The 113,194-nt window shown below is 33.8% G+C and overlaps 12 protein-coding genes, 3 long non-coding RNA genes and 1 pseudogene across 20 annotated transcripts; 8 read left to right on the plus strand and 8 right to left on the minus strand.

Annotated features, from left to right (window-relative positions):
- The first annotated feature begins 3,830 nt into the window (after positions 1 to 3,830).
- Positions 3,831 to 4,957, plus strand: LOC105177880 (uncharacterized protein At4g22758). The gene is made up of 2 exons (XM_011101164.3): positions 3,831 to 4,392; positions 4,570 to 4,957. The coding sequence occupies exons 1-2, from the start codon at positions 4,110 to 4,112 to the stop codon at positions 4,740 to 4,742; spliced, it is 456 nt and encodes a 151-aa protein (XP_011099466.1). The 5' UTR covers positions 3,831 to 4,109; the 3' UTR covers positions 4,743 to 4,957.
- Positions 4,958 to 9,980: 5,023 nt separating this feature from the next.
- Positions 9,981 to 18,680, plus strand: AGL21 (AGAMOUS-like 21). 4 transcript variants are annotated; one of them, XM_011101163.3, is made up of 8 exons: positions 9,984 to 10,367; positions 15,808 to 15,886; positions 17,575 to 17,636; positions 17,722 to 17,821; positions 17,909 to 17,950; positions 18,033 to 18,116; positions 18,205 to 18,359; positions 18,487 to 18,680. In XM_011101163.3, the coding sequence occupies exons 1-8, from the start codon at positions 10,186 to 10,188 to the stop codon at positions 18,488 to 18,490; spliced, it is 708 nt and encodes a 235-aa protein (XP_011099465.1). In that variant the 5' UTR covers positions 9,984 to 10,185; the 3' UTR covers positions 18,491 to 18,680. The 4 variants fall into 4 exon arrangements, with proteins under 4 accessions (XP_088740525.1, XP_088740526.1, XP_011099465.1 ...); XM_020698987.2 differs by having other exon boundaries at positions 9,985 to 10,367; positions 18,033 to 18,074; XM_088884399.1 differs by lacking the exon at positions 18,487 to 18,680 and having other exon boundaries at positions 9,981 to 10,367; positions 18,205 to 18,363.
- A 13,280-nt stretch (positions 18,681 to 31,960) lies between these two features.
- Positions 31,961 to 32,515, minus strand: LOC105178336 (cyclin-C1-2 pseudogene; annotated as a pseudogene).
- A 353-nt stretch (positions 32,516 to 32,868) lies between these two features.
- Positions 32,869 to 39,339, plus strand: LOC105177878 (Zincin-like metalloproteases family protein). 2 transcript variants are annotated; one of them, XM_011101162.3, is made up of 17 exons: positions 32,869 to 33,452; positions 33,585 to 33,752; positions 33,841 to 33,964; positions 34,084 to 34,160; positions 34,546 to 34,689; positions 34,795 to 35,025; positions 35,087 to 35,177; positions 35,594 to 35,715; positions 36,295 to 36,402; positions 36,559 to 36,804; positions 37,459 to 37,604; positions 37,926 to 38,043; positions 38,221 to 38,412; positions 38,565 to 38,630; positions 38,726 to 38,797; positions 38,907 to 39,011; positions 39,109 to 39,339. In XM_011101162.3, the coding sequence occupies exons 1-16, from the start codon at positions 32,943 to 32,945 to the stop codon at positions 38,982 to 38,984; spliced, it is 2,493 nt and encodes an 830-aa protein (XP_011099464.1). In that variant the 5' UTR covers positions 32,869 to 32,942; the 3' UTR covers positions 38,985 to 39,011; positions 39,109 to 39,339. The 2 variants fall into 2 exon arrangements, with proteins under 2 accessions (XP_011099464.1, XP_011099463.1); XM_011101161.3 differs by having other exon boundaries at positions 32,871 to 33,452; positions 39,139 to 39,339.
- Positions 39,340 to 40,691: 1,352 nt separating this feature from the next.
- Positions 40,692 to 48,677, plus strand: LOC105177876 (uncharacterized). Its single transcript, XR_002288346.2, has 3 exons — positions 40,692 to 40,992; positions 41,100 to 41,248; positions 46,302 to 48,677. It is a non-coding gene; the product is annotated as an uncharacterized LOC105177876 (long non-coding RNA).
- On the minus strand, positions 42,154 to 50,265 carry LOC105177877 (nodulation receptor kinase). Its single transcript, XM_011101160.3, has 15 exons — positions 49,896 to 50,265; positions 48,758 to 49,274; positions 47,875 to 48,350; positions 47,641 to 47,791; positions 47,455 to 47,526; positions 47,310 to 47,378; positions 46,765 to 46,836; positions 46,580 to 46,651; positions 46,262 to 46,440; positions 45,424 to 45,650; positions 44,908 to 45,034; positions 44,754 to 44,822; positions 43,817 to 44,006; positions 43,326 to 43,458; positions 42,154 to 42,665 (listed from the first exon to the last, which is right to left on the minus strand). Exons 1-15 carry the CDS (start codon positions 49,987 to 49,989, stop codon positions 42,330 to 42,332), a joined length of 2,784 nt encoding a protein of 927 aa, XP_011099462.1. The 5' UTR covers positions 49,990 to 50,265; the 3' UTR covers positions 42,154 to 42,329.
- Positions 50,266 to 53,187: 2,922 nt separating this feature from the next.
- Positions 53,188 to 57,063, plus strand: LOC105177875 (endoribonuclease E-like protein). 2 transcript variants are annotated; one of them, XM_020698912.2, is made up of 6 exons: positions 53,188 to 53,436; positions 53,520 to 53,785; positions 54,068 to 54,233; positions 54,947 to 55,191; positions 56,262 to 56,423; positions 56,565 to 56,705. In XM_020698912.2, the coding sequence occupies exons 1-6, from the start codon at positions 53,277 to 53,279 to the stop codon at positions 56,592 to 56,594; spliced, it is 1,029 nt and encodes a 342-aa protein (XP_020554571.1). In that variant the 5' UTR covers positions 53,188 to 53,276; the 3' UTR covers positions 56,595 to 56,705. The 2 variants fall into 2 exon arrangements, with proteins under 2 accessions (XP_020554571.1, XP_011099461.1); XM_011101159.2 differs by having other exon boundaries at positions 53,190 to 53,436; positions 56,262 to 56,449; positions 56,565 to 57,063.
- Positions 56,041 to 56,577, minus strand: LOC148786999 (uncharacterized). Its single transcript, XR_016067589.1, has 2 exons — positions 56,486 to 56,577; positions 56,041 to 56,406 (listed from the first exon to the last, which is right to left on the minus strand). It is a non-coding gene; the product is annotated as an uncharacterized LOC148786999 (long non-coding RNA).
- A 2,312-nt stretch (positions 57,064 to 59,375) lies between the features above and the next one.
- Positions 59,376 to 64,525, plus strand: LOC105177873 (glycine-rich domain-containing protein 1). Its single transcript, XM_011101155.3, has 10 exons — positions 59,376 to 59,532; positions 59,729 to 59,750; positions 59,858 to 60,031; positions 60,528 to 60,645; positions 60,738 to 60,992; positions 61,180 to 61,629; positions 62,124 to 62,662; positions 63,094 to 63,289; positions 63,421 to 63,588; positions 63,676 to 64,525. The coding sequence occupies exons 3-10, from the start codon at positions 59,874 to 59,876 to the stop codon at positions 64,297 to 64,299; spliced, it is 2,508 nt and encodes an 835-aa protein (XP_011099457.1). The 5' UTR covers positions 59,376 to 59,532; positions 59,729 to 59,750; positions 59,858 to 59,873; the 3' UTR covers positions 64,300 to 64,525.
- A 1,262-nt stretch (positions 64,526 to 65,787) lies between these two features.
- LOC110013176 (uncharacterized) lies at positions 65,788 to 66,352 on the minus strand. Its single transcript, XR_002288373.2, has 2 exons — positions 66,139 to 66,352; positions 65,788 to 66,056 (listed from the first exon to the last, which is right to left on the minus strand). It is a non-coding gene; the product is annotated as an uncharacterized LOC110013176 (long non-coding RNA).
- A 3,207-nt stretch (positions 66,353 to 69,559) lies between these two features.
- LOC105178335 (uncharacterized) lies at positions 69,560 to 70,831 on the minus strand. Its single transcript, XM_011101802.2, has one exon. The coding sequence runs from the start codon at positions 70,596 to 70,598 to the stop codon at positions 69,771 to 69,773; it is 828 nt and encodes a 275-aa protein (XP_011100104.1). The 5' UTR covers positions 70,599 to 70,831; the 3' UTR covers positions 69,560 to 69,770.
- Positions 70,832 to 73,386: 2,555 nt separating this feature from the next.
- On the minus strand, positions 73,387 to 77,362 carry LOC105177872 (Glycosyl hydrolase family protein). The gene is made up of 6 exons (XM_011101154.3): positions 76,465 to 77,362; positions 75,789 to 75,955; positions 75,597 to 75,694; positions 75,163 to 75,510; positions 74,432 to 74,848; positions 73,387 to 74,342 (listed from the first exon to the last, which is right to left on the minus strand). Exons 1-6 carry the CDS (start codon positions 77,236 to 77,238, stop codon positions 73,747 to 73,749), a joined length of 2,400 nt encoding a protein of 799 aa, XP_011099456.3. The 5' UTR covers positions 77,239 to 77,362; the 3' UTR covers positions 73,387 to 73,746.
- Positions 77,363 to 86,119: 8,757 nt separating this feature from the next.
- LOC105177871 (transcription factor bHLH93) lies at positions 86,120 to 88,154 on the plus strand. Its single transcript, XM_011101153.3, has 4 exons — positions 86,120 to 86,896; positions 87,322 to 87,495; positions 87,684 to 87,851; positions 87,933 to 88,154. Exons 1-4 carry the CDS (start codon positions 86,315 to 86,317, stop codon positions 88,017 to 88,019), a joined length of 1,011 nt encoding a protein of 336 aa, XP_011099455.1. The 5' UTR covers positions 86,120 to 86,314; the 3' UTR covers positions 88,020 to 88,154.
- A 5,777-nt stretch (positions 88,155 to 93,931) lies between these two features.
- LOC105177870 (hydroxyproline-rich glycoprotein family protein) lies at positions 93,932 to 94,647 on the minus strand. The gene is made up of 2 exons (XM_011101152.3): positions 94,303 to 94,647; positions 93,932 to 94,203 (listed from the first exon to the last, which is right to left on the minus strand). The coding sequence occupies exons 1-2, from the start codon at positions 94,525 to 94,527 to the stop codon at positions 94,033 to 94,035; spliced, it is 396 nt and encodes a 131-aa protein (XP_011099454.2). The 5' UTR covers positions 94,528 to 94,647; the 3' UTR covers positions 93,932 to 94,032.
- Positions 94,648 to 97,108: 2,461 nt separating this feature from the next.
- LOC105177869 (GLABROUS1 enhancer-binding protein-like) lies at positions 97,109 to 98,839 on the minus strand. Its single transcript, XM_011101151.3, has one exon. It carries the CDS (start codon positions 98,380 to 98,382, stop codon positions 97,294 to 97,296), a length of 1,089 nt encoding a protein of 362 aa, XP_011099453.1. The 5' UTR covers positions 98,383 to 98,839; the 3' UTR covers positions 97,109 to 97,293.
- A 4,993-nt stretch (positions 98,840 to 103,832) lies between these two features.
- On the plus strand, positions 103,833 to 107,778 carry LOC105177868 (auxin-responsive protein IAA9). Its single transcript, XM_011101150.3, has 6 exons — positions 103,833 to 104,051; positions 105,201 to 105,844; positions 105,958 to 106,184; positions 106,257 to 106,398; positions 107,089 to 107,150; positions 107,372 to 107,778. Exons 2-6 carry the CDS (start codon positions 105,234 to 105,236, stop codon positions 107,407 to 107,409), a joined length of 1,080 nt encoding a protein of 359 aa, XP_011099452.1. The 5' UTR covers positions 103,833 to 104,051; positions 105,201 to 105,233; the 3' UTR covers positions 107,410 to 107,778.
- The last annotated feature ends 5,416 nt before the right edge of the window (positions 107,779 to 113,194 follow it).

A 113,194-nucleotide genomic window follows, 5' to 3' on the forward strand; every position in this document is an offset into this window, starting at 1 on the left:
ATCAATAAGTCAGTTGTAGTGAGTTTTAGCTTCTTAATTATTTTCATTTATCTTCTTGTTTACTTAAATGCCTATATCTACCTAATACTGCACAATCGTAGCTCGGGTTCTTTGTATATTAATGAAGAAATAGGGGTGGCTACATGCTGGCTTGTGGCTTGAATTAGGCCTGCAACCGATGAGTTTGAAAGATCGATCGAACCATTATTGTTATGTGATCATCAGACATGACTCACAAAGACTTTATGCATTGATTCTTTTTCTGTACAATTAATGTAAAGACTAGACCATCACATTGTGAGGCTTCGTCATTGCGTTATAAGATCACAATTCAAGTCTCACTATATACATGAACATTTGTTTGACATGTGCGACTACTCAAGCCATTGCGTTAATATTTGTAATTGGTTAATGCATAGGTCTGTAATTAGGTAAAAACTATTGACTACATGCAGTATAATTTTTTATTATTTTTGTTGGTTATTTAATATATATATACATGTTGTTCGTTATTAAAATATGTGAGCATGAAGAAGGTTGATATGGTTTATATAACATGGCATGATCGGTACCAAATGTGAGAACAATAGGTCGTAAAAAACTGTCGTACCAAATATAGACTCTGTTCAGAATGCAGGAATCAAGCTCCAACTTTGGCTCGAGCTTCAGCAGGAGTTAACTTGGAAACGAACCCGCGCACACTTAGTTCATTCTTTGTATATTTCATATTTTGTACGCTTTTGTAAGTGATTTCACGTTTTTAGTAGTTAAGGGTTGTTAACAACTAGTTGGGAACGGTTTTCTTCTTCAATTTTTTTTCTCCCGCCTGTACAGAGCGAGCCATATTTAAGAGATTCACATGCTCATAATCTGCAATGCAAGATTCATACACTTTGATGATTTGATCTCTCGTTATAGCTTTGGGTTTTTCATGGCAATATTCTCTGAACTCAACATGGTATCAGAGCCATCCTTATGATGTCTCTATATACTTTGCAATATAGATTGTGCATTCGATTACTTTCTTCATATCAAGTTGAGATGGCAAGTTCTTCAACAGCAGTTCCAGATACTTCAACTTCACTGGGAAAAGCATATGATAACAGAAATGGCTCAAGACCTAAGAATATTATGAGGAGAAAAGGTCCACTTGACAAATGACACTTGATCTGTGATCATTTCCACAGAACAGGGCATACCAAAGAAAATTGCTTCAAACTTCATAGCACTTCAGAGTGGTATAAAGAACTCACTGACCAACGGAGGAGAAATGGGGGAAGAACATACGTAGCCATTGAGGATACTGGGAATTCTGTTGGAAACTCTGAGGAATTGCCAGTGACTCTAGGAGGAAATCTTGCGGCAGACTTAATGGAGGCACTGAAAATTATCCAAAATAAGATACCTCTTGTTGCTATGCGAGTTCATTTTGACCAAGGTGATGAAATGGCAGGTATGACACATGCAAATACATTGAGTAGATATTTTATTGGCTCATGGATCGTAGACGCTGGAGCTACCAATCACATGTGTGGTGATGCAACCATGTTCCATTCTGTAAATACCCTGCAATCTCCTATAAAATTAGCCTACCTAATAATTGCATTGCTACAACAACAGAATCTGGAAACATTAAGCTCTCAACCCACTTGACACTCCAAAACTTGCTTCTTGTTCTTACTTTCAAGCGTAACTTGTTACCTGTCTCTCAGTCCGATTGTTTTCTGTTTCTTACTTCCCTATGTCTGTTGCAGGACCTGGAGACTAAGACTACCCTGGCAATAGGCAAACAACTGGGGAAGCTTTACTACCTGGATAAAAATTCCTTTGTTTCTGTTCCTAATTTTCAACGTAATATCAGCCATGTGGCCTGTTCTTCTTCTGTTAGTCAACTGTATGATCTTTGGCACAAACGTTTAGGTCATCCTAGTGCCTTAGTACTTAGTCATATTCCTCTATTGAGTTCCATTTCTGCTAACAAGGATCATGTTTGCTCCATTTGTCCCTTAGCCAAACAGTGTAGAAGGTCATTCCCTCCTAGTGAGTCAATCGCTTGTAAACCTTTTGATCTGTTGCATGTTGATATTTGGGGGCCTCATAAACAACCGTCATTATCAGGAAGCCATTATGTACTCACAATAGTTGATGATTACTCTAGAGTAACCTGGACCTTCCTCAAGCACCACAAGTCACAAACAATTTCCATCCTGTCATCTTTCCTCACCAATACCTGTGTTGTGGAAAGAAAGCATAAACACTTATTACAAATAGCTAGGGCCCTCATGCTTGAATCTGGATGCAGCCTTTCATTTGGTTCGTTATCTGAAAGGTACTCCAGATCAGGGCCTCTTCTTCTCTCGTTCTAATTCCATTTCCCTTGAAGCATTTTGTGAAGCAAATTGAGCAGGATGTGTTGACTACAGACACTCCTTAACTGGTTATTATATCTACTTGGGCGATGCATTGATCTCTTGGAAAATGAAGAAGCAATCCACATTTGCTCGCTCCATTGCACAGGCTGAATACCGCAGCTTAGGCTCCATGGTTTGTGAGCTGCAATGGATTTCTTACCTCCTACATGATCTTCACATCTCCTATCCTACTCCCATTCCAGAAACTATAATAATAAAATTCATATGCATTAATATTTATTTACAAAAAATTATCAAAATGTACTAAATTGTTCATTAAGCTTTTTTTTAAATAATATAAACTAAAATACCATATTTTAATATCATCTAAAACTAAAATACGAGATATGGACGAATATTTCTAATATATAATGAATAAACACATTTTGTTGTAACGGATTCAAATTGTAACAATAAAATTCATATGCCTTACATTAAATACTTATTTACAGAAAAATTGTCAAAACGTATTAAATTATTGATTAAGTTTATTTTTAAATAATATAGACCAAAATACCATATTTTGATATCATCTAAAATTAAAATATGAGATATTGACTAACAATTCTAATCTATATATATGGTGAATTTTAAAATAAATTTATTTTTTCGTAGTGGGTATTAAAATTATAACGATAAAATTCATATGCATTATATGAAATATTTATTCTTAAAAAATTATCGAAATGTACTAAATTGTTGATTCAGCTTGATTTTTAGATTATAAACTAAAACACTATATTTAATATAATCTAGAATTAAAATATGAGATATTAACTAATAATTCTAATTTGTGATGAATTTTAAATATTTATTTTAAAAGTAGTATCAAAACTTACTAAATTGTTGCTTAAACTTATTTTTAAACGATATAAATAAATATACCATATTTTACTGTTATGTAAAATCAAAATAAGAGATATATTGACTAATAATTATAATATATGGTACACCTTGAATATAAATTTGATATAATATTAAATATGTACTTAAATAATATTTATTAAAAAAATGTGTGAGCATGCGAGCCGGCTTGCGAGCTCACGAACAGGAAGTATAGAGCTCGAGCTTGAATGCGAGTCGGCTCGACTCATCTTGCACCCCTAAATCAAATTATATTGAACTTTGAAGAAAATAAAAATCGAATATGGAACTGAACTTTTTTATTGGATTTCAGTGCTTACCAAATTTCCAATTTTCAATTTAATTTGATTAGTTTACCGAACCGTAAACATCCTTATTGTTTCAAATCTAACCGGATACTATACTAGAATTGCCCCTTCAGCAAAGCCTGGCCACTAAGATGAGCCCTGAAACTAGCTGCACATTTTCAAACTACCTACACAAGTTGAAAGCCTCCCCCTTCACGCCTCTCAAATATATAAATACATTATTCACTATATAATTAGCACTTCTCCCTCAAACTACCCACTGCCCTCCAACAATCAATCATAGTAATCTAATACTACCAGTTGCTTTTCAGCTCCTTTTCCTTCTTCATCCCCATCACCAATAAAACTTTCTCTTTTTTCTGATATATAGTACTCTTTTCGCCCCAAATCACGGCTTGAATGGTAGAAACAATCACTGTTTTCATTCTTGTCGATTCATACTTCTATTCAGGAAAGCAATCCTGGTACTATCGATGCATCGGCCTTGATCCCTGAAATAGTTCGTTTCTTGATTGTAAGAATTAGTATGGCTACAAAAACGAGGAGAAGTATTTCAGACAAGGCCTTGTTGCGTAAGCTGACGCAGAAGAAGAAGAAGAAGGACGACAAGAGCAAGAACAACAGGTTCTTGATTAGTATCAATGTTTTTGGCAGCGCTGGACCGATCAGATTTGTTGTGGACGAAGATGATAACGCTGCAGGGGTGATTCAAACAACTTTGAAGATTTATGCCCGTGAGGGCAGGCTTCCGGTGCTTGGCTCTGATATCAATTGTTTTGTAATATACCCTGTGAACGCTGGATTCGATGGTATGGTCAGTTTATTAATTGTTAAATTCATGCTGCGGCTCATGTTTTGTGCATTTGGTGTATGAACGATTGTCACTTATTTTTTATTTTTGAGAAGTAGGGTGTGCGTCAATCATCAACAGTTGGATATTCTTAAGTTGTTAATACTTTGTTTTGTTAATAACATTTTGGTTGCAGCACTGAAGCCCTGGGAGGCAATAGGATCGCGTGGAGTGAGGAACTTTCTGCTGTGCAAGAATCAGAGCAAGCCAAACATGACAGAGGCGAGGTCTCAAGTGGCTGATCGGAAGGGGAGAGGATGGCGAACGTGGCTTCAAAACTCTTTGACTCTCAAGATTCTATCTCATTAATTAGGAAAGTTAACATCTGGAAATTCTAATTCGAATCGAGTTTGGTCAGACATGAATCATAATACATTTATCATGTGATTGATGTATAGTTCAAAAAAAGTGACCCACTTACTTCGCAATAGTTTTGACTCAATCATACTTGATTTGAATAAAAAATTTCCATGAAAAAGTGTATTATCATCCAAAACTAAATGAAGTATGTGTTTTATTGTGAATTTGAATAGTTTTGTGAATGAGAGTGAAAAATTGAAGAAATTAAAGGGCTTTGCTGCCTCTATTGATCTTTCGTTTTTCTTTAAGAGTAAGCATATATGCTAAGAAATCGGAGTTTCTTAAAAACAGAGGTTTATGCTGAAACATGTGACGTGCCAAATATTTGTTACCCTTATTCAAATGTTAATACATTGTGCTACATTTTGATCACGGAAAGCTTTAGTGTAGGCTTGTCCATAGGTAGATATTGTCCTACTTTAGTTCATACTCAATAAATATTCATGATAATTTTCTTCATATCCTACTTGAAAAATCCTCAAGTTATACTGAAAAAGAACGAGTTGGATAGAGTCTTCTACCCATTGATTAGTGCAAGGATATGAATATGATTTTTATATTTTTGGGGTATGACCACCTTACGTTTAATTTCATGTAGAATTTTATTAAAATATAATATCAGGAGTTTGAGAATTGCAAGACTTATTTTCTGTTAGTGGTGCATGTATAAAACATAATCCTTCTACAAAAAAATCTAATTTAAATCAGAATTTGCCTAATTTAATTTAATTATTAATTTATTAAGTGATTATTGTGTAATTTATAAAGGTAACTAATCATATGCATGACAAGTACAACATAATTATCCCTTTCTTCTATTGAACAATTTCGAGTTTGTTCTGCCACAACGTTAGATAGCAAAAATCAAAGAGTCAAGAGGAATTTCATAAAACTGTAAGAATTATATATATGTGGAATAATTTTGCAACTTTTAATTTTTTAATTTTTTCCTTCCATCTGCTTTGTTGTGAGATTACCAGGGGACTAATATTTTTTAGGAAAAAATGACACTTACATTATTGACTTATGATTTATTTATACAAACAACCTCTTTAAAAAATAACACTGATAACTAAAAAATAGGAATAAATTGTGTAATGATGATGGAGTTTTATTTAGAGGGTGTAATTTAAAAAAATAAAAATAATTTATATAAATAATATCAATATTTTTAATGAATGTATATATAATTATTCAAAAAAAATATGAATTACATGGTCGCCCACATTGCAATTATCCCTAAACTACAATTCAAAAAAGAATGTTAATTGTCCTGACAAATAATAAATGGCGACGTGGCTGTAAGGATGCTAATAAAGGCGAATCCTATTACACACTGACCAGTTCTAAAACATCAGCAAGCAGTTTAAATTTCGAACCAATCCAATTTCAAGAATGTGGTTCCTGTCCAATACAGTAAGCCCAGTAACCACATTATTATGAGAACTAGACTTCAGACTATGACATGCGACATCGAAGAAGAGTGTAAAAAGTAGATGATTTTTTTAAGCGATGGTTACATTATTCACCCATTAGCTTTGTATTAATTATACCTGTAGTTTGATAAAATATATTTGATATTTTTTATAATTATTCTTGTTTAATAAATAAATTTTAAAATTTATTAAATTTGCTGATATAAAAAATATTAAATGAATCTACATTCGATTAATTTATTACTAACCTATTGCAGGTCACACAAATTTTTCTGACCATGTGAGGAAGTATTTTGATCAGAAAAAAATTATTTGACTTGCATTAAGTGAGTAATTAATATATCAATCGAGAGAATATGGATTTTCATATCAACTTTTTTTGCTTATATCAGCAAATTTAATAAATTTTGACTATGGATGGATCTATTTATTAGACAAAAACAAACATTGGGGGTATTAAATATAATTTCTTAAATCACATAAGACACTATGTGTAACTACACCAAATCGTTAAAAAGAATGTTCTAATTAATCCAATTTTTAATAAATCAAAAAGGTGGAGGTAAATATTTTAGTTGATAGTGGGACGTAAATTATGAGGATTAATGCAGCTTGGATAGCTTTACAGCCGTAATTAGTTCACCCTCTATAATATTTTGTTTAACTAATACATCGATTCAATTAATATATCAATATGTCTATAAATAGTAACAAATTACAATAGTTCAATAAATTTAATGCAAACATTCATATAAAGTGAGACAAATTAATACCCATGTATTTGATGTGACTCAAATCCATGACCTCGAACTTATTTATGATATTTTAATCTTATCACAACATCCACACAACAATATATATATATACCCTCTACAATATTATTAAAAAAAAAACAAAAAGAAGGAATAACTGAAAAAGTGTCATCATATGAACTCTATCAAATTAAGGTAGTGTTCTGGCACATTTCTGAAGTTGTTATTTGTTTGGCCATACATAAAACAACAAATTCAAGATATTTTTTACTTGGTTTGTCTCTAGTAATTAATTTGTCTATGTCTTTGCAAAATTGACTTCAAAAAATGGGTAAACAAGATGACCTACTGGATCTAATTAGGACATACTTTTTATTATTTAAAAAATTATTAATATCCTTCTAATATTAAATAAAATGAGGAATAATCACATTATTCTCTGAAGTTTGGTATAATTATACGTAGATTTTCTGGAGTTTGAAAAATTATATTTAGTACCTCAAATATTTGTTTTCATAGACAAATAGATCCTTCAATTAGTCAAAGTATATCGAATTCGCTGATATTAGCAAAAAGTTAAATAATAATCCATACTTACCTCATCGATTGACTTATTGCACGTCAAATAATTTTTTTTAACTAAACTACCTTTATAAAGTCAATGATATACCTTCTCATATGCATTAGTATGTGAAGATATATAAGGGTAGATTGGTTAGAAAAAGATTTGTTTGACCTTATATGGACTATTTATCTTATGCATCCTCAACTTTCTTTTATCTTTAATTTTTCAAATAATTTTTGTTAAAAAATTACAATTAGGGTAAAATAGTAAGGTCCACCTAACAGTGATTTAAAATTATGTCAAATCTCAATACATGTAATTATAATTTTTTCAAAAGTGATTTAAAAACCTCAAATTGTAGAAAATTGTTGTGTTTTTGAAATAAAAATAAATTGGTAGAGAGGAGTAGAATTAAGTAAATATATGAGGGGATGTGGGGGAATGAGATGGATCATGAAAAGGAACATACCTCCCCCATTCCAAAAAAGGCATATCTCCCTTGCCTTGCCTGATTGAATTTTATATATGAGTCAGAAAAGTGTCGACATTTCCACCGTTGGGGGCGATAAAAGTTGCCCAACTCCAATCCTGGACAAGGTTTCTATCATTTGCTGATCATTGACACCTGTCTGCAAGCATGAAAATTGAGGCCATTGGTCTTGGAGCCCTCCTTAATCCAAGGATCCAGTTTTTATTTCCAAACTAATAAGATTCTTATTGGTTTACCAAATCTTGTTCACGTGGTCTTAACCAATAGTAACCCCTCTTTCCAGACACTAATTTTGAATATAATGATTGTTTCAAGAGCGTGGATCGAGAAATTGCACTCCCCATATTTATAAAGAAGAAAAAAACAAATATGTACTTCTAAAGTAAAGTGAAATATATAAATATAAAACATCACCAAGTTGCTACCCCCACTCATTACTTTTCACCCCAAATAACAAAGTACGACTCTCCATCCACTTATTAATAAATACTCCAATTATTTTTTACTCTGCACTTTCATTGTCTATAAAATTCTAAATATTAGTTCTATTGCTTTAAACTTGCATTAGTTTCGATCCCTATCAACTTCTGGTAATTTAGGAAATTAACATAAAAAATTATCTGTAAATTACGTGATCAATATCTTTTCAGAATAGAGGAAAAATTATCACGTGATTTGCAATTGATTTTTTTTCGTAAATTTCATAAGATAAGTTGGCAGAAGAATTGAAAGTGATAATATTTTTTAAAGTTGTGAGAATATTTTTATCAATGTCAAATATGTAACAGCTAAATACTATTACAGTAGATAAATAACTACTGTTAAAGTAGATTAATACGTACACACACTTTGATGGGACTCGAATTCATAACTTTCTGATCATGAGACTCACTTTCAACAACTAAATTATACCTCATTGACGGGTGTTGGAGAGACTTCTCATTAGTATCACACCTAACACTTAAATTTAGATTGAAAAGAACATCAATTCATGGTGAAAAACAGGTAAAATGGTTAAATGAGGAATATTCATAACTTGTAGGCATGAGTTGCTTTGAAATTTTATTAGAATCGATTTCATATAAAAATTATGATTCTACAAAAAAATAGGTCATTTCCTGGCAAATTAGTACTATCAACCTTGATCAAATAAAATTGATATAAAAATTTAAATTTTTGACACGATTAATCAACATTCATCGTAGTTTTACCTATGGATGAAATATATTTTTTAGTTGAGATTAATATTTTAACCTCACTTACAAAAATAATAATTAATTATTATTCCACAACCATAACTAATTAATATTCACCTTAATTTTAAACTTTTAACTACACATAATTAACTATGACGAAAATCCATATTCCTTCTAATTACATATTTTATTTTCTCCCGAAGGATTGCAAGCTTTCGTACTATTTCATTAAAATCGATCTACTAAAAAATAATTAAACCACTAGTTTGGTACCGAAGCGAAGTTCAATAAAGTGTGGAAGGATTAATTTTTTTTTCTTTTTCCCTTTAAGAAGAAAAAAAAAAGAAAAAAAGAGTAATGAAGTAGCTGTAAACTGAGAGTTGGGAGATTGAATGAAGCTGGGGTCACGTGAAAATGCCCAAAACTAGTCAAAAACTGCGAAGTGGCTGTCCAAAGCTTTCATCGTCAGTTTAAGGTTTAAAGTTACTTAACTGGGAATAAAGTGTTTCCCCTTATAGAAATATTAAGGAAAGAGTTTAGATTCCCCACGTGTCAGTGATTTATAAGGCGACGGCGCCACTCAAACTACCCTTGCTACTTTTATTTTAAATTACTAATCGGTCCTCGAGTTCTTCACCATTGTAGTTCAATTTTCAAATGGTTTTTTGGGAATCCAAACTCTATATTACTACTTTCTCATAAACAATACCACTTTTGGCCTATAAAATGGGCTTGACTTTGATACCTACCTTCTCTCTATCATCACAAACGTTCTTCCACCCAATCAAATTCCACTCTTTATTCCTAAGCTCAAACAAAAAAGGTTTGCCTTTTCTTTCTTTCTCCATTCTTAGCTACCTCTCCCCAAATCAGCTTAATTAACCTTAATTAGGGTTTTTGAGATCTGACGGTGTATTCGGCAGAAAAAACCCTAGAAATCTTAGTGGTGAGAAATGGGAAGGGGAAAGATTGTGATCGAAAGAATCGATAACTCTACCAGCAGACAAGTTACGTTCTCCAAGAGGAGGAGCGGGCTGTTGAAGAAGGCCAGGGAGCTCGCCATTTTATGCGATGCAGAAGTTGGAGTCATCATTTTTTCCAGCACCGGAAAACTTTACGAATTTTCAAGTACCAGGTTTGAATCCCTCTTCCCTTAAAAAAAAAAAAAAAAAGAGGATATTGATTTTATTCATGTTATGCAGATCAAATTATATGTATAAATACTTCATAATTACTTAAATTTTACATTAAAATCATATGTGAAATAGGGTTTTCGTTCTAAGTACTAGATATAATATATTGTTGTCTGAAGAATGCTCATCTAATTTCTACTTTGTTTTCCCAATCAGTCAACTATGTATATTGAGTTGAAATCGAATTTAGGTCAAAATTCCATGTTGCATGGCATCAAGAGATCCAAGAATTCAATTAAGATTGGGCGCGTGTGTTTCTTGACCATAATTATTACATGCATCTATATATATATGAGTACTATAAGATCCAAAATATGCTCGAAGATAATAATGTTGGAATCTTGATAATTAATCATGGTTTATAGTACTTTTATGAAACAAGAAACGACATATATAGTTCGATCAAAATGCCACTAGCTAGAGCTATATCCTATATATATATTCTTGTTTTGGTAGTAGGGCGTGGTCTTAGGTTGTACTTATATTCTGTGTGTAGTGGTCCAATGAGTTCTTTGAGGTAGGCAAAAGGTTTTGCTCTATCATTGTTGAAGTCTAAAGCTCTCTCTCTCTCTCTCTCTATATATATATATATGCTGCCACCAAATGTTGTGAATTACTCCGAATTTCTTAAGGGAAATATTGCGTAGCTTCCACAAACATAGTGAAAGAATCTCATCATAATATAATCTTTAACTTATATAATTATGATTTCTGTCTTGATCATATATATATATATAGAGAGAGAGAAGGATATATATATACAGGACTGACATATAGCGCTTGGAGTTCTATCTTAGTAGTACTGTAACTAATTAGGAATATGATCTTCACTTGCTCCCATGTATATATGTCTGCTGTTCATGATGATTTTACTCACTCTCTCTGTCTCTCTACATATATATATATATATATATATATACACATATATAATTTAAGATTGTAAGAGTTATTAAATTGTACTGTTCTTGTGATGAAACTGATGTCTTCAACTTAGTTGGAAAATCTAATACAATGAAATAGATACCTGTTTGATCTGTATATATGTAATTAACATTTAATTATTAATTGTCCTAAATAGTAATCTCTTGAAAAGTAGTAACTTAATTTTTTAGATAAGAAAAGACAGTTCTAACTTCTAATTAATTTATTACAGTTTCTAACTCGCACACTCAATTAGTTAAGGTAATATATATTCTCTAATTCCTTAATCATCAATCCCATGTTTCTTTTTTGAATGTGTGGCAACGAAGATTTGAACTAAGAACCTACAAAAATTAGTGTGATTTTGACAATGATCACTTGAAGTAATGACCATCCCTTCAAACAATTTAAATCGTTAATCAGCAAGAGATTTAAATATTTAATGTTTGTTGTATCTAATGCTAGTCATAGATTGTCGGACTTAGAAATTTTGGACAAAGTTTATTACATGACTACCAATACATATTCCTTATCCAGACACGGGAACAACCCGTTATATATGGTTTTTATCTTTAAAGCTCCTCTCATAGTACTACAAAATCTCCCTGTATCTATTTTCCGAAAATTATTAAGTGAAGGTAGGGCTATAATAAGGTGAATCGACTTTAGTGCATTATTAATCGAGCTTGTTTGAATAACTGTAGCTCGAAAAATAATATTTGAGTTTGATTTGATTATTAATCAAATCAAGTTCTAAAGAACTTTAGTTGAACCGAACTCAAACTTGAATGGTTTGATGTTTTTAAATATATTTTATTATTATTTAGTAATCAAATCAAACTTGAAAACTTATCAAACAAAAAGAAGAAAAATGCAATTTTAGTCCTGTAACTAGGGGTTGACATTTTGGTCCTACACGAATTGATGTACAGGACTACAATTGTAATTCACTTGGGTCCTATACAAATCACATATAATTTGACTAAAATTGTCGAAATTTTAAAGTTACAGGATTAAATTGCAAAAAATTAATTCGTCTAAAACAAAATACAAGCCCTTAAATTACATAACTAAAATTATAAATTTCCAAACGAAAATCTAAATTTGAGTTTTATTTATTAAACTAATGAATGCAGCTCAAAAAGCATGTTCTATCTCAAATCAAATATCGAGTAGTTTGATTATTTTTTCAAGGCTGAGTTTTAGAGCTTCATTATATTACTAACAAAGAAAAAAAAAAACAAAACAAAGCCAAATTCTCTGACCAAGTAGGAATGCTTCGTATCTGTCGTTTGAAGTGAATTAAGGGCAAGGGCAACCGTCGTTTGTATTGCACCGATAGTTTATTTTCCTATACTTAGACAAACCTCGTTGATAGCTAGATTTGATTAATCTGTACACACACACACACACACACACACAACCCCACATAATTGTTTAAGACAAAAACTAAAAAGTAAAAGATAATAATGTGTAGGAACATTGTATCCCCTTGCTAGTACTGAAGGATTATTCTTTCTGCGGGTCTTTAATTTGTCTTGTAAAGTGGAACAATGAAAAGATGGTTGCATTTTTCATCTACAGTGCCACTACCAAAGAGCGCGATTGGTTTAGACAAATACTTTAAGAAACCTAAGATACATATGCAATACTTTAGCTTTATGTTGTTGTAAGAATTTGGTAGAGTAGCTGGGGATGGTGATCGAGTGGTTTCAAACTTAATTTTGATTGATGGAATTGTTACCGATTTTGATTGGAGTATAATAAGTCTTTGGTTAATTAATACTGAGTATTTGATATGTTTGTGGTTGAATATGAATGTCCGAACATGAGAGAAGTAGCTTTCTTATATTAATTGCATCGGAATTCAGACATATGGAAGTTTGATTTCTTTTACTTCAAGTCTAATTTGTGTTACTAATTATTTATAATAATAGCTTTATGTATAATTGTTTTACCGTTAGTTATACATTGCTAGTAACAACAATATTTACTTAATTATAAATAATGTCGCTATTAAGATTATAAAAATAATTTAAGTGAGTACAGAATAAACATATCACTTGATACATATTCCATAAGGGATAAGTACACTTTCTGAATCTCCTAAAGTTTGATGTAATTATGCGTAAGTTTATGTGGTTTAGAAATTATATTTGGTACTTCTAAAGTTTGTTTCCGTCTAACAAAATAAGTCACTTCGTTATTCAAAATTCACCGAATTCGATAATATTAACAAAAAAAATGAATAGAAAATTATATTTACCCCAAATTGACTTATTACTGATTTATTGCAAATTAAATAAATTTTTTTATGATCACATTACTCTTATACATTTTCATGCATTAATGCATGTGAGGATTTACCGTTATAAAGATAGTTTAGTTATAAAAGATTTGTTTGACCAGCAATAAATCAGTAATAAGTCAATTGAGGACAAATATCTATTTTCATTCTTTTTTTTTTTTGTTAATATCAACAAAATTCAGTGAATTTTGACTAATGGAGAAACCTATATATTCGTTAGATGAAAGCAAACCTTAAGGGTATTAGACGTAATTTTTCAAACCAGAGAAGATATATGTATAATTACACTAAATTTTAGGAGAGAAAGTATAATTATCCCTAACTACAATATAGTCATTTAACCTTTTATCGCTAATATTCTCTTTTTATTTTTAGTCGTTTTATTGACTAAAATACTATTGAAATAGTATTCGAAATGTTGACTAAAATACTCTTCAAAATAAGATTTTAAATTTGTAGGGGTACAAACATATAGTGCGATATAGTGGGTAAATAAAAAATAGTACTATTACAGAAAATACATCTACAATTATAAATATTACATATATATATATATACATATTCATCCCAATTTTAAAAATCACAAGGTCATCTCCATCAGTAAGAACATTACACACATCATAAAATTGTGAAAACTTTATAAAGGTATATACCTTTAGCATTATAGAAATTACAAATCATGTCATAATTAATTAAACATATACTAACAACATTAATTTATGATAATTAATTGTGTCTATACTTAACAAATATGAACATTATGAAAGAAATAAAACTTACAAGATGTATATTGTGATAAAAGATGTTGAGTCTTCCAATCAAATTAATCATGTGTACTTTTCTCAAAGAATTTGGAAATAAACCTTCAAATGACATGCACGTACCCTTTAATATTTAACTATATAAACATTACAAATTCACCTTCCCAAAATATAAATAATTTTACTAATATAAGAATGATCTTTTAATAGATTTGTTATTTGATTTCCTTTAATTGTCAAATTTAAGGGTAAAATAAAATATTCACTTCTCTAATTTAAGATTTGAGTATTTTATAATGGGTCGTCTGTATGTAACAGCCCTCCTTTAAAGTAATTTTAAAAGAGGGGGAATAGCATAGTATGTGTTACACTAACTTACAAGAGAGATTCCGATTAACTTTAGATGTTGAGTGTATGTCTTCGGGTGTGAAAATTCGGAAACCTTAAATACCTTGATGCCGTCTCATCGATCCCTTTTGATCTTATGTTGTTACGACTTGTGATTCTATTTAGTCATAAAAAATCCTATCATCTAAAAGCTTGTTCAGATCATATTGATCCAACATATTTAATTAATGATCATTTTCTTGTTGGTTTGAGTAAATTAAAAACCTTAAAATAAAAGTACTATAATAGAAAATTGATCTTGCTAGTTCTGATGGGCAATTAGCTAGTCTTTGTTCTTAACTTTTGCATCAACTTCTCTAAGAGTTGGAAAGTTGAGTGCTTGAATTAGTTATTATTTAAGTTCAAAGTTTAAAAATGAGAAGGAAGACAATTAAACAAAAATTAATAATAAGATCAAAACTATCATTGATTATATATATATATATATATATTAATTAGTCATCACAAATTTCTGTGCAAGTTATTGATATTAATAATTATTAACAAAAAATGTATATATAATAATAATTAATGGTATTAATTTGTACGGTGAACATATATATTCACAATATTTTTATTGTTACTGAGTTGTTATTAGACATGTACTCATAACTTTCTTGTAATTTTTGTTTTGATTAAATTTTTATACGTTATAAAATTATTGTCGCTTAATGCATACCTATATATAAATATATATGTTATATATATCAATATCAACTTTTTTCCACTGTCGAGCATTATACATATATATTGGTGACTGTTATTTCAAGGTCTGAATTCAAACTAAGAATGTAACAACGTTATAATTTTCATACATAGATAATGTTGTTGTGACAAAATTACTAATAAAATTAGTATCATTTGCACATTTCCAGTATCAATCTTAACAGTTGAACATAAAACATTTTTCCTGATTTTCTCCATGGCCTGTGTCTATATTTATGCATTGGAAGATCTGCAAATTAATCTTGACATAATTTCCCCAATCTTGAATGTTGTCATCAGCATGAAATCAATTATCGACCGATACACTAAAGCCAAAGAAGCACACCATCAGCTGCTTAATCCCGGGTCCGAGATCAAGGTATGATTCTACTATTAAATTTGCACCTTAATATTCTTCGTGATGATATCCTAATTTTATTTCGATTCGTAATATATATATATAGTAAGTAGTATATATTCTTCTCGACTGTCCCCATGTTTGATCCTAGGAAACAATGTACACGAATAATATCAAGCAACAGATTTTCTGAACTATTACAGTAGCGACAGGTTTAGCAAATAAGGTTAAATACTGTAAGGATGCAAAAATCAAATATAATTAAGTTGCAGATGAAAGGGGTGAAGAGCAGATGAATCCTGTCTCTAGGTGGCCAAGAGTTTTAATTAGTACAACCTGATTACTGAGAATGCAACTCCACTTGGGATGTTCTACTGATATATCATGTCCAGAAACCCTGCTATTATAATTTCTAAGAGGATTGACTTCGCTGTCTTCTAATATATACATGCAATGTGTATAAAATTATATCAATCTATTTTATTTAATTAGCAAAAATTTTGTACATAGCGCGTGTACATATTAAATGAAATAGAAAAAATCAATGCAATGTAGCATTTAGAATAGAAAATTCAAGACGGCAACTATTTAGAGTAGAAGCATGTGCATGGCTTCTCAACTGACGAGTTAACGAGAATTTTCTGCCGTCTTCAGATATCAGTTGTAGCAAGAATCGGTCCATCTTTCATAATTCTTTCACTATTTCTACAGACATTCTGGTCCTGAGATGATCCTTTTTCTGGTAACTCTCTCGTTTTTGGTTGATTATCATAATGGTAGGGCTGGCAAAAAACCACAGGGATCAGAATATTCTTGGATAAACAGTGGATGACTGAGGTTGTCTAATTAAAACCATTCGGACTGATGTGGCCAACATAGTTCCATTAAAAGACATAGGTTCGTTTGTCTTGATTAGACAGTATTTCTGGCCAAAAATTAATGATGTACGAACAGCTAAATTATAAAACAGCAGTTTCAGATAGGATATAAAATCCAGTTTGTGCAATTTATGGGCGCAAGTGCCTTAAGTCATGGACGTGATAAACGAAAACTACGTTCCATGAACATTACGTTTGGTAGAGTAATGAAGTGTAAATATATGGTAGAAAATCAACAAATAGTAGAAATTCACACACCACTGTTCTATTTTCTGCCAAATTGATTAGTTAGGAAATCAAAATGAAATTTGTCAGACACATTGATTTAATGATGAACTCATCCTTAGTACGTATACATTGATTTCTTTCAATCTCCTTGTCAGAAGAATTGCTGCTCTTAAATGCTATTATTTTCATTTCTCTGGTTCAATTTGCTGCAAGTTAAAGAGGAGCTTGCCTGTTCCTACTTGAGACTCAAACACACAATTGAAGGTAAGTTAATATATACAGACCTTAACCACTTAGCCAATCAGATTACAGAGAAGAGAATTCCTAAGCTCCAAGAAATCAGAGGAAACATTCGCGAACTAAGTTGGACATGTAAGAGAATTTTCCGACAGTAAGGTTGCTCTTTAATAGTAGAAGTTAGTTCATACAACTCTATTCCGAGATTGATGATGGGGAAGTAGTTGTCTAGTGCTTTATATCATGTTACCTTCATAAGCTGTGTTAGAATCTTTCTACTTAGTTTTTATTTACTTTAGTGCATGGTTTGTATTTGTGAGAAGGAGTGGATAATGTATGCCTGATCTTTGCAATTATACGTGCTAGTTTTGGCAAAGGGAGGCTGCAACTCTAAGGCAACAGTTACAGGATTTGCAAGAAAATCATCGGTAGAGTCTTGATTACTTCCACTGTACAGAGATACTACTTCTTCTCTGAGCTTTGATTCAATTTTTAACACTCAATACAAGTCAGGAAACTGATGGGGGAAGAACTTTATGGGTTGAACGTCAAAGACCTGCAACGATTAGAAAATCAGCTGGAAATGAGTCTGCGAGGCGTTCGTATGAAGAAGGTCACTCATCCTAAATATGCTTTTTTCTGTTAGAATTCTGTTCTGGCTGTTCTTACACTTCTGAATTATGGTATTCTGTCCTCACAGGAACAGATACTAACTGCTGAGATTCAAGAACTGACCAGAAAGGTATGTCTAATGATCATCAACCATAATGATTCAGCTACTGGATAGTGTTAAACTTAAAAATGCTGCGTTCGGATTTATTCAGGGAAATCTCATCCATCAACAGAACGTTGAGCTCTATAAGAAGGTAAAATACATCGAACAAGAAAATATGGAATTGAATCGAAAGGTATTATGGTAGTGTCTGTGGCATCCCAGAAACTAGAGGTATATATCAAATTTTCGCCTTACCTGCGCTGAGTTCTATTCTGACTCAGGCTTACGGCGCAAAGGACCATATCGCAGCAAACACAACCGGCTTTCTTCCGTTTGGTTTCACGATTAGCACACAGCTGCAATCACCGATCCAGCTTCAACTGAGCCCGCCTGCAGTCCAAGATATGGAGACACAAACGAGAGCGAACAAATCAAGGTAACATACATATGTATATTGATCTAATAACATTTTAGACATCTCTTGTTTGCTCCAGGACATAGCAATTGCTTAGAAATTTTTGTCGTGACTTGATGTATGATCAGTACGTAATGGTTTATTACAGGTAACGTCGCATTGGATGTCAGCTTGTATACAACTAAGGATGTGGGCACAGCTAATACCAGGAGAGATTGAGCAGCGCAGAGGGATTTCTACAGTTGTTTGGAGTTGAACTGCATTTGGAGGATTTCTATACATAGTTGCTTGGATTTCAACTGCTTTTGAATGCAAATATCATATGTTTCATTTGTCTGGCCATATGCATTCTGATCGATAATCATAATTAAAATGCTTCAAAATAATAGAGGACAAGAATTATGCAGAAAACAAGTCACGGTTGAGAATAGAGGACAAGAATTGTGGTTCTTCACACTATGATACGGTCAATTAATCTGCACACAAACATCAACGTGTTACAGATATTGAATATTAAACTATTTGCTATCTGAAATAACATTAATAATAAATTAATTACAACTATATATGTTATATAATAATCTACTCATGCATATATGAAGGATATATATATAATAAAAGCCAGCTCCCATTTCAAAGGTCCCCAGTCCATGCTACGTACTACATGGTTCTATCCCCCCCAAAAAAAAATATAACTTTTCATTATAATTAATAATCATAGTTAAAAATAAAAAATACATGCGAATACTAATTCATCCTGTGGCAAAGTTTATCGGTTTGGCAATCAAGGTATTGAAGAATAGGTTCTGCAGGTAGTGCAAGAGGTGAGTGCAGTGGATAAATCTCGATTCTTTACCCTGTGTTGGCTTAATGACACTACGTTCTGGGTCTGTACTGTGTTTCTGGTTCGATTTTATTAATGATATTCATCACTATTCCTCAAAAAAAATTATCATCATTTTTGTGCCATAATAATTAGAGCGTAGGGAAGAATTCATTTTCTGTTTTTTTTTTTTTTTTTTTGTAGTGCAATTTACGTATTTTTCTCAACTTTGGTGTTCATTAAAAACAAATTCCCCGAAAAAGTTTAGTTGAATTAAATTTTACTAATTGACCCAGGTCAACTATTCAATCAAATACTTCCCATTTATCGTTAAAAATATATATTTATTTACAGTAGAAAAGGGCAAAAATCACGTAATTGTAGTAGTATTTGTTTCTTACTTGATGGGGTTGGAATAAATCAATTCTAGACTAGGGTTTTGTCAAACAATAACGGAATGCCAATGCAATTGCCTAGTAATTGGGTCTTCTACATCCAATTTCAGCTAAAATCGCGATTCTCTTGTGAGCAGATTAGCAAGTAATCCGCTTGATTTCTTTCAGTTATAAGTTTAATTAAGATTAAGATTGTAATTTAGCTCAAAGTCGCTACTTCCCACTTGGTAAATATGTAAGGTAGTTGTTACTCCAATAAAATAGCAATTTTTGGCTTTAACTCCTTCAATTTCTGTCCTCCTTTATCAAGAATTTGTTGAACCATTGCTTGCTTGCACGTTGTGTTCCTCCTATTTCCAAATTGACATTATCATTTTTTTTCTTTTTTCTTTTTTAATTTACAATGACTTTTCATTAATATATTAATAATATTTAAATAATAAAGTATATTATAAAAATAAATAAATAACAAATTACTATTAAAATAATCATACACCCATTTCATCATAAGATTTAAATTTACAATTTATTGATTGAAAAACTCCAACTTTACTATTTAAATAAGATCTCATACACCCATTGTCCCACTCAGCAATATGTCACTAGCATGACCTTGTTATGAAAAAAAAAAACGTGAAGAAAAAACGTAGGTAAGAATTTTAAATCGCTTTATATTAATTTTTTTTATAAGATTCAATTTATTATTATATTATTCAATATAATTGAAATTTAAATACTAATCTAATACATGAATATTTTAAAATTAATTAATACATTCAACATAAACAGAAAACAAAACATTGCTATTAAAAATAGACTATAGTCTCGATTATGGGGCTAAATCTCACCTCTCGCACAAGACCTTTAAATCTTTCGCAATATGAAGTTATCGAAATAGGTCGAACTCATATTATTACGAGTTTAAAATTCTTTTCTCTAAATTCGTGGATCCAAATGCAATATAAACATAGTTATCTAAACAAGATAGAGATATTATATTACGATATGGCAATTATAACCTTGATTTTAGGGGAATGTATGTTCAAAAATAGTACAAATTATATATCCTAGCTAGCTTGCGAACAGGTTTTATTAGTAACAAAGTACGTACTACATATTCCTTCTGTCTTCCGCTTTTCAAGAAACTGTTCAACGCTGTACCAGAGCAGATCACATCACACCAGACCCTCCTCCCGTTTACATCTCAACCTTTAATTTTAATTTTAATTTTAAAAAGCAAACTTTCAAGATTTTTGCTTCTGTGATAGATTGAGTGAGAAACGGAACTCTGATGATCTCTCATGATGACTGCATTCTCTATCACAAACCTTTATCATCATCATCAAGCATTCCGAATCATAACATTTGACGTCGTCTCTGGAATTGGAATTTTAGTGCAAAAACAAATTTAAGGAAGAGATTGTTTTCTAGGATTAAGTATCTATTTTATAGACAGACATGTTGATAAATATTGATCCAAGTAGAAAAGCATATACTCTGATTCTTACAAAATGAGATGGATCTAAAAAGTGATCCAGATTCCAGAGTGCAATTTACCACAAAAATTAAGGGGAAAAGAAGGAAATTAGTAAAAGATGATTACTTATTATGTACAACGTGTTGTCGCCACCTAAAATCTTGAAACACCGGCTGACATCGGCCAGATTCGTCGTCTTTGTGGCAGCCATCGTCGAAGTTCTGAGAGTAGCTGACGGCATCGTATTGGAAACTGAGCGGCTTCGTCGGACCGAAATAAATGCTCTTGCTTTCGTTCACTATTTTCCTGAGGAGTTTCCGCAGTCGCCGGCTGCGGTGGCTCTTGTCGTCCGTGCTGCTTATGTCGATTCGGGAGTACTCTTCGTGCACTGGAACGCACGACGGTGACATACAGCTGGAGAGGTAGGATGACCGCCGGTGAACAAAGTCGCCGCCCATATTTTTTCCCCTCGGTGCAGAGAATATGTATATTGGTGGTGGTGATGTGGAGTTGTTTGCTTTATAGAGTTTGGATGTTATAGGGAAAGGCATCCAATGTGGAGAGTGTGGACTGAATGGTTTATCCTAACTGTGCCGTTTCCGTGGGCCTATTGCTTTCCCCTCCTCGGGTTGGATCTTTAATGTATATTTAAAAATTCTAATTTAAAATTAAATTTCAACTAATTATATAAAAAATATAATATACTGTCATATATAATTAACTCACGATTTAGGAAAAATAACAAATCAGTATCACAATTACTTTATGATTAATTTAATTCAACCAAACTTAATTTGAATAAAAAATTTCAAATAATTAATATGCCCACAAATTACCAGAGCAATCATGACTTGAAACTCAATTTTCAATAATTTGGTAAATCTAAAATATCATAAACTTGAACTTGTTTTTATGCATTTATCACAAACGTTTATCGATTGTGGGTTTTATGGCCTAAGAATTGTCGTCGACTTTTGTGAATTATACTCAGAGATGTTTACAATAGTTTATACTTTTATATTATAAAAAAAAAAAAATAGGAGAATAGTACTTGCAATAATTGTTCAGATGTCTTTTATATTGTTACCTGAATATAAAAGTTGGGACATAGCATAACAGGGGTGGCTAGACAGCCTCTATTGCTGCACTCCTGTTTATAAAGTTAAAATTGTAGCAGGGAGTGGTGGTGCATTGTTTCTAAATTTACTACCAATGTAGGCTGGTAAATGGTAATTCTTTATCACAAGTTCGAACTCTTTCCGTGAATTTCTCATAAATATTTATTAGTCAATGCTTTCCGGCGCGAGAAATCAGCACACTTTGTGTTGTGACTGGACCCAGCGCTTAGTACTAGTGCCACACTGATCAATCTTATCCTGTTTGGATAAAATAGTTACATGAAGATAAATGTATAAGATATAAATATTGGTTTAGGATGAAATTTATAAATTTATAAAGCGGGTTGTTTTTTACGTTGTGGGACAGATGACGTGGTAAGAATTTGAACTTATATCGTGACTGTCACGACGGAATTTTCGACACTTAATCAGGAAAATTGCATAAATAAATTTTAAAAAATATATAGAATTTAAGTAAGTAGATAAATATTATTTTTGTTATATATTTCACACATGTATTTAAAAATACTTAACTCACCGTGTCAGAAAGCATAAGAGAAGATTGATTGTTTTCAATAATTGATGCATAAATTATCATATGGTATCAGATTTTGCAGGATAATCGTTTTACGAAAGCTGCTCAGACAGTGGGTAGGCCATTAAGGGATTCATAATCTTACCAAACTAATATCCAATCTGTCAATGTTTGTTAATTGGTTAGAGACTGAGATGGGTCTACTGCCAACCCACTAATTAACTGCCACCAGATTTTTTAGTTCCCCTATTATTTTTAATTTTTTTTACTTTAGGGAGGTTTAGATTGGAGATTGTGACGATGTTATCTGGACCGTGTGGGTTTATTAGAGTTCTTACAATTGACTTACTTTCATAAAAATTAAGACATAATTATGTGAAAATCAAAACTCAAGTCGATGTTATTTGAATATAAGCAAGGCAAAAGGATTAATATATAATATTTTTTATGAAAATAACAAAAAGAAAAGTAGTTGTTAATCAGAAATAATTTTAATTTAAATTGAGTCTCATCATAATCGAGCAAATACATTGTATTTGTTATATGATTGATGTTTATTTTAAAAAATATGTGATATGTATTAAAAAATTACTCGTAGTGTTGAATGTAATTAAATTCAATTTTAAAAACAAAAATTATTTAAAATAACAATGAACAACGACAAATAGGTGGATGATGCCAAAATTACTAATAGGTGGTTAGAAGGCTCAGCGCCGCATACATTGTTTCTAACTTTGATGCTTTGGTTTGAAAAGAATAAATATAAATATTCAAAAGTTGGTAAAATTTTTTTTTTTATAATACACTAACAGTATACAACACGCTCGATGTGTGTGCAAAAATATTTAAAAAATATAAATAATTGATATTTTTATTAATAAGCTGGTTATCAATCATGGGTTAATAACTTCAAAAACATAAAAGTGCAAAAGTTGAGGAAGTTTGAGGATAGGAAATTCATTAAAAAATATTAAAATTATTATGATGACCAAAACTAAAAACAATGAATGAGTTAAAAGGCAAATTTGAATATTAAAAAATTGGTAACACAACTGAATTTTCTTTTATAATAGTAAGTATAGATAATAGATATATTATACACAGTTTTTTTTTATTAGATACGAGCTCCTTACATTATTCAATACATTCAAATTCGAAAATAATACGTTCAAATTAACTAAAAAAAATACGAAACTATTATAAAAGTATACATATATCCATAGTCATAATGCTTGAATTTACAATTCTTTTATTATGTTACTTGATCGGTGCCCGTTTGTGCGAGGTATTGCCTGCTTTGGCTCTGTATGGGCCTCATGAGTTTATTCTGAAAAGACGTCTTGCTAGAATATGCAACCAATGTGGAACGTTTGCCTACATAGTGAGACGAGGAGCTTGATTAGCTTGTAAGTATCAAAGCCTTATTTCCTTAGTGAAATACCTTTGCAAAACAAAATTGTAAAATTTATACCAAGTCAGAATGACAAATATTTTACATAACACAGCTTATGGCGATTTAATCTTATCACTTGAGCATGATATAATCAACAATAAAACCAAATAGTTAAGCACAGAAATAATTATTTTTTGAATAAATACATACAGTGATACAGAAATTGAGGAATAAAGAATCTTTTTGACTTTGTCCTTTTGCAATAATGAAATAGTACAAGTGCCGCAGAGAGAAAAAATTGGAGAGTCAAAAAATTAAAAACAAAAAAAAGAAATGGTACCAGCAGCAGAAAGAGAACCAAAATTTGGTACATTGAAAATCAATAGAGTTTGGCAGTGGCAAATTTTGATAAATATAATTGCTATCTTTGAGCAAAATAAGAAAGAAATACGTCCTTCTTCCTCTGTTTTTTTACTTCCCTCGGACACATGCTAATTTTCCTGTTTTCAGCAATCCGGATTCGATTTTTTGCAATTTTTATTATATTATTTATTCTTTTCATATATACACTCTATGTATATAATTTTTTTTTAACAAAATTAATGATATAATCATTATATACGTAACGTGTATATATAAAATAAAATAAAAAATATAATAGGCATTGTAATAGAAAATCCAATCCGATCTTAATTAGATCTCATTCCATGAATAACCATATGTTTGATCAAGATTAAAAAATACGGAAACATAATTCTTGATCCAATTTTATTAAGAATTGCTGTTGGGTATTAACAATTTAAATCTAAAAAGAGAAAATCTTCGTTTCAAAGAGAAAACACCCGATGATTGTAGCATTTCTTTTGAAGAGTTATGTAACATTTCTTTTTCAAATTAATTGTGATGTGATATGAAAAAATTGCAACATTTGAAGACAAGTCCGAAATCCGTAAACGTATTTCGTCTCAAATTGCAAAAAAGAAACATCTAAAAAAAATGAATGTTCTATATTCACATAACTTGAAGTTTTTCTATCAATTCTTGAGGGGAAGTATTTGAAACTGTTATTTGCAAATTTCATGAGAATTAATTTGTCCTAAAAGTGAATTGTAGTTGAAAACTGGGCAGCAAATTCGTAGTGGGGACGATTGTCACTTGAGGTTCACGCCTCACGTCTATTTTCATTTCTTTGTTTGTTTTGTTAATTTCCAGCAACAGCTAATACTGAAAATGGGAAGAAATAATAGAGGGCAGCCACGCCACGAGTGATTGTTGTGGGTGGACAGGACAGGCATTCAACGGATAGGAGGGAGCGACACATTCTGATCCTATTATCCAAAGACCTTTCATACAAACGGCTCTGGACCTGCCCTCCCCATATGGATGCGCTCCTGTCCTCATTTCCCTCGCCTTCTTGCCTCTTACCAACAATTTTTTATAGTGAAAAATGTAAACCTTTCCCGAGATATGTAATATGCATAAAATACCTCTCGATAAAAAAAATTAACGAATTATGTTCATATATTTTTAAAATAAAGCAATTTACCCCCTTAAATAGAAAGATAAATTATTTTATTTTAAAATAAATATAGAGGTAAATTGTTATTTTTTATAATAGAAATATTAATTTGCTCATGTGTAAATTATATAAGGTAAATTACATTAAACACCCCCTTTTTTATATATATATAATTTGCATGTTTTATAATATGTACAATTATATTTGTCTCGAAGTATTCAGACTTTTGTATCGAAGATTGATTTTCAAATTGTTGATGCGTAGATTCCACATAATTATTCAAATCTGACATGAATAGCATATAATTTTTAAATATTCTTTTTAAGAAAAAAAACTCATATTAGATTATATCGTTTTATTTTATTTTCTAATCGATGTATAATAAAATAGAAATATATATGCGCACAGTGAGATAATCTCTTTGAAAGGCTGGCATAAAAACATCATAAATTCTACCAAATCCTCTGTAACATGTCCATCTTCGTACAATACAACCAAATGCAGTTGGCCATTTTATCTAGTGGATGGGGGGCATTCATGTGTGTGGGCTGAATTTCTAGATAACAATTAATGCAGAAAACAAATGAATTTGATTACTTTGTGCTGAATTTAAATCATGATTCCAGTACTAAACTAATCCAGCTTACTACCCCATCTTAACATCAACCTATCACATTTCTCATCTCTCCTATTTTTCTAAAAATAGCACATTCTAAATAATTTGGGTATATTTTTAGGGCATCTATAAAACAAAATATAGCTGTTCAAAATAATTAAGTTGCTGAGATGCGACACCTGATACCACAAATCCTTATCAGATGTAAGTGAAAAAAATAATCAAAATATAGCACTGACTGAGCACATCATGTCATGCATCGTGTAAGAGATATAAGAGTATTTATTTCAACTTGAAATAAAAAAAAAGAAAATTCTTTTAAAAATATAATATTTATTTTGTATTTGATATTCTAAAAAGAAAATATAGAAAGTAGATGTTGGAAACCTAGAAAATAATATCAGTTTCTTTTCCAAGAAATGGGTTTGGGGGAATTCCATGTGAGAATGGTACAAGGAATTTGTAAAGAGTGTGGGGGCTCCCTTTCGGCTTCTGGGCAAACGAGAAATATTCTGCGCCCAATGCCCATAAATCATAATCAAGGATAACTCAACGTGCCCCCACCCCCTCTCTTGATTTTCGTGCTTTTGCTTTACTTTTGGGTCCCGACTCGATACTTCACATTTTTTATTATATTTTCATGTTATATATTGATATTATAATATCATCATTGCTACATACTTTTTTAATATATATATATATATATAGTTTGAATGGAATTTATGCACCGTAAATATGTTGGTGTGACGTCATTATATAACACTAAGGGATAATAACGTTGTTCTCTTTTAAAAAATTATATTTAATATTAATAAATAAATTTATTTATTAATTAAAATTTATTAAATTTATTGATATTAATAAAAAATAAATAAAAATTCATATTTATTTGATTTATTGACTTATTTGCAAGTCAAATATTTTTTTTTTTGACAAAACCACCATTTATATTTCGACATATTAATGCATGTAAAAAGATATTTTTTTATTGTTATAAGAGTAGTTTGATTAGAAAAATAGAAAAGAAGTTTATATTAGGTTGTATATACTATAAATACGTTGTTGTGACACCATTATATAATACTAAGAGATATCTACACTCCCCTCCTATGAGGTTGGTATAATTACACGCAGATTTCTTATGGTTTGAAAAATTACATTTAGCACTCATGGAGTTTGCTTGCATCTAGCATATAATCCTTTATTAGTAAAAAATTTATAGAAAAAAGCTGATATTAACAAGAAAAATCTACATTTTATCCCGATTAACTTATTGCAGGTCAAATAATTTTTTCGTGTGACCAAATTATCCTCATACGTGTTTATGCGTTAATGCATGTGAGGATGTATATTTTCACCATTATAACCGTTATAAGGATAGTTTAGTTTAAAAAAAATATTTGACCTAAAATAAATCAGTAATAAGTTAATCGAGTGTAAATATCAATTTTCATTCAATTTTTTCGTTAATATCAGCAAACCCTGTAAACTTTGACTAATAGATGGAGTTATTTGTTAAATGAAAGCGAACATCATGAATATTAGATGTAATTATTGAAATCACAAAGGGTTTACGTATAATTATACCAACCTCATACGAGGGAGTGTAATTATCCCTAATACTAAAAGTAGAACGAAAGATTTTTCACTAAATTTTGGATGAATTTTGTTCTTTTTCTTTTTGGTTATAAAAACGAAAAAACAAGGGCAACACCCAATAGACTCATTATAAAGGATTATATCTGCATTATGTGTGTCGACAAAGATTTCAATAATTGATTTATTATTATAAAAAATGAAGAACTAAATACGTGAAAATAAACGCATGTGATGATTTCTACTAAATTATTTACCCTGAAGCTGAATCCCCATTGGAGTTGGAGAGAAAAGAACAAAGGGGTACCGATTACCATGCAAACTGCGCCCATGCCATTTTTCCTCTCGAGTCCCGTCTCCTTTTACTATTTTCCCTTCTCCCAAGAATAGGTCTAGGTGTACAAAGTTTTAGGATGGACTTGACTCTTCCTTTTTTCTTTTTTCTTTTTTTTGGTGTAAATTTTATTTTTTTAGAGAAACATGAGAAAAGTAAATCTTAAAAATAAATTACAATGATTCCTCGAATGTTTGTTATATTATAAATGCCCTCTTATTTTTGGAGAAAATAATAAATATTTTAATAATTACAATGGGCTGTCACAATTTATTAGGATGTATTTGTAATTTTTTAAAAAAAATAAAAAATTTATTATTATGATAAATTTTAAGAAAATTGTTATAATCTAACTAAAAATAAAGAATAATTTTGAAATAAGTGCTTGAATAAATCTTTTCTTCTTTGGGAAAAAAGTATAATAATTATTGACGTGACATATCATTTTCACGACTTAGGTCGGTAGGTAGAAGATAGATAATTTTTCAAGATTCAGTAAAATTATTGAGTTTGCTCGGTTCTATATTTAATGTGTTATTATTGCTTTTTCGGGTATATGGTAAAGAGAAAATAGAGAAATGCCTATGTGTTTGAGCCTGTTTGTTGTTTTCACAACAGTAGTTAAAATATAATTATATTTTTTTATTTATATTTTCATTGAAAACATATTAATTGAACATCACAATTCAATAAATACACAATTTTATTAACTAATCCAAATTTATTCTTATTTTGTACGAAAATCTATACAAAGTTGAAAACATATACACTATGTTTGGCTTGTTTTATTTTGCACGAAAATCTATACAAAGTTGAAAACATATACACCATGTTTGGTTTTGATTTTAGCCCATCTTTGAGATGGGCCAAAATATACACCATGTTTGGCTTGTTTTATTTTGCAAGTTTTAGGTATATTTTGTATTATTTTAAAAAAGTATTTTGATTATTTTTTTATCCAAAAAATACAATTAATTATATATTTTTTCATACATATATATAAATAAATATAAAAGAGACATGATTTGACAATGAACAGTACTTTTTGTCTCCCCACTATCCAATATCAAACATACCATACTTATTTTATATTATCTCCAAAAGTAAATTCAAACATACACATTATCTCTAACTTATACTTATTTATCTTTGTTTTTCTCTCTCTATCTCAACAAAACACCCCAAAACAAGTTTAAAACAAAACCAAACATTATGATAATTTTTCATTGGAAATTGAAAACTAGAAATTAAAACATGAACAAACATGTTTGGTTTTAATTTCTAATTTTTTATATATTTTCAATGTTCTTTTTAATATTAGATTTTGTGTGAAAGATGGCAATATGTTTGATTGATATTCTTTTGTGATAATTTTTTATACAAAAAGATGTAATAGAATAAAAATATCTTCGAATTAATATTTTTATATTTTATATGAAAAAAGCGTGATGGTGTGAAAATATCTTATAGAGGTATTCTTATAATCTTCTCACAAAATAGTTACGATCTTTAGATAAATTTTAAATTCATTTTATTAATTCAAGTGTTTAGGATCTGGGCAAATGCACCCCAAACCTGTGTCCTACTAACTCATTGTCTAGGAATTACATTCTTAAAAGAATGAAAAGGTAATAAAAGGAAGCAAATCTTCAAAGCCACCTATCTTTTTGCATTGAGCACATCAAAAAAGTTGAGTCTCGGAAGAAGCATCAACCCATGACTACACCACATCTGTCTTATTTGAGTCCTACTGATCCAATTTCTTTTTGATTGAACCCTTGTATGTTTGAATTTATGATGATTATTCCTATATTATGGATTCACATAAAATTATACAATTAAAAAATATTTATAAATATGAGTCTTTTATGTTATAGGTACAATTTTCTCTATCTTAAGCATTATCTCGACTTTCATCCTTCTTTCTGAATTACTATAATCGGAACTTTCATAATGTTGTTCTCATGTGTTCCTTCCTCACAAGACACGCTGTTGAATTTACAACTTCTTTAAGCACTTTTAGATCGGACAAAAAATACACTTACTAAATTCGGACACACAATAGGTTGGAAATCTTTCCACATTTTACATATACATAGAGATAATTAATTAGTGATTCTTTCTCCTGTAAATGGGCCTAAGGCAGAATAATACTAGAGCTATTTTAAAGCTAGTGAGTGTATCGACTAGATATAATTGGTTGGTGGTCCAAGCCCAAGTATTTGAGGATTCATGTCCGACAGTTTATACGGTTATGTTCCCTTCATTTACTCGGAATTTCTGCCACCACCCAACATCTCAATCAGAAAACCCATACCCGAAACAATGGAAGATACAGCAACAGAAACGGGAAGAGGAAAATGGAGTTGGCAATGGCCTTCGGGAGCCTTTCGTCCTCCATTGGCAGACCCATAGCGTGCCGGCTCTCTTTACTACATGGTCCCTTTATAGTTACGTTTCTGTTGTTCTTCGCTTCTTTGGATTTAAATAAACTCGTTTATTAGAAGAAGTTTTGGTGCTCTTACAGTTGTCTTTGTCTAATGAAGCAGTGAAATTAATAGAAGGAAAAGAATGTTGTCATGGTATGCCTTTCCTCTGTTTGATATGTTGTGTGTTTAGGAATGATCAGTAGGTGTATTTTTGTTTTTTTTCTTTTGTGAGTTGAAATTGGTTATTGTTATATCGATACTCTAGGTGAAACTTGCAGTGGTCAGCGCAGTTGAATGCTGCACTGGAGGTCGCTGATCCTTGGATAGCTGACGTAATCGATCAACAATGGAAGGTACCTTCTGATTTTCTATCGGTTTATTCTTTTTAGTAGTGATTTTTAGTGCATATGAAGAAAATTTGAACTTCATGGTTTGTCATTTCTATCTTTTCTTTTCTATTTCCCTTCCCAAGTTGGCGGCAATCACATGGTGGAACTTCAAAGTATTTGTTCATCTTTTGGTTTATTGATACCATGAAAGTTCTTTTGGCGGCAATTCCTGTTTAATGCAGTGAATGTGTCATGTTTATACTGCTTTAGTTAAACCACATGACAGAATCATGGCACTCATGGAGGGCACGCCTCTCTCCCAAGTTCCAGTACCATGTCCCCAGAGAAATCCGTAATTGTCTCCTCGTTCACCATTTTGTCACACTTACATATTCGTTATGATTGTAAACTGTGATGCATTGTGGTCACTCCTCTAAATAATTGACACTGTTCTCGGCAAGCAGTGGACAGGCAAATGCAACATGACTTGTTTAAGAAGCTTTCAAGTGCATGCATCACAGACACGTTTTTAGTTCATCCTTATAAAAAAGAATCCAATCTAAATGCAGAATTGGCACACCCTCCAACTTCATCACGAGTATGAATGCACTCTATAGTCGTGACCGGCATTTGAATTGTTCGTATTTTTTTATTGAAAATATATTGATTGTCAAAAGCCTTATAAACTCCCACTTATTATTGTAGTTTAGTTATTAAAGTCAAATATTACTACACGTATAATGTGGGTTCCAATTCTTGTTAAAGGGTTCAGTTGTACTAAATGTACACCGTAACTTTTTTTTTTTTACCATTGACCCCCACTAAGTCGAGGGGCGAAAGCGTCAATTTATCACGACGTAAGACTATGTTTGGCCCTTGAATTTTAAGGAGGAAATTAGTAAAGAAAAATACTATTTTCACTCCAAGCAACTAACTATACTTTCTCCTTCATCTCTTACAGCATAGTCATTGTTTGGTTCTACAGATGTAACTGAATCTTTCAGGTTTAGCACATACACGCCTCATGGCCGGAGGCTGCTGATAATACAAGCCTGTGATCATTTGGCTAGCTTGTTCATGGCTGCATTCACCCTTTCATCAGTGATCAGCTTGTGGCTGTCATAGCAATCTAGTATCTCCATTGCAATGTTCTTCACCTGGGAGCATCTCATTCAGCTGACAAAAGGAGGCCCATTCCCACTTTCAATGAAGGATCATTAGGTAGTACGTTTTATGTTCAAATTTATATGTTTAATGGGGGCAAAGGTATTCATTCTTGTGTGATGTCTTAAGAAGGGAGGCTGAGAAATGGAAAGTAAATTTCCAGGCATGGAGATTTAACTTAGAAGACTGACCAGATTCATATCAACTCGAAGCTCTTCAAACCAGGCAGTATTTTCCTTTTCCTTTTGGACGCTTGCAATGTATATGCAGGCTAATGATATCAAGTGAGGAGGATGTATGAGAATCAAATCCATCTTGTAAGTATCATTAACAAATGTTAGTTGTGTTGCATCATGCATGCCAGCATCCTGGAGCAACAAAGGAAGCTGCCGATAAGGATGGAATACGATTAAGTAATAATTCAGAGCTTCCAAGACTTTCATTTCCATTTCTAGTATTGATATTTCCTAGGTTAGGTTCTTGGAGATAATAAGTCTGGCCATACAAACTCTAACAGACATATAATGCAGATATAATCCTCCCTGACGTGTTTATGGGTGACCCTTATTTTCCCATTTTGTCAACCAAGGGGAAAAAAGAAAAGCCTCATCAACTCAAGAATTGCTATAGTGTATTTCTTTAGCTGGTGTTTCGTCTCAAATTAATTGATTACTGTTGAATATTGTAATTATTAATAGATTAACACAGTCATACAATAATTATTATAATTACAGGTCTAGAAAAAAGTTTTATGCAAGTCTGGGGAGTTTCTTGTTCGCTTCTGTTCCCCAACATTTCTTCTGTCGAACTGAATCAACTGACGACATTTTTTTGATCAGACTTCATTCGATATAAAATATCTGGACAACGGCGAAAATGAACTCCGGGTGGATCCTAACCGCACGTTACCCACCCGCCCGAATTCTCCACGTCTCATTTACCCAATTTCGTCAAATGTGGATACCCCTCCCAGGGCCGCTACTACTATTACTCCTCATGGCTACCCGCTTTTCTCTCTCTCGCTCTATCCATTTTCAACCCGTTTGCTTAATTAAACCCGCTCTCCCCAAACTCCATCTCCAATCTTACCCCTACCGTTCTCTCAAATCCCGCCCCTGTCCCCTCTGGTCTTCTTCCTTCTCCCTCTGCCGTCTCAGCTCTCCCTCTTCCTTTCACCATTACTCTCTCCCCAAGTCAATCAGAACTAGGGCTACCCCCGAGTCGACTCCAGCCGTTCGATCTTTGTCCGTTTCAGCTTCATCTACTACGGCCGAGATGGCGGACGTTGAAAGCAATCCTCTACTGAAGGAGTTCTACTTCCCGCCGTTCGATTCAATCGAGGCCAAGCATGTTCGCTCCGGAATCCGTGCCTTGCTCAAGCAATTAGTATGCTTCGAAAATCTTATTTGTGTTTGATTGTCAATTGATTTCTTTGATGTGTATTTAGTTGTGTATACTGATTGGTTCTGAATTGTGCTGATGCGAGTGGGAAGTTTAATTAGATTGGCGGAATTGTAGGAAAGTGATCTGCAGGAACTTGAGAGGACGGTGGAGCCTACGTGGCCAAAGTTGGTCGAGCCGCTCGAGAAGATAGTGGATAGGTTGGCGGTGGTGTGGGGTGCTGTTTCGCATCTCAAGGCCGTCAAAGACAATGCTGATCTCCGCTCTGCCATTGAAGAAGTTCAGGTATATATAGATGCATTTATGCTTATGTGTTAGTCCTGTATGACTGTGGTTTTGTGCTAACGTGTTTTCTTTTTCTTCGTTTTTGTAGCCAGAAAAAGTGGAATTTGAGCTTAAATTAGGTCAGAGTAAGCCTATTTATAATGCATTTAAAGCCATTAGAGAATCGTCTGATTGGGAGGGCCTGACTGATGCGCGTAAACGGATTGTCGATGGTACACACAGACATCTTCACTATGATGTTAATGATTGCCGTACTTAGATGAAGTTGGCTTTATAGGTGAAGTTTTGCATTTTTATCTTAATGGCTCTCATCAATGTCCAACATTTGCAGCACAAATAAAGGAGGCTGTTTTAAATGGTATTGCTCTTGAAGATGATAAAAGAGAGGAATTTAACAAGATTGAACAGGTAGTCTTTACAGCATTTAAATTTATTAATAAACTTTAACTTGGTTGCTTTGTTAGTGATGGCCCCTGTGAACTAATGTAATCTATTTATTGGCATGCAATGAAATTCCATGATATAGTTCCTTATGAAGCACAGAGGTGATGTTTGTTATATGAGTACGAAAGATTATGTCCAACTGCAAAGTACAAAGCACACTTTTTTCCCCCTGAATCAATGAATAACGTGGCTTTATGAGAAGCATAAAGACGTGAAGAAGTTGATGAAATGTGCATTCAATCCCTGCTTTGTTATTGAATTTTACAAACAGATGTTAAATAGAATGACTGCTCTTGTAGTTTCTGTATATTTGGAGATTTAACTTGTCTACATTTAAATTTGTGTGCAGGAATTGGCAAAACTATCTCAAAAGTTTGGAGAGAATGTACTAGATGCAACAAAGAAGTTTGAAAAATTAATAACAGACAAGAAAGATATTGAAGGTTTACCGGCAACGGCTCTTGGTTTGGCTGCTCAAACAGCAGTGTCTAAGGTACATCCATTTGGAGAGTTCTGATTTTTTAGTAGCTCTATCTTTTCAATTTGATATATTGGAAGCTAATGGCCTTCATTATTTGTATTCTGCTTTGAATAACAGGGACACGAAAATGCTACTGCCGAGAATGGGCCTTGGATAATTACTTTAGATGCCCCGAGTTTTATGGCCGTAATGCAGCATGCTAAAAGTAGAACTTTGCGTGAGGAAGTCTATCGTGCCTATATAAGCCGTGCCTCTAGTGGAGATCTCGACAACACAGCAATTATTGACCAAATTTTGAAGCTTAGGTTGGAAAAGGCTAAGCTTCTTGGATATAATAACTACGCAGAGGTATGACCTGCAATTTCAAATATATCTTTCTGGATATGCCTAACAACTTAACTATTTTCAGGTAAGTATGGCCACCAAGATGGCAACTGTTGAAAAGGCAGAAGAGCTCCTCGAGAAACTTCGCAGTGCATCCTGGAATCCTGCAGTTCAAGGTATTGGAGTTTCATAACTAACAACAATGTGCATTTAGGAACAAAGTAAAGTTGGATTCCATTTCGATAATGAAGGCATCATCAGTGTTAGTTTGTTTCTGATCAGTAGTTCAAGACTTTAGTTATTTATGTAGTATAAAAATTTCGCCAACTGGAAACTAGAAGAATATTCCCCATTTCCTTAAACTAAGTAAAGAGGATGATGCATTGTTATTTCCAACAATCCAAGTCCAAATAGTTGGAGCAGATAATGGTTAAATTTATTCTAGAGAAATTTTTTACCAAAACAAGGATGTCTGATCGGTTTTAATTATGTGGCACTATCTCTATTACTTTATTTTCTTAATCTTTTTTCTGAAGGTATACACTGTTGGCTGGAAGATCATGGAATAATTGTCTTTATTTGAATCTTGCAGATATGGAGGACCTAAGAATTTTCTCAAAGAATCAGGGTGCTCCAGAAGCTGATAACTTAAATCATTGGGATATCAGCTTCTGGAGTGAGAGACTCCGCGAATCAAAGTATGAAATAAATGAGGTGGGGCTCTCTCAATTTACCCTTTCTCGTCTGAATTTTTCCAAATTAATTTTTTGAAATGTACTATTTGCTAACACAGAGTTTTGTCCTTATCTTCTTCAAATTAGATATCTAGTGCTTTTTTCATGAAAAGATGCATTACCGCTTTTCCTTTCCCTTTGCTTTGTCCAGCAAAGCAATTTATCAAGAAATGAGATTGTTTGTTTGCATCTTGTGTCTGCTGATACAATTTTACTTTGTGGAGCAAAGGGCACTTCAATTAATATTGCTTGTCATGTGCCTTTGATTTAAATGTTTCTTTAATAGAGTCACTATATTGTTCTTTACAAATCTTTTCTCAGAAGACATTCATGTATCAATTTTGACTAAGCATCCTTGTTAGGTACTCCCTGTTTTCTTTATTGCCTACTTTAGGGATAGATGTTCGACAGAAAATTCATCGTTGTTGTTTCTGGTGTGCATTTTCCAGAAACAGAACTCATAATTACTATTGTTGTAGTTTGATTTGTTTTCTGTTTATCATACTTCTTTCGTTGAATGAACAATCTCTAATTTTGTTCCCTTTTCTAAATTCAACAGGAAGAATTGAGACCTTACTTTTCATTGCCTAAAGTTATGGATGGTCTTTTCAGTCTTGCAAATAAGTTGTTTGGGATCAATATTGAACCAGCCGATGGTTTAGCTCCAGTAAGACATGCCATCTTCTTTCTCTTTTCATTTCCTTTTCTTTCTTTTTCTCGGGATTTTCTTTGAGGTTTTGCATGTTTGAGGGTGGGGGCAGAATATACTTGACTTGATATATGATGCATGGTTAGCCACTGACAGAAATATTGCATTCTTTAGGTTTGGAACAGTGATGTTCGGTTTTACCGCGTCAATGATTCTTCAGGCAGCCCAATCGCATACTTCTATTTTGATCCATATTCTCGTCCATCTGAAAAACGCGGAGGGGCATGGATGGATGAAGTAGCCAGTCGAAGTCGTGTCTTGTCAAAAGAGAGTTCCTCTCCCAGGTTGCCTGTCGCCCACATGGTGTGCAACCAAATGCCACCAGTAGGAGACAAGCCAAGCCTTATGACATTTCGCGAGGTAAGCCCTTGTGTTTGTCACAAGTAACTAGAATATGGTTCTTAAAATGATTTGACTTTGAAACAGACTAGGTTTTACTAATAAATGCAACACCAGATTTTGCACTAAGCTTGTAGAAACTTTGGAGCCTCAGTTACATGTTAAGGCGGACTTTAGTCTTAATGAAGTTCGGTGAAAAGTTTCCAAATGACGTTTGGTTATATATTTTCTCTATATGCCAAGGATTTTTACATGGAATAATTATAGAAGGATGATTTGGCAAGTTCAAAGTTCTCCTTTTGTTCATTTCTAATTCCTAATCTCCTGTTCAAGCTTCTCAATCTGATTGATGCAATAAAACAAGCAGGCAATTGGATGTCCACATCTGCATAAGGATTTTCACTTGGAATAATTTTATAAATTTTCTAAATAAGATACTCAGAGTGATTGGATCTTCTTGTTGCATTTTATCCATTGGTGTTGTTAGTTCCGATTCAATTTTCTTAGAATTGAAAATCTCCATTGGATTTAGCGGATTTCATTTTCAATTGGTATCTTTTAAATAAGCGCCTCCTGGAACCATGCATTATGAAATGATGGATACGGCTCAGATGTTCTGCATGCATAATTTATAGTATGTATTTTTATAATGTTGTATGGTCACGGTGTCTGTAGGTTGAGACTGTTTTCCATGAATTCGGTCATGCTCTTCAGCATATGCTAACAAGGCAGGATGAGGGTTTGGTTGCTGGCATAAGGAATGTGGAGTGGGATGCTGTAGAATTACCTTCCCAGTTCATGGAAAATTGGTGCTACCATAGGTAGGGATCTTCACATAGTTTATCTCTTCTTATTTTCTGTCCTTTTTAAGTAGCAAAATCAAGAAACCTTTTTATATTTATCTCACTTGTGTCTCCAAAATGCCCACTTTTATCGGCAGTTGTTTATTCTTTTTACATTCCTTCTTGGACCCAAAAAACATTGCATACAACATATATGTGTGTGTATTCAACACTGTTGATTCGGATTTAAGTTTTACAGATTGTTATTATTAAAAGTTTAAATTTCTTGTTGTGGTAGTTCTTTTATATCATAATTTTGATGTTATTGGACACTTTTTGTGAGGATGCTTCTTATTGCAGAGATACCTTGATGAGTATTGGTAAGCATTATGACACTGGAGAAAGCATTCCAGATGATATATACAAAAAGCTTCTTGCTGCGAGGACCTTCCGTGCTGGCTCTCTAAGCCTTCGGCAGGTTTGCCAAACTTTTCATGGTTGATGCATTTGCTCTTGTTGTGAAGTGCTACGGTTTCATGAATACGAGAAATCATTTTGCTAGCAGTGGATGTTTTTAGGAATATTAAACATCACTAGGTGGATCCAATAACTTCCTGTGAATGCAACTTATTATTAGTTCTTATCTACTTTGCAGCTTAGATTTGCAACCCTAGATCTAGAGTTGCACACAAAGTACGTCCCTGGTGGTTCAGAGTCAATCTATGATGTTGACAGAAGGGTTTGTAAAAAAACACAAGTACTCCCTCCACTTCCAGAGGATAAGTTCCTTTGCGGTTTTAGTCATATATTTGCCGGTGGATATGCCGCTGGATACTACAGCTACAAGGTAATAACTCTTCCTATCAGTTTCTCTATATTCTTTCTGGTATATCAGTTGTGCCTTTCAATTTTTCTTTTTCCCATTCAATTGCTTTTGGTGCAATCCATTTTTTGGCCTCCGTTTGGCGCTCTGACACCTGGTGATGTTCATTTGTGCAGTGGGCTGAGGTTTTATCAGCTGATGCTTTTTCAGCATTCGAAGATGCTGGATTGAATAATGAGAAGGTATTTGACTGTCTACATATTGCCATATGTGTGCATGTGTCCATATGATTAAAACTGAGCTGTCATACTCATAACTGACTGATGGGTCGCAACAGGCGGTAAAGGAAACAGGCAATAGATTTCGGGAAACAGTTCTTGCTCTTGGAGGAGGAAAAGCTCCACTAGAGGTTAGATGCGATAATGCTATACCCATTTTACTCTGATGTTGCAACTGTTATTTACATTTTCTTGAAAACTTTTGCATGCCATCTCTGATTCAGCTGAAATGTTGATCAGGTCTTCGTGGCATTCCGTGGGCGTGAACCCTCACCTGAAGCACTGCTAAGGCACAATGGATTGTTGCAAGTTGCATGAGTATCAGCGGGCAATTTGTAGTGAACAGTTAGTTCCTTCAAAACACTTCTCCCCATCTATCATTCCTAAAGTAAAAAATTTCTAGGACGAATGTTTGTTTATGCACATTAACTGCATATTTCAGAACGTTAAGACGTTGCATTTGCCTTGGCAGCTCTCAGGAAAACACCGGGGCGTGATATACTTAACTTAACTAGTTCTCCAATTACGGGCAGTTGATGCACAATTTGAATCATTTTGTTCTGTAGTTTTTCTACTTAAATTTGGCAATTTCCGGCGTCTCTGTTCCTCCAACTATAATCTGCAGTATATCCAATATATAATATGCATATATGCGGGATATGTGTATTATGAAGTCGAGGTAAGAGTTTGATTCTTTTTTTTAAAGACAATCATTGTCCCGCTCTGGTGCTAATGGAATTGGCAATTTGTCTCCGAAAATACGACGACTAATATCAAAGTAGCAGCACTACAAACTTTGAGAAACAACAAATCAAACAGTATTTTGGAACTCTCTTAATAAAAGCAATATGCTTTTATTGCTAATATAATAGAATGAACTTATGAAAATGAAGTGAATAGGGGGATCTATTTATATAATTTGAAGATGTATTAGACATGTTCGATCAGAAATAACATACCACTTCACTCAAATGAGTGCATCGTTTTATTCAAAGGATTTTATGCAATAAACACATCATTCAACCAAAAAGTTGATTGAATACGGTTGGATGATGATTGAGCGTCATCAATCATCATCCAAATGTCATGAACTTATTATGCATTCAACATAATAATCGATTACTTGTCATGATTTACAATAAATTTATTATTTAATTTATCATTCACTATTTTTAATATGTCGTACATAATTACATACGAATAGTTAAAAGATGGGAAGTCTGCATACAATTATGACTGAATGAATGATATTTGTATTGTTGAGTTCAAATATTGAAGACATGCATTTTTTATTATACTTAGTGAATAATACATCATTACTAAAAGGTAAAATATTATATTTAAATTTATATAGAAAGTTGAATAGCTTGAATTTATGAAACTATAATTATTATCAAATACTTATCTAACATCAGTTGGTAATTATAAATTAAATAAAATCATAATGCATAATAATGATTTTGGTACAATTATAACCCTGCAAAAAATACGATACAAATATTAACATCAAAATATGTATTTTTGTTCCTAAGAATTTCATTTAAATTCATGCTTCATTTACACATCTACAAATTTCAATGCTTAATTGGGAGGTAACATTACAAAACTAATCCCACATTTAGAATGATTTCAAATTTGACCTTATGTATTATAAAATTTTAAGTCAAACTCACTATTTCGTTAAAAGTTATAAAAATAGTTCAAAATATTGTTAAAAAAAAGCTCCAATACAAATGTTAAATTACATAGAATTCATGTGAAAATTACGTGCACATGAATAAAAAAGATAGCCGTTGGTTTTAACGTCTATTAATGGGGGAGCTTTTCTTACAACATTTTGACATTTTTTTTGCAATTTTAATAAAATATAGGGTTAAATTTAAAATGATGACGCATGAGGTCAAATTCAATATAATCATAAAATGTTGAACTAAATTTGCAATTTTGCCTAATTTTGAACTAAAATTTTCCGTGAATTCTCTTTTACGAAAGCATTATTTTTATAACCATGAATATAATAGATTAAGTTCCGAAATTTCGTCCCATATGTTGAACTGGGATGGGGGGCTCCTTACCCCTACGCAAACATGTTAAAAACATAGCTGACATTACCACGGTTTCTGTATTAATATTCCGGATCCAAAATAGCGACTACAGACCGTTAATGTTCAGTTCCATGTCCTACGTACTGCCGGAGCCGACGGTGGGGGGAATAACAAATGCAGTTGACATAGGAGTTGCAGTTCGAGTCCATTCGGAGATCCGGGAACTCATTCGGCTTAACTCTCTCGGTGTAACCACCTCTTCGACTTCCTCGTCCAATTTGGTAGCAATGCGTTTTCCAACTCATAACCTGTTTTAATTAGGTTAATCTTTTCCCCCCAGAATTGAGTTGTTTAATGTTTATTTTTATTTTTTTTCACCCGGTTTTAGAGTCTATGAAGAAGGATAAACTGGAGAAATTGACGAAGCTGGACGGCTTGGAGCGGCGTATGAAATTGCTGATACACTAGTCTTCAATGCCGCAGCCAACCGTGCTTGATTGACTTCTGATTGATCCGTTTATAGTTCCCTGTGCTCCTGTAAGATGAAACTAATCGTGCGTGTTAATTTATGTCATCACCTTTTTTATATGCTTTACGTTGTCATTTTAACACATAGTTCATGGTGCCTACTATGTATTGATAGAAATAAAGATAATTAAAATGTTCTCAATGATTTTGGATGTGAATGTGATGTTACCAGTCCACTTTACCGGAAATACTTGCCCTTGTCTATTGACGGTATTATTATTACTACAGTATTATATAGTAGTTACTGTTGTTGGTATTGTTAATTTCTCCGTCTCTTTGAGCATTCCATTCACCATTCACTAATTTTGGTATTTTAGTGCATCTTATGCTGAATGGTATCGAGTGTTGCACATTTTGTTTGTCAAAGTGCGGAAAATATTTTGTAGAAGAAACAGAAGGCCGCTTGACTCGTCTTACACCTTATGAAGGAAGAAACAGCAAAAAGGTTGTGGCAGGCCTCATTTGCTTTCTTCTGCTTGGGGACTAAGTATTGTAGTGAGGCATTTCGAGCAAATGTCCTATAATCTTGAATCTTGATAGCAAAGAACATGAGAAATTCTAAGTGAAGAATATAGAGTTTGTCAGTGGGAAATCTTACAATATTTCAGGGGGAGCTCAACTCAGTTAAATATACCTTCCATGTATTTAGATTATTGCTTTACAGTTGGCGATGGTTGCATTTCTGTGTCGAGTCGCGAGACGTTTGGTTTTTTTGCTTTATTGTAAATAATTCTGTTACTGCTTCCTGGTAGAAGAAACTCCCATATAATGGCATTTTGACTTATTGCCAGTTTCTAGGGTTTATCGCATGGAAAATCTAGGATCATTCAATGCCCAGACAGCTGACTCATTAGTTTTCTTTTGGCTCCAAAAATACCAGTGGTTCAGTTTCATGAATATGAGCTGAACGCGTATAGACCAACTGTTTTAGTATATACACATGTAATAGTAGAAACTGGTATAAAATGCAAATAGTGTACATATCAGTTGGCATGCTCTCAATGTTACCCAAACTGAAAGGATGATTAAGTTGAATAATTTCATAATCAGATTCTGTTTGCTAATTAATGACCTCAAATAACTCAAATGTCTATCGTGGCTGTGGAGGAGGTGGTTGCAAAAGAATAGGGGATGCTTCTGCTGGAATTGGAGTTGGTGGTATAACAATTGGCCTCTCTATAGAGTAGCGATTGGATCCTCCAAAGCTCTCAATGGATTTCATATATTCAGATGCATTATTTTCTATAATGAAAGCATCCTCAAGCTCACGAACAATGTCAGCCATGCATGGACGATAAGCCGCGTAGGGTTCAATACATGCCAAAGCTACCTCAACGACCCTCCACATTGCTTCAGCATGGTAGCCTCCCTTTATGCTAGGGTCTACTATTTCTTCGACTTTTGAGTTCCTTATATGAGATTTTGCCTGTATGTAAAAAATCCCCATATATATGGTTAGCTTCTAAAATCAATAAACTTTCCAATCAAATAATGGAGAAAGCAACCTAAAATCTGGTTTCTTTTTCTGCAGTGATGTGATGAGAGTTGTCTTGCTATTTATTTATCTCCTCTCTGTTACAATTTGCTTGAGTACTCTTGACAAGTGACTTCCATTAGTACGTTCTCGTAAAAGAAAGACTGAAGTTGCAATGCATCACAGCTTGGGGGAGGTGTATATTTTCTATTCAGATAATTGAACTGACACTTATTTAGCATATGATAAGTTAATATAAATCTGTATGCTACGTTATTGACTAGAAGAGTATTATGTGTCTAAAAACACTGTCAACCTCTTTCTGAGGTCTATCGTTACATTTATTCACAAAATTATTTGCATGTAAATTCCCCCCCCCCCCCCCCCTCCGCCACGGAAGCAAGTAAGTACAGGAATTATTGCAGGTTTTTAAGATACTTAACTAGTAGTTCATGTGTTGGTAATTAGACTGTAATTTACTAACCATTGTCTAATAGGTCCTTGTTGCTTTGCCCAGAGAACAAGTGTTGATTTTACTATTTCAGCAATTAAAACTATAAAAGCGCAGGCATGTTCTATGTTTAAGGTAGAATACTCAGAACCAGAGCTTACCCATTCAACCAAGCTCCACTCACTTTGCGGCCTGCTTATATTGAGAGGTTCTCGGCCACTTACAATTTCCAGTAAAACAACCCCAAAGCTAAAGACGTCACTTTTTGAAGATAAATGCTGCGTCGAATAATACCTGGAATTGGAGGAGACAAGCTTATAAACTCCTGGGTGCTTAGGGTTGCAATGATGTGATGAAATGGATTTGCAGGACTTCTTTATGATGATATGATCCATTTTGTATTTATGTTGATTCTAGATTAATTGCTCATGTTTAGGGCATATGCTCGTGCCATGGAAAAATAAACTGCAATGTACATTTGGTTGCATGGAACTGGATTTGTGAAACTAGCTTCATGAAAAATCAGTCCAAATTAGAACAGAGCTCCAATTCTTGCTCCAAAACTTCCAATTTCATCCTACTCTACTCAAATGTTTTTTGACAATTAAGTTGTTCCCTTTTTCTCCAGAAGTGTGGGATATCGTATACTTACTCGGGATCCAGGTATCCAGCAGTACCCCTTACTTCTAGGGAAGTGGCACTGTCCCCTTCTTGAGGTGCATATTTTGAGAATCCAAAGTCTGCAACCTTTGCACACATGCTATGATCCAGTAGTATATTACTTGATTTTACATCTCTATGAATAACACAGCGCTCCGAGAAGGTGTGAAGATATGTTAAACCTGAACAATATGATGTTCTTTAGACAGTTTGTTTGTAAACAAGAGAAAACATAAAGATGGACGGAAATGAGACTCATTCTGTGATATTAGTACTGCTGGAACAAAAGCATCTATAGATTATACTTGCCAATAATTTAGGTGGACCTAAAACTCTTGACTTGCTTCTGACTGCTTGCTTATTTGACAGGGTCATCAAATGCAAGGATCTAAATAGCTGAAGAAATGCTGGCTTTAAAAATAACTTGTCCCAATTTATGCCAAATTAGCTTCTTGCAGATATTTTGTCATTCAGTGTGGTGATTCTTGTGATCTTTGCATAGGCAAGCACCACATTTTTCCTTTTTGTTTTTTTGACTAACAGCCGGATGGAGCTACTTCTTCGCCCACCTTTTGATTTGTGTATTTTGCTTTTCTAAATTCATAAGTACGCAGTATAACCACTTTATGTTCACTTTAAAATTACCTGAAGTTCAATAAGCATATAAGCAGAGACCTCCACATCAACATTTTGTGTTACATAGCCACTAAGATACTCTATGTGTTAATTATGTTAATTATCATGATAATATCAGATATAGAGAAGCACAGTTTTTCTGTCATTGTTTGAAAGCTTTCTAGTCTTATAGTTACTACTGTGAACTGAACAGAAACAACTCCTATCATTGAAACTGTGACTACTTGCTCAGAAGAAAAAGAGATTGATTAAGTTGAAAATTTCTAGTTTTAGAGATTGAAACTGTTACTTGCCTCTTGCAGCACCTAAAGCAATGGAAAGTCTTGTTGGCCAATCCAGAGTTTTGCGCTTTGCTGCTGCTCCTGTTAAATAGTGAATAGGAAGAAATAAATACTAATTCCTAATCAGATCTAGTTTCAAAGAGTTAGAAATATAAGTGAAATTTACCATATAAGCGATCTTGTAGTGAGCCGTTAGACATGAAAGGATAGACAAGAATTTGTTGGTCATTCTCGCAACAATAGCCAATCAGTGGGACCAAGTTTTCATGCCGAATAGCTGAGAGCAAGTTCAGCTGTACAAGCAATTGGTAACAACTGTCAGCTAGGCTCAATTATTCATGCATGCAGCATGTACATATTTGTTGGTCCATTCCTAAACTGGAAAGAGTAAGGTAATTGCTTATCACAAGATACTTAATTTATTGCAGAAGTTCCAAGGCTGAAGATATGTTATAAATTCATGATTAGTGAATTAAGTGATGTAGTTTAGTCTACTCAGCACTTCGAATGAATTGCAGTCCTATGGGTGAAGTGATGGACGCTGAAGAGTTAGGAACCTAATTTCCTGGATGTAACCCAAAGTTTTAATTTTCAGATTAGCTGAAATAAATGGAAAAATGGAATATGCATAATGTAAACAGCAATCTTGTTGGTTAAGTAGTACAGGTTGCAGAGGACTTGCCTCATTTTCAAATTCACGGGTTCCTTGGGTTGAGGTGGCTGATCGGACCTTCACAGCCACCTCTTGACCATCAGGTAGAGTGCCACGATACACTGGTCCAAATCCACCTTCACCTATCAAAGTTTGGTACCTTTGTGTTGCAGTTTCTATGTACTCCAGTGTGAAATTCTGGACAGAAATTGATTTTCTGGCGAAAGTTTCTGTGCTTGCTACTGAGTAGACGGCATCTGCATTAGAAAAGAATGTGGTTATAAAAATGGATTAAGGAGTGAAGAGGGGATGGTTGCAAGTCTCAGCTACATCTTGCTTGATGCCCTTTTTTTGGGCGTTTAATTTGCAAACAATAGCCCATTATGCAGTACAAGAGAAAATTTGGTGAGACCAGAAATTTATCATGCAATATCTGTTGTATCGTTCCTAGTTTCATCTATTAAATAAACGAAAAGTTATTCATGATGGCATAATAGAATAATTTCCTACTATTAAATTTTTTCAAACTAAATGTCTTAATTTGAAAATAAAATCCTCTTTGGTTGGGGACTGATGTTCTACTGCTGAATAGCTCCGTCATGCTTCAAAATGCTATTGTGTTAAATTTATGTTGCATATGAAATATGTTTTGCTATTAATGTTGTAGGTGCTGATTGATACACCATAGTTTTTTGTCTCTGTCTATACAATTAGATTCATAAAAATGTGGATTTTCTGTGCATAAAATGTTATGTCCTGAAGTTTAGACAGGAAAAGATAAATATGTTAAAGTTCTTATCTCTCTTATCATATGATCTACTTTAACACGAGTCAAAATAAATTCACTTAAAATTTTCTGTGTGCTTACTTTTTGACATCATGTGCCCTTTCGCATCGAACTTTTGCAGTGCCTTCATTTTGTTTCTGCACAAGCAGAACAAACACACTCCAACAATGGTCATAACCAACAAGGATCCACCTACAATTGTGCCGATGACAATTCCATGAGCTGGACGAGAGGATAGATGGGCATTGCACATCCCTTTGCTAAACATATAAACAGGAAACCAAGCGAAAAGGAGTCAAATTCTGTGTCAAGTGTGCATATGCAAAATGGAGCGGACGGACATTACATCTGTTGCTGCATATGACATTTTCTGGACTTCTAAAAGCATAAATATCTTACTCTGTGGTCAGATTTGATTTGTTTAGGCTTGAAGGAAGATTTTTATTCAAGTGAGGATTGCATCCAAAATATCTAGATGAAGAAGAAAAGAGATGCTGAGTTAGGTAAATTTCGAACGTATAACCTGACAAAACCAGAAGTAGCAATCACTGAAGATGTTCTAAAATGTTTATACATACACTTACAATGTTTTCAAATAGGGCATTGCGGTGATTGACCATGTAATGTTTCCTGTGAGATCATTGTGGCTAACATCCCTACAAAAAATGAAAAGGAATTAACAGATTTCTGGTGTCTAATACTCAGAATGCAAATAGTTTTCCATGGTCCTGGTTATACTTTCATATCATGCACATGCATATGGCTTCTGCCCACATTTCTAGTAGGATGACTATTCCTGGATGTTGATATCATTTCTAACAGAGAGAAAAGATTTATCTGAAGTTCCTAAGATCATAGAGAATGTTTAATGTGTTAAACAACCCTAGCCGACTTCCACAATTCTTTTAGTTTATTTTGCATGTGAATGTATACGACCATGTGATGCATAGGTAATTTGGTAGGAAGACAATTGAAATTTCTAGATCTTAGTTGTTTGGGGTAGAACTGAAGTTTCCTGCTTTATAACTGGTAGAAATGAAGATCTCTCATGCTTAAACCTCAATTTCCTGAAGCTAAGCAAATTCTAGTGAGCAGAAGTATGACACTTGTAGTTGAGTAGATTCATTACAGTGAGGTCAACATGGATGAAGCTGGGAACTGAGGTACTGTGCCGCTGAACCCATTGTTGCTCAAGTTCCTGCATTTTAACATTCATCATCAGTGGGAAGTGCTAAATCATCATAAACTAGACAATAAGGAATGCTGAGCCATACAATTCCTTCAGGTAAATCAGCTCAGTGATACTGGGAGGTAGTGGTCCTGCGAGTCTGCTGAGGGATAAATCCCTGGGACAGTACATGCAACAAATATTCATTGTCGGGACACATTGTTTGCCGGAATAATGCAATGAAAGTGGACAAGCATGAGATGATTGGACTGTCTTTATTGAAGCAACTTACATTTTAGTGATAACAGATGCACTATTGAGAGGTTCACAAGTCAAACCATGCCATGGAAGAGGGAGACAAGGGTCTCCCGACCAAGCTTTCAACAATTCACTATTTTCATTGTGGGTAAATAGCTCATTCTTCACTTTGGCAATTGCATCCACTGAGTATATGATTGAGAATCTTAGTCATATGTAAATTTTTGCTGTTATTTGAAAGATTAGCTAATCTAAATGCATGGAGTACCTTCGTCCAAATCTGTCTCTGCATTTCTTGGATAATCCTGCAAAATCTCATAAGCATTACAGATTGGTCCAAACTGAGAATTTAAGGCTTTGACCAAGGTCAGATTGAGGACTCCATTTGTTGTGAAGTCCAAAGCAACTGAAGAGTAACGCGAACCACCAGACAATATGTCAACCGCTTGCCTTTTTTCATTGTTGATATATACATCGAACACTCTTTGCCCAGCTTGAACAGAGTCATCAAGCTCAAGAAAGTGGAGGTAGAGATTGTAATTATATGTCCCTGCATCAAGGTTTTTGTACTGAAACTCTAATCGTTCGGGGTGGGTTAGAGCTGTTTGCAATACTTCAAGAGGAGGCAATATACTGTTTACACCGGTCAAATTGACATAGGTGGTGGATGATGATATGTAGTTAGCTGTTGAATCAGGATATGAGTCTGATCTCCAGATTCGATCATATGGGTCAACTGGATACCTGAGATCTCAAGCATGGGGAACAAAAAAGCATTAGTGTTGTGATACAAAGACCTTGTTTGGTCTGAATGGTCGTTAGATGTCAGGAGTCTGGAACCTTTTTATCTGTTTATGAAACTTTTACAATGGCTATCATAGCAATGAGAAAAAAGATGTTTTCATCTCTATGTTTACAGATTAGTGTATCAGTACAAGAAGCATTGACTTGGCACTATGCAGTGCTGGAGTATTAGCATGTTGATAGTAAGTCAGGTACTGAATATGTCATAATGACTTCAATAGCTTTCATTTGAAATAAATCTATGCCACACCATGCTGAATAGCAAAAGCTTTTCCTCTACTGTACTCTTTTGTATGGTTAAATGTTCCATTTCACATTTTTCGTATAAGATTTGTATGGGAGCATACCTGATTTCAGATCCTAGGTTTCCTGTATCTGCCCGGTCTACAAGTTTGAGTACACTTGAAGGATTTCTTTTGACATAATCTGGATGTGAAGATCGTAGTTCCAGCTTCGAAAGGTATGCTGCCCCTTTGCCTTTTACTAAGCAGAAGTTAGTGTAGTTACTGGTAGCTCTGAATATTCCCTCAACCCTCGGTTTACCTATAGAATTCACTCTCTCTATTTCTGTCACACCAACCGAAACATTGAAAAAGATGTCTGGAGGAGATGCCTCCAGATTGTTGATAGGAAATGTTCCTCTAATTAGGTAGGCAACACCACTCCTTGTTGGCAAACTGTAACACCATTTGCTGCTGTATCCTCCATTAAAAAATCTTGCTTTATTCAGGTTGTCGTGCCCACTCCAGACTGTGTCTTGGCAACTTCTCTTGTCAGGGTACCAACTTTCATCTGATATGTAACTGATATTGGTATGTGGTTCTTTAAACGTAGCATCAGCACAACACTGTATGCTAATAGATTCTGCCCAAGATTGTCAAAAAATGTGAGTGCTCTCTAGCAATTTGTATAAACTCAAAATGTTGTTTAAGGAAGCCTTACTTTTACCAGAAGATTACCTACAATTCATTTCTTCTATTCTTATTTGTGAGCCAAAACATTCTTCTAGCTACCTACCTTTTTACTTCAAAACCAAACTCATAAATCATACTGCTCTCTCCCCCCCACCCTTCCAATGCTGAATCCAAGCCCCATCTCTCCTTCCGAGGGAGAACAAAATGAACTATCTGGTTTCCACTCTCCTTTCCGGGGAGAACAAAAGAAACTATGCTGTAACTGGCTTCAATACTTTCGCCTTATTGATCTTATAACCATTATACTAGTGACAAGAAAATAGTATTGTTGTCCTGATCGGTTCTTGCATAAATTGGAAAACTAGTATAGGAAACTGGATGTCATAATTCAATGCATATGTAGTCATCACAAGCGTACGACTGAAGTTGCTAAAACCATGCATTACAATTGCTTCTTGAAGATTTGCTTTATTTCTTCTCAGTTTTTGCTCAGCAATTAAATTCATTCCATTATTCAAGATGTAGAAGGAGAAGCAGAACAATAAAAAAAGAAATTGAAAATAAAACGCACCTTCTTGTGCAAAATTAGATTGAATGAACAGGAATATGAAGATGATGCCACAGCTGATCAGTCTTGTATTTACATTATCCAACCCTTCCATCATCCTATAATCATCAGAGAAGGTCGCCCCATCGGGGTTATTTGAGGATCATTAACCGGAAAATTCTTTTTCTTCTTTTTCCGCGAAAATTCACCTTATGTTTTTCTGTTGTGACTGTCTCAGGGAAGACCTGGAATTCCCTTCAGACAAACGGGCATCAGAGACAAACAGACAAGGACTTGAAGAAGATGTTGATTCGTTTTCCAGTTTGACTTTGGAGGTTGGTACTACTGAAGCCCTGATAGGAGGCTAGAGATATAACAATTTTTATTTCAAAGACTATAAATTTTATAGCAAGGTTTTTCTAACTAATACCCTCTATGATTAATATTTTGTTGTTTTTGGTGTAGTTGATATTTCTTTACTGTTAGCATATATTTTAGTAATAAAATAAAATAATAGGGCGGAGCAACCATTTACTTATAAATGTTCATCCTTGTCTGAAATCCGTCTCTCCCCTTGTCTGTTACCTTAGAACGCAACATCCAGGTAATGAGATTAGCCATTAATTAATCGCATACAGAATATGATTTACGTCCAACCATATATTGACAAATAGGCCACTCTATAGGTTCTACATTTGAAATGTTTTACCAACTCAAAATTATTAAGTCGAAATGCACGCAAAAACACTAGATTACACATCCTTATTCGTGTCATAATTTATCCTTGAAGGAATGATCAGAATAACAATGAACAAGAATGAGGTGGGCAGGTGATAAATTTATGAGAGGAATGCTATGTATTACAGACTGGAAAGATATAGATGTCTCTAACTTGTAGTGTTTTCCTGGGTCAATTGAGTTCAATTCAATCCATGTCTAATTAAGCTAATATTATCTAGGTTGTCTACCAATAAATAATCAAACACAAGAAGATTAAGCATTACTTTTTGTTCGCATACTCTGGAAATTGCTTCCGAAGTAAAGGGGAAAAGGGAAATACTCTGACCAATTATTCTTGAGAAGTTGGGAGAAGTTATTCTGGTTCTGTATGTCCTGGAGTAGCACATTGACTTTAGATTTTCTATTATATATTTTGAAAATATTGACCCAATTGGTCGAATAAACCTTGTTTGTTAGAGTAGAGTGGTGCTAGATTTGAGACATTTGGCAGTGAAATGGTTTTAATTTTGATTTCAAATTGCTGGTGACCATTCTAGAGGAGTACTGTAGTATATGTTTGGGAACATGCTGGTCCTCAAGATTCATCATGTCTTGAAGCTGAAAATATTTTAGTTAATTGACTTTTAACTCATAGGGGGAGAAAAAGAAGTTATGTTATGACTTTTGGAGACCTATATATATCATAAATTTCTTCGTATTTTCTTGACTATCTAAGAGTTAAATTCATGCTGCACCCGATATTTGTGCATTGAGTCTATTTTCTAGTGCAAAAAAATTGGCCACTGTTATCCCTTTAAGTGAAATAGATGTCTTATTCCTTGGGGACAAACAGTAATTACGAAGGGCTTATCTCATTATGGAAGAAGGCTGTCTTTGAAGCCTGCATTTCATGATTAGAGCAAACATGCTAAAGATAGTATTTTACCAGTTTGACTTCACTATAAGAAAATTGATGTCAATCACAAAGTAAATGACAAGAATTTTGATTTTTCAAAATGTACCAATGACATGAATCGTGTAATAATGATCCTCTAAACTCGTTCTACACTCGTTAAACCTAATTATATTATTTAGAAATAATTCCTCTGTTGAGCTTTGGGTTAATTATACTTAAATTTTTTTTTTTACTTGAAATATTATATCTACTCTTAATGTTTGTTTTTATCCAATAAAAAAATTCATCCCTTAGTCAAATTCATAAAATTTGTAGATATCAACCAAAAAGTATGAATGAAAATTCATATTTACATCGATTGATTTATTATTGACGCATTGCAAATCAAATAAATTTTTCAAATTACAAAAAATTGACATATAATTACATCAAATTTCAAGAAGAACGGTGTAATTATTTCTATTACTTAGCTGTTGCTTATTCCAACCACATTTAATTATCTTATACTTGACAGGTCGCAAGCCGTTATTGGTCTTAACGGGGTTCGGCATATTCCAGGCATTAAACTCTGTCGGTTCAGAATTATATACGCGAAGACATTGGTCCGAGTCTCTTTCTTTATTCAGATGAATAAATTGAGACTACATTATATTATTCTCTAGGCTTTTCATATTTAATATGCAGACAGACCAAAATTGGAAGTCGATATACACATCTTATATATCTTAAATTTGAAAATTAAGGGCAAGTGAGATGCTTCCTAAAAATTAAATGGCCAATACTAAACTTTATGGAAATGTAAAATATCCCAGAAAATTATGGGTGTAGCATTTTTTTAATCAAATATAAAAAAAAATATAATACTACTTTAACTTTATAAATATAAAAAATATTATTAAAAGATTATTTTTTTAATAAATTTATATATGCATATTTTAAACTCTGAAATATTAAAACTTTCATGCATATACTATTATGTATACATTGAAACTTGAAACTATTTCACAAAAATACATTTGTATGTATTATATGTAATGTAAGTATAAGTAAAATATACAAAAAGTTTCATATGTTTATAAATATATGTCATATGAATATATATCAAATATTAAAAAAATAGAATATTCAATTTCTTATGTGAAAATAGTGAAACACTCACAACTAGTTCCGAGATTCAATTATGACATTCCTATAAACCTCACACAGTCACACTTACTCCGCTAGCATTAATGTCTGTAATATCAATTATTATATTTTTATTATAATTATTTATAGTATCAATTGAAGATTGTTAGATTTGATTGGATATTTTTAAGATCAAATAAGGTTTAATCATTTAAATTATAGAAATAAATATTATTATAAAGAAAATTGAAGTGGGATGGTCGAATTTTGACAGATAAACTATGATTCGTTTACATAAATGTGTTATCTTGTACCTATGTTTACAATTTTCCGTAATTAAAATAAGTTACACTATTCTTTGATATAAGCATTTTGGTGTAGTTCTTCTTTATGATAAAAGCATAATAGAAAATTTAAAATATTTTTTTTTTTTGAAAGGAGAAAATTTAAAATATTGAAGAGAAGGAATTAAATCCAGCACGACGTCGTTTCTGAAAGGTGGGCAGGGAGACCGGAGACCGGACCCCGGAGGGGTTTAAAGCGGGTTTTAAGAAACGGTGGGGAGCGACGCCGTTTGAGGTCCCAATTAATCACTTTATCTCCTTACGCAGCTCGAAAGCAAAAAACACAGCATTGCTATTGCTATGGCCTCTAAGCTCTCACCCCTCAGCTCCACTCTCTTAACATTCCGTACAGAATCACCGCTGGATTCGTCAAAGTTACCCGCCGTATTTCCTTTCCCTGTTTTTCTGGCCTCTCAGAATTTCCACAGCCCCACACCCACTAAATCAAGAAGAACAATGGGTGAGCTCGCTTGAGGTCTTTTACTCACTCATTTTTACTTCTTTGTTGTTTGCAATTTATGTTTTGTGTTCAATTCGACTCAGGAGTCTTGGCGAGTAGTGTGTCTGCAGCAGAAGCAGAGGTTGAGGTTGCAGATGGGTACACGATAACCCGGTTCTGCGATAAGATGATCGATGTTTTCTTGAACGAGAAACCCAAGTCTAAGGATTGGAAAAGATACCTGATTTTCAGAGAGGAGTGGGCCAAGTATCGGGAGAGGTTCTATAATCGGTGTAAAGTGAGGGCCGATGCTGAAAATGATTCCCAAATGAAGCAAAAGTTGATTGATTTGTCGAGGAAAGTTCGAAAGGTATTAGTGCCTTGATCCTCTTTTTCTATGAAAGATGTTACTATTTTGACGTTTACTGTGAACCGTGAACTTTGAACGTCCGCTTTCATGTTTTAACTGATTCAAGTAATTGTACTTATTCCAAAATCTGGTTTTGCTTTTGTGGGATTTTTGTGTTCAGTAGTTTGTTATAAACTGTTAACGTAGAAAAATGAACCATTTTTTCTTAATTTTGGACGACATGTTTTAGCACTGAGGATTAGAATCCTTTGAGTATGTCTTGATCAAACATGAACATTGCAGATTGATGATGAAATGGAAACGCATGCTGAACTTCTGAAAGAGATACAAGATAATCCTACGGATATAAATGCTATTGTAGCAAAGCGACGGGGGGACTTTACCGGGGATTTCTTTCGCCATCTCACTTTGCTCTCAGAAACCTATGACAGCTTGGAGGACCGAGATGGTAATGTTTTATCCTACTTATCATATCCAACCCAAGTACAGACAGAAAAATTTTGTTCCATAATGGGGTTGGATTATCCAGGAAACAGACATTGTTTTATAGCATATTAGATGGTGCGTATAAGTGGTTCATGTGATTCCAGGGGAATCAGGACATTGTGCTACTTGGTTGAACATTTCGGCGGAAATAATATGGTATAGGTCGTTACTATATACTTCTGTTTGAGAACATCTAGGGGAGTTTCAAGTATTTAGGAGGATTATACTCCCTCACTTTTTTGGAAGATTGCTTATGGTTCTACATGGTTTAACACACACTGGATGGAGGTAATGGCATTTGATTTTATCACATCTGATAGAAATCTGGCACCGCAACACCGTCACTGTTATGAACATCTTTAACTTTGTGCTTGCACTAATATTTCAATAATTCCATTTCCTGGTACATAATGGCATGGTCTGTTATATATGTATATTATATTTATGGATGTATAATGTACATTGGACATCCATGTCCGCGTGCTGTTTGGTAAATCTTTTAAAACGGTGGACTTGCATTATCATCTATTCTGGAGGCCATACATTTCAATTTTACTTGTCAGTATTCATTCAGCTACAAAGTATTACTTTTGCTGTTCTTTTTCAGTGTTAATTATATGTTTATTTATCTGAATTTATCACTATGAGCATACATGTATCGTTTTCATTGAGCAGCGGTCGCCCGACTGGGGGCTAGATGCTTAGCAGCAGTCAGTGCCTTTGATAACACTCTGGAGATTGTGGGTACGTTAGACACTGCCCAGGCAAAGTTTGATGACATCTTGAATTCTCCTTCACTAGATGTGGCATGTGAGAAGATAAAAAGCCTAGCCAAGGCAAAAGAACTCGACTCTTCTTTGATTTTATTGATAAATGGTGCTTGGGCATCAGCAAAGGAATCAACTACCATGAGAAATGAGGTATTAAAATTTTCTCTGTGTTTGATAGCTCAAGAAAAACTGCAATCCAACTTATCAGTGCACATGGAGAGTGATATTTAGAGAGTGAGAAGTAAAACATGGTGCTGTCTAATATTTGATCTTTTATCATTATTCTCATTTTCTGCTAATTTCTGCTTTTTCCTCATTAAAAATCTTTACAGTGTCCATTACACTTGATGAGATCTTAAATAGATTTGACAAAGTAATAAGCATGAATGCATTATACTATTTGTGGAGTTTGGATCCTCTATTCCACTTTGGTATTCACATCAAAGATGCATGCCTCGATCTTTGGTTAAGTGGATACTTGGATGTGAATAATTTACTCTTGGTGTGCATCTAGAGGTAAAACTAGATAAAGTACAAATTTAGAGTAGAGGTCAAGCACTGATTGTGTATCACGAGTGTTGAAGTCCTGGATGTACTTACCTAATAAGTACTTGCACTTGAATCCAAGTTCCCTAGCTTGAGCATGTTCCGCATAACTATCGCTTTCATACTATTGCACCTTAAGCAAAGTTCTGGAGATGAGTAATCCTACTGGTTTAGAGTATTTGGACGTGGCAGGTACAAATTTGCATGTGTTCGACTCTAGGCATGCGTGTAAGGATATTATGGGATTGCTTCAATTATTCTTGAGGCAAGGTGCTCTTAAGATAGTTTGGTTACAACAATTTGGCAATAGGGTACAGATTGGGCAAGGCTGAAGTTGATGAATTAGTACCACTAACAGCAAAATGTGCGTTTAGAAGTTAGGACAAGTGCAGATAATATCTCATGAGAATTTCTCCTGGGGGAAAAAGAAAAGGAAGAAAGAAGAAAAAGAAAGAAAGGAAGAACATCGGATATGCCATGACCTTGACAGTGATACGTGAATGTACAAAGCTATTGTTTAGTACAATGTAATTGCTCTGGCTATCATGTTGCATGGATCTAGGTGCTTAGGTGAACAACTGAAACTTAAGATGCCATATGTAATATCACCCTATCATCTGCATAAGTACTTGGTGGATATTTTTATATGGTTAACTGCAAGCAAATTTTTGCAGGTGAAAGAGATAATGTACCGTCTATACAAGGCCACACAAAGTAGTCTGAGGAGTATTGCCCCAAAAGAAATTAAGCTCCTCAAGTATTTGCTGAACATCACAGATCCTGAAGAGCGATTCTCGGCCTTGGCTTCTGCTTTCTCCCCTGGCGATGAACATGATGTCAAACAATCTAATGCTATATACTCGTACTAAAGCAATACTTTTTGCAAGTTTACGCATACTTAAATGATTGTGAGTCTACTTTGAGTATCTGTATGCATTATGACTCTGAATTCCCTTTTCGTCCCTCTGATGTTGCAGAACTCCGAAGGAGCTGCACAAGTGGATTAAAATCATGCTTGACGCATACCATCTCAATAAAGAAGAGACTGAAATTAGGGAAGCCAGGAAAATGAATCAACCTGTTGTCATCCAGAGACTTTTCATCCTTAAGGAAACTATTGAAGAGGAGTACTTGGAACGAAATACCAACACTGGCACAGCTGTAAACTCAGAGGACTCATGAGGTACTCCTTGTCATCACCCAGCCTCACTTTTGTGAGATCAATTAAATTTAGGTTTTGATTTCAAAGGCTTGTAATTGGTCCCATGTCCTGACGGAATTGGGTTACTGCCTTTGTTGTTAACGAAGCAAACCATGCATCATTCATGAAAATGATATCATACGGCATTACGTCCATCAGATGTAAACTAAGGTTCCTATGTGATTGCATAAAGCAATCTGTAAATGTAAAGCCTCTCGCTTGATCAATTATATCTATTGGATATCAAAAGGTCACAAATCGTGGGCCTTCGCCTATCTTCCATGTACCGCATGACATCCTTAATTTGTCGTCATTTACATGAAACACATTTTGAGTGACTCAAATCACTTTCCCGAGTCGTCGTGCATAATTCCAGACGCATTCATCCCAAACATGTGTGCGTGCATGGATGTTCCATGTGAACAAAACAGAAACTCATGCTTATTGTCCAGCTGAGGTTGTTCTTTACTGAAATAAGTTACTAGTACACATCAACACTGGAGATACCTTTCTGTACTGCGGATCCCCAAAATACTTTATAGTACTACTACATCCCTTACAGACTGCAATATGCCAAATCTGCCCACATTAGTTTTCCCCGATTGCTGCCATTCATGTGTGTATTCTGTGTAATAATAACTATTAATTGTATGTTTCATTTTCACTTCATTACATCATGTTTTTTTACTTTAAATGGTTTTATAATTTGGTCAACTCTATTACGGTGTTATAATTCTCATTTGATTCCTAGAGAACAAGTATATACGCAGTTTCATTCATTGAGAAACTTAAAATTGGTTAGTGGAACAAATAGTTCTATAATTTATCAACATCCAAATTAGAAGAAAATAATGTTGAACCGGACCGATGCTTACATTTCGGGTGAGAAGATAATATTGCCGACAGAAAATTTTTACCTAAATCAGACTTTTTCAAACCAAGTCAATCATCATAGACTTGCTATGTGATTTGTTATATTGTAAGTGTATCGTACTTGCATTATAATTAATTCAAATTCAATCAAATTTGAATTGAGTTAGAATTTCCCTACTCCTAACAAGGAATCTTGTACATAATATGCTTCAATTTGTTGAGAAACATCTACACTTTATCTTAATTTTTAACTCGAGTTTTGTTTTTTTGTAATAAGACGAACACTGATATTTTGATGAATTTATAAACTGTTCGATAAATTTTTACGAGTCTTATAAATTTACCTTTATAAATCATAGAAAGTTATCATAACTCTAAAACAAAAGTTTCCAAATCCTCTTATTTTTTTAATATATTCTAAATCAATCAACATATTATTATTATTGTAACATTCAATACACATTACATAACTATTCCTTTATTACCAAATACCCTCATTTTTATTTATACTTTAATTGAAAATAGTATACAAGTCAATCATTATTTTCAAATTTCTCATTAATGCTATAGGTCAACTATTAACAAAACTGAGAGAGAACCCGATTTTTTAAAACTATAGCTTCTTCTACAATAAATGAAAGGTGAAATTGCCCTTATTTTTTTAAAGTAAAAGCGATAAATTATTATTAAGTGAAATAAATTGATTAGTATCATTTCTATCTGTTATCAATCATTATAACAATCATACTCTGATCAATAGTATCAAATAAGCGAAATCTAATCAACACTTACTATTATAGTAAAATCAATATATATTGTTCAATACAAACAACACACGTACTATCAAGTAAACACGCTTATTAATTGCAAGTTGTCCATGGTGTAAAAGTAAAACCCTTCTTTGATGCGTTGAAAATAATTACAATGAAAATCAAACTCTTAAGTTGGTAATTGTCTTTTTAGGTGTGATAAATATTGAAAAGGATTATTCAACACATATTCGTAATTAGATTCCACGAAAATCTACAAACTAACAACCACAAAGAGATTACCACCCCTAATTTTACGAATGAAATTTATTTAATTTTGGAAAATTATTACAATAATCTACACAATTTGTTCCTATTATTAATTAGCTTTATTTTCTTCTTGTTTACACTCCTTACTCCTATTGATTTTATTTAAAGGGTAAATCACATGGAACTTTCTTAGATTGGATAGAATTACAAAAATTCTTTGTTATTTGAAATTATCTACAATTTTATGTAATGTTTAGACGGATAAATGAAAATGTCAACGTTGTTATTATTATTAATTTTTTTAAAAAATAATTTTGAATGAAAATTATTATAAAAATATATATTATATATATTTGATGTTCATAAATGTTATTAAAAAAATATATAAAAACTATAATTCAGGTCCCAAAGAACATTTTGAGAATACAACACAAAATTTGGGTAAAATACTAAGAAAAGCTAAAAGGTCATATGTTGGACGGAGTTATTATTAAAAGGTATTTGTAATTTTTAAAAATATTTATAATGGTATCAAATATTAAAAGAGTAAAAAATAAGTTGTAAGTTTCGGGGAAATAACAGAGAGGCTTTTGCCGGTATATGTTTGTTTTCTTAGGGGTACTTCCGTCCCTCGATTTCCAACTTGTACTTGTTCAGACTAGATATCCATATCGTACTCCTACGCTACCTGTTTCAGCTCATGGATGACTATAAAAGATGGACTACGTCTCTAGGCTATTACTCAATCCATTCGAGGAATTTGCTAATCTTTGTAAACGTCAACGGGCTCGTCCCAATCAGGAAATTTCCTTGATTTTTCCGGTGATTTTTCCTCTCAACTTGCAAGCAAAGGTTTTTCCTTTCTTGATCGTCATTGTTTCTGTGATCATCATAACTATTTCTTCTTCTTGTTGTTATAGGCATAATTATTGGTTTAGTGTATGTGGGCTGTGTGATCTTTGTTGAAAATCTGGAGTTCTTGACATATATTCTTCGGGTAATTAAGTTTTTTATTTGACTCTATTTCAATTTGTATTGTTTCCTGCAGGACTTTTACTTCATTGAATCTGGTAAGTGAAAATAAATTCTGTTCAGTTTTCGTTTGGAAGCGTGTGCATGTCTTGGCTTGGATGAGAGGGGAAAATCGTGTTCTTCTGACACAGATTGTGTGTGATAGGTGAAAGCTTTGGAAAATGGAGAGTCAGCAGGAGTTGGAATGGGAAGAAGCACAGAGCATTGAGATAAATGTAGACCTTGTTTCTGCAGCAAAAAGACAGCTCAAGTTTCTTGCTGCTGTTGACCGAAACCGTTGGTTGTATGAAGGCCCGGGTCTAGATAGGGCCATTTACAGGCAAGGACTTGATCTTATAAGTGCTCTGCAGAATTTTTTATGCTCTTGGTTGTTAATTGTTACGATTGATGTATATGGATGCAATGTCAATTGTTTACTTAACTGAAAGAAGAGTTATGCATTGTAGCTCAACAGAAACAAACATAAAATAGGCAATTTTGTGATGATTCTCCTATTGGAATGACTTTTTATGTTATTCGTGATGCTTTGAATTGAGGCTCTCTTGTTATCAGTTTAGATAAAGGTGTTTGTCATTGGTTTCAGTAGAAGTACAAGAGGATGATGACGTGGTTTTCCTTTTTAATGTTTTGTGTTACTCTCAACTTAATACTACACCAAAATATGTTTTTGTCATTGTAAATGATTCACTCTTGCATAGCATAAGGTCAGAAGCAGGAAAAGTTGTTCATCATTACAACAATCTCCACATAGCATCTTCTTGTGAGGCCTTTGCTATGTCATCTGACAGGAATAACTCTTGTTTTTTGATCATTAGGTATAATGCTTATTGGCTTCCCTTGCTGGCAAAACATTCTGAATCCCAACTTCTTGAAGGCCCATTGGTGGTCCCTTTAGATTGTGAATGGGTTTGGCACTGTCACAGACTCAATCCAGTATGCTTCCCTGCTGTGTATTTACCATCATAGTCATCATTATATTGTGACTTCTCTTAATTGAAAAGATAAATTGTGATCTCATCTTGCAGGGCCGATACAAACAAGATTGTGAGGAGTTCTATGGGAGAATTCTCGACAATCAGAATGTTGTTTCTTCTTTGGAAGGAAGTTCAAGAAAGGCAACTGAAGAAATTTGGGGAACATTATTTCCAGGTGAACCCTATGAATTGGATGTGGAAATTGTTCTTCAAGGTAATGTGTGTGGACAAAGAGTACTGGTGCAGAAACACACCAAATATGATTTGGTCTCAGCTGCTCAGAGACAAAGTCCATTCTTTTATCAGGTAACAAAGTCAATTATCATGTTGTTTCCCCATTGGAAATCAGATTACTCTATGTTTAGGTCCCTAGGTTTGTCTTCTTAATTGTTGTAGTCATGCAAGATGTGTTTACTTGGTGACATTATCAACTTTTTTTTCTCAATGTTCTCTCACCATGAGGCCCTGTGTATGTTCTTATATCCTATTGTAGGTTTCCAGAACTCATATGAATGACAATCGCTATATTCAAGGAGCTGTGGCTAGGTATAAAGGATTTCTGCACTTAATCAAGAGAAACAAGGAGAAAGGCATAAAAAGCTTCTCCGTTCCAACTTATGACATTGACCTCATCTGGCACACTCACCAGTTACATCCAGCTTCTTATTGCAAAGATCTTCTGAAAATAATGGGAAAGATTTTAGATCATGATGACACTGATTCTGATAGAACCAAAGGTCAGAAACTGGATGTTGGATTTTCTGCAACCACCAAGACGTTTGAGGAGATGTATGGCTCTAGGTATTGGAGAGCTGGAGCTATGTACAGGGGTAGTGCCCCTTCACCTGTCAGGCCTACTCCTTACTGGGGCATTGTCACCAAGGAGGTGCCCACCTCTAATGAAAACCAGAAAATAATACTTCCTACAATGAAAGTTATGGAGGTAGTTCACAAGGACCTTACAACTTTCCAGGAATGGACACACATGCACATAAACACATTTATCTGTTTCTATTTGTCCTGCAGCAATGATGCTCCAATATCCTTAGTATTCTGATATTGCAGCAAATTAATGCTCCAACGTCGAATACATACAGTGATTGAGTCCTTTAGGATTGTTTTGACTTCGTTTTGTTGCTACATATTAATCTTGTAAAGTATTTTTACGTACGCGATTTTGTTCTTATTATATATTGTTATGCAACATTTGGTGTCAGATAGCATCCTTCATGCTCCAAATACATAATAGTTCAGTGTCTTTCTTAGGGACATAACACAGTAGTCATCGGCTTCTGATCCTAGCCATGAGGTCTCTAAATCTGTAAAACGGAAAACATGTGTAGGTGCTCTACATGATTTCTTCTCCTTTCTGCGTGACTTCTTAAGAAAATGATTGTTAATCAAGGACAAAGTTCATATGTTTGTCAAATTTTTCAGGTCATGATGGAGTTTGTGAGTGTGAGGAATCTGCCAGAGGGACACAAGGGAAGTCTCTTTGTGTCCTTCAGTAAAACACAACCGGATGAGATCTTCAATGCAAAGAGAAGCCTTACAATTTTCTCTGAATCTGGAGAGAAACAAGTGGCCACCTTCCAGTGTCAACCTACTGGGAGCCTACTCTTTGAACTGATGTCCTTCTCGCCATCCAGTTTGCCAGTACCCAAGTCATCCAAGAGTATTGGCACCACTTCAATATCTCTGGAAGACTTCATGTCTCCAGACTCTGATCTTATAGTGGAAAAATGGCTGGACTTGGTGCCAAGTTCTAATATCCTAGCATCCAAACCGATTGGCTTACGGGTGGCAATCTCAGTTACTATACCTATCCCTGCACCTTATGTACTTCATATGATTCATTCTCGGCCATTCTCAAAAAGTTCTTGCTTGTTCCCACTACCAATGAGAGTTCAATTTGCTAAAAGTTGGTCAAGCGTCATTGACGAGGCTGGAAAGCTCGTGCTCAGCCTACAGATGAGGTACTTAAGTTTTTGCATTTCTTTTACATGACATGCAGTCTTAAAGGACTTGTCATGCGTGCGGACTTTTATGACATTCATCTAGTTTTCATCATTGTAAATTGCCATAATGTCGCAATTTTTTAAAGTAACCTGGTTCGCATTATTTGGTTTAGACAATTTTGATAATGTACTCAATGATGTTGGAGATCTTCTTCAAGTAAAAGAAGTAATTTACTGAACAGACATACCGAGCTTCTGAAGAACACCTTAAGATAATTTTTTATAAGATGCAAGTTATTTTATCTCATATATTGTTTTCTGTCTCTTAATCTATTTATTCACCTGAAAATTTGGGCATGTTTGATTTTATAGTGATTGTGAAGTAATTCCTTTCATTTCCTTGAAGATGTTGGATTTTAACAACCCAATGTTTCATGATCATATTGCAGAGATCTAAGAAAGTCAAAGGGCAAGAAAGAATGTAGAAGAAGAGTGGTGGTCGGCATCACGGAATCGGGTGAAACATGTACTCTAGCCGAGTCTGCAGATTCAGAATGGTCAATGGTAAATTCTCCATGGTCACTTAAGCTTCCAAATATAGACAATGATGATGGTCACATCTTGGAGCTGACTGGTCCTCAGACTGTAAGTATTCACCCTGTTTTATGTTATATATTTCTTCCACCAAGAATCTTCAAAAGGACGCAAAGAGCCTATAGGAATTATGACTCATAATTCATGGATGGTCGTGACTCCTGTATTTATTCTTCATACAGGTGAGACTTTTTCCTGGTGGAAGGCTGGATTATGAATCAAGGCGCTGCGAGAAACATAAATCTGAGCGTCAACTTGAAAATCACCTAATTACAGCTGTAGAATTCTCTGCTGAAGACCCGTATGGAAGGGCAGTGGCATTACTTGACTTGAAGTCTGGAACTGTCAAGGTAATCTAATTTCTTCACGAGGAACTTATTTCAACTTTATGAAGCATTTATCCCTCTTCACTGTGTTTTTTCTTTTCCGGGTGTTAGGTCAAAGAAAACTGGTTCCTTCTGCCTGGTGTCATACTGGCATTTATACTTGGTAACATATGGAGGAAACAAGGTTATAATAGTCTGATATTGGGCAGCAAAAGTCTGAAGAAGAAAGAACTCCCTAATGAGGAAGTTGACTGCCCTGCAGCAGGTAGTGAAACTAACCTGGCTCCTGGGCAAAAGGAACCGGATGTTAAAGCAGAATCTGCTAAAGAGAATGCTTATATACCAGCAAATGGAGCACATTCCGCTGGAGGCTGTGGTGGGGGATGTGGCAGCGGTTATGGAAATGGCATCAGGACCGCCGAATCAGGGGGATGCGGTGGATGTGGAGGCAGTGGTTGTGGAAACATGGCAAAATGTGGGGGTTGTGGGGGTTCTGGTGGATGCGGTGGTCGTGGTGGTGGCGGCGGCCGTGGGAACATGGCAAAATGCGGTGGCTGCGGTGGTGGTTGTGGCGGTACCGGTGGCTGTGGTGGTAGTTGTGGCAAAACGGCAAAATGCGGTGGCTGTGGCGGCGGCGGTGGCTGTGGTGGGGGCTGCGGCAACAAATTAGCCAATACCAACAGTGTTGGTGATGGCTGTATCAATGGACACCCAAATGAAGTGGTCGTTGCATGAAATGAGATGGTTGTGGCCTGACATGTGCGACGTCGGAGGTTTTAAGCATACAAGAGTACCTAAACTCCTGTACATTTATGTCTAAAATCCAGGAATTAGTATATGTTTGTCTTGTAACCCTGAGATGTTGTAATCTGTTACTGCAAAAGTGTACAAGTTGAGTGCCGCCACTTATTGTTGATTGTCTCTCATCTGTCTTTGAATAAAGCTCTTAGCATCCCCGTAATTATTATCGTTTTTAGCAGAGAAATATAGAGACCAATGCATTCTGGACATCAAATACGCATCCTGTAGCATTTACCCACTTCACTCCAATCCCTATATTTCTCTTCCTTTTCGCGAAACTCAAAGCAAACAATTTTTTTATTTTTTTTAAGATATGATTCTTTTCATTACAATATAATCTAATACATTTAAACTCAAATATTAATTTAATATATCTAATATTTCTAAATTAATAAACATATTCAAAATAACGAACAAATAAACAAGACACTATTATAAAAATAGATACTCACATTTATCGAATTTGAATCCATAATATTGTGGTTGCGATCGTAAATGTCTTCCAAACAAATTGAAGAAGTACAAGAGAGGCAATGGGGATTTTTGTTATGACACATCGTTGGTACACATTCAAGTAACGTGTATGTGTGATTTAAAGTGGTATTATTTGATTAAATTAAAAAATGTAATTACATTGAACTATTACAATTTAAAAGTGAGAATAAATATGTGAATGTGCCACTAACATGTAACATGAAAGTGAGATAAAAGATCTTTCATCCAATAATGAAAACTCCGTCGTGTTTCACAGCGTTGGTGGAAAAATAATGTGTAAAGTGAAACAATTTTCTTGATTCACATTTTCAATTTCATAATTGGTTAGTCCCTAAGCTTTTAAGGCGAAAACGATTTTGTCCATGAAGTTCGAATTTATGCTCCCATAATTCATAAACATGATTGATGCACATAATTAGTTGTATCCCACCCCCCCCCCCCCTCCCCAAAAAAAAAATTGACTGAAAATTTGAGTTGTACATGGCACGTGCTGATCAAATGATGAAGAAACAGTTTGAAATTTTATTAGTAGAGGGAGTAAAGAGAGGAATATAGTAGTTGAGGGGGATGAAAATGATAATATGAATAAGTTGAGGGAGTAGGGAAGTGAATAAATAAAGTGGAGACGTGTAATGTATGGTCCTTGTGAAATGAGATTATTGCAAAGCTTAGAAATTCAAAATGGTGGGGACCAAAATAATAAATAAATTTGAAGTCCCCCTTTTGATAATGGTGGATTGGTCTAACGACATATTACATATTTTTCCACACAAAAACAGAGCAGTTGGGATCAAAAGTCAAAATGGGTTTCCATACAAAAGAAATTCGTGTTTAAAATTGTGTGGGTGTTAAACTTAGTACATAACAAGGATTATATATATTCTCATACTATACTCATCATTAACTTTATGTAATAACAGGGTGAGATTAATAAAAGTTGGTTGTAAATGGAAGATATTAAAATATACACACACACATATATATATATATATATGAGAGAGAGAGAGAGAGAGAGAGAGAGAGAGTGGTGAGATTAAGGTTACAGGTTGTAATGGATGGCAAACATAAATTGGAGTAGGTAGGTAGAAATATGTGCGAAACAGTAGCGCAAAGAATTATGAGATCAGCAGATGAAGATGATGGAGGGATCGCAGCAGCATTCGTCAACCAGGAAACAACAACACAGGGCAGCAACACTGCATGTTATTAATAACAAATATTCAAATTTAACACACAAAATTATGATATTCTCATTAAAAACAAAGAGAGAGAGAGTACCATCCCTCAAGAAAACCAGGTTCTCTGCGGGGCGGAGGTGCAGCGTAATACTGTGGAGGTGGCATGACTGGAGGCCCTTGATATTGGCCTTGAGCAGGATAGGGATATGCGTATTTTGGTGGTTGATTCATTCTTTCTCTTCTTCCCTTGCACCTCAAACCCACCCCCAATATTCTTTTGTTTAGCTTCTACAAAACTTTGCCCCCCCCCCCCCCCCCCCCCTCTATATATATAATCATGAGAAGGGAAATGAACATATGAATATAAAAGATTAGGTCTTTATTGGGGCGGGGGAATGGCAATGAATTAAGATAATTGCACCGCTCTCTTTTCATATTTGATGTTAAAAATTTATATTTAGTATTTTTATTTCTTATTTTCATTTAATAAATAGATTCTTGTTAATCTAAATTTATCAAATTTTTTGCTATATAAAAATTTATATTTAGTCTCAACTGAATTATTATTATCTTATTGATAGTCGAATAAATTTTTCTAACCAAATTATCTTTATAAATCTTCACACTTATAAAGATCTATTTTGACTAATAATAAGTATATAATAAGTCGGTTAAGGGTAAATACAAATTTTTATTCAACTTTTTTGCTAATATAAGCAAATATAGTGAATTTTGGCTTATGAAGTGGTTTATTTGTTAAACAAAATACATAAAAATAATAATAAGGATAATTACACTCTGCTCCCCTGAGGTTTGATGTAATTACATGTAAACTTCCTGTGGTTTGAAAAATTACATCTAGTACCATTAAGGCTTGCTTCCGTTTATCAAATAAGCTCATCCGTTAATCAAAGTTCACCAAATTTTATGATGTTAATAAAAAAATTAAATATATATATATATACTTCCAATTGACTTAATACTAATTGATTGCATGTCAAAAAATATTTTTATGACCAAATTACCTTCATACGTCTCACGCATTAATGGATGAGAGGAAGGAATTTGATAAATTTTGACTACCGAAGGGACTTATTTGTTAGATGAAAGCAAACCTCAAGGGTGTTAAACGTAATTTTTCAAATCACAAGAAATCTATGTCTAATTACACTAAACCTCATGAGAAGAAAGTGTAATTATCCCAAATAATAAATATAAAAGTTTAAAAGCATAAAAAGCTGGGATAATTACACCCTTCTCCCCTGATTTAGTGTAATTACACGTAAACCCCATGTAATTTGAAAAATTACATCTAGCACCCCTAAGGTTTGGTTCTATTTAACAAATAAATCCCTTCATTAATTAAAATTCACTGAATTTTGCTTATATTAACAAAAAAAAACTAAATAAAAATTTACATTTACCCTCGGTTGACTCATTACTGACTTATTACAGGTCAAATAATTTTTCGAATTAAATTATCCTTATAATAGTGAAAATATATCTTTTCAAATGAATTAACGCATAAAGGTGTATGAGGGTAATTTGATCGTAAAAAGATTTATTTAACCTGCAATAAATCAATAATAAATTCATTAAAGGTTAATTACAGATTTTTTCTTTTGTTTTCATTAATATCAACAAATTCGGTTAATTTTAATTACTAGAGAAATTCATTTATTAGATGGAAGCAAACCTGATAAATGCAAAATGCAACTTTTCAAATTATAAAGAATTTATCTATTATTACACTAAATCACAAAAAAAAAGTATAATTATCCTTCAAAAATTCATATATAATTATATAGAATCTCAATAAACTAATACAATTATTCCAAGAGAGAATGAACATAAAAGACAAAGCACATGCGAATGCGATGCGTCATCCTTACAAAAGTTATCTTGGATTTATTCCAACACCACCAATTTCCTGCAACATATACTACATAGATTAGATTAGCGTTATTTAATACATTACGGCCCCATTTATTTCGAAGATCATATTAAATTAAATATAGGATTATTTTTAATAAATGAATGATAAAAAAGTACTCTATATAATTAATTAAATATTTCAATCAAAATTTAAGAATACAATAGTCATTCACAACTTGTTGCAACCTGAAACTACTTTATACCATCTATTCATGTAATATTAATTATTCAAGTGTAAATTAAAACAGAGCATTAGATTTATACCAAGTTCCCATACATTAAAATAAACCTTATATTCACATATACTAAATTTTTTATACAAATTTATATATAAAAGTAAATGGGAGCTTACATTAATAATAATCCTCTTTTTATTTATTTCTAGCGCATACACCTATTTTCTCCGTTCCTAATTATTAATATCAAATATTTATATCTAACCAATAATAAAAATTATATATTAATTATTAATATTAAAAAATTATATTTAATTAATAATTATTATTAAAATAGAAGGGTGTCTAAAGAAAAAAAGTTTAAAAGAGGAGGGGGTATATATATACACATGGCATCATCATTTCCTATCCCAAATATGGGATTTTTAAGGTGGCAGGCTGCTTTTTTCTTTGTTCCCTCAATTATGTGGCCGCTACGAACGTCTAACAGCACCTAAATCTTATTAGAAATATAAATTTTCTTTTAGTAGGATGAGGTGATTTAGTCTTGTGTGGATATGGATATTGTTGGTTCGATGGTTCAATATATTTTCAGATATTAAATATTAGTTAAATACATTAATAATTTTTAAATTAAGAAATCATATTGTATAAGAAAATAATCATATACACATATTGATATGACACAAATATCAACCGTACTGTTTGAACAACGTTCATTAAGAGGGTGATTTTGTTGAACATATGGGGTTAGATTACTTTTTATTATATCAATATATGGATCAAATCATTATTTCATAATTTTTGGTTATATTAATGTATTAATGGATGGAATTGATATATTATTGAAGATGAGGGATTGAGTGTAGTGGATGTAAAGAGCTGAAATACTAAAATTATGAAACCTCAAGGAGGAAGAGAGAATTGTGGTAGATGGAGGTGGGGGGTTGAAAGTCTTGTGCATTTTGGATTTGGTGGGGAGTAGTGACAAATAATACTCCATTTCATAATCACTTGTTTTTCTTTCCTGTTTTTGGGTTTTTGGATAAGGGCCCTCCTAATTAAATTAATGTACCTTGGGAAATTACGTGAATTCACCAAATACATCATCTCTTAGCTACTATAAGACAGATGGAAATTTATACTATTTTCTTTTTTTTCAGTAACTCCATTATGATTATATCATAACTTTTAATAAATACAGCAATATTAAATATATATAATTAATCAATAACTACTATTAAAATTTATTCTTATTCATATATACGTGGGATTCGAGCTCAAAATATACGGCTCAACTTGAGGTCTGAGTATAAAGTTCTTGGGCCCTAGCCCAATATTGTGTTCATCTAAAATGGACGATGTGCGCATGATAGATAAATGAAGAGAAACGAATAGGTAAGAACATAATTAACGCAGGACAATTTAATTACAATATAATAATAAAAACTAATAATTCACAAACAAATACTTAGTTAACCCTATACTAAGAACAGTTAAATATTAATTAATAGACAAAAATAAAGGCAAAATCAAACCCAATATTTACGGACTTAATCAACTGCTGCTATGTACTTTCCGATCTCCGGGGTAAATCAGGACCATTAAAAAATAATCTTACTCAAAAATTACGTTGATTAACCTTCACCTCCAGACTACTCCCCGCCGGGATCATCATTCTCTGCTCCGGAACAGATGCCATTACCGGAATAATATTGTATGCCGGCTGTTCAAGGTTGCCGCGACCCATCGCCGGCCCGATTCCATATGCGTAAAGCACACTCTGATGTACTCCTCCGTTTACCATTGCCGGAACTCGATAAATCTCCTGTGCCGCCGCCGTGGTTGCCGCGGCACCGTTCACGCTTACACTAGTTACGTGGCTTTCAGTGATTCCCGTCTTTCCCTCATATGGAACCAACCCATAATTCTCCGGGAGGACCATACCCGGGATCTGCAAAAGATCCAGCGGGGGCCCAATGCTAGGCTGATACTCCTTGTCAAACCCGAATAAGTAATCCGGGTTCGGAGGCGTAACCGGAACGGACTCTTTGACTCCCGATTTCATCGGCGGGACGGGTGGGCCAGAGATATCAAAGATGAAGATGCGGAGCCTGGTGGGCTTGGTGGAGATCCTCTGCATGCGTTCGTACTCTACCATCATGTGCTCCACATCATCGTCGTCGATCAAGGAAACCAGAGCGTCCAGGTCCTCGCCGGGCAACTGGTATTTGAGGGAAATCTCGGAACTGTCGTTTCTGTTGCAGAGGGAATTGAGCTTGGCGGCGATTTCGGAGAATTTGGCGGTGCGATCGACGGCGAGGATTTTGGTGTCGCCGCCGACGTAGGTAAGTTGGTGGTCCTTCTGCCGTGACAGAATCTTCCCGCCATAACTACACAAGAGTTTAACCTTGCTGCCATTGTTGAGGTTGGAGTTGTGCCTCTCCATGTGTGCCTGTCAGAACACTAAAACAGCGAGAGCAGCAACACAACTTTACCAAGATTCTGAACCAACCAAGATGTTTTTGGCTTCTTTTTTCCTAGTTGTATTTCCCTACTTATAATATTGACAAATACTGTAACGCTCCCCCATATTTCTCGTAATCCTGAAGATCTCCCATCAACTCTTCAAAATTACAACCGCCCCCCAATCATGGTTCTTACATCATCCTTTTTTGATAAATAAACCTCGGCACGTTTAACAAATACATATGTTGCCAGAACTTAAGTTTTTAAATGTAAAACTACTGGATTAATTAATTTAATTAAGCTCCATAAATGACCTTTTTCTGGCGCTGATTGAGGGTAGATCTTGATTAATTACTCCAGCAAATCCTTTTTTGTTTTTGGGCATATATTGAGATTAGATTTTGATTATTTTTGAATTGATTACATACCAATAAAATAATCAAAATTGTTTATTGGATATAAAGTTTCTATATTTTGATTAATACAATGTGCAAAGCATGTCGTTGAAGAGATTAGAGATTATCTTTTGTCATTAATAGAGCACAATCTTGGCCAACAAAATTCCTTCACTTGCTTATTCATTATTGCCAACGAAGTGCTCATTTATTTTTTTCTTTAATAAAAGCGGTAATCATATTATTATATGAATATCACAATAAATTATTAGTTTGAAAATCAATATCTCAATAAATTAAATTATACATCAATTCAATCAATAATACATCAATATAAACAAAAAAATAAAATTCCATTATAATAAACAAATATAAAGTGAAACAAATACACACACGTGTCAGTAAGATTGGGACCCATGACCTCAATAGGGTGTTTGGCTAAGCTTATAATTGAAAAGATCTTATAAGCTCATACATCTTATAAAATGCTTTTAGACTTTATAAAATGTTAGATTTTATTTCAAAAATAAATTCATCAAATACTTGATAAAATAAGTTCGTAGAGCTTATAAATGGACAAGTCCTTTTTCTTTTTCTTGATTTTTTTTTCAAGAGCTTATAAATTTCGAATATCTTATTCTTTGACTTTACAAAAATTCTGTTTTGAAAAGTTTATCAAATATTTTATAATATCTAATAAGCTCACCCAAACACTTTTTAAATAATGCGAGTTGAATCTATATGATCCATGTGAGAGAATAAAGAAAAAAAAGGAAAATAGTTTATTAGGGTAATTAATGTAAAGTCAAAAGTTGTGGGGTGAGGTTTGTAATATAGGAAAAGTAGGAGGAGTAATAGTGAAGGTTTATGTAAAATGGTGGGTGGTGATGCATGTGGAGAAGTAATGGAGGGGGGGAGGTCGTATGGGATAACGTTGTGACAACATGGACTGGAATGCTGATTTAGAAATTGAATGGGTCCACACGGAGAGGAAATTAAGGGGAGAAAAAGGTCCCTTGGATTGAATGCTGTTTTGTTGTGGAATTGCGAAAAGTGGGATATTTTTTGAATTTCAAGTGGGATTACCAGATTTAGAGGCTTTTCCCTATGGGGGACTTTTTTCTTTTTGGGTTTTAGATATTGTTTGTTACATCATCATTAATTATATTTCGATATTGAATACTCATTAAATATATTTATAATTTTCAATTAAAAAGTATATAATAAATTATTTATCAGTGTCGATCCATATTTATAAACTCCAACATATAGAGTTTTAATTGTAAGACCTTAATTAGAAAGTTTTAGCTTGGACTCGTCTAGTCAGACCTAAATCAATCATATAATAAGTGTATTATATAAATTAGCGATGGCAAAAAATTATAGTCACGTAACTATAGTCATTTGGTACTTTACGCTAATTTGTTAGGGTTGTAAATGATCCTTTACTTTTTTAATTCTGTGATTCTTGAACAAAATTTTTTAAATTGGTTTGGATTATGGTCCCTTTTTTGTCAACTTTAAAATTCTAACAAATTACATGAATAAAATATCAAAAGTACATAATTACATAACTAAAATACAACTAAATATGATATAATTGCATAACTAAAAATACAACTAAACGGACAAGTATAATTGTATTTATACATAATTGTATATAAATGATATCTTTTGCGTACGTAAAAATATAACTTTAATACATGTAGATGATATACAAAATTTGAATAAATTATGTAAATAGCGTGTGGGGCATGTAAAATTTTGTTAGGAAAAGGATTGGAATGGAGTGAGGGTCCCTTCAAAAAGATTTTGATTAAGACATCGGATATACTACTCTTTATATTCTTTTCAACTTTTTGCAGTCAATGGAAAATGTTGGTTTAGATTCTTCGACGACTACTACATTACTTCGAACAAAATGATGTTATATATATGTGTGTGTGTGTGAGCTGGTATTGCACATGTCTGGAGTATGATGAGTTGGATGATAAAGAGGTGGGTAGATGCTTGCTGACATGATTCAAGAATGTGCGTGTACCATACTCAATTATTGTGCATGTGTACCGCTTGCATGCCTTGTGCCTATAGCCTATACCTTATACCTTATTCTCCTCTTCTTTATGACAATCATTCCCACCACCCAATCTCCGGAATCGGTGAAAACTAATACACGAAAAGTAGATAGTTCTTTAGGCATTTGTTAGAGGTGTGGCGTCTCAAACTGTGTTGATCAATATGTGAAGTACATTAAACATTATAACAAGAAGGCAGCTCCGTATACATACAGAAAATTTTTATAGATGTGATCGAAGGAATGAGGCAGTATTTCAGATATTATATAGTATTACTAGGTATATATATGTACTGTACTTGCAAGATCAACCACCTGCCTGAGTTGTACTTAAGAGCATTATGATCTCTGTTAGATTTACAGATGATTTGTAAAAGATAAGTCCTATCTCTAATATTCTTAATTGTCAAATAAGTGTGTGGGTGTGCGTGTGCAGCAGCCTGAAACTGAAGCAAATAAGAAAGAATTTGAAATAGAAACTCGAGATGGATGCTATATATGCTACTTTGAGAACTATCCCAAACTTCCTCCTGCATATTAGTCATTCAAATGGCACTGACAGAAGAACATACAAGTCATCACCCAACAAGGTTGTGGTCCCATTCTGCCTCCAGTCCAAGTTCAGTTTGACTGTTTGCCTGGATGTAGGAATAATTTCATCATGTCTCGATGGAAACAACATGCTCTATGTTTTGTGATATTATAATGTGATCACCCGTAGGCAATATCTTATTCCCCTGCTCATCTGCAAAGCTCAGATGCTCACAGGGATCTACCTCAAAGCTAGTTTCAGCAGTTTCATGCAGTAATACGTGTATACGTTCAAATCCAATTAGCTGCCTTTCTGGAGAACCATTCAGAATTTTTGATGCTTTTGAAAACAGAAGCACAACTTCACTTCCATCTATATCTCCATTGTTCGTTATAGACATCTTCAATTGGAACCTCAATGAACTGCAATATGGCAACTCGTCGACATGTACATACTCGAGTTTGTTGCCTCTCTGGTAAAGCATGCTGCTCCATCGTTTAGCGTCGATTGATTCCCGTAAACTCAATTTTGTTGGTGCTGATAAAAGTGTATATGTGAAACTTGTGTAACTTAGCCCATATCCAAACCCATATATTCTCTCTCCTACATAAAACCTATAAGTCCTTCCCGGATAATTGCGAGAAGGATCAGCTCGCATGTTCATGTCACTCATCGGCACGCTGGTGAATGACTCGGGATACCAAGTCATGGGTAGTCTTCCGCCTGTTTATGGGAAACCCAAATCATGTTGTTCTGTCAGCAATCTAGCTTTCACCTCAATGCAGAAGTTGAAAATCAGAACTTGTACCAACCTGGATTATAGTGTCCAAAAATGATGTCTGAAAGTGCTTTCCCACCAGTCTCCCCAGGATAACCAATCCAAAGAATGCTACCAATGTGCGGGTCGCCAACAGCAAACGACACATCGATTGGTCCACCACCAGTAAGAACTAATATCAGTGGTTTCCTACTTACAGCAGCAACAGCAGTAACAAGTGCCATCTGATGCCCTGGTAAGAGTAGGCTATATCTGTCATGATCCTCAGTTTCTTGAGATAAATCCAGGCCAGCCACAATAATAACATACTCAGCTCGTTTAGCAACAGATAAAGCTTCAGCAAAATCAGTGGTTGAGTTGCAAGGTATGTCTGGGCAACCAGCAGCATGATGTATATTGTTTACATATTCTTGAAGTCCTTCGAGGATGCTCCTTGGGTTGCATGGAACTCCTACAAACAGCAAAAATCCTGAATCTTTTAAGCATATTATGCAACAGATTTTAAGTTGAGGCTATAATCTTTCTTTTCCTTTCTCTTCCTCAGAAAGAACAGAAATCCTGAATATTGTACTTTAACAGAGATTATATTGCCACTTGACAGGTAAGTTTGGTTGCAGAAACACTTTGTTTAACTATTTAAGTTGCTATTAGCTACATAATATGACTGATTTGAGCATAAAAACAAAAATACACTAATGTCAAGGGCAACGAACATCAGTGTCACACTAAGTAAGTTGTTTATCAATGCATGAAGAAAACTCAGACCTGTATAGCCACCACCCAGATTGGTTGAATTAGCCAATGGACCAATAACGGCTAGTGAAGAGATAGCATGCACATCCAAGGGCAGGAAATTTTGCTCATTTTTAAGAAGAACAATACCCTGCCTTGCTGCTTCAAGAGCCAATTTCCTGTTCTCTGAAGTACATACATCTTCAGGTCCCAAGTCTCTGAACTGATTTCTCGTAGACTCTCCATCAAAGAGTCCAAGCCGAATCTGAACAGTGAACAGATTGAGTAGCGCTCTATCTATATCTTCTTCCGACACCTTCCCTTTCTCAATTGCAGACATCATATGCCGCAACATATAAGTTCCACAATTTATGTCCGTTCCTGCCAAGATACAGAACTAAGTTATGAAACAAAAATCAGCAATTTTTATCTGGATGCCACAGAATATCTAACAAAAAAACTTAAACCTGCTTTGAGAGCAGCTGCAACTGCATCCTCTGGTGTTTTTGTATACTTCTGGTCTTCATAAATTGTAGCCACAGCATCACAGTCAGAGGTGATGTATCTGTTGTCACAGTATTAATGAGACAGGTATAAGTTTTGTATATAATCTGATTGATCCTTTTTTTTTTCATTAAACACAGATCTGAAAGAATCACCCTCTGAAATTCCAATCAGTTCGAACTTTTTGTAAGAGATTGTGATTGGCACATGCTGGTACCCCGTTAACAGCATTGTATGAACACATCAAGCAGCTGGCATTACCCTGCTGGATGCAACTTCTGAATGGTGCTTGATATGTATCTGCCATATCCTGATCAGTGACCTAATATAGAGACAACTAAGACCTGAATTTTGTTCAATTCAATTCAATAGGAAAAGTAACCTTCGTTTGCTAACTAATTGATGGGTTCTGCCCGTGGAGGATTAACATCGTTGTACCATTGCTTTTCTGACCCACTAAAGCTATTTACAAAAGATCGCCCTTAGCATCAGCACACGCTTAAACAATTATTTGTCTCAGGCATCCTTCAATTAGCAAGATTCAGTATTTCCTGATCCAATCAAGTGTGCTAGCAAACAGCAATAAGCATTGGAAATTACATCAATCCCAAGAAAGAAGAAAATTTCTAATGGACAGACAGTTGCCGTATATACTAGCTTTTGGGCTCATGAGCTATAACCTGAATAAGTTGCAATAAGCATGAAATTGCCAAACCCAACAATCTCATTCTACCGTCTCTATCATGTTCTTCCCCTTATTAAACACAAGTTTCATTTAAGTAATTAGTTGCTTGGAAATAAAAGGTACAAAATCAAAGACAAGAACCTTACCACGGCATTGAAATTATATCTTGTGAACTGCCCCCATTTCTCCAAATCATAAGCAGTGAAATGCTTGCAGCAAGCAGACAACATTAATCTATCATCAGCATCATTATCATCTCTCAACACCCTTCTCTGCAACCCATATTTGTATCTGTCTCTCCTCGCAGCTGACCTGTAATACTGACCCTGAAAAGCTCTGACATACTCTATAGCATAAGCCGACGCCACCATGGGATCCTCCCCCGGCGTCTCCTGCCCTCTCCCCCATCTGGGGTCCCTAAAAATATTAATATTCGGCGCCCAAAAAGTCAACCCAGCTTGCCCCACACTATGCATCGCCTTGGCCTCCACTGCAATGGCAGAAGCAACCGCAGCCCACAAGCTGCGGTTGAAGGCAGCAGCGGTGAGGATGACTTGGGGGAAGCTGGTGGCAGCTTTGACAGTGCCGTTGAAGGAAACGCCTGGGCCATTGGAGGCGATTCCATGGAGGGATTCCGACCACCACTCGTACGGCGGAATGCCGAGCCTAGGGATGGCGGAGGCGTTGTTGGAGAGCTGCTGGATCTTTTCTTCGAGAGTGAGGAAGGAGACAAGGGACAGGGCTCTGGTTTTGGCGGGGAGAGAAGAGTTACAGAAGGGGTATGAGCTGTGGTGGGGCGGGCGGCACGGATACTGGAGTTGGGGGCCGGAATTCTGGTTTGGATAGCATAAGGTACAAGTGATCAAGTGGAGGAAGTGGAAAGTGCAGAGGAAGAAGCGGAATCTTGGTTGGGTGGGCATTTCTGAGTGGTAGTTGGACAAGATTGGAAATAATTTTTGAGTGTCGTCCGTTTAAAACAAACAACGCTGGGCGGAGAGAACCAAAACAGTGATGGAGTAAATTAAATTGGACAGTTTTGGCCCTTATGGTGATTGGGTCTCGCTTGTAATCTTCTCATAGATGCGGCCAACAATTCAATGTATGTATTATGAGAAGCCAATAATTTTAATTCAATTAGGTTTGCTCGAATTTTAAATTAAATATAATAAAAATTAGACCGTGAGAAGCATATATTTATGAAACCATCATTCAAACTTTATCAGGAATCATTGTGACATACCCTATTAAGAAGTTCAAATCAACCCCTTCCGATCCGTTATTTAAATTGTGCAAACATCTATATTTTAAAGAGAAAAAGAATTAAATATGATGGAAGAAAAAATCAACTTAGAAAAAAAAAATTGACATTTAAAAAATGGTATATTATAATAATTGATATTAAATAGTATTTTCTATTATTAAGTGATTGACGATGATATCGTGAATAGTTTGATTTTTTTTAATTTTTGAAACCTAAAAATCAGTTCAGATTTAAAAAAATTATGTGTAAAATTAAGATAATTGTTTAGATTCAAATATATTGGTTAATAATAAAATAATTTAAATAAACAAAGCCCGAAAAGAAGTTCAAATTTCAGGAGGGCCTCATACATCTCTATTCAATTGGGCTTTTTAGTTATTATGATCCGGGCTTGATTAAGTTGTATGCAAGGGCTCGGGCTCATGAAGTGCATTCAGAGCCCAATTCAATGGAAAGCCCGATTCGTTTAATCAACCAAGATATTAAGTAGGTAGTCCAAAAAAGGTTCATAAATAAAAACTGCAAAAATAAATTAAATCAAGTTCAACTGCCACAATTGAAGTTCCCAATTATCACTAAACAGGAGAAAATTCTTGTCCACCACTGCTTTGTCTGAGGCTATGTTTGTATTGAAGGACTTGAATTTGGTGAAAGGATTTGGACTACGAAATTTAAATAATTTTATATTACAATAATTTTAAAAATTCAGTATAATTCCATCAAATATAAATCAAAATAAAAGTTCACAGATTTTAAATCCTTTGCAACATATATTTATTTAAATAAGTTGAATAAATGAATTTGTTATTGTAAATTATAATTTTTATTTTAAAAATCATTAGTTCAAACATAATATAAATCAGATTAATCCAACCAGATCAAGAGAAGGGTTATATCTGAAATTTATGATAATTAATAAATTTTAGGATTTAATGCAATTTACCTTCCTGTAAAATTGAAAATGAATAAATTATCCTTTGTGAAAAAGTAATAGTGATTTACTCCTCCTATATTTTTAAAATGAAGTAATTTACCTCCCTGTCTAAGTAGGTAAATTGTCTCATTTAAAAAAAAAGAAAAGGTGGTAAATTGCTGTTTTTTTTAAGAATAATTATATTTACACCCCATAACTATGGTCTATCTACACAAACCATTCACGTCATTTACATAATTACAGAAACAACCCCTAACAGCCAAAAATATAGATAATTTGTGTAATGATGCTAACATTTTTCGGGGGTGCATTTGTAATTGAAAAGGGTGGTTTGTATAAGTGATATTAACATTTGGTGGGTGTATGTATAATTTATTTATAAGATAGGAGTAGTTTGTGTAAATAAATCATAGGTTAAAGAGTGTAATACAATTATCCCTTTATTTAAATATAAGATATCATTTGTAATATCAGAAAGAGATGACTTGTATTTTTTTCATTAATTTTATGACAAGTAATAGTAAAGTTATGTCTGAACTATGTTGGAAAATATAAAATTATATATAATATAATAAAAAAAATAAAAGATTTAAGTAGCTCGTCCTGTTATAGTTACTGAAAGAAATGAAGAAAACGGGGTGCGTGTAGTACGCCTCTATTAGCCGACATGGGCGGGCAGTGAAACTGTCTTCTCACAATCTCAACACAAGATCTCGTGGGGAATGCCAAATTTCATGATGTGCTTCCCATATCATTACCATACATGCTCTCTACTGCTTATATTCTCCTTGCACTTCAATTTCAGTTATAACCCTCCAACACTTAAATTTATAAAATTATATGGTGGTAGAAATTTTTGTGTGCACATAACCTATTCACACAGCGTTTAAAATAAGGTACAATTTAGACAAACCACATTAGCATAATATGTGTATAGCTAAGCACCGTAAATACAGTCCAAATTATTTACGGTATAGTTCGATCTGTCATATTAAAAAGGTGCATAAATTATAGCCTTATTGATCTATAAAGATTCATTTAACGGCACTATAAAATTCACATCAAATCATAAATTTATTATAAACAAGAAAAAATATAGACAAAAATTAAGGCAAAATATAAAATAAAGCTAAAATTGAAGTTCCAAAAAAAATACCAACCACCAGCCATACATACGTAGACCCATTCCGGGCCCGTATGGTGGCCTGCAGGCTGCACAACAGAACAGACAATCACTCCATATTCACGATTTGACCCATGAAAGACCCATGCAACAGCGGCTTTCCATATTCTGTCCGAAGCTCCAATTGGAAAAAGGAAATATTCTCAAACTGCACGTACCCGTAGAAAATTACACGTATTTGTGTAAAGAGATGGAGAAATAAAGTAAAGGCATGCAATGCAGCATGCGCTGAATCCAAATCACTGTTTTTCTTTACTCTTATTTACGGTTGCAGACATGTAATTGTGCCGACCTCCACCTGGTACTCCTTGTGATGACATGAAAATATTCCTACCACACATGCTATGCTTTCACCAATACCAACACCTTTCCTATTCCTTCCTTTCGTAGGAAATTATCACACAAATTGAATTTCCCATTATCTAAATTAATTATATGATAAGTGATTTACACTTATATTATGATTGGTGTATACTTCAATAAAATTGACTAATCACATGACAAGCGTATCACATTTATTCTATAATTGGTTTGATTCTACTAAATTTAATTTGGATAAAAAATAATTTAAAACGGGTTGCTGCTCACCACCCCGTATTAATTGATTCCTTTTCTTGAAAATGAAATTTTTTAATTTTTTTATAGTATATGATAATTTTTTATTTAACTTTAAGAGAGACGAGCATAATAATTATAATTTTTCGGTCCCACTATAGATAAATAAATGAATGAAAACCCAAATTATGAAGCTAGGGAATGAAAAAACATTTGTGTCAGATATGTAATTTATTGAAGAAAATAATTGTTCCGCCGTATATTAACATGATTGAGATTTTAGTATAAAAATATCTATTCAAGTGACGTAAATTCTCACATGGGATTGATATAAAATATAAATAAAAGAATTCTAACGAAGAAACAAAAGCAAGAATAAACAAATACGTACGTGGTACACGACACCTAATGGTGGTTGATGGGAAAAAGAAATATATCGGAGGACTCTATAGACATTTCGTATGTACAAAAAGTTGGACGAGAGCCATCCGATCTGACCAAGGCTTGAAATTACTAATCCACCCCGTGAGACGTTGAATACTAATCGCAGCAAAAAAAAATTAAATAAGGAATTAAAAAACAAAAATCACTACAGAAAAAAAAGATATCAAATTGAATATTTCACAAAAAATAATATAACTTGCAAGTCGATTGATATTGTATTGCATGAGATATGTGATTGGATTCATGTAAATTTAATAATTTTATTATAAAAAAATACTTGAATACGAAGATGAAGCCCTGAAACGTATAAATCGTCTAAAATGATAAAAATAAAAATGGTAGAAATCATGGAGGTTAGTGTAGAAAGAAGATAAGATAATGGGCAGACGGCAGATAATCTGAACGTGGTACTAATAAGTGTGGTAAGTGGTAAGCAGCAGCAGTGTTAGGCACACAGAATCCAGAAGAGGACCCTACCAAATTTAAAATTGCCACAAACAGCCACTGCAAAAGCGGTTTATGCTCGCAATATTGTGGGCTGATGGCTGATGGCTGATGCACCTCTGCACTGTTGTGTAGTTGCACCCTTACCCTTACCCTTACCCCTACCCTCACTTTCTCTTTTTCTTTAATTTCTCCATCTTATTTATATGTTAATGTTACTAGTATTTATTTGTCATCACCTTTCTCATTATATATTTGTTTCAATTTTAAGATCCAAATTTAAATTCTCAACTGAGTTGATGTATAATAATGTCTAGTTATATACAAGGAAAATCAATGTTTGATGCTTTGAGGATCTTGTTAGTTGTTTACAATTTTAATTGAAATTATTGATGTGTTTGGTTAATCATGATATTTTCTTAATATATCGAGTAATGTGACTGACGAGTTTTACCAAAAATAAAAGGGAAAATCTCATAAGAAAATTGTTATTCATGATAAATTATAACGAGTTTCCCTAATGTTTTGTATAACTACAAATATTTTTATTATTGTTTAAAAATTTATCAATATCTTTGATGTTTTATAAAATTATGTAATGCTTGTATAAGTAAAATTATTTTATGGTTCACATGGACATTCTGGTCGGTTCACTGTAAAAAAAAATTGATGAAAACCTAGTGAAATGAGTTAGTTGTTAGACGGATATTAAAATCATGGGGTATTGATAATTTTTCAAACAATGAAAATACATTTATAATTATACAAAATATCGGAGGAGCTTGTTGCAATTTACGTTCTTGCATATGTATATCACATATTTGTTGGCTTATATTTTTTTTTTTGATTTGAAAGGTATTGATTTCTTAAACTTTTTAATACAAACAACCGAATATTGTTGAAAGAATTAAATTATTTAGCAGAAAATATATAATAACTATAGTTTAATGAATATTTTTGTAAATTAGGAGAAGAAAAACCGGAGGTTCTTGCCGAGAGAAGAGTTGGGAACTGTAGCCGCGGTTTCTCAGTGTTGAAACTGAACTGGACCAATGTCAGTCTTGTCAATTATCTATTAAAAAATAAAAAAGAGAGAGAGAGAGAGTAATATATTATTATCATCATTATTATTATATTATGCAGATATATATATATATATTGTGCAAATCTTGGGCAATTATGACAATTATTAGGTAAATATATGAGTGCAAATTCTGGGATGCAACATAATCATGTTTGGAGTTTTCTCATCAAGTCATTATCTTCTTGTTAATTATGTTTTTCCTAGTTTTCTTCCCAGTCTAATTAATTAAATTATTGGTGGGACACATTAATACACATGATTTATCCCCCCAAAAGTAAATTCATTGCATCCTCTCCTCATACTTAGCTTATTATTTTCATGCCGCGGCTGCTGTAACCCTATACAAACTCAAATCTTCTTTTTTACTAATTATCACTATGTAATTATAATCTATATACTTATTTAAAAATATTTTTCAAAAAAAAAATTAACATAAATATTAAAGATGGTTGCATTCCCACGATATTATGGCATTTTGATATAGGTTTTTTTTTTTAAATTTTCGTAACAAATACAATTCATTAAATACTCATTTTGATATGGCATTATGGCACGTTGATGTTTGTTTATTTTATTTTATTTTTTTTAAATTGATGGTTCAAAAAATAAGGAGAAGAATGAAGATAGCAATTCTTTTGAGAGTAATCCTCTGATGTTCAACTTAAATAGTTATTATTCGAAAAAAATGGGGGTCGTTACAGCTTCATCGAAATACGAATCTAGTCGTGGTAATGAAGTTATGAGTTTAGCGGCCTCGCTCGCTCATATTTTGGCTTAACAAGATGATATTCAAGCTATAATACGGCTTTATTTTCATAATTACGTGTCTGCTTCACATTTTGTTAGGATCTAACGGTTGACGACTTATAAGTAGTAGTGCAGTTAGTGGAAAAATGCAATTAATTAAACTAATTAAACTATTGAAGCTAATGCATAACAGCAGATTGGAGCTTGGACTGATGTTAGGGTAGCAAGTAATGAAGCTTGAAATTCAAACTTCTGATGATAGAGAGAGAGAGAGAGAGTTGGGGGTGTGTTTGGATTATTTTCTGGGGACAGCTTTAATTGCCGTAGCTTGTGATCACAACGAAGAAAAGGATTTTTGACTTAAAATTTTTGGAATAGAAAAGTTTGGCAACATTCCTGGATTTGACGTTTGGTGAATTGTGGCACAATGAATTACAGCCACATGTTGTTTTTCAGGTGAAATATTCACGTGATGTTGTTTTTTGTTTTTCTTCTGTGGCTATTAGATTACGATTTCTAACCTCATCAAACACGTAGAATATATTATGATCTACTTAAAAATGATTTATTATGTGAAGAAAGAATGCAGCTTATTACCAATATATAAGTGTCTATGTCCCTGAAAACCCATTTCAACAAGTTTTGAGGATATGTTGTGACAGTTAAGACGCACAAAATATTTAATTGGCTTAGCCTTTTTACCCACCAAAAAAAAGAGTTTATGAACACCATCTTCTTCGATTACTTCTTTTTTATATTTTCCATTCCTCATGAAATCTGATATTTGGTAACTTTTGTACAGACTCACCATAAAATAAACACTTAATTGCATGTTTAAAAATAAATAGTCGTAGTAAATAGTTATTGATCACAACCATGCAATGATTATGGCTATGGTTTTTGCAAATTTGGCTAAAATATTTGTCATAACAAAAATATTTACTATGACTCATAGCCATGACAAAAATAGTTTTCATGATGGATAATCTAAATTTTTGCGTCGGTATTTATTTTACACGGTTCATAATAATTATTACCATAATTTAAATCCATAATCAATAAAATTATAGTCAGATGTAATTTTTTTTTCTAATGATTAGTGACAAGAAATTGAATGGCAGTATGAATGTGATTATTAATAATATATATTAAATGACATGGTTATTATTTTACAACAACTGTGAGTCTTGCAAATTTAATAGTAACAACAACTAGTGTTCAAATATATAACACTCAGGTTAGTGACACATAATTTATAGTAATAATGTAATAATAACAACAATTATCAATATGCAGGATCTCTGATAAGACTTTTATTTTTATTATACTTGTGTCACTATCAACCATAATGACAATTTATATATATTTTTTCTAATAATAAACTCGTGAAAATTCATTTATAATAAAACAATTCAATTTACTACTTAATTTATTATAATAATTAACAACAACTTTTACATTATCCACCACATATCAAAAAGTTCATTAATACTTCCTCTATTATAAATGGTTATGACATAAAAATTATATGAATATCAACCACAGTCATGTATACGAAATCAATGCGAAAAAGTCCTAATCACGATTTAATTAATTATGATTTTAACTCATATGGCAATTGTTTTAGTATCAACGACTTATATAATTGTTTCATAGTCGTGGTTAATCAGCACTCGAGTAAATTTTTTACTTTTAACTTTTATATTTAAACATGACAAAAAATCATTGGTGATCGTCTATATATATTATCTTTTTTCTCTTATAATATGTTATCACTAAATAGATTTAATTGGGGGATTGATGATCATAAGCATCCATGATGAATATTAGTCCGGCAAAGATTCGAGTGAAGCAAACATGTTGTCACTTTTCGTACGTACCAAAAATGAATTTTCAGTCCTCCATAAGTATATCCCAGAAAGAAAAAGTGAAACTACTTTAAACTGTTTCTCTTCCCCCTTTTTTGCAGTCTCCATCACTCCGAGAAGACGCCTCTACAGTACCTCAATCAACCCTACAATCTAAATTATTTTACAGATAATCACAATCTATCAACTAATCCATTTCGCCACCATCCAAGTGAACTAACTTGTATTATATCTTCTAATAGAAATACTTATACGATCCAATTAATTTAACATAGACTCGATTACAATGATAAATTCATAAATTATCGATAGTCCTGATAATAATGTTCGTTCAAAAATTGACACATTGCATTAGCTTTCGTTATGATTTCATCCAAACGTTGTATTAAATTGCGCAAAATGTTATTTTAAATTCGAAATTATAATTTTTATATTTTTTAAAAATTATTTTTCTTTTAACAATAATGTCAACATCTGGTCTTTTACATTCTTTTTTGCAAAAACTTCCATCCAACATTGTATTTTCGATATTAGTTAAATAAAATTGAAATTCTTAAATAACGAGAAAACATTTATAATAGTATCAAACTTTACGAGAATTTGACGTAACTTAGCCTTAAAAATTATTAAATTGATCCTCCTTTCCCCAACTTTAAACTATAAAAACAAGACAACTAAACCATTTTTCTACAAGAAACCTTTCTCTAGGCGTTGAAATTGTACATCTAAAGCAGGAGCAACTTCAATCTGGGCATCCATCTGTTGAGATCTGGATTAATTTCATTAATATAAAGTAAGAATACTTGAGCTTTTTTTTTTAATTTTCGGAACAAATAATCACAAAGGAAAAAACAAAAACAGGTTCAAGTTGCCACGCTAAACAACATTTTGGCATGCTTATTCATGCTGCCCAAAAATAAAAATAAGCATAAAAAGAATATTATTAGTAAAAAGAATTGGAGTGACAAGGGGTTCAGAGATCAGAAATTAAAGTTCTTTGGTACAAATAATTAATGAGAGAATCAGACAGGGGCCTATGATGCTAACTTCATCCTTTTCGTTTCGGACAGATTAGTGGGTCAAACCTATCAGCGCAACAGGACTTAAAAGTATGTAAACCCTGTCTGATCGTAGATTTCGGTGAATATATACTTTTTGTAATTAAAGTATTCATAGGTCCAGGTGAATTTACACACACCCCCACCCTCCACTGTGTGAAAGGAGTTAATACCCGCATATTACTTAATGAAAATAGAATTTCTTGGAGTGATCAAGAAAACAAGCAGATTCCTGTCTTAAATCTTTTGCCCTCTGGGTCTTATATTTACACAACATACATAGTACTTAGCATTAATCACTCTATAAATATATCCCCTCAACTATCATCAGTTCTACCTTATTCTATTACCCTTTCTCACACTTGTTGTAGAGAGAGAGAGAGAGAGAGAGAGAGAAAGAAGACAGAGAGAGAGAGAGATGGAGCTCACTCAACATAGCCTGTTAGAGGAGCTAATTATGGCTCCAAAAACAGAAACCCCTTTTGCTAGTGAATTCTTCCCAAGTACTTGGAACATGAATCCTTTCGAACAAACCCCAGATTTGCATCATTTGCCACTGACAAACACATCGCTTTTGGAACTCATTTCACCGCCAGAGTTCAACTATCCCTGTCCCTTTGGCGAGTTCCAGCCTTTTCTTGATGCTTTAACTTCGCCCGACTACTGTCCGTTATACGAAAAGGATGAATTGCCAGCAATGGCAGTGCAAGAAGATCAGTTCCCGACGAGTGTGGATAGCAGACAAGTTGGGTTTCTTGATAGTGTTATTTCAACAGGGTTTGGAGATGGAATGAGCTGCTTTAAGGTTGAGAGCTCGCAGATTGATGATATCCTGATTGCGGACAGTACAACCAATGTAGGTCTGTGTGGTGAGAAGAAGTGCAAAGTCAAGAAGCCTAATGGGCAGCCTTCCAAGAATTTAATGGCCGAAAGGAGACGAAGGAAGCGACTCAACGATCGCCTTTCAATGCTCCGATCAATTGTCCCTAAGATCAGCAAGGTATTTGCTTCAATGTGTCTGTACTCTCTCTCTCTTTCTCTGTGTGTGTGTTTATTTATTTTTTTATTATTATTTTTTGTTGTTTCCTATGAGAACAAAAAGAATTCTTCAAGTTGAAATATATTTTGTTAAAAATATTAAATATTAAAAAAATTAATAATTTAAATTTATAAATAAAGTGATCATTTCATCTGTATGAATTCGTACTAGGCAGATAAAAGGTCATGAATCCGTCTGTCGTTTTTTTGTTCTTTTTCTTGGTAGTTCATGAATTCGTGTGTCGTTATTACCTATTTATGAAAAGGAATATTTTCTACATAAGAAAGAGAGATATTACATATTAAATGACATCGCTGTCTGATAGTATAAAATTTTACAGACATATATGTTTGGTTACTAATAATGTATGGTACATACGTAATCAGATGGACAGAACATCTATACTGGGAGACACAATTGATTACATGAGGGAGCTTCTTGACAAGATCCATAAGCTGAGGGAAGAGGGCATTGATGAAAACACCAACGGGATCAACCTTATGGGCAAGTATTTGAAGGAGCTCAAGCCAAACGAGACGCTAGTCAGGAACCCTCCTAAGGTATATATACTTCCTACATTTATAAATATCTCGGTCTTACAGTCGAATTTGAACCAATTATATGGCAAGTACAATATACTTGCTTAGTGATTGATTTGATTCAGTCAAACTTAATTTGTATAAGAATTTTCCTTTGCACAGTACCTATTTCCGAAAATTATTCATAAAACTCTCTCGACATTGTACAGTTTGATGTGGAAAGGAGAAGGGAAGACACACGGGTGGAGGTGTGTTGTACAGCAAAACCAGGACTGTTGTTGTCGACTCTCAGCACCCTGGACGCTCTAGGCCTTGACATTCAGCAATGTGTCATCAGCTGTTTCAATGATTTCTCCTTACAAGCTTCTTGTTACGAGGTAAACATTTTAGGAAATTGTCGAACTATTTGATGCAACAACTCGTGATTTTGATGTAATTCTTATTTGGGGTGGTTTCAGGTAGCCGAGCATCGGGAGCTAATAAGTTCTGAAGAGGTAAAACAAGCATTGTTTAGGAATGCAGGTTACGGAGGAAGATGCCTATAGACAATTCACATATGTAGATGCGCGTGGAAAAATAAGACGAGGAGTTATATAATGGAAATATCGAACGAGGATGAGATGTTTATGTTCTATGTTTAGGATTCTTTAAGTGATATAATAATAATTTGCCTTTTTAAAGGAGTTATTTTTATTTGTTTACGATTTATATACATATTAATAATAACAACAGTGAAGACGACGAGGACAACAACAATAATAATATTGATCTATATATGTCTTCATTCTTACAGGTACCAAACATTATTAGTAATACCATGTAGGAATGTCTATATTTCTCTAGGCAGTGTACGTACTTTTTAAAAAAAAAGTGTTATCTGCAGCATAAATTGATTAGCTGGGTAATTAATTTAAAATGGATATTAAAAATGATCGAAGGCGCGTCTGCTCTATTATGTTTGAGGACGAGGATGATGATGATGCAGCGGATGGTTGAAGCAACTCCCAGAACACGCCATTGATTTCCTTAAAATATGCATTGATTCGATCGAAAACATTAGGCAGATTGGTAGTTGGAATGTTAATAGGGTACAAGGTTAAGGTTGGGTTTGGTGTCCCTACTCGACTTTGTCAACAAAATGTAAGCATGAATTATGGGTGTTGCATGTGCTGTATTAATGTAATTAATAGCTTGATCGAAGTTGATGGTGACTTGTTCCACTTTTAACTATGAATTCAAAAAGGTTGGTTCATGAACTAGGCACAAAAGTCGCATTAACGAGAACAGGATTATGATCATCCAACACAGTAACCCAGATTTAGACAAGTAAAATGTTTAGAGAGAATGCAGCAGAAAGTTGTTGTCCGTACATACAAAATGCACTAAAGAACTTAAATTAAGAAAATGGGCCCAAAATTTATCTAAATATCATAGGTATATTTACAAGGTGGTCCGTAACATCACTTTTGTAAGATATCCCCACATGCATTTGATTATTTTCTAATTTAGCAACTTAAAATTAAAATTCATTTCCAATAACTCACATGCATTTGATTTTAATTCTTCATTTACCCAAAATTGACGTTTGAAAAATAGAATATACCATTGACATCCATGACGGTGTAAATTGTACAAAAAAAAGATATTTCAATAATCATTAAATAGAATTTAATTTCTCTTTTTTTTTCAAATAATTCTATTTTCAAGTCCAGATCTTTCCATCCAGACATACCATTGTTTTCACATATGCAAAACTAATAGTGGACAACATGCACAAACAGACACAGCATATCCATAAGAGAAGCCCAAAATCTGAAGCAAGATACAACCATGTCCAATCAAATTCAGTTGTTTCCTCAATATAGTTAATGGGCTCGTTATTGTTGCACTCAAAAAACATTATCATCAGCCCAAAGTTTTGTTAGTTTCAGGCCCATAAACAAACAAAAGGCCCAAATTAGAGGACTATTTACAAATATAGTCCTCAAAATCCAATTCAATGACGTTTTTGCCTCACAATAGTAAGATTAAGGCCCTGTAAACCACACGATGTAGGTGTTGTCTACTTACATAATCATTTATAATTATATTATTTTTATTATTATATAAAAGATATACTTAACGTATTGATATAGAATTTTTTAATATATTGTATAATATAATTGATCTTTTCTATCTAAAAAAATTCCAACATGAGACTACGAATCATGGACAAATTTTCGAGCGGTACAATTAATTCATAATCGTAAAAAAGAAAATTACAAAAAGAAAATGATGTTTGTACTTTATAGTTAACCTAAAAATATGTTGTCCTAAAATAGTGAAATGTTTGTGATGTGTGAACAGAAATAGGAACAGGAGCAGGTGGCACATTGGCCACAAACAAAAAGTAAATAATTTCTAAGTTAACAATAACAATGTTTTAGGTAAAGGTAAGGAGGGAGGGTATGTAATAATTAAGGAATCCCACTCACCCACTTGTTTCTTGATTCCTATATGATTTTCATCTGACCTAATCCCACTGCTGCCCCTTTTTTTAATCAACCATTTTATTACTACCATTCTTTAATTTAATTATATTATCTTATTAATCATTCCCAATAAATATTCTAATTGAGAAGGTCCCCTCGTCTCCATTTTTAAATCACAAAATATTACATACTAGAAAAAAGAACACTTTTCCGCATTTTTACCTAAAAGTAAAAACATGAATGCTCAATGAATTTCAATTTTGTCACCTATTTCTTTTACTTGGAACTATAAAAAAAACATTTTAGGTATAGGTAGCCTAAGAATAAAAATTAATACGTGCGTGCCAATTTTATAATTACTAATAATTTGTAGGACCGAATCCCAAATAAAGTATAGATATGGGTTTCTGCTGCGTGCCTAACTTCCTACAAGGATTTCCACTGGGGACGGAAACTAAATGTTATACCATGTGACAGCCCACATTATCCAAACGCGGTCTTATCTTTTCTGGGCAGAAACCTAATTTTTCTTAAATATACCCATTCTATTCGTTAATTTTTCATTAATTTGGCACTCTCATCCTCAACTTATGTTCAAAAGAACCACTATATGATTTCTAGGATTGGTCACAACTTGCTTTTCTCCTGGCCAACTTCTTTCTCAAAACACACACTCACTTGCCATCTTAATAACGAAAATGATCGACTACCAAATATTTTTTACTAATTTTACATAATAATAATAATAATAATATATCTTGCACGGACGAATTATCATAAATAGAGAGAGAGAGGGAGAGATGGAATGTTTGAGAGGAAAGCATAACAATAACACGCAATGCAACCAATAAGTCCCAAAGTTGCGTCATCATATATAGTTGATTAGATAAGGGCCTAATAACGCACTACAATCTGTCCCCCTCCCATTTTGTGATTATATAATCCTCGTGGGGTCCTTGTCAATATTTCTAAGAATACAGGCCCCAATTTGAAAACTTTTTAATTTGGAGGGGCCTGCATTGGCTGCTTATCATCCGTACGTTTGCACTTGAAACCCACTGCTTGTCTTGCCTTTTCCTCAAAATATATATTTATTATTTAATATTTCTACATATTTTTTAATTAAAAATAGTTGGATTATATTAAAGTTTCTGTATGGCTTTTCCATAGGAGTAATATTTTATTTATTGTTGTTATATATACCCAACTTGATTAGTGATGTAATTGGAATCAACCCCCAACTCTGGTTTCAATGATATATTATGATCATCTACCTCATTCTACATTTTAAGTCAAATTTGAACTCCCAATATTTTAAATACAAAGGAAGTAACCTAAACAATTTTATGTAATTGGGTATCAAGAACAACAACTTTATATAATTGGGTAGATTTGATATGACGTAAAAATCTGTGTTTCTAGCCTTGTCCAATCACAAATTGATGTATATCCTGTACCCAAAGCAGTAGATTTAAGGAGCATTGGCTAGCCTCTAACAATACTTAATTTAGTTAGATTTGTTTAAAGATAGTTAAGATCAAAGTGCATATACACCCAACAAATGTTAATCAAAATAATGATGTGAAATATTTTATGATTTATAATCCAAATGAGCAGCCTTGTTATGATTTAATTTTTACAGACAAATTGATATATGTGGAAGGAGGAAACGGAAAATGAAATCCCAGATATTGACAAGTGAAAGCAGTTGGCAGTACAATGATGGTACTCAGACTCAGTAGTGCAACAAAACCACTACAGTGAAATTAGGTCAGGAGGGGCTCCAAAGTGGAGCCATCAAAGCAAAGTCGTCATGCATCATTATTTCATTTTTTTGCTACCACTATCCTCACCATTACTTATAATCATTATTCTCTGAATTTTCTGTTTACAAACCAAAATAATATCTATATATTCTGTGATATTTTATATTTTAAATGTTTTTAATAGAAAATTAGGAGTATTCTTTTCTTTTCTTTTTTTTTTTTGAAATATAAGTTGCATTCATCCAAGAAAAAAATATTGGGGGACAATTTAGATCTTGTGATAATACTAACTTTGGTGAGGCAAAAACCTTCAGAAATGGAGTTATTTCTTATAATATTATAAAAAATAATAATAATTTGCAACTATACTCCAAAATGGGTAAAGTTGCAAAAATAAGGGGAGTCGTCAGTGCTACTAACGACATCAACTAAAATTAAATAAAAAATCGAGTCGTTAGTGCTACTAACAACTCACCTTAATTTTACAATTTTCTCAAATTTACGGTATTCATGCAATTTTTCTTTTTTTATAATATTTAAATAAATAAGTCCTTGAGAATGCCCCATATAGAGCAGCTTCGGCGTCGATTGTCTACAATATCTGGCGAGAGAGTAGTCAAAGGAGGTAACCAAAAGGAGCTTCACAAGTGCAAACACCGTCCGCAGCCAAAAGAATTCTTTGTGAAGAGCTTAAAGGTCTCACTTCAGTCCTCAGTTTCGTATAGATTATTAAAAATAGCATGGACTTGATGCAACCTTCATTATTAATTATTTGAAACTTAACTTCAACCCCCCCCCCCCAACCAAAAAAAAAATCAATTTTGCCAATTTTTCATGTAACTAAAAATATGTTGACAATTTTGTCGAAAATTTCTAAATTAGCATGTTACGTACATAGCACATGTGGATGTTTCATTAGAATTATTTTTAATGGGATCAATATTATCACCTTTATTTTTATAGGACTAAAACTATATATATATTATTTGCACCAAATCTGATGATATTATGGAATCTCTAACCAGTAACGGCAACATGGGAAACTGTATTATTAGAAATACATATACATATTGATTGATGAGAAAGTGTACTCACGTTCGCATATTCCTCCACACCACAACCACTCCACCACTCGAATCATTATCTTGTCTCCTTCCAAATGGTTAGACTCTACGCCCATCTATTTGCTTCAAAATATCGAAAGGTAAATGGATAATTGGAATCTTAATCACGATTAAGGCGCTCACATTTTAATTTTATATGAATTTTATTTTTGTCATTTTATCCCATTTTTATTTTATAAATTTAAAAAATTTTACATATTAAAATAAAAATAATCGAAAAAGTGAACTTGACATGACCAAAAGATCAGATTAATTGGGTTTTTTTTTGTCCCAACATGAAATTTTTAGACCTATAAGACAAATGTCAAAATGGTTTGGTACCCGACTAAAATTGTCACCTCATACTTATAGGACTAAAAATGTAATTTTTTTAAAAGTATATTTACATATTAATATAAGTATATACAAACTTCCAATTTAATTTTATCAAATTTAATTATCTTAACCACATCATGATTAGATCGCATTTATTATGTAATCTTTCAAATAATGATCACATACGGGACAAGTTGGATTGATAATTGAAAGTATCATCAAGTAATTTTTATATTAATTTGTCCGGATTAGAATTTTTGTTGTACGATCATTCTTTCTAGTACCCATAGATAAGTTAAATTTCAATATTTTGGATGGACCCCTCCACGTTGTATTTTGTATCTAAAATTTATTTATTTTTTTCTTTACGTGGGGACCTTTCATTTGTTTACAATTTCTGACGATTGATTTTTCCTTTAGTCATGGGAAAAAATTAGATGATGGAATTCGCACTCTATCAAATATGGCCATTCTTATATGCATTAATTGGCAATAGAGGAAATGTGAAGGTTTTAAGAACAAATTTGAATATTTATTTCATTTTATATAATTTATTTTTAATTAAATTAATGTATTGATAGAATTAATTTCAATTACACCAACAAATTTCAACCAAAAAAATATTGATGTATAACTTAAATAGAAATTTCTTTAGCTTAATTATATATTTATTACACGCCGTCAATTTACTGTAATAAATGTAAATATTCATTTTTTTTCTTCTCTCCAGATAAAAGAAAAAACTGTAAATCAATTGTATACATATTTCTAAGTTTGAAGATTTTGCAATAATTAAGATTGAATTTTGATTGAAATCTAATCAGAAATTTATATACATGGATGAAATGGCTTGAATTTGATCATCTCAAACGAGCAAAGACTTTAATACAACGGCACAGCGATTCTCGGCGGCTTCGGCGGCGGCATCTCCACCTCTACGGTGATATTCCCCGGCCGCGGCGGTTCACACGGACACGGCAATGCTATGAACCTGGGAACATTATCCCCTGGCATTATAACCGGCAAGCTCTGGTTCTCCTTCCGCTTCAAATCCTAAATAATAATTCATACGCGCACCAAAATTTAATTTACAGTATTATTAGAAATCAATGTCAAAAGAATGAATTTTTACAAGGAATTAAATTAAAATACCATGTGAGCGGCGTTAGGCTTGGCGGGGCCAAGATCACCGTCGGCCTCGAGATCCGCCGCATGGAGGGAGAGGGAACGGCGGAGCTTGTCCCAGTGGTAGCAGCAAGAGAAAATCCCACTGAGGCTGAAGATGACCACAAGAAGAAGGGCAGTTCCCAGGGGAAACCCGAGGGAAGGGCGAGAGCCGCCGGCGTGGGCAACCGGAGCGTGATAAGGACTCTCCATGAGTGAATTCAGTTGTAGGAATAACAGGCGGCGATGTTCCCCTCATCCGGGGGTGCAAGAACAGCATAAACAAACAACGGTAATGGAAAAAACAGTGGGATGGTTTGGTTAAAGCGTGGGGGAAGTGAAGTGGGAATTTATAAAGAAGAGAGGGGGAGAGGAGGGGTACGTGTAAAGGTACATATGGTGTCCGGGTCATGGTACGGAAACAAATGGGTCGGTCTGCCCCACTTTACTTTCTTGCTGTTCGCCATCTAAATTTTCTTTCTGTTGATTTTTGCTAATTTGTTAGTGTGATGGGCCATTTAGTTGCAGTCTTGGTGGGCACGAAAGCTCCTTTTCATTTGCTTGATTTATGGGGAAGACAGCCAGCCAGCCTGGGTTTGAGATTTTTGGGATTTTTCAACAATATTCTTGCACTCTGTAGTTGATTTAAGATGATCGAAACTACGGTTGATTTGTCCAGTCGGTGTTTTGGATTTAGTTCGATCTCGCACATTCTTGTTCAAGAATACATCGTACAAACATCACCCAACAATATTATTCAACAACTCCGTTAATAATCCCCTACTGATAATGGGCTCGTTTCAAAGTAACAAATTAGTTGGACTCAAAATGGATTTTGTTGGTGGAACGCGAAAGCAAATGTGAAAATGTGGAAAGTTGCTGTATATGAGCTGTTCCTGTGGTTGGTATGTTGTAGGTTGCTGCTTTTCCTTGGCCCGGTTCTGATACGAGTCTCCATCATTACAATAAGGATAAAAATGCAGCTTCTGCAGTTTTTCCGTCCTATCCCTTTTTGTAATTTTGTACTGTGTGTGTGTGTGTAATAATCTCAGATTACAATTAATAGATTCTTTGTTAAAGGCGTGTGCTAATTATGAAATTAGTGATGAGTGAATGAGGAAATTAACACACATGATTATCGTGTCTTTACCAACAAACGTATGTCTTTTGTACTATAATTTCTTTACTTGAGACAATTAATCTCAGGAACAGTGATTGAGATTTGAAGCAGACACGATAACTAGTTTAAATTTCTCGTAAGTGCTCGGGAATTTCTCAAAATGTATGTGTACATGAAGAAAAGGGCATGAAACGAGATTCTTGTCACGACTCTTCAAGTTCCAAAAGGGCAGAAATGAAATATCTATCTGTATGAGGAGACTAAACAGTAGACAAGACAAACCACAATTAGAACTGCATTCACTTCACTACTATTTTAGTTTTTCTTTTTCTTTTTTTTTTGAGGTGGAGAAGGGGGGGGGGGTTGTTGAGTAGGGACGGACAGTACTTTGATGTGGAAAATTTTGCAGTAAAGAAATCCAACTTTGAAACGTCTACAGAAAAAGTGACCATATAAGTTATATGATACAGTTTGTGACTCGATTTATGTCTAAAAGAATTATTTGTTCCGATTTTATCACTCACGTTTTATTCTAAAAAAAGTAAAATTATTTTTTAGAAAAATGAAAATTTGAGACTTAATAAAAGCTAATTAAACTTTTGATCGGCAATCACTGCGAAATTGCCGCTTATTAACGACATGTTGTAATAAGGTTTTCAACATTGGTACATGGACGTGCATTTTCCAAGTCCAACAGAATAAGACTGTTTCAGATTTTGAAGGAGAAGAAAGGGTAGGCGACCAAGTTTTCTTGTTTCCATCTCTCTTACGTAAGCCAAAACAAACTGATGATAACGTCAGTTGTATGATAACCATTTCCCACTTCCTTCCTCGCACTGCAATTTGCAATTTGCAGTGTTTGAGCTGCTGAAATTGGTCCACCACCAACCATGCACCCCGGCTACCCACTTGGTTACTACCCTCATCTTCTGATGTTTGGTTCATTTAATGACGTCAATTTTTAGGTTATATTATTCGACTCCAGAAATAAAAGTTTTTATCTTAATCAATTTCATCATATTTATTCAGTAAACAACACATACAAATAATAGTTACAACCACTCTTTCAATTGAACAGTAACTATAAATTACTCATCACATGATTAATCAAAATTCTACGAATTTTTCCAAGAACAACTTAATAAATCTTGTCGAACACTACTGAAATGAGCATTAGTAAAATCTTACTTACAGGCCGTTCTAAGTGATGCACCGACAACAATCTTGGAGTGGTTCATGCATTATATATACCCCACACACGACACTTGAGTTGGTTCATTTTCTATTTCAGTATCGGGAAAATCTTAAATTACGTAGTAAGTGGATTTGCTAGTTTTCGTAAGCCTTAATGGAAAGATGTAGGAGTCTGGACAAGTATAGTCTTGGTAACGCTTTATCCAGCTAGAGACCATCAAATGTAGTAATGGGTATATGGCTTCCTAGTTGCCAAGAATGGGATTGGGAGGTGAAGATGGTGGTTGCTTAGCTGCCTTCACTTTGAATGAATGCTTCGCATGCATTACTTGTGCAATAGTGCATACACCACTCCCATTTAATCTTTTGTATTTTGGGTAAAGTTTTATCCTCTTACATCGTTGCCCCTACCAAAACAGTATTCCCAAATTCGGACCACCTTTTTTTTTTTTTCAGCACAACAGATGCTACACATACTGATAAACACCAAAGTAGTTCATTATGCATAACATGAGGGGTTCCACCACAAAAGGACTTACGACCAAATAAGAAACCTAAACTAGAATTAGCTTAACAATATATCCATAGCATAGAACACAAATTACCCAAAATCCTACAGTTATAACACTGCCAAGGCATTAATATGAAGTAACCTGTCTACAGCTTCAGTGACCCCCGGACTTCACAGCATCCAGAGCAAGCTTTGCCCGTGCAGTCTTCACCTCCAACTGCCTCAGGTAGACCTCAATCTCCTCGACTCTCAGCTTCTTCCATTCTTTTTCCCCCTCGAGCCCTTTTCCGCTTTCAAAATACTCTGCCCCAATCCTCAAAATCCTCTCCTCCACAGTCACACCACCAGAATTCACACGCTTGGCTGGCAACAGACTCTCCGGATCACTATTCACAACCTTAGCTTCCTCATTTTCAACCCCATTTTCTTTCCCACTCTCATTCCCCCAAATTTTCTTGGACAACTCGTAAGCTTGCTGCTCATGTGGCTTCGAGAAGGTCCTATCCTTACCCTCCTTCTCTTTGCTCTTATTGTTCTCATACTTCCTCCTCAGGCTCCTAATCTTATCCTGCAATTGAGTCCTAGTCGCGTCCACATGCAAATTCTTCTTAATAAAATCATGAAAAGCATTCAAGTCAGCAGCCGGATCGGACTTCTTCTTGGTCACATAATCTATCATCCCTTGCAAAATCACAATCTCATCATCCTCACTCCAAAGCCTCTGGAAAAGCAATTTCTTCGAATCATCAGTAGACTTTTTCGCGTAAGTGTCGGGCTCGGCCTTTTTCTTCGACTTCTTAGCATCCTTAGTCTCCGGTTCTTTCTCTTCGGCAGGGCGTTTTGCGGCGGTGGATTTAGCAGGAGTTACGAGATCCGAAGCAATGGGCTTGGATCTGAGCTTCCTAGCGCCGTCACTGGATTTCTGTTCATTTTCCATGGGCTTGGATGCTATGGGCTTGACGTTCGGGTCTGGTTCGTCGGAGTCTGACTCCGATTCAGATCCAGATTCCTCCTCATCAGAGGATGAAGGCGGCTGCGGTTGGGGTTTAGAGGAGGACTGAGGTTGGGCTTTCTTGGGAGTTGCCTGTGTTGAGGATGAGGGCTTTTTGCTAACTTGCGCCAGATCGGGTTCGGAGTCGGAATCCTGCGAGCCAACGTCTTCAGAAGTAGCTACTTCATCTTCTTCCTCCCCTGATTCCGTTTCGGATTCGACGGGCTTCTCGGGTTCCCGATTCTTAGCCATCTTTCGAGACAGAGAGAGAGAGAGAGAAATCGGAGAGTGGTGAATTAAAATCTAGGGTTTCTCCAGAGAATATTCAGATACATACGATTTTTTGTTGACTTCGCCTCTCTCAATTATTATATAGAAAACTGAAACAGTTTCTGCAGGCGTTCCCAATTCCCATCCATCAGAACCGGTGATCCAGCGTCGTTTCACGCGCCTCCTCGTTTTTCACAGTCCTAGCGAATGCTTATAAATTCGAATCACCTTATTTCTGGGAGTTTGCAAGAGCAAAAGTGGAATCCAGAAAGATTATCAAAGTTAGAAGACAAAAACATCCCTAGAAACCCAAGAAAATTCCAGGACAATCCAAACATCTGGGTACTTTTTTTTTTAATTCATCATAAATAATTTGAATAGTACAATCGACCAAGTACTGCACCAGTAGAAGTCATGTTGATGTGGTGGATCCAAGTTTTACAGATTGTTAATATTGGTATCATATATAGTTAAAGTGATGAAATGGACATTAGTTTGATTTAGTTTGGAATTTGGAGGGGAAAGGGTAAGTTGATAGTTGATGGCTTAGTGATTTCTCTACACTTTCTCATCACCTATTACGGTTTATTTGATGAAAATTTCTTAAAAATGCACTTATAGTTAGAAGTAACGGCGTATTCAACAAGCGTTGAGCTATCTAGAAGACTCCCTCAAATTATTTAGAATATTTACAAAAAAACACAATAACTTCAATACAAATACTCTAGAACAACCACATGAACCTAAGAGAAACTAGTTTTTGGTACTTAATCTAATATTCCAATTTTACATCTCAAAAAAGACATCTATTTCAAGAATGATGAAAACCCACAAGTAAAATCATACAAGTCATTTCCAAAAATTGTGTTTCAATATCTTAAATTCATTATTTGTCAGAATTAAACAGCTGGGCCCTTTTTCTTTTTCCTTTTTCCTCGAAAGGGAAAAGGTTAAAAGTTACCAAAATGTTATCATATCTTGTGGATTAGCACTTGGTGTCTGTCAGGCAACTTTTGGGGCACAAGTTTTGTTCTATATCCTCTGGTTTTCAAAATCTGAATCATCATTAGCTTTGGGTGGCCCCCCACAACTTCACTCCTATAACCAATAATCTCATGTCTTTTTCCACCCTATAAATGGAACAACTCTAAAAAAAAGTAATTTACTTTAATTAAATTTAAATCAAGTTGGGACAAAGTTAGAAATGGGCCTTTGGGGGAAAAGGCAGTGGTCCGGTCCGTTTCTGTTAACAAACTGGCCCGGCACATTCAATTAGCGGATGGGACACACTCGTTGTGAATCAAAGTAAGGACGACAACTTATATAATTATGTGAGGAAGATAATGGAGAGATACAATAAAAAGCTGGATTTCTTAGAAATTTGTCCAATTAAAATGATTTATAAGTGATACTTTTTTTTTTAAGTTTTTACAAAATAGTGAATGAAATAGATGTAATGGATCCCTTTTTTAAAATTATAATCATCAGGGTTTTTTTTTTTTCAGATTATAATAATTGAAAAAAACTTATAACGAAACCTAGGACATGGTATCTATCTCATCCCATGGGCCATGGTCCTAATGAAGCCCATAGGACGAAGCTGAATCCACCCTCAAGTGCGCCTCCTAACCCAGTGGGCTTCCTACCATTCTTTCTAAGTTGTAGTATTTTGAAATTAACTAATTATTTTTCTCATACACAGACCCTCTGAATTTATTTATATATATATATATATGTTATAAAATAACAGAGAATTAAATTGAAACAACTGCTCATCCAAATTAAAGAAAAATAAATAAATAGAAGCTAAGGTATGAATATGACCTTACCCCAAACCAAAAGTTTCAGACAATAATAAATTTGCCATGTCTGAGTGTCAGTGCGGCCACGGCTATTTAAGCCTGGGTGTGGGCGGGTGGAGTAGGGCTACATAACGTGTCAGCTAATTATTGGGTGAGGAGATGAATGGGAAAGTGTGCAAGTCTAGAGAAGTAGAACCCATTTCATTGGGCATATGTAACTATGGTTAGTTAATGAGTTAGAGTTGGGATTAGGAAGGGTGAGAGTGAGCCGGGCGAGGGCGAGCGGCAAACGCGGAGGTCCACCGCCACCGGCACTGGGTCCCTATGTCCTCCCACAACCCCACATCATCTTCCTCCATCCCACTTATTTCATTCTTATTCAAACTTTCCATTATTTCCTCCCCCACCTCATTTTTATTCTTTCAACTTTTTATTTTTATTTTTTAAAGTTATATCATACAAATTAAGAAGTCTTACTTGCACTATCTCATTTTTGGTTTATTTTTAAAACCATCTAAAATTTTTTTTTGTAAATTTGATTTAATGGGACTGCGGTTTCATATTTTACGCATACGATTTATGTTTATTGTATAGTAATTTATTATTTTCTTTGAATATATTATTTGGTTTTAAAATTATTTATGTATTTGTTTAGTTTTTAATATTTAATGTATATATTATATTTGATATAAAATATGTGAGGCTTAATGTTAAAAAAGATCAAAATACTTTTCTATAAAGCAAAATTTTTACTCGAGATCAAGATTCATGTGTTACACTCAAGTTGGGTCACGTTTAGTTCACCCCGATCCAATGACTCGGAATTTAGCATTCAATATTATATTTGGGGGTTCAAATCACGCCACATGGATGCGTATATACCCCCACAATAATTTCAAGTAACATATATTATTTATTGCACTAAAATCGACCTCTTATATTTTCTTTTGATTTCAGTTTACTAACTTAAATATTGAATAATTATAATTAGAATATATTCATTATCAAGAGATTAGTGTTTGGATTAAGTATGGAATTTGAAGTGTAAATATAGTAGTTATATGGGAAGAAATTAGGTGGGAGTGACGTAGGTGGACTTAAATGGGGAAGAATTGAGGAATGGGGTAAGAAGAAATTTGCAGACATTAATGGTACGAGTTGAATAAAGAGGAAGCGTGCAAAGGGTAAGTGGCAGCTAATCATTCTTGTTCCACTTCCACCATTACCAATTACCAATTACCAATCACCAATCATCTCTATTTCTTTAATTATCCCCTTCAATACTTTATTTAACATCTCATTTTTTTAACAGATGGGATGCGGTTCTTATATTATTAGATACATTCAGATTTTAAAATTGATTCAATAATATATGGATAAATTTCAAATCAATAAATATATTTAAGTCGAATGAAAAATTATATATTGTTATAAAGTACCTACATTTATAAACTCGAATTTATAATTTTGTAATTATAATATCTCAATTTTATCATTGTGCAATACCCCGTTGACCCTCATTTAAATTGATTTTAACAAAAAATAATATGAAAAACGATTTTATTAAGTTATGGAGGGAGGCATCAAGATAAGGATGAAAATAATTGAAGTTCAATTTAGGGGCATGTAAGAAGACAAAAGATTTTTTTAAAGAAAAGGGAAATATTAATAATTAGAAGAGAAAAACTAGGTAATATACATACAAGTACCAAAGGTGTAATTTATGAATTAATTTAAAAATAATATATAATAAATAGGTGGGGTGGGGTGGGGGGGAGGGGGGTCAGCAGGCGACAAATCAAGTTCAATTGCCGCTTTCTTGTCCCCCCAAAAAGAATCACAAAATTCTCACCCCCTGTTTTCCTCTGTCCCCTCCTTTCCCTTCCTCTTCCCAATCAATACTCTTTGCGTGACTCCACCCTTTTCCATTTCCCTTTTTGCCCTTCCCCTTTCTCTCTTTTTTTTTTTTTATATTATATTTCTAATTAGATTTAGTCACATGAAAATTACATTCATGATGCGACTAATATAAAAAAAATAATCAATCACATAAAAAGTATATTATATTTATTATATAATCGATTTGATTCGATGAAATTTAATTTGTGAAAAAAAAATCCTACACTTTATACTTCAGTAATTCACAATAAAAAAAGAAAATAAATCTCTAATTTCTATTTTTCCCAATATAATCCATTGGAGGTGTAAAAAGAAGAATATAATCAATTGAAAAGAATATTTTCTAATAAATTATTTTTATTGAAAAAAATATATAATGATAGGAGGGTAGCATTTTAATTGAGGAGTGGAGGGTAAATGGGGGAGCGACGACAAAGGCTTATCATGGAGTTGGTTTGAGCAGCAGGATTCTCTGAGGAGGATAAGCAACATTCCATGTGAAGAGAATACCACGTGGGGCCGGTGCCTGGGGCACTTTCGTCAATTCCCAATCATCATTTCCACTAATTTGACGGTCATTTGGGCCAAACATACACCTCTACACCTTCACTTCTCTTGCGCCAAAAATTGTCACATTTAGTAATCTAATTCCAATGCCTGTTGTTATCCCTCAATTACCGTAATGCCCATGTCCATAATAATATTCCAAACATATAGTTAAAATTATGACGTCAATTAAAAATAACTAAAGATATGGTTTTTACTATTATGTAAAATAAAATAACGTTACATAAAATTAATCTTTTTGGTTGAACATCTTTTTTGATAATCTTTTGGACAATTTATTTCTAAGAAACAATATACAATATTTAGTCATGAGTTTTTGTCACATCTTTATTATTGATCTTTTATTATTTTTTGAGTCATCGTATGCGTGTTCATAGCGTATCTGAAAAATATCGTACCATGTTCGAGTACTCAACATTAGTACGACTCCTTCCAATAGTATCATCAATACATTGTAGTAAATTTTGAAATGGATATGTAATTTTGAAAAATTGAGTCTTTCTAAAGTTTAGAAAAATTGGAATCTTTCACAATTCGGACAAAATTTGAGGAAAAAACTCGCCGCACATGAATTATTCTCGCAACGTAAGAAAAATTGTACGACAACATAAATGTAATAAGTAGAGAACATTGAGGTGGTTTTTGTAATATGCCAAAAAAACAAGGGAATCCCTCCGAATCTCAGCAAAGGCACGACTGCCTTGTTTTTTACCAAAAAATCCAAAAAAGAAAAATCTGCCCCCTTTTCTTTTAATAAAATTTTTTACTGAGCTTTCATTTCATCAGGTAAAATGCCTTTTTCCTTGAAACAAAAAAGAGAAAGTACCCAAGTCAAAAGGGGCCAAGAGGAGGGGCACATTTGCCATTACAAACTTATACAAGGGCGATTACGTAATTCAACAGACAATGCCAGAAATTTCTAGGCAAGAAGCAGAACACTGTCCTCAAGAAACTGTAAAAAGGCATAATAGGCTGTCACCATTTACCAACCTGCAAGAACGACAGGTAATTATATTTCTATGCACGACCTCAACGGCCAGGATTTGAGTTCCTCAATCAATCCCAGCCGTTGATGGAATCCTCGTAAAAGCTAAAACTTTACGTGATGTAATTCCGATTTTGCCCCTGATTTGGCGTTTTTTAATTTTACACTCGTGCTGAGCTTCGAGTTTCTCGGCCAAAGAAAAACAAAGACAGCTCTTTCTCTCTCTCGCGCTTGCTTTTGTTTTTAGCTTTCTGCTTGAATGGAGGGGCCTTAAAAATATTCTCTCTGCGTTGCGTCGTCCCCTGCTTTTCCTACAGTTTGTTAACGCAAAGCTCTGAATCTTCATCTTCTTTTAAGCTATCTTTTCTTGTTGCTGCTCTTGATAAACTGATCTTCAGGTATGTTCTTGTGCACATGCAATTTTTGTCAGCTAACAAATCACTTTTTCTTTTTCTTTTTCCTTGTGTTATGGGACTTGTTTTTCTAGTTTGAGCTTTGTAAAATAGAGCTTAGATCTTGCAAAATTTTGGCATTCTTGTTTTGTTTTTTTTTTATGTTTTTCGAAGTATGAAAATGGTTTTGCAGCTATGCGTCTGTTTTTTTCTTCTCCTTCTTTTGTGGAGTATGGTTAACATTTTTATTCTTTAATGGGTTGTTTCTCCGTGTTTAACGATCTTCTAAGAGGTACTAATCTGGGCTCTGTGTATTTTCTCATATTTTTCATTTTTTCCCATGCAAAAGTTGAAAACTACCTAGTTATGAAAAAAATTGTCAAGAATGTATTCTTTTTCCTGCTTTTCCTTTCTCATCTTCTTGTATGACGATATGCATCCCCCACTTGTTGTAAAGAAAGGAGCTTTGTATATGGTTTTGGTGGGGGTGGGATTATGAAAAGATCGAAGTATTTGTTTGTGTTTACAACCCTTTTGTTTTGTGGTGACTGATACAGAATGGTTTCTGTTTTTCCTTTTCACTGTGCTCTGTTGATTCAACTGTTTGTTTGCTCAAAACCCTCAACGATTTTAGTATTTGTTTCGTTAGGAGTTTTCCCCTTGTTTCAATTTTTGTCCCTGGTAACTGAGACGGTTCTTTTCAAGAATTATTCTATGTCTAAAGGTTTAAAGAAGTGAGCGTTTTATAGGGTGTCTTTCAATAGTTCTGCCAAAATCTAGCAATCAGCTTGTTTATTAGACCGATCTTTACCCTTTATTGAACTTGTGATACTCTGCTAATCAGTAACTATTATTTCAAAACCAGCACGATTCTGGGAGTTTCATTCTTATGGTGTGGAACCTACTTCTAATAGTGATATGGTAGAACCATATCCTCTTTCTGACTTGTTCCGGGACTGTTGATCATTAGTGGTTGTTAGGATGGAATGAATAATTTTCTTTTGTTATTTGTTTAAGAATTGACTTCCTGCCGTGATACTCTTATTAAGTTGACAAAATTGGAATAAGAGCACAGGATCAGGATCTTCTAGTATAATGTGTGTCCTGTTTCTGGGTTTTGAGCTGATCTTGGGTAATGAATTTTCTGATTTGCAGATTTTAGCGGCATTGTACAAAAAATTTAACTTGATGTCTCCACCACTGTTGGGGGTTGAGGGGCAAGATCAGTGTAATGTCTCTTTGATGGCTTCTTCCGCATCCGTAGACACTGTTTCTCAGAATGGCTTGGGTTTGAAAGAACGCAACTATCTCGGATTGTCTGATTGTTCTTCGGTGGACAGCTCTGGAGTCTCAAGTGTGCCTGAGGAAAACAAGAACAATTTAAATCTTAAGGCCACAGAACTGAGGCTTGGTCTTCCTGGATCTCAATCCCCTGAACGTGATCCAGACTTCTCCCCACTTAGCTCAGTGAAGCTTGATGAGAAGCAGTTGTTTCCATTGGTTCCTTCTAAGGATGGAATCTGTTTACTATCACCAAAGACCGTTGTTTCTGGAAACAAAAGAGGCTTTGCAGACACTGTGGATGGATTTTTGGAATCCAAAAGCACCATCTTTACTGAAGGAAATTGGATTTTTAATGCTGCAGGTTCTGATACGGGATCAAAATTAGCTGGTAATATGCTTTCCCACAGGTCATCTGGGACTCAGTCGACCATTAAAACAGATGTGCCAGCAAAAGCATCACAAGAATGTGACAACAAGATAAATGGTTCTAACACCAATAGTGCACCTGCTGCCAAGTGAGTGTGAAAGCCCTTAAAGATAACAGAGAAAATATTCAGATAGTATTGTGGATTGTAGTTGTTCTGCTACTAAGATTGAAATTTGTTATATTGTCTGCTTTGAGTTGCAGAGCACAGGTTGTTGGTTGGCCTCCCATCAGATCTTTTAGGAAAAATACCTTGGCGTCGACCTCAAAGAACAATGATGAAGTTGATGGTAAACCAGGTCCAGGCACCCTTTTTGTCAAGGTCAGCATGGATGGTGCTCCTTATCTGAGGAAGGTGGATTTAAAAACGTACTCCACATATCAAGAACTTTCTTCTGCCCTTGAGAAAATGTTCAGCTGTTTCATCATAGGTATGCTGTTTCTTATAATCTAGTTTCCAGATTTAGAACTTACAACACGATATGACAGTCTTCTGGGTTCAGGTCAATGTGGATCCGAGGGAGCTCCGAGCAGGGAAACGCTGAGTGAGAGTAAGTTGAAGGATCTTATTCATGGATCAGAATATGTGCTGACGTATGAGGATAAGGATGGGGACTGGATGCTTGTTGGAGATGTCCCATGGGAGTAAGTTTTTTACTGTCCCTGCTCTGCAGTAATGGCTAATATCAATCAGTCCGCTGAAGGAGAGGCATTAGCAATTGCTGCTTCCTGCATATTAGTTCTAGTGTGAAACAAGTATGATAAAAGGGAAGCTGCCCTATTTAGAGAAGTATAATTTGCTAGAGGGAAACCAATAACTAGTTATTTAGTATTTGAAGTAGTCTATTGCATGCTTTACCAAGGGCTCTTTGCTATTAGCAGTGCTATCTGTTATCTAAAGTAACATTTCCTAGTACTTATCAATTAAAAGTGGAATTTTACCCATTAGTATGAATAGGACAGATGACGCCATCTTCCATAGACACACTCAACATATGTAATCTTTTTCCCTGTCTTTATGTTAATTGTTTGATCCCTCTTTATATATTTTTCTGAAATTATAGACCGCAATGTTATAAGAATCATGTATTTTCCTACTGATCACCCCACCAGCTTCACAACAGTCTTAAAAGTCCTTTGATCTTTCTGAAATACCCACAAGAATTACCATCAAAGTTACCGGAGGCAATTAATAGGTCTATTTTGGGCCTTTCATCAGTTTGACAGACATATAAGTTTCAACACCTCAGTTGAGTTAGACGGCACATGTTAAATTTTATTTTTATTGATTGTTTCTCACCATCACACTGTTACTGATAGATGTTGCTGTTTCAGGATGTTCATTGCCTCGTGCAAGAGGCTCAAAATTATGAAAGGTTCTGATGCTATTGGATTAGGTAAGCATTTTGTCTGATGCTGTCTGTGCCTTTGTAATCTTTTAGCCTTGTTCAAGCATGCTGGCTCCTCAAGTTTTCAATAATGTCCAAGAAGCACATATGTAGACAATTTGATTGGTTAAAGCATTATATTCATATTTCTCTATCTTGTTTGCATGCTTCCCGGTTCCTGGTGATTAGTTGTATGAGGGAAGTCTCATTGTATTCCTTTCGATTTACAGCTCCGAGGGCTGTTGAGAAATCAAAGGTCCGGAACTAGCTCTAAATGAGAACCGTCTCTTTCATATGACGATGGACAGAAAAGCAGATGAATATATAGCGCTTGACTCATCAGAGTGGCTTGTTGTCAAAGATCACGTTTTCGGTGTTATCTCACTGTTCTTTGCGTGAAATCTGTGTCTACATCTTTACTTTATCCGAATCTCCCCTATTTTTAGTTGGCACAATAGTTATACTAAATATTTGCCAAGTTCTTCATACTTCTCTATTGGGATGAAACTTAAAAACTTTGTATTGATGAATGTGTGTGATCTAATACTTGTTAGATATGTTTCCAACTACTGTTTGGATCGGCTGCACTGTGATTGTGTATTGCTTTTGTTATAGAAAGTTAATATTTCCAGTTGAAGCTGGATCTATCTGACACTGATTCAACAAGATATTTGGCAGGCTACTAATGTAAACTGGTTGTTTCTGCTGTTAGGCTGCTCACGGCTCTCCTAAGAACACAAGCTTCTCTGTATCGTGTGCCTAAATTAATAATCTTGGATTGTAATTTAATCGCCAATCATCTGTGTACTTCTATTAGCAGAATGATTGTTTAAAAAAATGCAAGAATGTGTCGTGCAAATTCTTGACCCGAAATTTGGTCTGATTTGATTTGACCCTGGAATACATAAAATTTGCAAAATAGCACAGTTTGGTGTTCCATGTTTCTGTCCTGTAACGATTAAATTATGGTAAAGACGTGCTTAAGGTTCTAATTTATGATGTTAAAGTTAAGGGTTTTTAGCTTTGTTAATTGGGAGTGTTAGCTTCTGCTACATCTCATACGCCAATCCCTTCATCAATACTCACTTCCCAACTTTCCCATTGTAAACTTGTCTTTCTGAGTGCTTTTCATTGTTAGGATTAGAATTATTGTTAGGATAATTACACTTTCCTTCCTTTTCTTAAGGTTTGGTGTAATTATATATGGATTTCTTATAATTTGAGAAATTATATTTAGCACTTTTGAGGTTTACTTTCGTCTAACAAATAAGTCATTTTGTTAGTCAAAATTTATTGAGTTTTGTCGATATTAACAGAAAAAAAAAAATTGAATGAAAATTAATATTTCGATTGATTAATTGTACATTAAACAATCTTTTTAGGACTAAATTACTAATATAACGATGAAGATATACCTTCTCATATGCATTAACACGTGAAAATAAATGAGGGTAATTTGGTCATAAAAATATCTATTTGACTTGCAATAAGTTAGTAATAAGTCAATCAGGAATTAATATAATTAAATTTTTTTGATTTTTTTTTATAAATATAAGCAAATTTAGTAAATTTTGATTAATAGATGAACTTATTTATTAAGATGAAAATTTGTTTCAGGGTACTAGATATAATTTTTTAAATTACAAAATCTTTATATATAATTACAATAAATTTTAGAAAAGTAAACTGTAATTATTCCTTCTTGTAAATAAGCAGTGCGGTTCCCCTTTTTGCCCCGTCGCCCGCCGGGTCCGTGTCACTGATCAGGCAGATATCTGGTTGGGTCGGATAGACATCTTGATGAGTTGTAGCCTGATATTTTTGACTTATGAAATTAGAGGGAAAAATGTTCTCTTTGATTCGCCATTTTCTTGATAAATTAAAAATGAGGGCTGCCCACCAATCATTTCCTCATCAGTGCAATGCTTAATCATCAAACTCACCACATTTAACAACTAAGACAGTGCATATTTTTGCATTGTTTGCTTGGATTCAATGATATATGTAAACTCTTCAGTGGGATTACAGTGTTGTCTCTGTTAAATGGTTTGTAATTCACCTGACCTGCGACTAAGTTATTATCCTGTTTTATAATATATTTGTTTTACGATTTTGTTATGAAAAAACATATTGTTCAAACCTATTTTTTGCAACTAGCGGCCCACATCTATAAGTTTGACAAATCTATTTCGAGCCTGGCTAAGGTCAAAGATGATGCGAGGTCTACAAGGTGTTGGCGGATCATTAAGTCGGTAAAGTTGTATTCGAGACAATCTACAATGCAAATATTTTGTGCCCACAATACACAATCATGACTTGATGGGCTTCATCCCAGTAAGAATCCTTTGATATGTTAACTAAAAAATAATTATTTTTTAAAAAAACAATGGTATTCTACTCTTCCACTAAAACAAAATATTGTCAAATTGATGTTGCATAACAAGAAGTTCCATTAATCTGTATTAAAGCCAACTATAACAAAGTTGGACATGAAATCAACCTGACCCACATAAAAATACGTGGATTCTGATCCTGATCCTTATATGCATTTCCCATACTCACAAGAACCAAGAGATAACTACAAAAGTGCAAGTGCAGATACTGAACCTCAGGTCATAAGACATAATCATGTGCATAATCTTAACTAGGCTATTTCAGGGTGCCTGCCATATCTTCTTACCACCTTTTACCACACAACTGATTATGTGGGCTCAACCCTAATGATCCCAACAAAGAACTGTAATTTTCCTCCGTGGTGGAGATTAACTTTAAGTAGATGACAAAGGTGTAAGGATTGATTGATTGATTGATTAGTATTGATATATCAAGCTGGAATACTGCTTCATGTGTTTCTGATTGTTTCAACTTTTTGCTCCAGACTACTAACAAGAACTACCTTCCAAGATTTTGCTGATCACATGTACATGTTCCCACCTATTTTACTGAACAACCTGCACTAAGACTAAGATGGCAACTTTTTTAGATTACAAGTGAAAGTAATAATACTGAAAATTTCCCTTTTTCCCCCACTTGCAAATTTAAGTTTTAACCGCAGCCGAAAAATGATAATTATTTATATTTAATAAAGTACGTTAGCAACCGCGCAGGCATTATTTTCTACGAATATACAAGCAAGATAAGGGCATGTACAAATTAAATAAACAGTTGTTGTAAAATTACTAATTCATGAGGAACATGGATATAGGAGTGATGGATGTTAAATGGTTGTCAGACGCGTGCATGTTTCTTTCTTATTTGGCTGTAGACCCTCACGGTCTGGAACATTGTACTCCTTCCTCACCATTTCATTAATCACGTCTAACAACTATAACAATCAATACATAACGTACTCCTTTCCATCTACATATGCTCCCTACGCTGCCACATTGCCTTGCTCCCTGCCTAGTGTTGATTATAAATATCAAACCCTTGGACCTTTTACTTCCGGTCTCGGTCCCAGCAGCTCGTTTTCCTGTAAAACTCCACGCGTTCCCTCAGCCACCCTATTCTTGTAAACGGATATCTCCGCTAATGTCAGTGTCTTAATATTAATCCTGGATGTAATGGTAGTTGACGAAATGAACTGATAGGTAGAAAGCGAACGAAATATATGCAAAAGTAGTAGGATTTGTCGTAGCAAAAACTCTTCGATGCTTCAGTTATTTTTTAGTTTGATCTACCGGATTGATTTTCAGATCCTGAGCCTCAGATCCACCTGTAGCTATTATTCTCAATAGTTGCTAAAAAGATTGTCCGAGGTGAATGCATGCACTAATTAAAGCCCGAAAGAGATGGCTAATTGCGACTCAATCACTACCTAAATCGTGATCGAGACTCATTGTAATTATGGCACATGGTGGGCAACTTGTGTGTCTTGAATTTTCTTGATATTTTGCTCCGACTAAAATCATAAATTCGTGTTGTGCCAAAAAAAGCTCCATTTTCAATCTACATTAATAGCTATTGGTGGTCGAGTTTTCTAACTATTTCTAGATTATTACGGACAGTGTCTGCAATAATTTAAGTGCTTATCAGTACCTATGTATGTATGAAATTCCATATATTTGAACAAAAAGAAATGGTATCACCTGTTCGATTACTTTGTTATCCCTTAAAGTTTGATGAAACGCATAGAGACATCATAATCAAGGTTTCGGCAAGTGAAATTATTTGGTCCTAAAAGGTTGAGGCAATATTATTATATATATATATTTCTTTTTTTTTTCTGTATTTTGAGCTATAAAAAATGAAAATTGGAGCTTTCATCAATCTCCTCTCTCCAATTGATCTTCCAGCTTTCCATGCCCACAAAATTATATTGTCCTTGCATTTATCTGAGGTTTGGGGGACCCTTTGCATCACTTTTTTGCATTATACTAAGAACTTTACACCACTTTAATCATCGTTTTCGAGTAAAATATGGGAACATTCATCATCTTCTTCACTTTCTTCATTAATATACTTATAGTGGTATAATTTGAATTTGGGGAAAAAGAGGGGGGGAGGGGTTCTAAGACCCTTTTCCTCAAATTAACCAAAATATTTATAATTTTAAATTAGTGCAACTGTTGATTGAAAAATAAAAAAAAAGAAAAATTATATAAAAATAGGGGTCCATATCTGGAAAAGAAGATGGTGGGCGAGGAGCATTACATCTCTAAATTGAGGTAGTCTATTTGTGGTGTAATTATTGAGCTAGTTGGTGAGGATTCTAAGGGTTATTGAGCTCACAACATGTGCTACAATAATGACAACATTTCAACTACTATACCTATCTCATCTCATTATTTATATATATATACCATCCGTATTGAAAATCACACCATTTGCCTTCTCAATTATCTTATTACTATTATTATTATTTAATTCACTCATATAATAATGATATGGTTGCTTTACTATAGTGGGTATTTCTCCAAACTTTCTATATTTTCTAAGATTTGTGGTATCGTACGTCAAATCCTCTCCATTCAAGAATATATGATTTGTGAATAGATGCTTTTCTTTCTTTTTCTTTTTCTCATTAGTGAAAATAAAGAAAACAACGATCAACATAATAATTTTCTTTGAACAAATATTATATAGACTATTTCATGTTGCTGTAAAGTATTTAACTTAAATCATAATTAATATTCAAATCATGAATACGTCAATACCGAAATTAATACAAAATAAACTTAAATTGTGTACTTTTCTATGATCAGATTTTGGCGTGAGATACTACAATAACGGATTTGCATTTAAATTAATTTGGTCCCCTGATTATCTTAGCGTACATTTAAATTAATGAATTTGAATTTTTTTAAATTCGAAGAACTTCAACCATTTTCTTGAACTATATGTTCTTGAATGCTAATAAATTTCAAATTTCTTTTATACGAAACCCTTTAAATCTTTCATTAAAATCATTTTTACGAATACAAATAGACGAACATATACCTTATTGTAAAGATTAATAATATGTAGGATCATACATACTCAAGTTGATGCATGTTAGACAAAGTGGTTTAAGATGTTGGTAATATGGGGTGATGCATTTACTTGTTTAAATTTTGAAGTATGATTCTTAAATGCAATCATCATCCTAATTGTCTGTATTATGAAAAAGGAGACTGAGAAGAAAAAGAGTAAAGAGGAGGACATTGGCACTTTGTTTTCTTATTGCTTTACATTAATTAATTATTTAGTGAGTGTCCACATCACATGTCCATTTATTTGTCTAGATCAGGTGCATTGGGATATTCCCACTCCCACTAAATTAAACCTTAATCAATTCTTCAAGTCAAACACAAAATGGGGTAGGTTTTGGCGATCACATTGTAATCTTTTTTATTTTAATTTATAATAATATAGGTTAATTAATAATTAGAGAAGGTCCAATTAATACACACAGCCGTTGTAAATTAATTAATGAGCAATCCGAAATGATAATCCTAATTTTAATTAATTATATTTGAGGTATGGTCAAAGTGTCCATCATGTGTTGCTGTTAAGAGAAAGGAATCCATCATGTTGTTCATCCCAGAACAAAAGCTTTTAATTTTTGTTTGTTT

Source organism: Sesamum indicum, linkage group LG9, assembly GCF_026168435.1.
Source record: "Sesamum indicum cultivar Baizhima isolate 11 linkage group LG9, ASM2616843v1, whole genome shotgun sequence".
Lineage (NCBI taxonomy): Eukaryota > Viridiplantae > Streptophyta > Magnoliopsida > Lamiales > Pedaliaceae > Sesamum > Sesamum indicum.

Excerpts from the sequence above, each read along its gene's own strand:
- LOC105177875 (XM_011101159.2), top strand. The coding sequence starts at position 53,277 with ATGGCCTCTAAGCTCTCACCCCTCAGCTCCACTCTCTTAACATTCCGT. Across the intron at positions 53,786-54,067 it reads TGTCGAGGAAAGTTCGAAAG|ATTGATGATGAAATGGAAAC; the intron begins GTATTAGTGCCT and ends TGAACATTGCAG. Across the intron at positions 55,192-56,261 it reads CAACTACCATGAGAAATGAG|GTGAAAGAGATAATGTACCG; the intron begins GTATTAAAATTT and ends AAATTTTTGCAG.
- LOC105177871 (XM_011101153.3), top strand. The coding sequence starts at position 86,315 with ATGGAGCTCACTCAACATAGCCTGTTAGAGGAGCTAATTATGGCTCCA. Across the intron at positions 86,897-87,321 it reads TTGTCCCTAAGATCAGCAAG|ATGGACAGAACATCTATACT; the intron begins GTATTTGCTTCA and ends ATACGTAATCAG. Across the intron at positions 87,852-87,932 it reads TACAAGCTTCTTGTTACGAG|GTAGCCGAGCATCGGGAGCT; the intron begins GTAAACATTTTA and ends GGGTGGTTTCAG.
- LOC105177870 (XM_011101152.3), bottom strand. The coding sequence starts at position 94,527 with ATGGAGAGTCCTTATCACGCTCCGGTTGCCCACGCCGGCGGCTCTCGC. Across the intron at positions 94,204-94,302 it reads AGCCTAACGCCGCTCACATG|GATTTGAAGCGGAAGGAGAA; the intron begins GTATTTTAATTT and ends ATTATTATTTAG.
- LOC105177872 (XM_011101154.3), bottom strand. The coding sequence starts at position 77,238 with ATGCCCACCCAACCAAGATTCCGCTTCTTCCTCTGCACTTTCCACTTC. Across the intron at positions 75,956-76,464 it reads GATATAATTTCAATGCCGTG|GTCACTGATCAGGATATGGC; the intron begins GTAAGGTTCTTG and ends TCTCTATATTAG. Across the intron at positions 75,695-75,788 it reads ACTGATTGGAATTTCAGAGG|ATACATCACCTCTGACTGTG; the intron begins GTGATTCTTTCA and ends CTGTGACAACAG.
- LOC105177869 (XM_011101151.3), bottom strand. The coding sequence starts at position 98,382 with ATGGCTAAGAATCGGGAACCCGAGAAGCCCGTCGAATCCGAAACGGAA.
- LOC105177878 (XM_011101162.3), top strand. The coding sequence starts at position 32,943 with ATGAACTCCGGGTGGATCCTAACCGCACGTTACCCACCCGCCCGAATT. Across the intron at positions 33,453-33,584 it reads GTGCCTTGCTCAAGCAATTA|GAAAGTGATCTGCAGGAACT; the intron begins GTATGCTTCGAA and ends GCGGAATTGTAG. Across the intron at positions 38,631-38,725 it reads CTGGATTGAATAATGAGAAG|GCGGTAAAGGAAACAGGCAA; the intron begins GTATTTGACTGT and ends GGGTCGCAACAG.
- LOC105177880 (XM_011101164.3), top strand. The coding sequence starts at position 4,110 with ATGGCTACAAAAACGAGGAGAAGTATTTCAGACAAGGCCTTGTTGCGT. Across the intron at positions 4,393-4,569 it reads TGTGAACGCTGGATTCGATG|CACTGAAGCCCTGGGAGGCA; the intron begins GTATGGTCAGTT and ends TTTTGGTTGCAG.
- LOC105177873 (XM_011101155.3), top strand. The coding sequence starts at position 59,874 with ATGGAGAGTCAGCAGGAGTTGGAATGGGAAGAAGCACAGAGCATTGAG. Across the intron at positions 60,646-60,737 it reads ACTGTCACAGACTCAATCCA|GGCCGATACAAACAAGATTG; the intron begins GTATGCTTCCCT and ends CTCATCTTGCAG. Across the intron at positions 63,589-63,675 it reads TGAAGTCTGGAACTGTCAAG|GTCAAAGAAAACTGGTTCCT; the intron begins GTAATCTAATTT and ends TCCGGGTGTTAG.
- LOC105177868 (XM_011101150.3), top strand. The coding sequence starts at position 105,234 with ATGTCTCCACCACTGTTGGGGGTTGAGGGGCAAGATCAGTGTAATGTC. Across the intron at positions 105,845-105,957 it reads AATAGTGCACCTGCTGCCAA|AGCACAGGTTGTTGGTTGGC; the intron begins GTGAGTGTGAAA and ends TTTGAGTTGCAG. Across the intron at positions 107,151-107,371 it reads TTCTGATGCTATTGGATTAG|CTCCGAGGGCTGTTGAGAAA; the intron begins GTAAGCATTTTG and ends TTCGATTTACAG.
- AGL21 (XM_088884399.1), top strand. The coding sequence starts at position 10,186 with ATGGGAAGGGGAAAGATTGTGATCGAAAGAATCGATAACTCTACCAGC. Across the intron at positions 15,887-17,574 it reads ATCCCGGGTCCGAGATCAAG|TTTTGGCAAAGGGAGGCTGC; the intron begins GTATGATTCTAC and ends TATACGTGCTAG. Across the intron at positions 17,951-18,032 it reads TTCAAGAACTGACCAGAAAG|GGAAATCTCATCCATCAACA; the intron begins GTATGTCTAATG and ends GGATTTATTCAG.
- LOC105178335 (XM_011101802.2), bottom strand. The coding sequence starts at position 70,598 with ATGGAGAGGCACAACTCCAACCTCAACAATGGCAGCAAGGTTAAACTC.
- LOC105177877 (XM_011101160.3), bottom strand. The coding sequence starts at position 49,989 with ATGATGGAAGGGTTGGATAATGTAAATACAAGACTGATCAGCTGTGGC. Across the intron at positions 43,459-43,816 it reads GCTGGATACCTGGATCCCGA|GTATTATTCGACGCAGCATT; the intron begins GTAAGTATACGA and ends CTCCAATTCCAG. Across the intron at positions 42,666-43,325 it reads AGTGGAGCTTGGTTGAATGG|GCAAAATCTCATATAAGGAA; the intron begins GTAAGCTCTGGT and ends TTTTACATACAG.